This window comes from Mirounga angustirostris, unplaced genomic scaffold (assembly GCF_029215605.1).
Source record: "Mirounga angustirostris isolate CCGP_5_RB_7025 unplaced genomic scaffold, mMirAng1.0.hap1 SCAF_3, whole genome shotgun sequence".
NCBI lineage: Eukaryota > Metazoa > Chordata > Mammalia > Carnivora > Phocidae > Mirounga > Mirounga angustirostris.
The window spans coordinates 186,968,752-187,090,647 of NW_026991711.1; the positions used below are offsets into that span (position 1 = coordinate 186,968,752).

At 40.2% G+C, this 121,896-nt stretch overlaps 3 protein-coding genes across 9 annotated transcripts; 2 read left to right on the plus strand and 1 right to left on the minus strand.

The window, feature by feature from the left end:
* The first annotated feature begins 13,896 nt into the window (after positions 1-13,896).
* Positions 13,897-22,164, plus strand: CUNH2orf72 (chromosome unknown C2orf72 homolog). Of its 2 annotated transcripts, none has more exons than XM_045867766.2 (3): positions 13,897-14,517; positions 15,951-16,064; positions 19,344-22,164. In XM_045867766.2, the coding sequence occupies exons 1-3, from the start codon at positions 13,926-13,928 to the stop codon at positions 19,481-19,483; spliced, it is 846 nt and encodes a 281-aa protein (XP_045723722.1). In that variant the 5' UTR covers positions 13,897-13,925; the 3' UTR covers positions 19,484-22,164. The 2 variants fall into 2 exon arrangements, with proteins under 2 accessions (XP_045723722.1, XP_045723723.1); XM_045867767.2 differs by having other exon boundaries at positions 15,954-16,064.
* An 8,067-nt stretch (positions 22,165-30,231) lies between these two features.
* On the plus strand, positions 30,232-120,470 carry PSMD1 (proteasome 26S subunit, non-ATPase 1). 2 transcript variants are annotated; one of them, XM_045867761.3, is made up of 25 exons: positions 30,233-30,397; positions 35,604-35,647; positions 36,283-36,356; positions 36,534-36,703; positions 40,379-40,584; positions 42,932-43,075; positions 45,058-45,284; positions 49,759-49,819; positions 50,721-50,849; positions 51,956-52,044; positions 52,716-52,794; positions 53,278-53,451; positions 55,056-55,167; positions 55,700-55,896; positions 57,292-57,387; positions 58,423-58,487; positions 96,755-96,869; positions 99,286-99,402; positions 106,286-106,388; positions 110,293-110,462; positions 112,160-112,252; positions 113,278-113,364; positions 113,899-114,045; positions 118,008-118,163; positions 120,257-120,470. In XM_045867761.3, exons 1-24 carry the CDS (start codon positions 30,382-30,384, stop codon positions 118,152-118,154), a joined length of 2,862 nt encoding a protein of 953 aa, XP_045723717.2. In that variant the 5' UTR covers positions 30,233-30,381; the 3' UTR covers positions 118,155-118,163; positions 120,257-120,470. The 2 variants fall into 2 exon arrangements, with proteins under 2 accessions (XP_064443296.1, XP_045723717.2); XM_064587226.1 differs by lacking the exons at positions 118,008-118,163; positions 120,257-120,470 and adding an exon at positions 117,570-117,949 and having other exon boundaries at positions 30,232-30,397.
* On the minus strand, positions 63,775-82,315 carry HTR2B (5-hydroxytryptamine receptor 2B). 5 transcript variants are annotated; one of them, XM_045867763.3, is made up of 4 exons: positions 81,902-82,007; positions 80,166-80,879; positions 70,225-70,425; positions 63,775-66,461 (listed from the first exon to the last, which is right to left on the minus strand). In XM_045867763.3, the coding sequence occupies exons 2-4, from the start codon at positions 80,581-80,583 to the stop codon at positions 65,569-65,571; spliced, it is 1,512 nt and encodes a 503-aa protein (XP_045723719.1). In that variant the 5' UTR covers positions 80,584-80,879; positions 81,902-82,007; the 3' UTR covers positions 63,775-65,568. The 5 variants fall into 5 exon arrangements, with proteins under 5 accessions (XP_045723719.1, XP_045723720.1, XP_064443297.1 ...); XM_045867764.3 differs by having other exon boundaries at positions 80,166-80,773; positions 81,902-82,000; XM_064587227.1 differs by lacking the exon at positions 80,166-80,879 and having other exon boundaries at positions 81,902-82,315.
* Positions 120,471-121,896: the final 1,426 nt, after the last annotated feature.

A 121,896-nucleotide genomic window follows, 5' to 3' on the forward strand; every position in this document is an offset into this window, starting at 1 on the left:
ACAGGCCACAGGGGAAGGACCCCTGCGGGGAGGAGGGTTGGCAAACACCCCTTCTTTGTCACTGTGACCTCTAGGGGGAGCTTCCCGGAGTCAGCCAAGGACCCAGGATGGGCTCCTATACTGGGGCAGGAAGCCTTCGGCTAACTGTTGGTGGGTGGGGCTTTAAAGTTACCTTCCTTCCCCAGGCTTGCTTTCTCAGCTTCTTCAAGAGCATGAAGAGAAACCCCTTTCTCTCTCAGCTTCGTCACAGAATGAAGACGAACAAGGGGTGGGGCGGAAGGGATCACTAGCGAATCACACAGTGAGGTCCTCTGACGGCCACAGCAGCCACTTGTCCCCCAAATGAAGGGAGAAGGAATGGAAAAGGAGCCCATGTGAGTGTGGGGCTGAATTCTACATAAGCAACTGAGCAGCCAGGCTCTGCCCCAACACCCCCTCCCCCACCCCCTGGGCTACCCTCCCCCTCCCCACCAGGCCATATCCTTGCAGCAAGGGGAAGCTGCAGAGCAAGAAACAGTGGCCCTTGGAATTGGGAATCAGGTCGCGAGTTTACGTCCTGCAAACCAGCTCCCTGGAAACCTGCACGGAAGAGATGACTCAACACACGCATCCCAGAATCCTCACTGGCTCTTGGTCAAGGCGCCTTCCCCACCCCCTCCGCCGCAGCTGCTGGGGGAATGCAATGTGCCTCCTTTCTCTTATTCCTCCTGTACTGTTCGCATGGAGCAGCAAACACAGAAAGACCTTATTCACAGGCTCCATCGCTTGGCCCTCTATTGAAAGCTTTCTGAAAATGCAAATTCCTCCCAAGTGGATTCTTTTCAAACTCTTTTAAAGTTGCATATTCCCACTGAGAGCACTTAGGCAGACCAAGGCTTCCCTGGGCTGGAGGCTCCTTCAAAATAATATTTATGGTTAAAGGAGGAATGCCTGAAACAGCCAGAAAGCAGAACTTTCAGCTGTGAAGTCAGGCTAGACAACAAAAGGCGATTTCTCTGGGCCTCCCCTCATTGGGGGTGCACAGGTGTGAAGCCCCCTACTTTTGCCGTCTGTACCCCTCCCCCACCCCAAGGCAGGCCTTGCCTCCTCCATTCAGCACTGCCTTGCGCCAGTGCCCACGTTAGTCCTGGGTGACTGGGGCCCAACAAGACGGACTTGTTGCCCACCAGAAGCTGAAATCCAGGAGCTAGACAAGCCTCTAAAGGAGCAAACTTTCCCCTCGCCTGGGGCCCTGAGCCTGCCTGCTCCTTTCACTCCCAGAACCCAGAGGTTCTGGTCTCAGCCCCTCCCCAGAGGAGCAGATCCCTGGAGCGATGACTGTTGTGTCAGTAAGATTGGGTATTTTAAGTCTCGTATTTGTAGATGAGGCCCCTTCTCCAGCGCTTCGGGCTCAATCTCCTGCCAGGTCTCCTGGGGTGCCCCTCCCTCCCACAGAGGCTGTCCCTGGAGGAGGGGGCGCCCTCTCCTTCCTCAGGCATCAGACAGGATTCAAGCGGAGGTAACTGAGGAACACAGGATTCCCTCTCTCCCCCCACTACCTCTCCTACCCCCCTACCAAGAGATCTCTTGGTTGAAATGGACATTTTGTTCCCTGATTATATAGGATTTCATACCATATATGTGTGAACCATTCTTTTCATTTCTCATGGAAATCTTTCCAATAGCTCATTTTCCAATAGCTCATGCAGCAGCTGCATGATGTCCCAACACATGACTGTTTCATAATTGATCAAATGAGGCTCTGAAGTGTGGCAGGTTATGCCACCCCAAAACATGCCACTGTGGCCTAAGGATTACTTTGAGCTAAAAGCACTTAAAGAAGAGCGGCTCCGGGAAGGGCATTCTGATCTCCCCTTTTCCCTCTGAAAGCACATTAAAAACTCACATGTGAAAGATTCCCTCCCTCTCCACCGGAGGGAAAGTAACTTTCTTATCATCAAGGACAAGAAGTCGAGACCTGGAGAATTCTATACACACAGCCCCCGTCTAGATACTTCTTGTCTTCCTTTAGCCTCCCCACGAAGTTTAATAATTTTCCAACAGTTGCCTCTCTTTGTTCAACCTGATGGAAAAGTAAGTCCCAGTTCTCTGGGTCTCCACTTCCTTTTAAGAGTTCCCATGTCACATAAAATTTATATAAATTTGTATGCCTTTCACCTGCTAACCTGCCCTATGTGTCTAATTCTCAGTCTCAGACAAAAAAAAACCCTTAAGGTAGAGAAGAAATGTTGCCTCGCCTACAGTAGCACCGGGTAATGGCCCCCATCCTAACGGAGCGCCCACCAGCCTGTCCCATTCCCAGCATTCCAAGCGAGTCCTATGATTCACTCTAATTGGACCGCCTTGGGTCACATGACCCCTGGTGATGCGGCCCAAAGGAGTGCGCTGATTGGCTTAGGCCACCCAGGGACCGGCCATGGGGTGGACCGAGGTTAACTTCCCCTGAGTAGGCTTCCCCCGAAAAAGCAGAATACCGGAATGAAAATTAGGTTATTTTAATTAAGGAAGCCTGGAATGCTGGGAAGGCGATGGACGCATGTTAGTTCTCAGTTGGTTCTTCCTTTTTTTAACAGTTCACCTGCTGAAGGATATTCACTTTTATAAACAGTATGACAACGAACAGCCCTAAAGATAACCCACTTTTTGCATGAGATTCCTTCTCAATGCCATTCTCATCTGATTACCAGACCCCTCCCCCGCATACCTTTTCAGACTTGCCCTGTCCCTCTCTCTCTGAGTCTGTGGCCCCCAAATCAAACTTCGTTATTATGACTTCCATAGCCTGAGTAATGAATACGGAAATGAGTCAGGATGGCCTTCTAGGGTTAGGACCTGTGATGTCCAATTCTCACTCCACAGCAGCCAGTTAAGGCGGGAAAGCACTCCCCTCGGGCCAGGAATCCAAGAAAGATACCCTCATGGGCCCACCTACCATGTCTTTTTAGACTAATTCATTACTCTTCCTTTAAGCCAGGCACATCCTGCCGCAGGTTGACCTGGCATCAGATAAAGTATCTGTAGTCCCTTTCTTCTCTCCCACCAATGGGAAAATAGTGGAAGTGATAGAAATCTGACTGTAATGAATGCAGTATTGTGCTACCAGATCAAGGCATTCATTCCCTTAGATGCCAGAAATGTTGGCCCCTGAGTGCTCACAGCTGTGCCTGTCTCTGGGAATTGCCCTTGGCTAAAAAAAAGATATTGCTTCACCCAAGATCATGCCGCCTCCCAGGAGGCAACATGAACCTAATGACAGGTCTGCAGAGGCAGAAGAATGTTCCCCTCTTCCCTTCTAGGTTCTTTGGCTGGTCTAATAATTAAATTGGCATAAGGTAGATTAACAGGAGAAAACAAATTTAATTACATACGTATGGGAGCCCCATAAAAATGTGAGACTCAAAGGCAATCAGGCAATTGAGGCTTCATGAGCGAAGGCAAGGGATGGGAACCTGGGGCTTCAAAGGGGAGAAGAAAATAAAATCTTAAAAAAAAAAAAAAGTCACAGGAAATGGGTGCCCGGGTGGCTCAGTAGGTTAAGCATTTGCCTTCAGCTCAGGTCATGATCTGGGGGTCCTGGGATTGAGCCTCACCTGCAAAGGGCTTCCTGCTCAGCGAGGAGTACGCTCCTCTCTCACCCTCCACCCCCCACCCCCATTCATGCACACGTAGGCATGCACGCACACCCATGCGTGCACACGTGCTCTCTCTCTCTCTCAAATAAATAAATAGATCTTTTTTTTTAAGTCACAGGAAACATTAGGAAGATGGGAAAATTAGGTTATTAGAAATAATGTGAAGCCAGAGATAAGATTAATACACAAAATGCTTACCATGAAAATCCTCTACACTTACTAGATATGGGCCACAATTTGACCCTGAGCTTCCTACCAGCCCATACAAAGAAAGAAACAAGGCCAGCCATATTACTCACAACATTTATTATATATAAACAGATCAGGTGCTTAATTCTAAGACCAGAAAGGAATGTCTTCCATACGCTTTCATACAGAGGGCCTATGTAATATAGTGAGAAAGGCCCTAAAAACATCCTTATTGTAAATAAAACAGTGAATGCCATGGGGCTGGTGTCAACAGTCGCCCTTTTTTAACTCAATGGCATGACTCCCTGTGGGTTCAAACAAAACAATCCTAGGCACCCAAGGGCAGAGAGCATGTGATCATCTGAGATGTAGTATTTAATCCCAAAGTAAATGCTAACAAGGGCTAGAGTCCTCATGCGTGACTGAATGTGTAACTGCCATTCAGATAAGTCTTCCTAAATGTTTAATTCAACCAAATGTTTGCTAAGTATCAAACAAGAGTGAGTTTGAGGTCGTGGCTCTGATCTGACAAGGACTCAATATTCTATGCTGCCGGCTAAGGGCAGACCTCAGTGTTTAAACAGGTAGCTGAGTGGGGGCAGGGTTAACAGCCCCTTTTGAAAGTCAAGGAGTCTGAACAGAAGTCTCCAGATGTCCCCCCACAGAGGCGGGCCAGGCAGGACCAGGCAGGGCCACTTCGGTTTCACTGTGACACACAAATGACTGACACCTCGAATTCTTAGGCTAGTATGTCTGACCTTTTCAGGTCCAAGAACCATTTTTTTTAAAAGATTTTATGTATTTATTTATTTGACAGCGAGAGAGGGAACACAAGCAGGGGGAGTGGGAGAGGGAGAAGCAGCTCCCCGTAGAGCAGGGAGCCCGATGCAGGGCTCGATCCCAGGACCCTGGGATCATGACCTGAGCCGAAGGCAGATGCTTAACGACTGAGCCACCCAGACGCCCCTCTAAGAACCATTTTTAATCCACCCTCCCCCCGGAACATGTATAATAATTATAACTTTGGAACTGGCCGATTGAAGAATATATAAAATAACAGACTCCTTAAAAATTATGCATGTAATAAATCGTAGAAAAAAATTGTAACTATGTATGGTAACTGATGTTAACTTGAATTATTGGGATTATTTTGAAATATATACAAATATTGAATCATTATGTTGTATACCTGAAACTAGTATGTTATATGTCAACTGTACCTCAATAAAGAAGAAAGAAAGAAAGAAAGAAAGAAAGAAAGAAAGAAAGAAAGAAAGAAAGAAAGAAAGAAAGAAGAAAGACCTAACTATATAGATAAGCAATAAGTAAAGATAAAAATCACCAATATTTTGGCTGCGCAGCCTCTATTTCTCTATGGAAGTCAAAGGTGAATCAAATAGTCTCTCATTCAGCTTCTTTATAACTAGTACATCATCATGTAACCTAAACTTAGCCAATCAGGTGCTCCTGCCAAGGACTTTGAATTGTGAAGGAGTGATGCAAAGGCCCTGTGGTCAATCAGATAATATTCACAGAGGCTACAGCAGAGTTAAGAGTTTAACAGCATAATCCTGAGGGGCCAGCAGCAATAATGCCAGGGCCAGCTTCCCAGGCAGTCTGTTAATTGGGAGGATACTGCCATCAAAATGGTCTCTCTGGTTTCAGCAGAAGGCCCCAGAGTGGCTGAGTGGCTTCTGGGACGTATCAGTTCACAGCCCCTTGAATTGAATGGAGACTGGGTCCCCTTGGGGGGGGGGGGGAAATCCGTGTGATAACATCAAAAATGTATTCTACCTGTCTTACTCATGCTTTCCCTACAGGGGATTTGACCACATGTCAGAGAAACTGTGCCCTGGAGAAAGAAATGAATCAGAACTTTCAGGGTATTTGGGACACTGCTCAAACCAACAGTAATCCTAGGGGGACCAGAACACCACCAGGTTGAGTGATAAATGGAGCTGCGGCTGGAGTCCTGGTCACAGTAGGACTGTTGGAATCCTGAACCCATTACTTCTCCAGTGCCTCGGTGTTGGGTTGGAATAGATACCCTAAACCTCAGGCAGAATCCACACATTGATTCTATTACCCAAAAGTAAGGGCTATTACGATGGGAAGGGCAAAGGAGAAGACCTTGGAATCCCCCTCCCCAACAAACAGCAAATCTGAGGGAAAATCAAAGCCCAGAAGGGAGCATTGCTATTAGTATCTCTGCGAATGAGTTGAAAGGGTGTGTGTGTGTGTGTGTGTGTGTGTGTGTGTTGGGGGGATGATTCCTCTTACAGTCCTACATAACTCTCCCATCTGACTAGTGCAGAAGAAGCATAGGGAGAGAGTGGACACAGCAAGTCTCCTCCATTTTGCTTCTAGACTTTAGGCTGGATGGGCCTTGTCCATTTCACTGCCCTATGGGACATCATGCTGGCTCACTGCATTGATGATATTGTTCTTAGACTTAGTGAGGTGCCTTAGATGCTCTCATAGAACATGGGTTTACTGAGTTTCCTCCAAATATTATCAACAATTCTTTGAAAGATACTGATTGTCCTGGCTTTTCCCTCACAACGACAAGATGGCTGCCACAGGTCCAAATATCAAATTCACACAAGAGTGTCCCAAACAAGAAGGAAGATGATGGGCTAAAGAGGACTATTCACTTTCCCTATTCAGGAAAGAAAATCTTTCCCAGAAGTCTCTCCAGGGGACTTCCCCTTGTGTTGGATTGGCTAGAATTGAGTCACATACTCACCCCAAGACCAATCACCGACAAAGAGGAGCAGGAATGTCATACATGGCTTCATCTATAAGTGATTCAACCCCTGGCCCTTCGTAACAAAATCAGGGCTCAGTGAGCATGGAGTGGCAGTGAGTAGGGAACCAGCCAGGCCTGTCACAGCTAGTACCCTCATCCTGTCACTGTCTAGCTGAAAACCAATCTAAACTAACTTGTCAATGAAGCTGCAGAAATCATCCCTGTAAGAGAATAATGGCATAACGTCTCGATCTGTGCTGCCCGATACGATAGCCACTAACTACCTGTGGCCATTTAAATTTAACTGAAAATTAATTAAAATTAAATTAAATTTAAGAACAGTGCCTCGGTCCCACTAGCCACATTTCAAGTGCTTGATCACCGGTGATCTATGGCTCATGCCTACCACACCGGACAGCACAGACATAAAATATTTTCATCATCTTAAAAAGTTCTATTGGCAAGCACTGCTTTTGCTGCCAGTGATAAGGGATAAGAGGCGTCTTCTAGAGCTCTGAGGTGAGGGTTTCGCTGCCCCCCTGCCAAGTGTCATGCCCCTCTCAACTCATTGGCAATACCCCCTTGTCTTTGCCCAGCACAGCCTGAGAATGGGAAGCTGAGCAGTCTCAAAGCCAGTAATCACAGAAGCTTCCTGACCCTCGGAGCCACATCTAACATACAGATCAGGCGATGAAACCCGAGTTTGGGGGCACTCCCCGGGATCCTGATTGAATCCTCCATTCATCTCTCTGGGCCAGAGAGATGCTGGCCAGGAGCTGATCTGAACAAATAATGTTATCAGAAGCGTAATATTTAATGGTTGCCTTGTCCTATGCCAGGCCCCCTGTAAAGAGTGATTATGAAGTCATCCACTGTAAACATCCCCAAAACACACATTCTTTCTAGATCTCATCAGCTGGGGACGAAGGGGAGGCAGCTGTTGTGCAGAATGAGACATACAGGTACCTAGGCAGGGAGTCTATGGTGAGCGCTGACCCTCAGGCCCACCCCATGGACGCAGCTGACGTTCTACTGGACTGTCTATAAAGGGGTGTGTGTGCTGAGCCCTGGCTGAGAAGGGGGATGCCTCCTATGATAACCCGCCTCTGATCCACTTGAACCTCTGGAGGCCTGACAATTAAGGGGCCAGCTTGAGCGAGGCTGGTACATTCACATCCTGGGGAAGGTAAAGGCCCCATTCAGCTCTTAGAGACCCCAGCCACTTCCTGGCCATTCTGCGCCAGTGCCATCCTCCTGCAAGGCTGGATCTTGGGAGACTCATGCTCAAACTCTAACTCGACCTGGCCAGGGCGGGGTGTAAGGGAGGACCAAGTTGAGTGGCTTCGAGGTCACCCTGTGTCATTGCAGCCCAGGTCAGCTGCTGCTCCCCTCCCTGCTGTTTCAGAGGCTCCGACACCAGCGGATCCTCGCGAAGTCACCTTGAGGCCAAAGCCAGGGCAGCAGGTGCATGCTGAAGCTGCATTTGGCCAACATTGCACCTAGCGGAAACTACAGATGTGCTGGCAATGCTCAGGCGAGCTTGTCACCTGCTCCCGGATGCCAGGCAGAGCTGGCTGGTGTCCCCGCTTTTGCATGGATGCTCTTTCAGCCCCTACTCCCAGGTCTCCCATGTGCGCCCCTCGTTGGCGGGTGGGGGTGGGGTCGGATGCTCAAGCACAGACTGGGTGCGCGTTTCTGCAGATGGAGGATTGCCTTCCTGCCTCCCAACTCCCTCAGTCTGTGCAGGTGTACCCGGGGTTGGGGGGGCTGTCCACCTCTGCTCCTGACACCACTGACCCATCCTGGGCCAGCAAGAGTGCAGTAAGGATTAGAGCTAGGGCCTTTCTCCTGGCCATCTTAACAGACCTTCATTAGGCCTTCATTTACCTAAAGTTCAGGTAAAACTGAGCTGCTTGATCCTCCTATGAACACCAGCTGTCACAGACATCTGCATTCCCAGTACCCCGACAGGAACCATCGGCCGGGTAGGCGAGGAAGGGGAGCAGAATACATCACCCCAAAATGTGCCACTTTGGCATGTGGAGTATTTGAGCTGAAGGCAATCAAGACCCAAAAGACTCAGGAAAAGCTTTTTATGTCTCCTTTAACTACCTAGAAGAATTTAGATAGGGGGCCTGGCCCAGAAAGAGAGCTATTACCAAAGATTAATTTTTTTTTTTTTTAATCAGAGAGACTTACCTGTATGGCAGGGCCAACACCCGATTACCAAACATCTGCTCTTCTCATCTTCCTGTGAATTGTCCTCCTCCCTTTGGAGGCCCAGGTCCCTGTCCCATTCTTTGGCTCAGGATGGCATGTGAGCTTCGATTGCCCCACTGCCTTTGAGTCTTATGTCCTTGGAGGTGGGGGGGGGGCAATATGGATGTAATTAAATTTATTTTGCTCCTGTTAATCTGTCTTATGTTAATTTAATTATTAGACCAGCCAAAGCATCTAGAAGGGAAGAAAGGTAATGTTTCACCCTTGGAGCACCTGGGTGGCTCAGTCTGTTAAGCATCTGCCTTCAGCTCAGGTCATGGTCCCAGGGTCCTGGGATCGAGCCCCACATCGGGCTCCTTGCTCAGCAGGGAGCCTGCTTCTCCCTCTCCCTCTGCCTGTCCTGCCACTTCCCCTGCTTATGCGGTCTCTCTCTCTCTGTCAAATAAGTAAATAAAATCTTAAAAAAAAAGAAAAGAAAAGAAAATGTTCCACCCTGACAACAAAGAAATGAAGTCCGATACAGTGGTGCCCTTGGGGTCATCCTGCAGCCAGGACACAGCACAGGGGACAGGAGCTGCTCCGCTGGCCTGCCCACAGGGCCCTGTCAGACTCGGTCTGGAAACCTCCCGCCCCAGCCTCGGTCCTCTCTGCGTCCTGGGGACTCCCCCCAGCTTCCTTCCCCTTCATGGTTTCCACACATTTAAGATCTTTCTCTCCATATAGGGATTCCCCCAGAGCCCACACACTCTCCCCAGGCCCCACTTTCCTCAAAGCTCAAAACCAATTGTTTAGGGGAGAAGAGCAAGGAAGGAAAGAAGTGAAGGAAGAGCGATGGGAAAGGGAAAAAGGTGAAGGGACAGGTGAAAGGAAAAGAGGAGGGGAGGGGAGGAGGGGAAAGAGGGAGGAAGGAAGGATAGCATGAAAGACAGGGAGAAAAGAGAACAAAGGATGTTCCCCAAACCAGACCAAGATCACTAATTCTTTTCCAAATCAGTAAGTTTCTGTCACTCTTCCCACCAAGTTCTGCTTGAGGGACCACAGAGAGGCAAATTGTTTCAGAAATCTCAGTTTCACTTTACATCTTCATCGAAAACCAGAGAAATCAGAAAAAGCCTATTTTATGATGATATTTTCAAGGGTGTGGACACAGGAGGAAAAAATCATCTTGGCCTCCTGCCTCTTTTTTTTTTTTTTAAGGTCTTTGTAGTTTCCTTTTAATTTAATAGCTGAACCTTTGCCATGTAAATAACACAGGTAAAGATAAACCACACTGGCCCTGGACTCCGACCTTTGTTTAACACCCACCTCCTCTCTGATTCATCCTCCATCCCGTCACTGGAAGGTTTGGCATTGTTACCTGGAAATTTAAAGCCAGAGAGTAAATAGTTTGGGGCAGAGCGTGTTGGTTTTATTTTATTTATTTATTTATTTATTTATTTATTTATTTATTTATTTATTTTTAAAAGATTTTATTTATTTATTTGAGAGAGAGAGAATGAGAGACAGAGAGCACGAGAGGGAAGAGGGCAGAGGGAGAAGCAGACCCCCTGCCGAGCAGGGAGCCCGATGCGGGACTCGATCCAGGGACTCCAGGATCATGACCTGAGCCGAAGGCAGTCGCTTAACCAACTGAGCCACCCAGGCGCCCTTATTTTATTTATTTTTATTATTATTTTATTTTAATCACAGAGAGAGAGAGCACACACAAGCAGGGGGAGCTGCAGGCAGAGGGAGAAGCAGGCTCTCTGTGGAGCAAGGAGCCCGACTCAGAACTCGATCCCGGGACCTTAGGATCATGACCTGAGCCAAAGGCAAACCGACTGAGCCACCCGGGCGTCCCGCGTGTTGGTTTTAGACAAGTCTTGCGAGACAGTCCAAAACTCAGAGCAGTTCTCTGGCCGGCTGCTGGGTCTTCCCCTCTACCTCAAAGAGGTGACCTAGATGGGGTCAGTTCCCTTTCCATTCACTCGGGAGGACCCCCCCACCCCGCCCCGGCTCTGTCACCTCTGCAGCTTGTATGTACCCAGGCTGTGCTTTGCCGACTCCTCACTGCACCCTTTCATAGACAACAGTGATTCAAACAAGCGACTGAATCCCTCTTACTCTTGTTGGGCACGCCTGTATTTCGTTCTTTTCTTGCTGGAGTGCTTCCTGCAACAGTGTTTTCAAAGAGGGGCTCTATATGAGACACCTTCTGATCCTTTAAATACCTGATAATTTTGAAAAAATAAAATAAAAAAATAAATACCTGATAATTTAGCCAGAAATCAAAATCTTGATTCAAAGTTCTTTCTCTGCAATACTTTAAAAATAGTATTCAACTATCATCTTAAATCCAGTGTTGCTGTTAAGAAATCTGAAGGCAATCTGATTTTTGTTCCTTCCTCAGCCCTCTGCTATCCAGGTGCCTGGAATACAGATGTGATGGCTGGCGCTTTCACTGCCAGTTTGGATTATGACGATGAGATGGGGGAATAGTGATCTGGATTGAAACCTGAGCCCTCAAAGAACTGGTAATACAAAGTTACTCTATCAGCCATGAACGGTCCACCTCCACACTTCTACAAAAGGGAAAAATAAACTTTCATTGTGTTTGGAGTCTGTGTTATTAGCATCTGAAATGAATCTTAATTCAGGTATTGTAAATCTGCTGTCTTAAACTTTCCAGATTTCTGATTACTTTTCTGAGTGATTGATGGTCTCCTGGATATCAGCTACCTTGGCTACCTTAAAAGAGGCTCAAGCCTAAATTCTACCTTGTTTCCTCCTGGGGTGCTCAAAGAACGGGATGGGGGTGGGGGGGGACGGGGTAATTGCCTCTGGCATTACAATGTAAATTTGGTTACCCCCCAGGTGCCCCTGACCCCCCAAAACTTACCAGGCACCTTTCTCAGGGAACTTCTGGGCACTCTCCCCTGGCCACTACTCTTTTCATCAGCTAGGTCATGTGGTTGGAATGCCCTGACCCAAGCAGGGGGGAAGAAGGGCCAGGACTGCTAGGGGCTGCCAGGTCTGGTCGTTGTTCTATGCTTCTAACCCCAGCCTGATATTACCATTCCTGACTAGCACAACTATTTTCTGCCTCAGAGCATCATGGCAGTGACGGCCATAAGGCTGGGGCTGGGGGGTGGGGGCTGGGGCTGGGCAATGATCTATCCAAGTCATTGTAGGCAGAGAAAAGTATACATTCCTTACAAGACATTCACTCAACCTATCCCCTTCTACAGCACCCAGCCCTCATGTTGCAGGGGCTACCCTTTCCTTTCCCACACTCCATGACCCAACCCCCTGCTGCCTCTGAGGAAGTAGGATGGGGGGGAGGGGGCAGGTTCTCATGGTTTTTACATTCCTTTCTTAATCCTCATCAAGGTCCCTCTTGCTTCTGTGGCATCTTCAGGATTGTACCCACAGGAAGGGGTCAGCATCTCCAGTATGTGACCATTTTGTCAGCCATGCATCACTTTTCTCATAGTACCGATCACCAACTGAAGCAGTTATTTATGTGTTTATTTGTTTGTTTGTTTGTTTTTCTCTCTCTCTCTCCCAGCGCTCCCTAGAACAGCCCCTCCATGAAGGCAGGAATTTGGCCTGTTCCCAGCTGTCTCCTCAGCACTGGGCACGGTACATGGCAGAGATGTTCAATAAATACAAGATGAGAGCTGGTGTTAGAACCCAACCCTGATTCTGGCTCAGGGCTTCTTGCTCCAAATCTGGGGCTTTTCCTACCCAAGCCCCTGGATCTCTGCCCTGAGCAAAGACAGTACACAGAGGGAAGAGGTTTATATTAACTAGACTCGCAACAAAGATACGGGGTCCTTACTCCAACATTGGCTAAAACAACTGCTGGATAATTAGACTTAAAGCAGAGCTGCTTCTACATCTTCCAATCCCCATTGCTTGCACCCAGTAGGTGCTCAAAAAAGGTGTGTTCTATTGAATGGACATACAAATTCTCTAAGAGGAGACATTTCAGCATAATTATACAGGACAGGGAATAGGGTAACTGAAGAGCGGATTAGGGGTTATATGGAGAAGGAGACGCTGAGCATGAACATGCTCTGGACCCAAAGGGGTCTTTGGTCTATACAGTGTATAATAAAGTGGAAGTAAAGAGCTTTGACCAGCTTGGTCCAATGCTGCAGGCATGAACCGCATGCAGTTATTTACATGTAATTAACATTAAATCCCATGTAAAATTCAGCTCCTCGGTTGCACTAGCCAGATTTCGAGTAATAATAGTCACATGTGGCTTGTGGCTACTGCATTGGGCAGTATAGATAACATAAAACATTGTCATCATCAAAGAACGTTCCATTGGACGAAGCTGACCTAGACCCTTAGACTTAAAGGAAACGCATCTCTGCTTCTAACCTGGCCTACTGACATCCTCTTGTCACCCCCTACACCACCCCCACCCCAGATCCGAGCACCATCAGTGCCCACATCCGCCTTCCTAAGTTTTCTGCTCTACAGGGAGTAATGCTGTCTTCTTGGTTTTCACCCCCCAGTGCCCAGGGTAATAAGTATTTGTGGAAATAATGAGCCCTCGAATAGCCTTTGTTAAATGCCGAAAGCCCAAAAGGTGAATTAAGTGTCAGAAGTTAAGAGAAGGAATCCCTGCTTCCCCTCTTTTCTCACCTCCCGACCCCCTTCTCTGCATTCCCTTTTCCGGTGCCTCCCACCAACACTCCAAAGCAGCACAGGCAGCCCCCCCCCCCCCCGCAAGAGTTCTGGTCCCCAAACTACACGGACTCCCCAGGAGTATCTGCTCCGGGTCTCAAACCGACCTAACTTGTTCACATGGTAAGTTTCTGTCTCCCTTCACCTTTGGCTGCCCTGCACCCAGTAGGTGCTCAACAAGTGTTTGTTGAATGGATGACGGAACCGGCGCATGGATGGACGGATAGATGGATGGACGAACGGATGGACGGCCGGTGTCCTCGCGTCCGCCACAAGGTCTGCGGGAGGAGCCGCCCTCAGGGCGCTTGCGGGGAAAGCCCCAGGCCCCCGCCCAGCCGCGCCCGGCCCGCGGGCCGGGAGTCGGGCGGGGCTTGGCCCTCGGGGGCGTGTCCTCCCGGGCCCCAGCGCCGGCGCCGCGGGGCCCGGGCGGCCGCAGAGGACGCGCGGCGACGAGCATGGAGCGCGAGCTGGAGGAGCTGGCGGCGCGGCCCGCGCGCCCGGCACAGCCGCCCTTCCAGGCGCTGGTGGAGGCGGCGGGCGGCCGCGGGCAGGTGCTGCTGGTGGGCGAGCTGTGGGAGCGCGAGCAGAGCCGCGCGCTGCTGCGGGACTTCGCCCGGGCCGTGTTCCCTCCCGAGCAAGCCGCCGGCAAGGCGGGCGGCGCGGGGGCCGGGGCGCCGGGGGCGCAGAGGGCGCCCGGGACGGCGGGGGCGCGCGCCATCCGCTCGCCGCTCGTCTTCGTGCTGTGCCGCGCGTCCTCGCTGACCGCCCGCGAGCCGCGGCGCCGCTTGCGGGAGATGCTGCGGGACGTGCGCGGCCGCCGGCGGGCCGGGGCGGCGCTGGTCGGGGTGCTGGTGGCCGACGCCGGGCCCGAGGACGCGGTGGCGCCGGGGTTGCGGCTCCTGGAGGCGCTGCTGCGCGCAGTGTTCGGCCGCCAGGCGGGGGGCCCGGTGCAGGCGGCCGCCTACTGCCCAGGCCACCCGGCCTCCAGCCTGGCCGTCCAGGCGGCCGCCTGCAGGGCGCTACAAGCCGCCGGGCCCGCGCGACCAGGTGAGACTACGAGGCCCGGGAGGGCGCGGGCGGTGGGCGGCTGGGGTCGGGGGGAGGCCCCCAAGTTGAAACTCTTTGGGTCAGCTTCACTGCTTGTGCACCACAGTAAACTGAGGCCCAGAGAGGGGAGGTGCCTAGCGCTAGGCCTTCCAGCTAGCGTGGAGCGGGCCCTGGGCACGGGCTCCAGTCTGTTCCGAAGGATCCAGAGAGCATAAGAGACGCAGGGGCTTGGGAAAGCCGAGCAGACCAGCTCAAGGCAGGAAAGTTGGTGGAGAGAGGGTTGGACTCGGCTGGGAGCTGGGGGGGAGGGAGGGGAGGTGAGAAAGCCTCAGGAGGCCCAAGTTTCAAGGTGGAAAGGGGAACAGAACTGGGACCGGGGGGTTGGCGGTGTCAGGAGCTTCTAGGACCCTGTGCGGCTAGGGAGGCGCCATGGGGTCATAGGAATAGATGCCAAGACTCTGAGTGTGGGGAAAGGGTGTGGGGACTGAGGGCCCGGAATTTTCTTTTTTTTTTTTTTTTAAGATTTTATTTATTTATATGACAGAGAGAGACAGCGAGAACAGGAACACAAGCAGGGGGAGTGGGAGAGGGAGAAGCAGGCTTCCCGCTGAGCAGGGAGCCCGATGCGGGACTCGATCCCAGGACCCTGGGATCATGACCTGAGCCGAAGGCAGACGTTTAACGACTGAGCCACCCAGGCGCCCGGGCCCGGAATTTTCTAATCCTTCTTGGCTACGCACTCTGGTTGTGCACCCACTGCTGCGTTTCTCTCCACGTTCTCCTGAAGCGTAGGGAGGGGAGTGAGGGTAACTACCCAGCCTGGGTAACTACCGCCATCAGCATCCGGTACGGAAGGTTTTACAAGAGCTTTTCAGGGTCTCAGGATTAACATACACTAAGTATAGCTGGATCTGGCAAAGCTGAGGGATGCAGGATTGTTCTTTGCACTCCCAGATCCCTTCCTGCCCCCACCTTCCCAGCACCTGCTGCCCTCCAAGCCCTCCAGCCTTCCCATCTTGCTAAAGAGTTGGGGCTCGATCCCAGGACCCTGAGACCGTGACCTGAGCCGAAGGCAGACACTTAACCAGCTGAGCCACCCAGGCGCCCCCAGAATCTTTTTTTTTTTTTGATAGAGACAGAGACAGCGAGAGCGGGAACACAAGCAGGGGGAGTGGGAGAGGGAGAAGCAGGCTTCCCGGCTGAGCACGGAGCCCAATGTGGGGCTCGATCCCAGGACTCCGGGATCGTGACCCGAGCCGAAGGCAGCCGCTTAACGACTGAGCCACCCAGGCGCCCCCAGAATCTTTGTTTTTTTAATCAAACGGTTGAAACCAGGGCAGTTGATAATTGAGGCTCTTGGTTTGCCGAACAGAAAATCTCAGTCCTGTCAAACATGCTCACCTGCGGCATCTGGGACTTTGTGTTCTTCCTAGCAGCAGGACCCTGGGAGAGACCGGGCCTCCCGGCACTGCTGGCGTGCTTTTCCTGGGGTCCCTGGAGCCGGGGGAAGGATCCAGATGCCACCTCCCCCGGTGACCCAGCTCAGGGTGAGTGTGCTGTCTTCCTGGCCTTCTGAGGGCCAGGTGCTTGGGATTATGGGGTTGGTTCTGTGCACACAGGGACCTGAGGGATAGAGTTGACCAACATCCATGGAGCATTTGCCATGTGCAGAGCATGGAGGTGAGTGATGTGAGGTGCTCCTGCCACCGGGCAACAGGCACATGAGCCCCCCAGTAGGGCCCTAGCCCCATGGATCTCTCACTAATGAATGCAGTTGGTGTGGGCAGGGCTAGAAGGCAGGTGTCTGCCATATGCACGGTGGGGTGCTGGGAGCCAGATGCATTCCATCTTCCCCTGAGGATCCAGGGAGCATCAGGAACACGTGACATCAGAGCTAAGGGTTAGAGATTGTCCTAGGCAGAAATGGGAAGCCTTGGAGAGGAAGCAGCATGAACGAAGGCTTGAGGGCATGATGTCATGCTTAGAAAAGGAGCCCCTGTTAGGAGTGTGGGTGGGGGGCGGTGAGGTACAGGAGACTGGGAGGGCTGAGGAGGAGAGCTGGGACCAAATCGGGACCCTAGACCCAAGTCTCTCAGAAATAGTGAGCTGCTGACCATTTCTGAGCAGGGGTGTCCAGATTAGGGGCGTTTTGGGGAGGTGACAAGACTGTGGAGCAGGGAGAGACTAGAGGCAGAGCCAGTTAGGAGGGGACTGTCTAGTCCTAGGAGGGACAATCGGCAGCCTGGACCCAACACTGGCAGTTTGGGAATGAAGAGGAAGGAACTTAGCCAGAAGCCTTTTCTAGGGTAGGATCCTCAGGCCGCTAAAGGGAGAAGGGGGGGAAACAGTTCTTCGAAGTCCACAGGAGCACCTGCTGAGGCTGTTGTGAGAGAGCTAGAAAGTACTGGGGGAGTAAGTTGTAAGCAGCTGAATGTACGTGTCCCACGGCCCCAACGTGTACCCAACAGCATGCTCCGTTAAAGAAACAATGCGCAGTGGCTTAAAACACACTTTTCTTGTGTCCCTTCCATTTGAAAAAATCATTAGGCGAGGTGTCAGCCTTCCTTCGGCATGTAAGACGTTACCACAAACTCGGTGGCTTAAAACAACACGCATTAATTCCTCACGATTTCCATGGGTCAGGAGTCTGGGCAGGGCCTCACTAAGCCGCATCAGAGGGTCGGCCAGGCTGCATTCCTGTCTGGAGCCTAAGTCCTTTGCACTCACGTGGTTGTGGGCAGAATTCACTTCTCTGCTGCCTTCTTGGTGGCCGTCAGCTGGGGCCCTTCTCAGCTCTGACAGCCATCCCTCTACATGTCTCTCCAACACAGCAGCCATTGCTTCAAGTAGCAGGAGACTTTTCTGGCCCCCGATTATGTCACTCAACCACAGGAGGAACTCACACTGTTGTCCTCCATGGTGCCCTGATCAAGGGAGTGACCATCCCACCCTAGTCACAGATTCCACCTGCACTGAAAGGAGGTGATTATACAGGATGAGTACACCGAGGGGTGGAAGTCTTAAGGGTTGTCTTAGAATTCTGCCTATCACGGGTGAAAGCTCAAAAAATTTGAGAAAGGAAAACAAGTATGAAAATCATTTGCTTACTCCCATCCCTCAAAAGTAATTATCATCTGTATTTTGGCATAGACCATTCTGCCCATCTGTCTGTCTACCTAGCTGTATATCTCCTTGTGCTATTTAAATTGTAATAAATACGCTTCTATATAATACATGAATCATCTGCCAAATGCATCAGAAGCATTCCATTGCAAAAATGTTAACTTCAGTCTCTCCATCATCATTTTGGATATTTCTGGAAACCAAAGGGAAAAAATAATAAAGCAAAGGAATCATAAATAATTTTACATAAATCTTGGATAACTCCCCTCTCTGTAGCATATAACAATTTTTTTAAAGTTTTATTTATTTAATCTCTACACCCCACGTGGGGCTCAAACTCACGACCCCGAGATCAAGAGTCGCATGCTCAGGTAGCCTGGGTGGCTCAGTCAGTTAAGCATCTGCCTTCACCTCAGGTCACAATCTCAGGGTCCTGTGATCAAGTCCAGCATCGAGGTTCTTGCTCAGCAGGGAGCCTGCCTCTCCCTCTACCCACCTCTCCCCCTGCTTCTGCCCCATCTCTCTCTCTGACAAATAAATAAATAAAATCTTAAAAAAAAAAAAAAAAAGAATTGAATGCTCTTCGGACTAAGCCAGCCAGGCATCCCTGTATCATATAACAAATTATTTAATCTCATGTAGAAGTGAATGTATTAAAATTAAAATTGCATTCATAGACTATGCATATGCATTTATACATAATAAATATGAGATTACACAGACAGACATTTATACATACTCTTTTGGAATCTGCTTCCTTCACAATAACAGATTGTGAGTGTGCAATATTCCATGGCAGTAATTACATTATCAGTAACCTCTTTTCTCTTCCAGGGGAATGGTAAGTAATTGTAAATTAACATGCAGTTGTAAGAAATCATACAGAGAGATCCTGTGTGCGCTTGACCCAGTTTCTCCCACTGGTAGCATCTTGCAAAACTATAGGATAATATCACAACTGGAATATTGGCATTGAAACAATCCACAGATCTTACTAAGATTCCCCCAGTTTCACTTGTATTTGTGTGTGTGTCTGTGTGTGTGTGTGTGTGTTTAGTTCTATGGAATTTTATGCTTTTTTTTTAAGATTTTATTTATTTACTTGAGCAAGAGACTGCATGAGCAGGAGCTAGGAGCAGAGGGAGAGGAAGAAGCAGACTCCCTGCTCAGCAGGGATTATGCATCATTTTTAATGCCTGTATCGCATCATGTGGGTGAGCCATGGTTAACTCAACCAGTCTCTTCTTTGGACATCAAATAGCTTAGGATGCTTTCAGCTGCAGGTAGAGAAACCATGACTCAAGCTGACATAGATAACAGCAAGAGCATTCAGTATCTCACCTAAAAGATAGTCTACAGGTAGAGTCAGCTTCAGAGCTGATTGATTCTGGGGCCCAGTGACCCCATTGAGGACCCAGGTTCATTCCTTCTCTCCGCTGGGCCACCCTCCGTGTCATTTCATCCTTGGGCTGGTAGCAAGATGGCAGTTCCACTAATTATTCCTAATTATTTCCTTAGGATAAAATCCTAGAAGTGGAATTGCTGGGTCAAAGGGTATGTACATTTTTAAGGTTCTCGATATGTATTATACTGTGGTTTTTAAGTAGATATTTACTGGGGCCAACTTCCTCCCCTTTCATTCCTGGCTTACTCACTCTTAAACTTGACCTTCTGGTGGGGTGATTCCTTCTATTGTGTTCCAGATCACCTCCAGGACCCTGAGGAGAAGCTGGTACTGACAGCCATATGTCCCAACGGAGACTGTGAGGACCCCGGGAAGGGGCCGAGAGCCTGTGATGGACTGGTCCATACTCCCGCAGATCCCGTTGGAGATTCGAGATGAAGGCTGGACGGCTGGGCTACCCGCGCTCTAACCTGCACGCTGGGGACTGGCTCCTTCTCACTGAGCCCCCTTGCCTCCCTGTTGACCTTGGAATGGTGGTAACTTCAAAGGCCCCACCTGTAAGGGGACTGCTGCGTTGGACCAGCTAGGAAAACTTATTTTCCTGGAACCTGCCCCCCACCTCACATTTGCTCACTCTCTGATCACAGTGAGGTTATTTGGTCTTTCTGTACTTCAGTTTTCCTACTCACTGGGACAGATGGCTGTCTTCTTTGAGGGTCTGTGGTTCTGTGGCAGCCCATGGTGTGTTTGCATTAGCATCCATCATTTCAAGTGCATCTGGAAAGGACTCTGGACCAGAAGTCGTCAGATCGGGGAGGGGGGGTGGCCTTGGACATGTCATTGAACTTTTAGGGGCTTGTGTTTGTGAAACAGACAAGTGTTTGTGTTTCTCAAACACAAGGCCAGGGGCTCTCAACCAAGAGCTAGGCTGTCGTTCCAGGCAGCAAAAGAAACTTGTGTGGGTGAGTGTGAGAGTGTGTTTTGAGGAGGGGGGGGTTACTGTGACTATGAGGTGCCCCTGGCACTTAGTGCGTTTCTCACAACATACGGGACAATCTCCAACAGCAAAGACTTGTTCCACCCAAATTGCCCATCATGGCTCCTTCGAGAAACTGGATGAGCCAATCCCTTTTCCCTGTGAAATTCTAGGAAGTGTGTGACCCCCGCCCCCAGCAGAGAGGGTTGGGCTTCCTGAGACCTTGGCTCCCAGAGCAAGCCAGCATAAAGACTACACTGCTGCCCTGGGGGCCTATTGGGTCAGAGCCAAGACAGCCACCTGCTTTGCATGCTCCCTTTCTTCATGTTGACATTGACTTCCTATGCCAAATCCTTTGAAAATAAGGATGCTGGGAAGTGCTCATGGCACCAAACAAGAAAGGTAGGAGTATGGATTACAAGGACATGGGACTTTCTTTCGATCTCAGGCCCTTGTCCAAGGTCAAAGCAGACCCAGCCCAGAGGTGCCAAGTTCCTGAATCCTTTTTCCTCTGTTTACGAGTCAGACAGGGTTGATGATGTTCCCTTAAAAGCCAGGAGAGCCATCTGTTCACTCGTAGAAGGAACTCTGCATTAACTCCCTTGCCTTCCTCGCCTGCCCCTGGAGAAATGAAGTCTTTGGAATGGCAAGAGCAGCTCCTGATTTTCCCTGGTAGGAAGCACTATCTAAGGGAAGTAGCTAAATTCATTCCTTCATGCACGATTTGCTCGGCAGACATGCAGCTGGGCTACTCTCTGCCCAGGGTTCTACAAGGTGCTGCATACCTTCCAATAGTTACTTCGGCTTTCATCTCGTACCAAAATGTGGAATTGGAAACCTGTGGCTGAGGGGCTGTGTGATATCAAGGAGGGTCCCTCCTGGCTCTGTGCTTCCAATTTATTCTTCATAATAAGCAGCCTAATTCTGTCCCTTCTCTGCCTCATGGGGATAGCGTGAGGGCAGGCAGGGTGACATCGTATTTGGGGTTGGTTAGCAGCAGGTGTCGTTTTAATAATGCAAAGCTGTCTCACCAATAGGTAGACCCAGCTGACCTCCTACACGAGAGCGAATTCAATGAATTACCGTTGATTTTGTTTTAAAATGGGGAGACTGGTGTTTTCGAAGCTGCTATATTTTTCTATTTCTCTGTTAATTTCTTTGTAATAATTGGGTCAGAGTTGTATTATTTGGTGGGGGGGGAGCTTTTATTAAGGTAGGAAATTCTCTAAGGCAGAAGTTACAAGGCACAGCCTCTACTGTGTTTAAAAACCTTTTGTATTTGTTGCTAATATTTGAAACTTGAGAGATTGCACATAAAAAAGCTAGCTTTCTGGGTGGAGGATGGGGCATGCCATCATGTCCAGTTCGCTGCAACCCCCCTCCCCTGATTGGAGTCCCCTTCCCACCCATCTAATCCACCTCTCTACTTTACTTCACTCATACATGCCACCTGCCTGGTCCCAGTGGACATTCGAGTTTGCAAGCCTGTGGGGTAAAGAGTGGATTACATATAACTTTTTCATTATTTTCAGTGTCTCTGGTGACTAGCTGAAGAGAGAAGGTCTTTCCTGAGATTTGTGTTCTGCTTCGCAACCGGGAAACACAGGACTGAGATTCTCTGGGGCCCTGGTTGGCTTTCTTGACACATGGCTATGTGCGATCTTTTTAGGAATAATCTAGTTGGTATTTTCTAGCAGACACAAGAATTAGGGGCCGGAAGGGATGACCTTGGTGGTAGGTCTCTTCCCCAAGGACTCCTATAAGGCATGAAGATTGTGGTGGGCCTGTCTGCGAATAGAGGCCCCGGGTTAGGTCAGTGATACCAGGAGCCACTGGTGAGGGCCTCCGGTCAAGTCACAGTCTGGGCTGGTGGATATTAATCCTTCTAATATGGCAGTAGTTGTGCTGTTTCTGACTTGACTCAATAATTCCTTATATCTAATAAAACCAAACAGTACCTCATTGCTGTCTATCAAAACCAGAACGGATCTTTCCCTTTATTCTCATAAAGCGTTCCTCACAGGGGCCCTTGGGGGCAGGGCGCCTGGGCAAAAGGTGGGAACCTCAGGAATAGTTTGGCCTGAAAGCCTTCCAGCCCTGCTGACATCTCCACAACCCAATCGGCTGGGATTGGAAAACATGTAGCTGGAAAGTAAATGTTTGAAAAGAGATTTTTTTCAAAGATAGCATTTGGCTCGGTGTTCAACAGGATGTGTGCGCTCGTGTGCACATATGAGCATGTTTAACGAGACAAAGTGGCCTTTCTCTAAGTCTCAGAGAGCCCTTTATAATATTTGTATCTTGGTTTCTCTCCTCTCAAAGTATTTGTCTCCAAGACTCACCACGCAAGAGGAGTCCTTCAGTCGTCAAACCAGGAACAGGGCAAACTTGCAAAGAGGCCAAGGGTCAAGGCCCCCAAACCAATGTGCCCTCAACAAGCCCCTCTTATCCCCAGCAGAGAACCCAGGACCCAAGCTCAAGGGAAAAGTCGATGACAGCCGTGTTAACCTGATAGCAGTCTAAACTTCAAAGGGTAGCAGCACCATGCTGCGGGGCTGGTTCCCCGTGGTCGCGAGACCTGCACTTTGTCCTGTTTGGATGGCAAACGTAACCAGTGCAGTGGAGAGAGCCTTTTGTTTTGTACCCACGGACTGCACAACCCCCTCCTGACCTGGTCTTGTGTGTTAGTGGATCGAGGATTGAGACACACCGTTGCTGGTGTAATCTCAGAGTTCAAAGGAAACAAGGTACAAGGCAGGGTGGATGACCAGGATCCTGCATGAATTCTCCAGATGCTTTTGGCCCCCTGAGCCAGAGTCCTCAGGTTGCCTTATACTTAGGGCTGCCTAACTGGGAGCAGAATCAGAGGCTACTCACTGGGTCATGCCGTGGTTCACAGAGATTCCAAAGGGACCAGGGTGTGGAATTGCTCAGGTCCAAAGTTGGCCCTGGCACTGGGGCCACTGTGGGTCCAGGGCTTTGGCAAGGGCGAGAGCCCTGGCTGCCTTCCTCCCTGAGCTCCCTGACCGGGACTCCTGCTGCAAGGGCAGGAATTTTTGCCTTTCACCTGACTGGTGAAATTCAGAGGCCCTCAGGTAGGAGTTCAATGTTAAGTCTTAATTCAGGCTTGTTGCTGTCCTGTTCTGCACTTATTCGGAGCAGTTAGGCACTTAGTCCTTGTGACCAAGCCCGCATTTTGAGTCCTGGTTATGAACACTGGGTCTCTTGTCTTCCTGCCCTGCATTTCTTCTTTTCCTCGCTGGTTAATGAGGGCTTCTCAGATCATTGCCCCAACTCTTGACTACCCTAACCACCTGCCATCCCAGGGATATTGCCCATTCCAGAACCCCTAGCTGCCAGGGCAGCCACTCTGAGCCCCTTGCTCCCTGGCAGGAGGGGGTCTCAGCGTTAGCCTCTGCCCCTCAGTCTGGGTTGGTCAGCCCTGTGCCAGCACCAGAGAACAGGGCCAGGCCCGGATGGGAGGTCAGAGGGAACAAGACCTCTGGGTAGGTCTAGACCAGCCCCACCTAAGAGAAATCTAACACCAGGCACATATGTAGGTTTAGATTTTCTAGTAGCCACATTAGGAAAAAAATAAAACAGATGGAACTAATTTTAATAATATATTTTATTTAGCCCAGTGTGTCCAAAATAGTATTATTTCCACTTAAATATAAAACATTTGTAATGAGACAGTTTGCATCTTTGAAATCCTATGAGACTTTTACACTAACAGCTTGATTTAGACACTAAATTTTTATCCAAAATACTTGATCTGTATTTAGATTTCATGAAATTCATAGTTGAAAAAGGAGATTCACATCTCAAATTGCTCCAGATGTACTTAAAAGTTTCCCAATAACTAAATTGGGCGTCAGTCTTTAAATTTTAATGAAATAAAATAAAATTGAATTTAAAAATCAGTTCCAGGATTTGCAATAGCCGCATTTCCAGTGCTCAGTAGCACCTGTTGCCAGGGGCTACCCGATGTGAAAGCGAGAGTCTAGAACACTGGAAACGTGCAGGAGACCTGTCTTGGGGGTTTGGTGTGGCTCTTCCCGCACCACCCCCCCCAACCCCCGATCCCCAGCCAGGGACCGGCTGTGGCTTCCAGCATCGGCTTGTCGGTTGCCCAGGATGGGAGCTGTCCTCCTGGACGCTCCCTAGGGGGAAGAGAGTCCAGCATCTCAGATGCTTTGCGGGTCTTTTTGTGCCTCAGTCCACCCAGGTTGATTCTGGCCCCATCCAGGCGTTTCCCTCCCACCAAGCACCCACCCACCGGAGGCCCGTGTCACCCGCTGCGCTTGCGGTTCTGCTCGCATGCACGAATACTTTAATAGCATGTGGCATGCGTGGCGTACGTGAGGCATCCACTAGCCTCGGGGCCAGGCCCTGTGCCCTAAGATCTGAGGTTTATTGAGCGCTGCTGTATGCCAAACCCTGACTAGAGCACCTCCCCTCGCTAAGGGCCCTGCCAGGCAGATGGGCCGCTCCCCTCTGCGCCTGGGGTTGGGTGACCACACGGCCACAGCGCCGCCAAGTGGCAAAGCAGGGATTTGCCTCCGTGTGTCCTGGCTCCGGCGACGCCTGCCCTTATCAACTCAGACCGCTGCAGCTCAAAAAGCAGTCAAGCCCGGTTCTTGGCAGGAGCGAGCCCTCCTAAGACCCAGGATTCAAACGCCGGGAGGCTGGGCATGGGGGCGGGGGTGGGGTGGAGGGAGGGATGTGGGTGGTCGCAGGGCGCTCGCCCCCTGCGCAGTTCTCCGCCTTCCGGGGAGCGCTGTGGCCACTAGAGGGCGCCGCGCGGGCCAGGGAGATGCTCCGGGCAGAGCTTAGCCCTGAGCCCTGTTGAAGGTGGGCACCCAGGCAAGGAAAGCGCCGGCTCTGGTTTCCTCCCTTCACCCCTACAGACGCCCCGGCCCGGCCAATACCTGTTTGAGCCCGCAGATGACCTTGTTTGGGCTTTGAGATTTTTTGCGTCACTCCTAAATTTGGAGACAGATAGTTGTTTATGAACAGAGCTCTGGGTAGGAAGTCTTTCTGTGATTTTGGTATGTCCTCAAGCTTCTTTGAAGATAAATACATCTCATTATAAAATCTTGGAGAGGGCTAGGGCTTCAGAGACATGGGTGTGAGTTCCAGCATTGTGCCAATAACTGGCTGGCCCTGCATTCATCCATTTATCCAACAAACATTTATTGAGCACCTACTGTGTGCCTTACACTGTGCTAGTTACTATAGGGGATGCTGAGATGAATACGATGTGGCTCGTGCCCTTGAGAAGTTCCTAGTCCAGTTGGGACCTGGGCAAGGAGACAGGACAATAGCTGTGTGGGCTAAGGGCTGTAAGGGGACGCACAGTGGGGTGGTCAAGAAAGGCCTACCTGGAGGAGGAGCTGCTTGGTAGCTGGGGGGACAGGGAAGAGCAAGTACCAAGGTCAGAGACAAGGTACATGCTGCATGGCCACTCTGGGAGCCGCAGTGGTTCCAGATGGATGGAACGTGGCCTGCCAGGGCAGAGGCCTGGGACATGAAGATTGAGGGTAAGCAGGGTTGGGCGAAAGTCTTGGAGGAGACAGTCCTTGTCTTCCTTGGTTTTTTTGTTTGGTTGGTTGGTTTTTTTAAAGATTTTATTTATTTATTTATTTGAGAGAGAGAGAGCACATGAGAGGGGGGAGAGTCAGAGGGAGAAGCAGACTCCCTGCCAAGCAGGGAGCCCGATGCGGGACTCGATCCAGGGACTCCAGGATCATGACCTGAGCCGAAGGCAGTCGCTTAACCAACTGAGCCACCCAGGCGCCCATCTTCCTTGTTTTTGATTGTGCTTCTGGCTGGCTGTGAAGGACGGACTGGAGAATCCTGAGATGGTGAGCAGGAAGTCAAAGCTGTTGGAAGCTCTTGCAGCCAGGAAGGAAGAGGGGGAGCTGAGACTGCCGGGGAATGGGAGCTGGGCTGCTGGGGGAGACATTAGGTAGACCAGAGCTGTCCAGACCAGGTGAGCGGGAGGGAACAGTCAAGTGTGTCCCCACCCCACCCCCGCCCCGGGGCCCTGCTTCACTAGCAGTGGGTGCCCTTCACCACACCCAGATCAAGGCAGAAGACATGCATGGAGCTTTGAGGTTGTTGAGTTAAGGAGTATCAAACAGAGATGTATGGTAACTGTGTGAGTCTGGTGCTCCAGAGAGAGGGTGGGGCTACAGGATACATTTTAGGAGCCACCATTTTGTCCATAGCAATGGAGGCATTGATCTCTCACAGGGAGAATGGGGAGCGAGACAAAGGCTTTGGACAGAAACTCAGAAGAATGAAGCATAAGAATAGAGCTCAGGATGAGGGAGGCAGTGGTCAGAGTTGAGTTTTGAAAAGATCGCTGTGACTAAAGAGTACACGATTAAATGAAGAGGAAGAAGCCTCAGGCCTGGAACAGCCATCCAGGTGGAAGAGCAGAATCCACAAGAAGAGAGGGGCCCCCCATAGCGTTCCCATGGGGCTTTGTGGAAGTTAAAAGCACAGTATCCAAACCAGAGACATGATCGTCCTCCCATAGAGAATGTCTTCTCGTTGAAGAGCAGACGTGGCAACTGGCCTTCTCTTGTTTTAAAACATTTTGAATTAATTGCCAACACTTATTTATTTATTTATTTATTTATTTATTTATTTATTTATTTATTTATTTATTTTAGAGAGAGATTGAGAGTGCGTGAAGCAGGGGGAGGGGCAGGGGAGAGGAAGAGAATCTTTTTTTTTTTTTTAAGATTTTATTTATTTGAGAGAGAGAAGGAGCATGAGAGGGGGGAGGGTCAGAGGGAGAAGCAGACTCCACTGAGCAGGGAGCCTAATGCGGGACTCGATTCTGGGACTCCAGGATCATGACCTGAGCCGAAGGCAGTCACTTAACCAACTGAGCCACCCAGGTGCCCCAAAGAGAGAGAATTTTAAGCAGGCTCCACGCCCAGTGCAGAGCCTGACACAGGGCTCGATCACCCAATATTCATTTTTTTATTGAGATATAATTGATACATACATTGTGTTGGTTTTAGGTGTACAACACAGTGACTTGGTATATGTATATATTGGAAAATGATTACCACAATAAGTTTAGTTAACATCCATCACTGACTGAATCACTACAATTTTTTTTCTTGTGATTAGAACTTTTAAGACTTGGGGCACCTGGGTGGCTCAGTTGGTTAAGCAGCAGACTTCTTTTTAAGATTTTATTTATTTGACAGAGAGAGACACAGCGAGAGAGGGAACACAAGCAGGGGAGTGGGAGAGGGAGAAGCAGGCTTCCCGCGGAGCAGGGAGCCCGATGCAGGGCTCGATCCCAGGATCCTGGGATCATGACCTGAGCCGAAGGCAGACGCTTAACAACTGAGCCGCCCAGTCATCCCTAAGCAGCAGACTCTTGATTTCAGCTCAATTCATGATCTTGGGATCATGGGATTGAGCCCCAAGGAGGGTCAGCTCTGCACTCAGTGGGGAGTCTGCTTGAGATTCTCTCTCCCTCTCCCTCTGCCCCTCCCCCCACCCTTTCATGTGCTCATGTGCTCTCTCTCTAAAATAAATTTTAAAATCTTTAAAAAAAAGAAATTTTAAGGGGTGCCTGGGGGGCTCAGTCATTAAGCGTCTGCCTTTGTCTCAGGTCATGATCCCAGGGCCCTGGGATCGAGCCCCGCATCGAGCTCGCTGGTTCGCAGGAAGCCTGCTTTTCCCTCTCCCACTCCCCCTGCTTGTGTTCCTGCTCTCCCTATCTCTCTGTCAGATAAATAAATAAAATCTTTAAAAAAAAAAAAAGAACTTTTAAGACTTTCTCTCTTAGCAACTTTTATATATAAATATGATATTAACTGTAGTCACCATGCTGTACATTATATCCCCAGGACTTTTTTTTTTAATTGGAGTATAGTTAACACACAATTATACATTAGCTTCAGATGAACAGACCTATTTATCTTCTAACTGGAAGTTTATACCTTTTGACCACCTTTACCCATTTCACCCAAGTTACCACCATTTAAAATTCAGAAGATTCCACATGAAATTCTGACTTCTGACTTTTCTTGGAAAAAATCATAAGCTTTCACAACAGTAGTCCTACTATTTTTTTTTTTTTTTTTTTAGAACCAGCTGGTGGGAGAGGGGCGAAGGGAGAGGGAGGATCTCAAGCAACCTGACGCAGGGCTCTATCTCACAATCCTGACATCATGACCTGAGCCAAAATCAAGAGTCAGATGCTTAACTGACTGAGCCACCCAGGCGCCCCAGTAGTCCTACAGTTTTGCCCAGCAACACGGCAAGAGAAGAAGTAGCCACTGCTCTCTTTCAGTGGGGCCCTCATTCTTCATTTTGGCATTGTCACCACCATCCCCTCCTGCCTCCCTGACACTTAGTCGCCACTCACCATCCTGCTGATCTAGTATTTCCTTACACTCTGCCTGCTCCACTCATTTCCATCACCTGTTATGTGCGAATTCTCTAGAAGTTTCGGGCATACAGGTGTCTTCATATGAGGGATTGGCCAAAGTGTCTCTATGAAATGATACTCCCACATATCTGTTTATTTTCTTTTGCACACCTCCCAGGGCAGTGCCTTTCAGTCTGAGCTATAGGTTCTTCATAAGTGTTTAATAATTATATTTGATATATTTTAACAACCTTAGCTTTAGAATACAATTTAAAAAATTCACACATTCACTCCAATGTGTTATCAACCAAATGTTAATTCAACCACAAAATATTGCTTGCGCCAGTAGGTTGCACTGTTTTGATAAGGCCTCAGAAATAATCTTTATTTTTCAGAAATAATCTTTAGTAATTGCTATCCAATCGAGGAATAGCTTGATGGTGCAAAGGCTAGTGGCTTAAAAATGCCACCATCTGTCTCTAATCTTCAAGTCTTTCTCAGTATTGTCTATTGAAGTAAACAGGCTATTGAAGCTGGTGTACCACTGCAAATGGCCATCACAACTGCCATTTCAAATTAGACGTATCAAAAACCAAGAGGGGTGCCTGGGTGGCTCAGTCGGTTGGGCATCTGCCTTCAGCTCAGGTCACAATTCTGGGGTCCTGGGATCAAGCCCTATATAGAGCTCCCCACTGAGTGGGGAGCCTGCTTCTCCCTCTCCCTCTGTCCTTCCCTCCCACTCGTGCTCACTCTCTCTAGTGCTGTCTCTCTCTCAAATAAATAAATAAAATCTTTAGGAGAAAAAAAAAAGGAAAACCAAGAACCTGTTGCTGTGGGGGGGGGGGAAGAAGAACTAGACCAGTGGAAGGCAAGAATTGGAAGCTCTTTTTTCCTATGGAACACTTTCACTGTATATCATTTTTTAGAAGATTTTATCATTCATTCATTCATTCATTCATTCATTCATTCATTCATTCATTCATTCATTCATTCATTCATTCATTCATTCATTCATTCATTCATTCATTCATTCATTCATTCATTCATTCATTCATTCATACATACATACATACATACCACAAGCGCCAGAGAGAAGCAGAGGGAGAGGGAGAAGCCGACTCCCCGCTGAGCAGGGAGTGGTGGGGCTGATCCCAGGACTCTGGGATCATGACCTGAGCCGCAGATGCTTAACCGATTGAGCCACCCAGGCGCCCCTCACTGTATATCTTTTTACACTTCTTTTAAACAACATACAGTATGAACTATTCCAAATGTAAAACAGAAATTCTCATTGTTCAATTTTATTATAAACCAGTGATTACTTAGGGATTCATTATGACAATAAAACACTTCTGTGAGGATTTCTTTTGAGATGGGTTCTGTTTTTTAAAAACTTTGAACTTACTTTTCTAAGAAAACGCTCTTTGCCTTACTCCTGCCCCCGAAGGTTTGGCGGGCGAGCGCCCGGGGAATGGTACAGAGAGACCGCCGAAGCAGCAGGTGGCGCTGCGAGCACCACGAGCACCTGCCCGCGACACCCTTTCTCTGAGCAATGGCGGGTGATAATGGGGGCCTCCCTCTGGGGGTGGCTATTATGAAGCCTGATCGCAGGTGCCCAGTAGTGTCCGCGCCGCAGCGGGAGCGCTGAACCTCGAAGAGGGTCGGAGAAAACATGGACCGTGCACCCTTTCGCGGGGGCCAGGGTGCCGGTGGCGGCGCAGAAAACCGCAGGCCGTGGGGCGAACTCACGCCGAGCGGCAGGCGGAGCGGCGGGCAGCCCCGGGGCGGGCGGGGTCCTGGAAGAGGAGCGAGCCGGCGGCCTGAGGAGGCTACTGACTGAGCACCGCACCGGGGGAGAGAGGAGGCGCGGCGGAGCGGACGGGCCCGGAGGTGACAGATACACGGCGCGGCCGGGGCGGCGAGCGAGCGGGCGGGCGCGTGCGGGACGCAGCCATGATCACTTCAGCTGGTGAGTGCGATCGCTGCCGGCGCCGAAAGGGAGGAGCCGCCACGCCGGCTTTTAGCTGAGTCAGGGCCGGTGACTGGGCACCTCCCGGCGGAGCGCCGGCCTGCGCGGCCCCTCGCTGCCCACGGCCCACCCCCGGCCCGGGGGCTGGCAGTCTGGTCCGGCGTCTGTGAGGGCCCGACGAAGACCTCGGCTCGGGGGAATCGCGCCGGGTCGTCCGCCTGGGCATCCCTCCCCAGGCACACCCCTTGCCCGGACCCGAGGGGCTTCTTGGGCCCTTCCCCGACCCCGGGGCGGGGGGCTTCCTCGGTTCTGTCCCTCCCGAAGTTGGCCCTGTGGGGCCGTGTGATCCCAGCGCTTCCTCGCAGGTGGTTAGGATGGGACGGCCCCCCTGTGCGGTCGGCCGGTAAGGCAGCCTAACTACTACAGAAGTGCCCTGGATCTGGCTCCAGCTCCGTTCTCCTTGGAGTCAAACCCGAAATTGCATTTGAGGCGGGTTGTTTCTGGGGCTGTTCCGAGAGTATTCGGTGCAGGCGCCCAGAGAACGTTTGTGTTCGGTGAAGACAGCCCCCGGAGACTGCATTATACTGATGCTCTACCTATGGTTGGGAGGCTAGGTGCTCCGTACATACTCTGCATTGAAGGAAGAATTCATGGGTGTGCGGAGCAGGTTTCATACACGCAACCATTGCATATGTAGATTCGGGTGATGACATTTGAAATGGGATAAGCTGTAAAGATCCAGTGGAGACTTTTTAAGCCCCCCCCCCCCCCCCGCCATCCCCCGCTACAGACCGATTTGCATATAGCTGTGCACAGCCTTGGTGTTTTTTGCTTGCCGGCTCACACACCCTTTTCTCGTCCTGTCTTATCTACGTTTGTCCCACAAGTATTTTGTTGTAAACAGACTGGGGCTCAGACTAACTTGTAAGGAGCCCAAACCCATACGTTTGTGAGGATTGCTGCAAGGAATTGATGGAGACCCTAGAGACACAAAAGCTATTTTCAGAGACTTCAAGAGCTGTCACCTGTACCTGGAATTAGACTTTTGTCCCCACGGGATACAAATGAGATGAATTTTAGTTCAAATAGGAAAGAGTTTTTTCCAGTCACAGCTCTTTAAAGGTAAAATAAGCATGAAGTTTCTTGCCGCTTGTAAATGTAGGCCTCATTCTGTTTCACATCCGTCCACTGCCACAGCTTCTTATTAGCCCAGACCACCTTTATCTTTTGCCTGGGTTTCTGTAACAGCCTTAAGATTTTGTTTTTTCCAGTGTTATCTTCGTACAGTCCATTTTTCTTGTAGTCAGAGTAATTTTTTTCAAACTTTAGTGTCTTTTTTTTTTTTTTTTTTGCTTAAAATCTAGGGATTTCCATTGTGTTTAGAATAAAATCCAGACTTTTAACCAAAGACTTACATAACTGGATTCCTGCTTTGTCGTATACTACTTTCTTCCTCACTCACTACATCCTATTCATACTGGCCTTCTTTCTGTTCCTTGAATATGTCAGTTTCTCTCCTAACCTCAGGACCCTTGCACATCTTGTTCCCTCTTTCTAGACTCTTTTTCCTCGAGTTTTCCCTTAGCTTCTCAATCTTTAGTCCCAGTTCCAATGTTAGTCTTTCCTGATCATTCTTTTAAAATAATGCTGCCTGCCTCTCTTCCCCTTAGCTGTCCCCTCCCTTCATCACAGTCCTGTGATTACTTTGTTTACTTAGCTGATTACTGTCTTTCTGGTACAATTTTGGGTGGCAGACTTTGTTGGTTTCGTAATCCTTAGAGCACTGTCAAGCAGATAGCAGAAGTTCAGAAGTATATTTAGAACGAGGGAATCAGGGGCGCCTGGGTGGCTCAGTTGGTTGAGCGACTGCCTTCAGCTCAGGTCACGATCCCAGGGTCCTGGGATCGAGCCCCCATCGGGCTCCCTGCTCGGCCGAAAGCCTGCTTCTTCCTCTCCCACTCCCCCTGCTTGTGTTCCCTCTCACGCTGTCTCTCTCTCTCTCTCTCCCTGTCAATTAAATAAATAAATAAAATCTTAAAAAAAAAAAAAAGAACGAGGGAATCAACTAATGAAATCAATAATTTAATCCCTAGAGTATTTTAAGGAGAGGCTGAAAAAGCACTTAGTGGGAATATAATAGAATTTAAACCTATTGCGAATGCCAAGAGTAATGATCTTTGAGGTCCTATTCTGAGACTCTGTGGTGATTTAATATATTTGTTACATTTACTGGATTACTTACCAGCCTTTGCTCAGAACCTTTTGTCACCTTGTTTCCTGTCCTGTGTCTCACAATGGCTTAGGATCTGTCCCAGGTGCTAAACAGGCTAGCTTCACAGTTTCGGTGTGGATTCATCAGTTAATTCATTCATTTATTCTTTAGTCACTTGCTAGGCACTAAGAACACAGTGGTGAATAAGAGGTGAACACGTATGAACACATACTGTTAAGTTTTTCAAAAGACTTGTCAGCAAAAGGGAGTGGAGAGATAGAGATAGGTTGTTGCAGGAGAGAGATGTGAGATTGAGTGGGGTTTTGTGTTTTTGTGTTGTTTTTTTTAACGTAATATAGGCAAGTAAAGTGAAATTATGCTAAAAAGCTTTAAAATAGTAACCCCCCACTCCTCTTTCCTCTTCCTCATCCCTGCAGATGGCCATTTTCAACTTTTAAGCTGTTTCTTCTGGCACATACTTTGTATTTATAAATAACATCCAAATATTACTGTAAACTGATTGAACAAGTATAGATAATGTCCACTTACTTTTTATTATGGCAGAAGAGATTTTTCTAGCAACGTAAACTTTTCACATTCCTTATATACTTCCCTCTCCCCCCATCCACAGGAAAGTTCTATTTTGTTTTTAAGTTGGGAAATAATTGTGTATGGAGTGTAGAGTATTTGATTTAGTTGTGTTCCATGAACAAAGGCTGCATTTCTAAGCCAGGACAACCAGGTAACAAATTAGTCATAAGTAATACCAAACAGGGGAGTGTAAAAAATTCATCACCTCTTTTGGTAAAAGCAGTTCAGATACACCATTGATTGATGATAGGCAATGGGTAGCATTTTTAGTTAATGTTGATGAAGTGTTCTGCTGTTTATGATCTGTTCCACATTTAAAGCATTCTTGTCTATCAGCTATTCCCTATCACTAGTTCACCAACCCCCATTACATTTTTTTTTAAGATTTTATTTATTTATTTGACAGAGGGAGAGAGAGACCAAGTAGGCAGAGAGGCAGGCAGAGGGAGAGGGAGAAGCAGGCTCCCCGCTGAGCAAGGAGCCCGATGTAGGGCTCGATCCCAGGACCCTGGGATCATGACCTGAGCCGAAGGCAGTCGCTTAACCGGCTGAGCCACCCAGGCGCTCCCCCACCCCATTACATTTTTTAATCTGTCTTCTCTGCATTCTGTCAGTTTAGCCTCTCTGTTCTGGACTTGTCATACCAAACTAGAGTACCAAGAAGTTCTTTCTGTCTGCTTTTATGCTTTTAGAATAGTAGTATCTCCTAGCCAACACCATGGTGTAGTTTAGTTGGCTAAATGTTGTAACCCTTCCTGTATGGCTCTTTCTAAAGACTGCTGGAGCTACTTGGCAAACCTACACTTACCAATTAAAAATGGCTACATCTGGGGCGCCTGGGTGGCTCAGTTGGTTGAGCGACTGCCTTCGGCTCAGGTCATGATCCTGGAGTCCCTGGATCGAGTCCCACATCGGGCTCCCTGCTCGGCGAGGAGCCTGCTTCTCCCTCTGACCCTACCCCCTCTCATGTACTCTCTCTCTCTCTCATTCTCTCTCTCTTAAATAAATAAATAAATCTTTAAAAAAAAAAAATGGCTACATCTCCCAAGTAAAGTTGTCTTGACACTTTTTAATCAACTCACAGTTTCTTGTTTCTTTTTTCTTTTTTTTAAAAGATTTTATCTATTTATTTGACACAGAGAGAGAGCTCAAGCAGGGGAAGCGGTGGGCAGAGGGAGAGGGAGAAGCAGGCTTCCACCAAGCAAGGAGCCCAGTGCGGGACTTGATCCCAGGACCTTGGGATCATCCCCTGAGCTGAAGGCTGACGCTTAACAGACTGAGCCACGCAGGCACCCCTCAGCTCACAGTTTGAATTCAGTGTTCCAGAATGACTTTTAAGATCTATATGGAAAACATATATACGAGAGACAGTTTAGTTTTCTTTTTTTGTTTGTTTTGTTTCTTTGTGGTCTAAGGACAGTGACTTCCCATGTATTTTTTCTAAAAATCCCTTTGGTATATGACTATATTTCAAGCTGTATTCTTTTGGAGAGGATAGTTTCCTTCACTTTCCAGTGTGTGCTAACACCTCACGGTCATGTGGGAAACACTGTGCTTGGGTAGGTGGAAGTCAGAACAAGTTAAGATTGCTCTCATTTAACATACCTTCTAGGTTACTTGTGATATAAAGGAGGTCCCTTAATACAGGCTTTTTTTTTTTTTTAAGATTTTATTTATTTGACAGAGAAACACAGCGAGAGAGGGAACACAAGCAGGGGGAGAGGGAGAAACAGGCTTCCTGTGGAGCAGGGAGCCCGATGCGGGGCTCGATCCCAGGACGCCGGGATCATGACCTGAGCCAAAAAGGCAGACGCTCAACGACTGAGCCACCCAGGCGCCCCTTAATATAGGCATCTTGAAATAATTGATATATTTTACTCTGTTGAGTTGATGACTACACCTTTTTTTGTAAGTAATTTTATAACTTTTGGCTTATTTTGTGTGAATAAATTTTTTCTAAAATTGGGAAAATTTCCCATTTTGATCAGTAAGCTAGGCCAAAGATTCTCAAACTATAGTATCAGTATCACAAGGAAAACTTGTGGCCCCATAACTGGACCCCATCCCCACAATTTCTAATGCAGTAGCTCTAGGATGGGGCCAAGAATTTGCATTTTTAACAAGTTCCCAGGTAATGCTAATTCTACGGGTCCAAGGACTGCACTTTGAAAACCACTGAATTTGGCAAATAATGTGATTTTGTGGTGGCATGAAGGTTTGATAACACAACTCTTAAACTTTGAAATGTAAACATTTACAATTTTAAAGAATAATCATTCTAGTGAAGTCACTCCTCAAAAAAATACTTATTTTTTCCAATTGTGATATATTTTGACTAAGCAGTATCTTCTCTCTTAGCAGAAGATTATGGTTCATAATCATGATATGCCTTTTGTCTTATAGCTGGAATTATTTCTCTTCTGGATGAGGAAGAACCACAGCTTAAGGTATGAGTTGAAGAAAAATTAACTGGGGTTAATATGCATGCTGTGAAACTCTGAATTTAGTCATATTTGTGTATTTTCCATCATTTAAAATAGCCATCTTACCAAGTCTGTACCCATTCAAATATAGCCCCCCCCCCCCCCCCCGGAAACTATTTTGGCAATAGCAGTTGATTTTCCCTAGAGCTTAACAAAGCTAAGGTAAATAATTCTCAGTATGGCACCAGAACACTCCCCGCCCACCCTTGTTTCTTTATCAAAGGAAAGCACAAAAAATTGTTTCTTCTCTGTCACATATTTTTAAATTACTTGTATTTGACTAAACTTTGGAACATACCTAAAGTGGCTCTACACACCTGAATTCATTTATATCTAGTAATTAATTGTGTATATACAGAGAAGATGCTCATTATGATAAGGAATGAACTATGGCTAGTCTGATGTTTTATGATTAAAAACAGAAAGGAAACCTGTAAACCCAAGAGAAAACATAAGTCAGTAAATTTTTGTATTTGTCATAGATTAAAAATTTTAGTAAATATGATTGAGAATTTGGCCATTGATTTGTCAGAAACTTTTTTTTTTTGTAAAATTTGTAATGGTAAGTCAAAATCAAATTTTATTTTTATCTTCTACAGGAATTTGCACTACATAAGTTGAATGCAGTTGTCAATGACTTCTGGGCAGAAATTTCTGAGTCTGTAGATAAAATGTAAGAAATTATTTTATTTGTATAAATTGTATTAAAGTAGATCAACTAATTCTCTGTGGATGTGGGTCATGTGGCTTTTAATTCAATTAGGAATTTGCTGCTACTAAACATACTTAGATTTGGGATTTTTAAGGAAAACCAGTTTGAGCTAGGCTTATACTTCCTAATTTCTTTCAGAGAAGTTTTGTATGAAGATGAAGGTTTCCGGAGTCGGCAGTTTGCAGCCTTAGTGGCATCTAAAGTATTTTATCACCTTGGGGCTTTTGAGGAATCTCTGAATTATGCACTTGGAGCTGGTGACCTCTTCAATGTCAATGACAACTCTGAATACGTGGAGACTATTATAGGTAATTATTTTCCATCTGGTAAAGCTTTATCTTGGCTTCTTTCTTGCTGTAGTGCATATAACATTTTTTTTCCTGAATTACTTCTTGCTGTTGCTGAATTTAATCTTAATTGGAAGTTCACAATCCTATAATCGTATGCAGGCTGAGTTTTTAGATCTGCCTTCCAGTTTGGGGATTATTATTTTTTGACATAATGAACAGTAACATTAGTAACAGTAACAGTGAAGACACTCACCTCACAAAACATTTTAAGAATGAATCTAAGAAATTATTCAGAAACAGCCTAATCAACACAAAGGTAGTTATCTTAGGTTATGGTTATTGTTACTCCAATGAGCATTCTGTTCTATGAAAAAATTAATTATTATGAGTAACGAACTAAATGACAGTAATTTATAGATTTGTTTCTAATACCAGAAACCATTATTGACTATCTCCATTTTGCTAGGCACTATGTTACTCATTCTACATGGCATGGTTTATTCCACAGCTGCTCCATGAGAAAGGTGCTATCCCTGTTTTATGAATGAAAAAAACTCGGGTTTTGAGATGGTAGAGACACATGACTGTTAAATAGGAGGGTCAGAATTTAAAACTCAGGCTTACTTCAAAATCCATATTGTTTCTACTGGCAACCATCATTTTTTCATTTATTTTTGAAGTGGGGGATAGCATACTGGCGAGACTTTGGGCTCTCTATCTTGTAAATTAAACTATAACTATGTAAGGTTTTGTTCAAAGATTTGTAGCTTTAAAAAATGTTTGAAAACTCCTGATCTAGTAGATGAAAGAATGGACTACATACCCTTCAGACAAGTCTGTAGGAATATAGTTACAGAGAGCACAAGGGTGTGTTCTATTATAGGTAATTATTTTCCATCTGGCAAAGCTTTTAAGAATGAATCTAAGAAATTATTCAGAAACAACCTAATCAACACAAAAGTAGTTATCTTAGGTTATGGTTATTATTACTCCGATGAGCATTCTGTTCTCAGTGGTGTGCAGTATATATATTTTTTTTAATTGCTAATTTAGAAGAGGTCCGCATTATTCACCTGAACCCTTAAGAGGAGGATTTGGGTATTCTCTTTCAGAAATTGGGAAGTGCTGCACAAGGTGGTCCAAAGGGATACTTTTTTTTTTTTTAAGATTTTATTTATTTATTTGACAGAGAGAGACACAGAGAGAGAGGAAACACAAGCAGGGGGAGTGGGAGAGGGAGAAGCAGGCTTCCCGCCGAGCAGGGAGCCCGATGCGGGGCTCGATCCCAGGACCCTGGGATCATGACCTGAGCCGAAGGCAGACGCTTAACGACTAAGCCACCCAGGCGCCCCCAAAGGGATACTTTCAAATGTCTCTGATATTCCAACTAGAATTCTGCATTCATGGTTTTAAAGTTTTTTCCATGGTATTGTGAAAATGTTGCAGTTAACTTACTGCTGTTGGGGGCTCACTGAATTGGAGTTTTCATCTATAAATCCTATAGAAAGAACAAGTGGTTTTAAAGAATAGACCATAACATTTGAAACATGGAACACTTTCTCTATATTGAGTTAGAAATGGGGAGTTAAATACACTTAACCTCTTTTCTCTTATTTCAGGAATTTTTTTTTTTAATGAATACTGATAATTTTTTCAACAATGATGTACAAGTGCTTGCATTGCTACTATTTTCCAAATCATGTTTTAAACAGGACTGTTGGTCTATAAGGGGCTATGAGGTGGTAGATGCCTTCCCTCTCTCTAAATGCTATGTACCATCTTAGCTTATAGAAGGCAATTGTTGATAAATAGACCAATTCTGTTTGCTTTTCTTTGTGTGGCAGTGGGGTTCACCCTTCTAGTTTTGTAGGGACTTTTAGAATGGATTATTTTGGTGGCACCTGGCTGGTGCAGTTGGTTGAGTGTCCGACTCTTGGTTTTGGCTCAAGTCTTGATCTCAGGGTTGCGGGATCAAGTTCAAGCACAGAGCCTGCTTGAGAATCTTTCTCCCTCTCCCTCTCCTCCCCCTTCGCCCGTGCATGCACTCGTGCGTGTGCGCTCTCTGTCTCCCAAGTAAATAAATAAAATCTTTAAAAAGGAATGGATTGTTTTGAACGTCAGTGAAATTTGTGAGGGGATACACAAAATAGAATTTGAGAAAGGCTTTCTAGGATCTTAATGAATATTATACATCCAGAAAATTCAAGACTGGTAAATTTTTTCTCTGTTCTAAAAAGACTTCAGCTGGGAATGAGACTAGATTCTGGGATATAGTTATGATATAAACCTGGTAAATGAAAGCATGAACCTCATTTGAAACCTGGGAGGCATATTTTTTCCCCTTTGGTTACAATTTAAGAAAATTCCCCGATTGTTATAATTCGGAGGTTCCTTTCTGATAGGGTAGGTGTAATGTTTCCTCACTTAACTACATTTGGTTTAAAAAGCTCATATTAGGGCCTGGTAAAGATTTTCTGCAACCAGAATTGTTTAAGGTCTGCTTTGTGACTGCCACTTTATCCTTATTAACTATATGTAAACCTGCGTAATTCTGTCTGGATGAACTCTGAATTTGATATATTCCAATTTATAAAAGGACTCTGTTTCCCCCAAAATACAGATCCATTTAACTTGAGCCATCCAGTGGGCCAGTAATTCTTTATGCTAATTCAAATCATTTGTTTCCCAGGGCTGTAGTTTGCAACTAATTAATCTTGTTCATGTACCCTTTCTTCTCTTTGAAAGGGAGAGTGACAAGTCAATGAGTTATAGAGAGTATAAATATTTTATGTCATTCACTTGGGTAGCTATTTATCTTCCTTATGAAGGTGGAAGAAGGCTTAGGGAAATTCCCTTTATTGGTTATTTCTTACAAGTTTAAAGTGTGATTGTAAAGTAGTGTGAGTTAATAAACAAACTTAAATATTTCTCAACAAGTATACTACTGGCCCCCTTCAGTATGTTGCCCTGTCCGCCCCATTCAGCCAAATCATTGTGTAATGTGAAAGCCAAATCCTGCATGTATATACCACTGCGTGAATTTTAAGGCAGCAGTGGCAGTGGGAGTAGGGGTCTGGGACTGGGGATTGCATAGATTTCACCCACCTTACTTTGCGACAGTATTTCAGCAGATTTGCTACAGTTGCTGGAAAGGTTTTTGGAAATCTTTGGAATTGCCTTTAGAACCTGTGGCACATTTCAGGTTATTCATCAGTATTTTACGAGGATGATTTAGACATGGCCTCTACTGTCAATGAGCTAATAGTTTCACTAATTTGAAGAAGTCTAGTAATTTATTGCTATGTGATAATTTTTACAATAGGTCTTTTTTAATATCCTCAGTAATGGCAAGTATTTGTTTTTGAAAGTGAAACAGTAGCTATTTGTAGCCAACTCTGTCTAATAAGCAATATAGTTGAGTAATATAATTTTGGTCAAAATATAATACAAAGATAGAAATGTTTTGAATACCGTCAGCCTCATTGGAATTAGTATGTAAGCCCTCCAGTATAACTGTTATGAAGGGAATAGTATTAATTTGAATGTATAACTTCTGGAATTTAAAAGTTTTGAAATTTGCTTATTACTCTATAGTTATTCCATAAATTGTTTTGATTAAAAAATGAAGGCATTTGTCTTTTCTAGTATTTAGCCCTATTTATAAGGTGATTCGTTATTTTATTTTTCTCACAGCAAAATGCATTGATCACTACACCAAACAATGTGTGGAAAATGCAGATTTGCCGGAAGGAGAAAAAAAAACAATTGACCAGAGATTGGAAGGCATTGTAAATAAAATGTTCCAGCGATGTCTAGACGATCACAAGTATAAGCAGGCTATTGGTATTGCTCTGGAGACCCGAAGACTGGATGTCTTTGAGAAGACTATACTGGAGTCGGTAGGTAGATGATGTGATTTTAGAGATTGTTATTGATGGGGAATTGGCAAGGCAAGTCATTAAAACTAAAAACTCTGGGTACTGAAGAGAAAACCTGATTTAGAAATGATAAGGTGCTCTTTTGCCAGATGTTTTATTTTCATGTTTATATATGAACCTTGGCTGTGTTTTGTGGTCATCAAATACCTGCTTTTATCTTACCACATTCATTCCTTTGAAGTCTTGCGTGGGGAAGTTGTTTTAATTATCCTGCCCTTTTTAAAAAGCCTATACTGACAAACTATGTTAATGCATTTATTATGGCTAAAACTACAGATTAAATTCTTGGTTTGGGGGTGTTTTGCAATAATTACGACAGTTGTAGTAAGTCGGTGTAAGAAAGTGGTCAGGAAGGTGCATGACTGAGTTAAATGGACATTTGATCTTCATGCCCACTTTGCCTGACTCACCACCTATCTGTCTCCATGAGCTGGCTGTCTATACTGCAGCCTCTCCTCAGTTCCTAGATGTACTATGCTCCATTCCCCTTACCAGAAGTATTGCCTCTGCCAAAAATACTCTTTCCTGGGGCACCTGGGTGGCTCAGTCGTTAAGCGTCTGCCTTCGGCTCAGGTCATGATCCCGGCGTCCTGGGATCAAGCCCCTAGATGGGCTTCCTGCTCCATGAGAAGCCTGCTTCTCCCTGTCCCACTCCCCCTGCTTTTGTTCCTGCTCTCGCTATCTCTATGTCAAATAAATAAATAAAATCTTTAAAAAAAAATACTCTTTCCTTTCTTTACCTGCTTTTTTGCTGTTCAAGATTGAGAGTTCAGCTCATCACTTGTTTACACATACATCGATTCCCAGCCCCATACCCTCCTCTACCCCTACTGCAAAGACTAGGTCCAAATCTTCTGTTAATCTCTCCAAGCTTTATGTTTTTTCATAACGTTTACCACTATAGTAATTAATTAATTGTGTTATTTGGTAGTTAACATCTGTGTTTAGCAGCAGTGATAAGATTTAAATGAGTAAATGAATGAGAGACCTAATGTGATAGAACTGAACCTAGTTTTACTTAGTTTCATTTCTGGGCAATTGTAGCCTCTCCTTGTCTTCATGAGAATAGAATTAAAATACTTGCTTTCGGGGCGCCTGGGTGGCTCAGTCATTAAGCGTCTGCCTTCGGCTCAGGTCATGATCCCAGTGTCCTGGGATCGAGCCCCGCATCGGGCTCCCTGCTCGGTGGGAAGCCTGCTTCTCCCTCTCCCACTCCCCCTGCTTGTGTTCTCTCTCTCGCTGTGTCTTTTTGTCAAACAAATAAATAAAATCTTTAAAAAAAATAAATAAAATACTTGTTTTCATTGACTCAACAAATATTTTTTGAGTGTCTACTCTATGTCAGACATCGTTCTAGGCATTGGAGGTGTCGTGGCAAATGACACCAACAAAGTTTCTTCCCAGGTAGAATAATCGCTGGAGGAATAGGCAGTTGAGCAAATAAAAATATAAAGTAAATGAGTGACAAATGTTCAAAAAAAGAACAACGCAGAGTAAGAAATGCATTCGTTTTCATCCCAGAGCATGTGGATATTACTTAAGTTTTATGAAACAGTACCTACTTTCGCTACTTCTGATGTAACTGATATTTTAAAATTGTATTTCATCAGAAATGCTGGTCCCATAAAGTTGATTTCACTAGTGGGTCACAACTTGTTTTTTGAGAAATACTCCCGTAGCTCTTCAGTATGCTTACTTATGTTGAAGGACTTTTATAGGTTGGTATCTCAGATATTGAATACACTTTGGAGAACTGCGAGATATACATAGTCTGGAGTCAAAATTTCCTCAGGAAGAACACCAGCTAATGTGACAGCACTCAAAGCTTGAGTCACTCAGAGCTGGAGAAATAGTTCTGTCATACTGTGTTCCTGGCTGTCAAGTACAGACAAGGCAGTAAGACATGAGGACTAGCAAGCTTGGAGACAGAAGGATGAAGGACTTCAGTAGTCAGTTTTCAGTTTTACGAAGAACATAGCCATTTGGTATATGGACATTTGCATATATCTTTTTTTAATAATCAACAGCACCACTCTTATGGTATTCTGTGTTCACATAGTGAGGATTCAGGATGATCATTAAATATTGTTTTCAACCCATTTTTTCATGAAAACAGGGAAATAGGTAATTTTCTTTAAGATTTTTATCTAAAATGTTGATTTTTAAGTTCTGTTGTTGAAGTTGCAGATAAATCTTTGGCTGTTTAAAATACCTAAAGAACATGGATTAAAATAATTTGATTTCTAAATAAACGCAGTGCTTCAGTAAGCAGATAGATAATGATGTATCTTGAAATTATCTCTTTCAGAATGATGTCCCAGGAATGCTAGCTTATAGCCTCAAGCTCTGCATGTCTTTAATGCAGAATAAACAGTTTCGGAATAAGGTACTAAGGGTTCTAGTTAAAATCTACATGAATTTGGAGAAACCCGATTTCATCAATGTTTGTCAGGTACTTATATTACATTGTTATCTTACCTCACATCACACTACTTCATGCTGCACTGCTGGGCCGTGCATTATATTACATGACATTATTGTTACTCTGATGGTTTCATACATGTATCTCAGTTGATCTTCATAACAGCCTGTGACGATTAAGGTGTACACTTACGTTCTTTTTTACTGGTAAGAAACAATCTTATAAACCTAAAAAACTTTTGTTATAATGCATCCTGTATATTCTTTCTACATTTTGAAAGTATTCTAAACATTTAAAGAAATTTTGGAAACTAGGTTAAAAAAAAAAATAAAAGGTAGAAGAAGAGATAACAACAGTACATATGTTGTGTCATTCTAAAAAGAATTTCAGGTGTAAAAATGATCTTTGGTTTTATTACCCAAACAGAACCAAAACATTTGGGTATATTTTATCTCTTTTCATGTGTGAATTTGCTTGCACATTTTTAAAAAATAAAGATGGTCCAGAAAATGCAAAGTGTATCTTTCCCTTTCCCCAGGTCTTTTCTCAAAGATAATGCATAGGTGTTTTTCTTTCATTTATTAGCAGGTCTTTTTAATGGCTACATTGTATTTTATTGACTGGAAGTGTGTAAGTTTGCTTTTTAACAGTTATCATACTGTATAAATTTTTGTATTCTGCTTAGAGCATAGCACTGTATCACAGGTTTTACTTTTTCACTGTAATGTGTTCCCATGTATTTTCATCCTCTACACATTTTTAAAATTAAAATTTAGAGTAATGCATCCTTTTTTAAATGCTTTTTGAAGCAAGTTTGAAACATAGAAAAGGCTGGAAGAAAAGTCATTTATATCCCCCAAAGTCAACATTTTAGTTTATTTCTTTTCACTTTTCTCTATATAGCTTTTTGGAGTTTTGTTTGCTTCTAAATATTCTAAATAGTTTTTAATAGTTTTTTTTTTAATTGTTGTGTTTTAAAACTTATATGAAAAACAGTAGTCCTCTGCTCACCTGTGTATTTCAGTTTTATTCCTCAGAGACAATTTTCTTTTAAGCTGTTTTATTTCTTGTTCCTTCAAAACTTAACTTTTACATTTTAAAATATATATTTTATTGAATAGGTAATAGTACATTCTCGTGATTCAAAATTTAAAAAGAACCAAAGGGTATACAATGAAAAAAGTCTTTCCACTCCTTTCCTTTGACTCCTAAGTTCCTTTCTCTGGAGGCAAACAGTATCAGTTATATACGTCCTTCCAATTTTAGCATTTTTCCATGTTCTCAGTCTCACAAACTCTTGTTCCAACTCTTTCTTGACTGTGCAGTAGTCATTTAGTGGATGTACTTTGCCTTACTTAACAATTCCCCTATTATTGGTCATTTGTTTTCATTATTTCCTATTCTTAATGTGTAATAACTTTGATTAATGTGTTCATTTTGAAATTAGCTATTTGCTACTTCAAGGAAACAAAATTTAAATTGAATTCCTAAAAAATAAAAATCCTAAATTTATTGGATAGTTTTGTTAAAACATATGACAGATCGTAAGAGTGATAAGAGAAATATGTCAAAATGGTCATTTTAGTGCCTTTTATCCTGGCCCAGCATGATACAATGTGTGTTAAATGAATGAATGACTCCTATAATTTATGGTTAAGCAGAAAATTCAAATTAAGGAGCACTTGATAATAAAATACAGATAAGATTTGAAGAAGCCAAGATTCACTCACCTACCGTTATTGAGTACTAGTAATTGCCAGGCACAATCAGATGCCATTTTCAGGAAGACTTTGTCTAGTGCCAGGATCAGAAATGGAGTGCTAGAACTGGAATTAAAATTTTAAATTAATTTTTTTTTTAAAAGAAAGAAATGGAGTGCTAGAACAGTTCATCTGCCCCAGTTTGTCTGTGCTTATATTTTAAGGTTTCCTATATTATTAACCGTTTGTCGCTAAGTATTTTGTAGACACAGTTTTCAATTATTATGTAATTGTTCTTTATCTGCATTTCAGTGCTTAATTTTCTTAGATGATCCTCAGGCTGTGAGTGATATCTTAGAAAAACTGGTAAAGGAAGACAACCTCCTGATGGCTTATCAGATTTGTTTTGATTTGTATGAAAGTGCTAGCCAGCAGTTTTTGTCATCTGTAATCCAGAATCTTCGAACTGTTGGCACCCCTATTGCTTCTGTGCCTGGATCCACCAATACGGGTACTGTTCCAGGATCAGAGAAAGACAGGTATAAGTATCTTTTTCTGCATCAGAACTAATTGAACAATCTTTATTTCATTTTGCAAATAGGTGGAATATTCTCATAGATCACATAGTCTAAGAATTAATTTCAGAATTAGCTTTCTTAGTTGTAAAGTCTTACTAAGGCTATTGCTCTGCTGTTTTGCACTTTGCTGGGCACATTAAAGAAAACCAAAGAAAGGGACCTTTCTAGAAAGAAATGGAAGTGATTAATAGGGAGGGCCAATTGCATATATGCTAATCAAGTAAATTAAAAATTTCAGATGGGTGGGGTGCCTTGGTGTCTAGTTGGTTAAGCATCTGATTCCTGATCTCAGCTTAGGTCTTGATCTCAGGGTCATGAGTTCAAGCCCCGCATTGGGCTCCACACCCAGTGTGGAGCCTACTTTTAGAAAAAAATCTTAGATGGGTTAGGTGGGCTGGATTTTAGATATTTGGAAAGTAAAAAACATTTCCAGCTTTTTGTACTTTTATTAAAACTAAATATACATTTATTTTAGGCTAATACAGTATTAGGTTTTATTTTCCTGGTTTTTCTTACATATTTAGACCACTTAATAAAAATATTTAAATGTGTCTTTGTTATGGGGCGCCTGGGTGACTCAAGTGTCCCAACTCTTCACTTTGGTTCAGGTCATGATCTCAGAGTCGTGAGATTGAGCCCCATGTTGGGTTCCACGCTGGGCATGGAGCCTGCTTAAGATTCTCTCTCTCTCTCTCAAAAAAAAAAGTGTCTGTTATGCCACCTTTTTCCTTTTAAAGTTGTTTACACAGCAGTGAGAGTTGTTTTTCTGAAACCTAAATGTCACTACCCTCTCAGCCTCCAATACTTTACAAACACATTTCATACAAAATTCTAAGTCTCGAGCATGGCCTGCAAGGTTATACATGATCTGTCCTCTCCATACCCCTCAACTCATCTCTTGCTGCTTTCTTCCTTACTTACTACTTTCAGATTTCACTGGCCTTCTAACTTGTCCTCAAAAACACCAGAAATAGTCGTGCCTCAGTAAGGTTTTCTTGAATTTTAGTTTTTAGTTTTTGTTTTCTTCCCTTTATTTTTCTTTTTGGGGGCCTATTGTTATATGTAAGTTAGATTTTCTTTGCCTGTCTTCTGTTCTTCTGTATTTCTCACTTTCTTTTAGTCCTTTTCAGCTCTTCAGTTCTTTCTTTTAATGGAATAATAATGTAAATACTATAAAATGCACATATCCTGATGATACAGTTCAGTGAGTTCTGACCAAATAAGCACCCATATAACCATCACCTCTATTATCATCCCAGAAACTTCCTCTCTGCCCTTTGAGGTCAACCCCTTGCCCCTGAGGCAACCACTGGTTTGATTTCTATCAACATAGATTAGTTTTGCCAGTTCTTGAACTTCATAAAAATGTATCATATAGTGTGTATTCTTTTGTTTCTCCTCCTTTCGCTCAACATGTTTGTGATGTGTATCTGTTTTTTGGGTGAATCAGTAACTTTTTTTCATTATTGAGCAGCATTTCATTGCATGAATATACTAGTTTGTTTATTCACTCTTACATTGATGGACATTTGGGTTGTTTCAGAACAGGACTATTAGGAACATTCCTGTACAAGTCTTTTTGGGGACAGATGTTTTCATTTCTCTTGGGTAAATACATAGGATTAGAATAGCTAGGTCACAGGGTATATATGTTTAAATTGGTAGGAATCTGCCAGACTATTTTCCAATGGTTTACCCTCCCAGCAGAAATGTGTTAGCATTCCATTTGTTTGTTTGCCAACATTAGATGTTATCAGTTTCTTTAATATTACTCATTCTAGTGGTAAAACTGATGTTTTGTTACAATTTTTTTTAAAGATTTATTGAGAGAGAGAGTGAGCGAGAGAGAGAGAGAGCACAAGCCAGAGGGAGAAGCGGGCTCCCTGCGAGAAAGAGCCCAAGCCAGAGGAAGAAGCAGACTCCCTGCTGAGCAGGGAGCCCGATGTAGGGCTCAATCCAAGGACCCTGAGGTCATGACCTGAACTGAAGTGAAGAGTTGGACACTTAACTGAGCCACCCAGGCGCCCCATAATAAAGACACATTTAAATATTTTTAATAAGTGGTCTAAATATGTAAGAAAAAACAGGAAAATAAAACCTAATACTGTATTAGCCTAAAATAAATGTATATTTAGTTTTAATAAAAGTACAAAAAACTGGAAATGTTTTAAGGCAGATGTTAACCGACTGAGCCACCCAGGCGCCCATGTTTTGTTATAATTTTAATAAAGGAATTTGTCAGATATATTGTTAATATTTTCTCCCAGTCTTTGGCTTATCTTTTCATTTTATTGGTGGTATTTTTTGATGAATGAAAGTTTTTATTTTTGATAATCCAGTTTTCCATTATGTATCCCAATCAGAAATTCTTTGCCAGCCTCAGGGTTGTAAAGATATTCTGCCACACTTTTTTCTAGAAGCTATATAGTTTTAGGTTTTATGTTTAGGTATGTGGTGTAGCTTAGCTTAACCCTTTGTATGTGGTGTGAAGTAGGAGTAAATACATGGATATTTAGTAGTTCCATTACCATTTGTTTAAAAGACTGTCCTTTCCCTATTGAATTGCCTTGGGGCCTTTGACATGTGATATGTTGATAGATTTCTCTGTTCTTTTCTATTTATCTATTTGTCTTTCCTTATACCAGAACCACAGTATCTTTATTAACTAAAGTTTATAGTCTTGAAATTAAGTCAGTGGAAGACCTAAAGTTTTGACCTCCCTCCTCTCTCCTCCTCTCCCTCTCACTGCCAAGATTGTTTTGGGTCTCTTGCATTTCTGTAAATCTGGGAGGATTCTGATGGGGATTGTGTTGAATCTCTTCAATTTGGAACAAATTGAAACCCTTAACAATATTGGTTTTATAATCCATAAGCATAGTATTGTTCTTCATTTATTTAGATTTTCTTTAATTTTTCTCAGCAGTATTTTATAGATTTTAGTTCAGAGATTTTGTACTTTTTTTTCTTAAATTCATTCCTAGGTATATTTTTTGATGTATTATAAGTGGTATGTTAAATTTCAATTTCTAATTGTTGCCAATATGTAGAAATACGATTGATTTTTTTTATATTAATGTTGAATCCCACAACCTTGCTTAAATCACTTATTAGGTCTAGTAAGTTTTTTTTATAGACCCTTCTATAGAATTTTCTACATAGGAATCACATCATCTGAATAGAAACAATTTTACTTCTTCCTTTATAACTTTCATGCCTTTTCCCCTGTTTGTTTTTCTGCATTGGCTAGGATTTCCAATGTTATTCAGTAGACCTTAGAGTGAACACCCTTCATTCCTGATCTTGGGGGATAACATTTGGTTTATTTCTTAATTTAAAATTTTTCTTTCTTTCCTTGTCCTTTGTTCGTGTTGTGTTTATTTGCCCCTCTGAGTTAATCTTCTGAAATTATTTTTCTTCATTTCTAATTTTTCCTTAGTTTGATTATTTCATTTCTGAGTTTCCTAATTCTGATATGTTTTATTCTTTTCTATCTTATGTCATTTTCTTAATGTTTTTTTACCTCTTTTGAAATAATCTTTTTTTTTTAGAGAGAGAGAACATGAGCAGGGTGGTGGGGGTGGGGAGGGGCAGAGGGAGAGGGAAAGAGAGAATCCTAAGCAGGCTCCACACTCAGCACAGAGCCTGACATGGGGCTCGATCTCACAACCCTGAGATCATGACCTGAGCTGAAAATCAAGTCGGACGCTTAATTGACTAAGCCGCTCAGGCGCCCCATAATTTTTCTCTTCTATTATCGTATGGAATTTTACTTTGATCCTTGTCTGTGCTTATGTTTACTGAAATTAGTTTTCCTAAATTTTTGCAAGGAAGCTTATTTAGGATAGTTTTTCTAATTTCACTGCTCTCTAGATCTTCCTCTTGTGTTATAGAGTTTGAAACAAAATGGTGACTTATGATCTGAGACCTCCTAACTTGGTTTACTTTCTCACTTTTATTTGGGCTTTCTTTTTCCTTTGTTTCTGCCATATTAATTTGGATTCTGTGCCAGCATCTTCTCCTCAGTAAAGTGCTTTGACTAGAAGGGAGTGTTGGTTTTAAGAGCTGTTGGGGCCCCAACTGCTTCACTTCAAACTGGTGTAGCTGGTGACGGTGTATCTCTACCTGACTGTGTTTTGGGAGTTTGGGGGCCGCTTTCTCAACTGGTTTTGTTGTATTTGTTGTCCATGCTAACCTGGTTAGTTGCTTTGTGTGGTTTTATGAATTTATTTAGAAGAAATTAAATCAGTGGGCTGCCTCCATCTTAATAGAATCTTGTGTGTTTCTTAAGGGAGATACTTAAGTAATTAAATATTTTTTCCTTGCAAAATATTTAATTTGAACATGATTCAGACCTTCATTTTGATAACAAGTCACCCATACGTACTATTCAGAAAAGATTTATCAGATTAGTAACTGTTGATTCTCTTCATTTCAGTGAGTCAATGGAAACAGAAGAAAAGACAGGTAGTGTACTTGTAGGAAAGACGCCGGAAGTGGTAAGTGTTTTTTGAAGTTGAGGTTATCATTTAACATATATTCCCACAGTATATTGTAAGTTAATTTATAGTGTTATATATTTGCCTTTATAGAGGTTTAATACCAGAGTCGTTTTATAAAAATAGATCTTCTGTAAAAAAGTAAAATTTTAAGGATTGACCCTAGAAAGCATTTAACTTAGAAGAAATCAAATCTTTAGATGCTTACAAAAGATTGAACTCTAAATAGAATAACTGAATTACTTGTCACAGGGTGAGAAAAAAGTATGGCCTCTAACAAATAAAACGGCAACTTATCATGGGGGGGGCACTTTAGTTTGTTGTTTTTAATATTCATGGTGAATGGAAGACTGGGGTAAGTATTAGAACAGTAGTCTGTTGGATATAAGTGTTTCCTCTTGCAAGACTTTTGATTTTTGATACTCAGGTCTATAAACTTCAACTGTTCTTTACTTGGATGGCTTATTAGTTCATGAGATCATATATATGTGTTGATTAAATGTGCTTTTGATTTTCTAGTTCCGAGTAGGGAGTTTCTCATCTTAACTATGAGTTGGTTCTGTATAAAAGAGATTTCCTTGCATATCATCAGTAATCAGTTATTTTATATTTTGGGGTTTTTTTTTAATATTAAAATATTTTACATTAGAAGCTTATTCAGAATGAATTGCATTCTTCCATTAAACTGGTATCATATCTCAGTGGTAGCTATTAAAGAAATAAATCATTCTTTCTCTCAAATAAATGATACATGAGTTTTCTAGATCCTACTATTAAAATACAAGTTTTGCTTTGTGTATGGACTGAATTTCAGTGGTCTAGGGCTGTTAAAATACAGTTGGCTTAGTGGATTTCAGTAATATATGAATTTTCATTCTTGTTTGTTTATTTATTTTGGCAGAGTCCAGAGCCCAAGGACCAGACTTTGAAAATGATTAAAATTTTAAGTGGTGAAATGGCTATAGAGTTACATCTACAGTTTTTAATACGAAACAATAACACAGATCTCATGATTCTAAAAAACACAAAGGTAGGAAAGTCATCTATAAGGAGGCTTTCTTTTTGTATTTATTTCTTTGTTGAATATTAATACAAATACTTATTTCTTACTGAATACTTTGTTGCATTTTATTTTGATCAAGAAAATAACTTTTAAAAAAAATAACAAAGGAGGAACTTGTTGAGAAGAAAGGGAATTAATATTGATTGAGCTCCTGTTTTTGTGTTCACCTTCATTGGGAAGTTTAGTGGTGTTTTGTTTTATTTTCATTTTTTTAGTTACCTTTTTATTTTAATATATATATATATGTAGTGCTTGGACAAATGGCATGATCAGAACATTAATATAGTTTATATGTCTTTTTTCCCATTGAACTGCAAATTCCTTGAGTGCAGAGGTTCTTACATTGATACTGTATAACCTTTGCTGAGATATTGATCCTAACAATTACTAGTATTAATTTTAATCTCTGACCAAGTAATATATTTATCTGGTTCAAAAAATGTTTTAATATGAAAATATTCATAGTATCAAAAATCTTCATTTTCCTGCCTTAACTACCCAGTACCCTTTGACAGTCATTTATTCTTTTATAGCTATGTATTATTTCATTACTACATCATTGATTGACTGGAACATGTAATCGTACTTGTCAAACTTCTAATAATTGCAAATGGCAGATGGACACAGAATTACACAATGTATTTATAACAATTATTTGAAGCTAATTTTTATAATATAGTTTCATTAAAATTAAAATCACTTTGGTGACTGCCAGAGGTGCAGAGCGAGAAGAGGCGGGACTCTGTTCTTCAGGTTACCCTAATACCTTAGAGACCGTAGACAAAACACTGAAGAGAAATGGCAAATTAAACTATTCAAAAATAGAAAATCTACTGCCTGAACTTCTGCCTAAAATCTGATCTCAAGACCACAGATTAAGACTCTGATTTGATTGTTTTTATAAACTACCTATTTAATCTTTATAAAGAAATACCCAAGATTCATGGTTTAAATATCATCAGTTCAGTTTATTAATATTTTCTTTGCAAAACAGGGCCTCTGATTGTATGTCTATATACAACCTTGCATATGTGTAAATACTTTGTCATGATAAAAATTATTTGTTTTTGTAGGATGCAGTACGGAATTCTGTATGTCATACAGCAACCGTTATAGCAAACTCTTTTATGCACTGTGGGACTACCAGTGACCAGTTTCTTAGGTAAATATACTTGAACAAGGTTTCCACTTTGGTTTAAAATCATCTTTAATAGGGACTCTGTTGACATTGTTACATGGATGTTGAGAGCTTCCTTTGCCTGCTTGTCCTGAATTTTAAATTCTGTTTTTGTTATTTTATACACCTTTTTTCCAAAGATGCATTTACTTATTATTTTAGAGAGAGCGCACGCGCATGCGTGCACAAGAGGGGGGAGAGAGAGGGAATCCCAAACAGACTCCCTGCTGAGCACAGAGCCCAACTCGGGGCTCAATCCCACAACCCTGAGGTCATGACCTGAGCCGAAATCAAGAGTCAGACACTCAACTGACTGAGCCACCCAGTGCCGCTATACATTTTTTATTGCATATGTCTGCTTGTTTTAAGGTAAAATTAATTCCCTTTATTAGTTGGCTTGAATATATGCTTTTGCATGAAATATATTAATATAATTCTGCTTTTGTTCATAATGAAATTACATATCATGCATTTTTTTAAAGTCTTCAGAAGACTAAGAACTTAGGAGGTAAACTAGAATCAGCAGTAACTTGAGCTCCATAAAGTAAAATGATTTGTAATAGTTGAAGGTAAAATTTTAATGCTTTGACTTTAGTGTTATAAAAAGCCTTATGGAATTCATTTCAGTAGTATTGCTGAATTTTCTTTTCTTACAGAGATAACTTGGAATGGTTGGCCAGGGCCACTAACTGGGCAAAATTTACAGCTACAGCCAGTCTGGGTGTAATTCATAAGGTAATATATACTGATCAGTATGAACAGAAGCAATTTTTTTGGAGTTAAAAAGATAAAGAGTTTACTGTAATTCTTTCACAAGTACATTTTGTTAAATCGGATCAGTCCTTTATCAGAATAAAGTAAATAAGAAACTAAAATACCTATGTCTTTGGTTTTAATAAAAGGTGGAAATCCTTTTCCTATGAAGACTAAGACATTTCTCAAAGGATGAATTGAAATAAGTTATTTGCATAGTCTAAGATGAATTTGGAGAAATGTTATAAAATGGGAAAAATTGAAGCATTTGTTTCTAAGAAGGATGTGATTGGATCTTTTAAAATTCTCCTCTCATTTGAGTTACAAAGTTGTCTAGGGGAGAGAAGAGATCCACTTCCTCCTCTTTTAGAAAGTGAATTTTCTGGAGAGAAGACAGTAGTCATAGGAAATATATATTTTTTCTCTCACTTTCTCTTACACCTCTGTTGTGGTTCAAATTTACAGGGTCATGAGAAGGAAGCTTTACAGTTAATGGCAACATATCTTCCCAAGGACACCTCTCCTGGATCAGCCTATCAGGAAGGTGGAGGTCTCTATGCCTTAGGTCTCATTCATGCCAATCATGGTGGAGATATAATTGACTATCTGCTTAACCAGCTTAAGAATGCCAGCAATGATGTAAGTATTTGAATGAAAAACTAATTTCTGTTACTTAAGAGTCCAGGAAAACACTATATTTGCCAAATTATTTTAATGAATAGAAATTTTGTAGGATTTTGAAATTCCAAAAATAGAACTATTCTTAAAGAATTATTTTTTAAGATAATTTTCTTTCCTTCTCTATAAACTAAAATTGTGCTTCTCAGTCCTTTAAACCTTGTATGTGACAAGCAAAATAAAGTACCATATATTTGTAAAATATGTATTGTATTTCCACACTTAAGAGTCTTGAAATGTTATAACTATAAGTGACCTTAGTGATCATTTAGTCTAATTTTGTTATTTTATAGGAAACTAAGTCCCAAAGAAATGCATAAGTCTAAGGAACCAGAATTCTTGGTTATTTGCTATTTTATAATTTTTAAATGTAATTCTTTTGGAAAAACTTATTAAGCAGATTGCTCTTACTTTATGGAACCTTGAAATAGGATTTTAGACTTTAGCTTTTATGTTAGACTCTTTTTTAGAAGGCTATTAGGAGAGTAGCTAAGTAAGCCAGACAACTTTGTCCTTCTATTTCAGTGAAAAGATTGAGGCCAGTGGGATCATCTGTCTTAGCTAATGAGCTCCTCATCCACAAATATTATGTCTTTATTTATATCTTTGCCTCATTTCCTCTGGTCTCGGGTAAAAATTTTCCTATCAAACAAAGGTCTTTGGTTGCCAGCAATAGAAACTTCCACTGATCGACTTAAAGTGTTTATTGGAAGTAGCTTATATAATTAAAGGAAAAGCGGATAAACCAATTCTCGCAAAAGTTAAGAGCCAGGGCAGTTCTAGGGATCTAGATAACAGGAACTAATGGAATTGTCTCTCTAGGCCCTACTGTCAGGATGAATGAACTTGAAATGGTTTGGGGTCATTTCACTGTAAAAAGATTATAATTTCAGAGAAAGAGCATCCAAGTGGTCTGTTTTGGGTCACAGTCCACTTTGGGTAGGGGAAGGTGGGTGCTTATTAAATGGCAATCTCACCAAGACTAGCCAATGGGAGAGGAGTATTTTCCAAGCAAGATTGGGATGCTGTCACCTATAAAAGGAGACTGCACTCAAAAATGACACATGACTACTAAAGTGTCCCTCTTGAAATAAAGACCAACTTTGGCCCTTGACCCCATTTTTTCCCCACTTCTTTACAACCATGTTCTATTAGATACCCTTTTCTCCTCTCTTCAGGCTCCTTCCCCTCATCCCATAAGCATATTCAGGTCTCACCTATCCTAAAAAAAAATCTTTCTTTGACCCTTGCTTCTTCCTCTTAGTTACTGTATTTCTCCGCTTCTCATGTAAACTTATTGAAAGAGAGCTGTACCCTCTCCCTCCATTTTCTTGTCTTTCATTCACTTCTCAACTTGCTATTATTTTGCATCAGTAAGCACCATTCTTTTGAAACTGAAATTGCTGAGGTTACCACTGGCTGTCTGGTTCTCAAATACTTTGATCATTCTCACTAGGTCAATTGCTCTGCATATTTAATATCACAATGTATTTTTAAATCAGAATAAAAACTTGGACTTTTAAGTACAGTGTTCCAAATCAGCAGATCCCATGCTTTTTCCCTAGATTGTTCGACATGGTGGCAGTCTGGGCCTTGGTTTGGCTGCCATGGGGACTGCGCGCCAGGATGTGTATGATTTGCTAAAAACAAACCTTTATCAGGATGATGCTGTGACAGGTGAGAGATTCTTTCCAGAGACAACAAACTTTAGGATTAACTAATGTAACTAATATTTATTTTCTATTTATATTTTGTAGCCTCTTAAAAATCTAATAGATTACTTATAGAGGGGAGTGGATTTCGCCCTATTTGTCAAATTCATAGAAATAGGTTTTGTTATATATAGGTTTTAAAAATGATATATCCAGTATATCTGTCTACATAACTGACTTTTGCAAATAGAAATTTATTAAAGTGACCTATTTGAATCTCAGAGCTATCTGTACAGCTTGGTGATAGTGTAGAATGATGTCATTATGTCTCCTTTGAAATCATTGTAGGATTTGATGATGCATTCTGTCAAGATTTAAAAGGAAAATAGCTATAAATATATGGTTGTGCTTTTTATTAGATGGTTTGAAAAAATGCCACCAGAAGCTAATTGTTGTTTTGATAGTTGATGATAATAAGTGCCACTTCCGATAAGATATGTTTTATTGATTTTCATACATAATTATTATTTTTTAATGTTTTACTTTTTACTCACTAGGTGAAGCAGCTGGCCTGGCCCTAGGTTTGGTTATGTTGGGCTCTAAAAATGCACAGGCTATTGAGGACATGGTCGGCTATGCACAGGAAACTCAACATGAGAAGATTCTGCGTGGTCTTGCAGTTGGCATAGCATTAGTAATGTATGGGAGGATGGAGGAGGCTGATGCTCTCATTGAATCTCTGTGCCGTGATAAGGTGAGATGATACATTATTTATCCTTTTCTCCCTGCACTTCATCACACCCTGTTTATCGCCAGCATTTAGAGAAACACTTTCATTAGAAATTATCTCTGTTCCCATCAGAACACCTAGCTACACTTGATGAAACTCCTTGCAAGATCTATAAAGCTTAGTGGAATGTAGGAAAGGAGAGCACTGATTAGAACAGGTAAACAGGAACTAATTTGAGAATTTTAAATTAAGACTTCAGATCAGTAATTTTCAGATAAGCAGCTCCAGAAAAGTTCTTTAGAAATTTACAAGTTGAGGGCGCCTGGGTGTTGGCTCAGTTGGTTAAGCAACTGCCTTCGGCTCAGGTCATGATCCTGGAGTCCCGGGATCGAGTCCCACATCGAGCTCCCTGCTCAGCGGGGAGTCTGCTTCTCCCTCTGACCCTCCCCCCTCCTGTACTCGCTCTCTCTCAAATAAATAATAATAAAAAAAATCTTTAAAAAAAAAAAGAGATTTACAAGTTGATTTCTTTTTTTAATTTTTTTTATTTTTAAAGATTTTATTTATTTATTTGACACAGAGAGAGAAAGCACAAGCAGGCAGAGAGGCAGGCAGAGAGAGAGGGAGAAGCAGGCTCTCCACTGAGCAGGGAGCCGGACGTGGGGCTCAATCCCAGGACCCAGGGAACACGACCTGAGCCCAAGGCAGCCGCCTAACCAACTGAGCCACCCAGGCACCCCCTACAAGTTGATTTCTTTTGGAAATAATATATTTGGAATCACTTCATAATGATTTAATAAGATAAAAAGTTTACTTCATTGTTTTTTCATCAAAAACCAGTGCCTGTCTCTATGCTTATTTATCTGGGTGAATTTTTTTCGTTGCCTTTTGTTTTGTTTTATTTTATTTTGACCGTGGTATTTTGTGTGGTGGGTAGTCAGTGGTAGCTAATGCTGTCCTATGTAGTCTGATAAAAAGAACCACTGTTAATAGTTAAGTGATAAAACTGCTCATTATTTTGCTCAGCTCTCAGACGCCATATCTGTTCCACTCAGTGCTCAAGAATTAAGTAAGCAAGTTACAATGTAGAATTAGAAGCGAGCTTCTTTGTTGTTGTTGAATAGATGGAAGCTGAGTATCAGAGTGGTTAGGACTTGAGTTGATACTTCCTAGTCAGTGTACAGCAATGCAGGCACATTGCATAGAGCATTGGGAATTAAAAGGAGTTAATTCCTCCTTTATTAGAGTCTGTATTTCCACATTTGTTTAGAAAATTACCAACCACAAAATCGTTCTCCTTAAGTTTCTCATTTCTTACCTAACACCAACTCTCCTGGTGGATGTAGCTGTGCCAGTTAGACTGTAGAAGTCACTGTTTGAAATGATAACTTGTCGATTGATGCAGATTATTCTTCTTAGGACCCAATTCTTCGACGATCTGGAATGTACACTGTAGCCATGGCTTATTGTGGCTCGGGTAACAACAAAGCTATTCGACGCCTGCTACATGTTGCTGTAAGTACTCTTTCTTGGGTAGAGGTGGAAAGAAAAATTTGCAGATGGACATTAAATGTCTAGGCTGCTGCAGCACCCACACTGCAGGACTACCACGAGTGACCTCAGGTTCAGATTCTCACTAACTGGACACAATCAGATATAACCTCAGCACCAGGAATAGAACAGGATAACAGTATGTCAGTACAAATAGAGGTCCTTAAAATCATTCAGGGGCAACTTCTGAAAACCAACTCCAAGGGGCACCCTCATTTGTAAGGGACAAGACCATGTGAGTATGTGCGGCTGCCCTAGGATAGAGAAATCTAGTGAACAATAAAAACCACTTCTTTTTACAGCCTGTGAACTTAGCTTTCAGGTACCCCTAGGGAACATGCTCTATTACAAGAGATACCTTGCACAGGAAAGCCAGTGCCCATGTTTTCCAACAGGCTTTTCCCATTCCTAGTCTTCCTAATCCAGGTAGAGTTTATGAACAATAATGTTGCCTGGTAACACAATGGACATTGCACATATGTCTTAACTTAGTAGGTTTCTACCATCTTGTTTCCAGGAGAAGGTAAACCTCAGATCATCTTCCCATGCGGGAAAGATTTAGAACCATTATTATCTTCTTCCCAGAGATACTCACATCCCATAGTATTTATTACTAATTTATCTTTTATCAGTGCAGCATGTGGTATGTTGTAAATTGTAAATGTTTGTATTTTGCTTGAATTTAGAACATACTTTTTTGAAAACAACATTGAAGGAATGGTTAGATTTTCAGTGTAGCCCACAAAAGTTATAGTGCACCTGAAATAATCTTTAGAAGTAGCCCTGATTCTTAAACTTCACCAAGCTTAAAAGGCTTCTAAGCCCTGAAATAGAGTATTTCAGATGAGTTTTTCCTAAATTGAGGGATGACATTCTAATTAAAGAGTAATATATTAATGAGGTCTGATTTATATTTGAATGATGTGAGCCTCTCGTATCAGTTAATTCTAGTAATAGAATTCATGGTATAATGTAATCATCCTTTAAAATTTTTCCTAGGTAAGCGATGTCAATGATGATGTCCGGAGGGCAGCAGTAGAATCACTTGGGTTCATTCTCTTCAGGTAATAATTTCTAATTTCTGGTTCTCTTTATAGTCCCCCCCTTTTTTTTTTTAATAGTAACTAAACAGAAACTATCTGAGGGATATGTCTAGGTTCAGAATGAAGACCATTTAACAATAAGATTAGTACTGTTGATCTGAAAAAGAAGCAAGTGTGTCTTGAGAGACCAAGAACCTATTTGAAAAGTAGTAAAACAACTTTATTATTTATTTTTTTCATAACATTCTGTGTATTTGCTTAAATTTTTAAATCCAAGTAACATGTTTATAGTACTCCTCTTTCCATACACATTGGTAATTCAAATGGGATGCTGTTTCTTATATAGGGTTGTAGAGTTCCTGAAGCTCTCTGATGAGAATAAAAGAGAATAGGCTTTGTTTCATTGCAGAAGGGTGAAAAATCTGCAGATTTAAGAAAATTATTTTGGACTTGAGATTTGGAGATGCGCTTGGCATAGGATAGTTGTGATTAAGAGGACATACTCTGAAACCAGTCTGCCGGGATTGAATCCTAGCTCTGCCCCTTCAAGCGGAGTGACTTCGGGCTTGTTAGCCTTTTTGAGCCTCCAATTTCTCAACTGTAAAATGGGTGTAACAATAGTACCTATTTTAAGAAGTGTGTTTTTGGGGTGCCTGGGTGGCTCAGTTAGTTAAATAGCAGACTCTTGACTTCAAATCAGGTCATGATCCTAGGGTCCTGGGATTGAGTCCTGAGTAGGGCTCTCTGCTCAGCAGGGAGTCTCCTTCTCCCTCTCCTGCCCTTTCCCCTGCTTGTGCTATTTCTATCTCTCTCTCTCTCTCAAATAAATAAACCTTGGGGTAAAAAAAAAAAGTGTGTTTTTGGAAGAGTAACTGAATTAAGATAAGATCTAAAGCCCTTAGAACAGCGTCTGGCGCTACTAAGTGTTATTTAAGCATGTGATAGTAGTGATTACTCTAACAGTGGTAGCAGATGCAGTAGTACTTCTTGGAGTTCTTCTTACTGTCTGCTTATCTCCAATCTCAAGTACCACTGTTTCTTTTGGCTAAGATACTTTATATTAAAACCCAGCAAAGGCAAATTAAAAGTACTTCTTTTAGCTCTGTTTGGACATGATTATTGTAGCTCATTTATGATGGAATTATACAAAAAAATAAGTTCCCAAGGTACGTGTCAGATGAGTCAGTTAGATGAGTCTCACTCATGTCCTTTTAATCTCTGGGGTAGATTTTCTCCCAGGTGCCTGGGAGTGAACCTTTGTTGTAAAGGTCACAATATAATTCAACAAATATTGAACATCCATTGTGAACTGGTTATAGGAACTTCTCATAACATCTTAGATAGGAAGTTATTCCATTTATCGAGAAGTTATCCAGATAGGCTGTAAAATATTTTACTCCTCTGTGGTTAAAAATGTTGAATAAAACAGCAAAGTACAGACCCATATGACATAGTAATCAGGTTTCTCCTTATACCAGTCAGTTTTGTTGAATAAGGTGGTTCAGCCACATGCTAACCTCCTTCATTGTGTTGTCCTCTAACACTCATTTGTTCAACTTGTTCACAAAGACACTAGAGAGCCTTCACTAAATCTGAAGATGGTATTTACACAGATCTACTCGTCTAATACCTCCAAAATAGGGTATGTGATGATTATTGTGTTTAGGAATCCATAGAAGTGTCAGATATTCATGGATTCTTTTTCTAAGGTATGACAAAACCTATGTGCATTAAGCTATTCTACATTTTTTAAAAAGATCTGCAATTGACTCCACACTTAGTTTCTTGAGTCCTCTTTCTCTTTTTGAACATAGAATATTTAGCCACTTACAGTCTTTTTGTACCTTTGCCATTTTCTATTTTTTTTCTCAAATTTGTCAGCAGTGGTTCCATAATTACAACCACAGGTTCTCTTTCAGGGAGGTGATTCATTTAGCTTACGGGGTTGAACTCATTTAAGGCAGCCAGTTTTACATCTGTTTTACATCTTTTTAAAAATTGTGTTTATTTATTTGAGAGAGAAAGCACAAGTGGGAGGGGCAGAGAGAGAGAGAATCTGAAGCAGACTCTGTGCAGAGTGGGGAGCCCAATGCAGGGCTTGATCTCATGATCCTGAGATCACAACATGAGCCAAAACCAAGAGTCGGCAGCTTAACCAGCTGTGCCACCTGGGAGCCCCTCACCTGTTTTACATTTTGATCAATCTTTACAACATTACTTTTTATCTTTCTGGTCCAAAAATCATTCTCTGGGGGGGTGGGAAATGGAAGTAAAAATAGATATTGGATAGTTCTATGTTCTCCCTGTCCATTTTTGGTGTATTATTTCAGCCAAGCTGTGACCCTAACCTTTCACTGGTTTTACTCTAGAGTTTAGATGTGGGTGCGGGGCTGGGGGGGGGGTTGTTGCGGGGGTGTATTATTGCCATCCAGAGAGGGTTTTTTGTTTTGTTTTAATTCTTATCAGAGAGCTAATTTTGATTTGGAAAGTATATTTTTCTAGGGGTGCCTTTAGTAACTGTTGGTTTGTGTAAACAATCCTACTCATGATGGTCTCTTCCTTTGTTTTGTTTCTTTGTTGTCAGTTATTAATTCTTCTTGATTTTATATTTCGTATCCTATAAATCAGTGGCCTGGTGTGTATATTCTGCACATAGGAAGTTGAGCTTCGGGAAAACTGTTTTTCTTCCCTTTTTAACCTGACAACGCTTTGCTCTCCAATTAACATTCATTTCTGCTTTTGCGTTTCCTGTAGCTCACACTCATGCTAAATTCCCAGTTTCAGCAGCAGATGTCTCCCATGAGCTGCTTTTAGGCTTTGCTAAGTTTTTTTTTTGTTTTTTGTTTTTTGTTTTACTACCTAGGGTAGTCAGATCCAGCTAATGAGTGGTTCTATGTGCTTGTGATTTCTAAGGGACCATTCTGAGTTTTGTTTTCATAATATGACTCTTTATAAGTAGAGAAACTGGAAAAGACTTTAAAGATGATTTTGTGTGAAAGTTGCTTTATAGATGAAGAAAATTAAATGTAATCAACTTGTCTAAGGAATTGTGGTTGAAACCAGATTCTCAAAATTTTAGATTAGTGCCATTTCCCTAGAGTGAGAATTTTTAAAGGTGAAAGAAACTTAGAAATATTTTTTTTAAAAAAAGGAAATTGAGGGGCGCCTGGGTGGCTCAGTTGGTTAAGCGACTGCCTTCGGCTCAGGTCGTGATCCCGGAGTCCTGGGATCGAGTCCCACGTCGGGCTCCCGGCTCGGCGGAGAGCCTGCTTCTCCCTCCGACCCTCTCCCCTCTCATGCTGTTTCTCTCTCTCTCTCTCTCTCTCTCAAGTAAATAAATAAATAAAATCTTTAAAAAAAAAAAAAAAAAAAAGGAAATTGAATTCCAAAATAGTTAATAAAATTTCTCACTGTCATAGAACTAAATGGTAGAACTGAAATTCAAAACAGATCTCATTATAGACCAATGCTTTCTACAACATGCCTTTCCATCAAAGTACTATTTTCCTAAGTGACTCTCATAGAACATTTTTATTCTCAAATTTCCTCATTACCTTTAATATTTGGAAAGTTTCTGTTCTGTCTCTTAAGAATAGTAAATGTTTTCTGATGCACCATCATTTGCTTTCTTAGAATGTGCTCCATTTTATCATTTCTTCCCTTTTAGATGTTACATACTACTTTTAAAATAACTGCAGACATTTGACTTTCTTGAACCATATTTTAAGAATTTATTTCTTCTTAATTATTTTAATCTTCTTTTTAAGTGTACTTACTGGACATGAATACTGAAAACATGTGGGTAAACATGTATTTGTACTTCAACATAGATGAAATTGTCTTGTGGGAAACTAAAAATTCTCAATGTGTATTATCTCCTTTACTCTCAGGTAGTCCAGGGAGTTACAGTATTTTCATTGTTTCTTTCTCCTGATATTTGTGTGTTATTTGTTCATAATATATATGATAAATATTGAGATTAAGTTAAAAAACATTTCTACCAAGGTGAAATGATTCTAGTACATTTTTTGTGTAATAAATAGGTGATTGTTAGGACCATTGTTAATCTGTCCAGTAGGCAGATTTTATTATAACTATAGTTATAACTGTTATAACTCTTTGTACAGTACTGTGCTTGGCATTGACTGAAACTCAGTTGGAACTGAACATACTTTGAACTATTTTAACTTGACATTGGAAAGGAAAGGGAAGAAAGAAGTTAAAAGAAGCATTGGTCTTTACATACTTGTTGAGATTAAGTTGCTATAATGATCTGATACAGACTTTTTTTAAAGATTTTATTTATTTATTTATTTATTTATTTATTTATTTATTTATTTATTTATTTATTTATTTTAGAAAGAGTATGGGAGCACAAGCAGGGGGAGGGGCAGAGGGAAAAGAAGATAGAATCTCAAGCAGACTCCATGTTGAGTGTAGAGCCCAATGTGGGGCTTGATCTCATGATCCTGAGATCACAACCTGAGCCAAAATCAAGAGTCAGACTCTTAACCAACTGAGCCACCTACGTGCCCCTGATATAGACCTTTCTTAAAATTAGACAATCCTGGTCCTCTTTGCTATAACTTAAGGTGTTACAATATAAAACTGGCTATTTCTCAGTGTAAACATTAATATGCTTTCAGATATGGATGGATCTTGCAAGATATGAGGGAGATTCCTGGCGCAGACATTTTTTAAGACCATAAAGAAATGGGTTCCTTGAATATAAAAATGTTGTACCATCATAGATCCTTAGAATTTGAAGGAACCCCAGCAGTTAGTTACCACCAAATGCATGTAAAGATGTTTACAGTATCTCCACTCACAATTTTGTATCAATTCAGTACATACTGTCTGTATTCTGCCTCATTGTCTTTGTGTTTATGTTCTTGATGCTATAACTTCCTTTAATTTTGTCTTTTTCACTCTTTTTCTATACCTTTGTTTTCCCCCTTCATTAATTAACAATAAATATGAAAGCAAATGAAAGGTTTTTTTTTTTAATTATTTTTCTAAAGAGATACAGTCTACTCTTTCTCTTTGAACTTAAAACTGTAGTCTTTTTGTTGCCATTGGTGTGGTTAACTTCTGAGATTTGCTTTAAAATTATAGATTTCTTTAAAGTATTCTGAAATAGAAGAATCAGTTGTATATCAAAGTGGTAAGAGTTTGTACTATTTGTACTTTTTCAAAAATAGTTTATATTGGAATTGTATTTCATTTTCTAGAAGTATTAGAATATTTCTCATTAACTAGAGAAAGATCTCTCAGCTGACTATAAGCAAAGAATTTTTTTCCCTAGGAATTGACGCTGACTAGTTTAAGGGTCATATAGTTAATTTTGTAGGTATGTGTATGTTTAAGCACATACACCAATTTGGAGGCAGTATAGAGCATGTGAGAAGGTAGTCTGTTTACTCTAGTTTGTCTCGGGGTAGAGTTTGGTAGTGTGCGTGCCATCTCTAGTATTTAGACTTCTGAAACAATTATATATGCCTTCAGATATATAAGATGCGGTTTGGAATACTATTAAAGTGACATCAGAAAACTTAATCTTATGTGACTTGGCAAGAATATAAATCTTAATAAAAGTCAAACCCATCATATTAGAGACTAGAACCAAAATGGATAATTTTTTTTTTCATGAGCGTAAATTATTTTGCCTATCTGAACTGGGCCACCCTTCATGCTGCTGAAAAATCTTAGACTGGTGGGGGAAAGTGCCTAAAGCTTTGAGATTTAGGGATTAAATTTGTGGGTTATACTCTTTCTGGCAGGTGACATAGAGTCCATAAGGTCTATGTTCTAACTATGTTCTAGGAAAGGATTCTGCCATTTGGAGAATACATACCTGGTTCACTTATGCTGAGCTCCATAGCCAACACATTTCTTGAAATAATTTTCTTAAACTTAATCACCTGGAGAGGGACAGCACTAGAGCAATAGGTGAAGACATAAGAATGGGTCAGCCTGAAAAGGAAAAGCTAAGATATGGGCTGTCTTCACTGCAGACCCCCTCAGCCTAAATTTGTTCACCATTTATGGCAGTAGCATAACAATAAAATATCAGATGTAAATAGAATTGGCTACCAATACAGACTGCCCGCATGTACTCAGCCTCATAAGAACCCTATGTAGATGAGAAAACTGAGGGTCAGAGAAATTAAGTATCTTTCATAAATGTAGTCAGTTAGCTGGTGAACACAGTTTGGATTTAGTCCCAGATCTAGCAGTGCAAAGTGAAATAAGGAAAGGATGAATAAAAAATGTTGTGCCAGAAGTTCAATCAAGTTTTTGGGTCATTATGGGGTCATTAAAGTTTAGGTTCCTGGATCGAGATCCTGTGGCTCCAGTTTGCACTTGTTCTTTAAGGAACAAAATTAATTTCAGGTACCCAGGAGTGATTTCATTTGCTTCCTCTCCTTTTCTAAGTTAGACCCACATCTGATGAGTAGATACCTGGTATCAGCCATTTAACAAACAGCTCTGGTTCCGAGATCCTATTACTTTGTGTGATATCCAACTACTATCCTCCCTACCCCTTCCATCAAGACAAGTTTCTTGATCAAAGCAAAATCTTGACTACATTTAACTGAGCCAGATTGTAATGATAGTCTTAGCTTACCTCCAGATGCGATCATTTTATGCACTTACTTTTAGTCTTCTGTTCCTGTTACTGTTGTTCTGTGTTATGCCTTATGTTTTTAAGGCTTTGAAGAACTTAAGGCTTTTTTGTCTTGTTTTATTTCATTCTTAGCACAGCTTTGCATACAGTTAGGAACTAAACAAATTCTTACAATGACTCTTTATTTTTAAGACTGAAACTTATTGATTTACTTAATTTTATTTCATTTGAATACCTTAACATTTAGACAGACTGCTGGATTATTTTTGTTTGCAGCTGTACAAAATGATTTTTTTCATGGAGTAGTTTTGTCCAAATAAAGAAAATTATATAATCTTAATAGATAGCTCCTATTTTAAAGAGATGATTTGATACATGACATAAAGTTCTTCTTTATATAATTCTTGGTACATTTATATCTGCTTAATTACCTTACTCATCGTTATATTATTTAGATGAAAACTGACATTCCTTCTATACATAACTGACTTGCTCTTCAGTTTTGTCACCTTCATTTTCTGTGAGGAGAAGTGTATCTAGTAGAATGATTGAGGAAGCCTGAATGTTTGAACTGCGGAGCCTCATTGGGCTCTGGTACATGGCAGGATTAATCCCATTTCGCATTCCATGTTTCATGAAAAACTTAGAGTTCTCTGCCATTGGATTTCGGAAGTAGATATTGCTGGAGCATTTTCTGATAGTTTTCACTGATTTTGTGGCCTGGTAATTGCAGGTGATGTATCGGCCAAATGCATTCCGAAATGTCTTATTGAAGAGGGTGTAGACCAAAGGATTCACCCCTGAGGAAACATAGCCTATCCACACAAATACCTCTAGGAGCATTTTGAGAGTAGTCTGGTTGCAGGAATCACATAAAACTAAAGTTATATTTGTAATAAAAAAGGGGCACCACATAAGCAAAAAGAGAAAAAAAACAATCCCTAGAACCTTGGAGGCTCTCTGCTCATTGGAAATGGTCTGCACGGACTTTTTTCCAACTGTGGACATTCTTCGCCTAAGTATGTTATCACTTGAGTTGGGCAGAGTTTTGTCCTTGTTGGAACCATCCAGCATTGCCACCTTTTCAGGTGATGAGCAAGGTGTTTCATCCCTTTGGAAAACTGTAGACACAGCCAGCCACGTTAGGCGTTGAGGTGGCTTGGTTTTGACCAAGTAAGCTTTCTTCTGTAAAGCATGGATAGTGAGAAAGTAGGTGACAATCATGATTGCCAGAGGTGTGAAGAAAGCAGCCAGTGAGCCAAAGAGCATGAAGTTGCCGAAACGATCCTTTGTCAGCACACAGGTGATGTTGCTTGGGTTACTCACATCAGTTTCTATCCCTCTAATAGGTACTGGAATGGCAATGCCTAAGGAAACAAGATAAGTTGAGTTAATTTTATGACCTTTGACTCTTAGATTAGGTCCTTTTAGAGTTTATCTTAGTGACTTTATGTGGTTAGTGGTTCGTGTATTGTCATTCCTAGTACACACAGTGCAGAATCTGTCAAAGCATGTAATTAAGGGTAGATTTAACAAATAGAACCCAAGTAAGCAAACCTGATGTTTTTAAACAGATAGATTAGTGATTTCAAGTTTATAATTTAAGCTTTCCTAAAGCTGTAGTATATCCACGAAATAGGAGAGAATGTCTTCATTTATTCTCCATTTCTCATAATCTGTGTTTGTTGATCTATCCCAGGTTAAGGAAAAGGAGTTCAGAAGAGAATTTGCTTTAACTTTATATGCAATGTAGTTGATTTTTTTTTTTTTTAAAGATTTTTATTTATTTATTTGAGACAGAGAGAATGAGAGAGACAGAGAGCACACGAGAGGTGGGAGGGTCAGAGGGAGAAGCAGGCTCCCTGCCAAGCAGGGAGCCCGATGCGGGACTCGATCCGGGGACTCCAGGATCATGACCTGAGCCGAAGGCAGTCGCTTAACCAACTGAGCCACCCAGGCGCCCGCAATGTAGTTGATTTAAAGCGACTTTAGAGTACTTTCATGCAGTATCTTAATTCTAGATAGATACCTATTATCTTTGAGGCTACACAGTTTCATTTAACAGACATTTTCATTTTTTGAAATTTATGAATGTCTTAATCTTTTCCTCTGACAACTAAGGGAAAGCTAAGGGGAATTCATTGTTTTTAAAAAATGCTACTTAAATATTTGAGGTCATATGATTCATGAAATTTATTTTCAAGTTGAGAGTTCCTCTAACAGATGTGAAAGAAATGGATCTCATGCTAATTTTCTAATATTTTATTTATTTATTTATTTTTTTAATTTATTTATTTGAGAGACAGAATGAGAGAGAGAGAGCATGAGAGGGGGGAGGGTCAGAGGGAGAAGCAGACTCCCCGCCGAGCAGGGAGCCCGATGCGGGCGGGACTCGATCCCGGGACTCCAAGATCATGACCTGAGCCGAAGGCAGTCGCTTAACCAACTGAGCCACCCAGGCGCCCAATTTTCTAATATTTTAAATACCATGAAGTGGGTATTTAAATATGATCTTGCCTCATGAAGTAGCTTATTAGAAAGACAAGTACACAAGTGTTATCCTGAATCCTTTCCCTTTGAAATAGCAGATTCTTAAAAAGAAGTTTGAGTTAACTGATCTTTAGAAACCTCTAGAATCCTTGTGTTTTTAATGAATCTGAAAGTACTTCATCATGTACACCATGTACACAGCCTTTTTATGGTAACTGAAGAGCCCTTGACAAAAATATTTTCCTCAAATCCTTTCTAACAGGGAGGCTACTGCTTTTTCTACTTTTCCTCAACTACACCACCAGAAAGTGGATTCTGTATACTTACTATTCTACACTAGGGTGTGCTGACACCACAGCTTGAGGGCCGAATCTGGCCTGCATTCTGTTTTTGTAAATAAAATTTTATTGGAACACAGCCATCCCCTTTTGTTAACAGATTGTCTATGACTGCTTTTACTTTCCTGCTGCAGAGATGAGTAGTTGTGACAGAAACCATTAGAGCCTGCAAGCCCAAAATATTTACTATCTTGCCCTTTACAGGAAAAGTTGGCTGACCCCTGCTGTACCTTGTTATTTCTAAGTGATTGTTCCACTCTTCTTTCTCCCCAAAACCCTTCCCTTTTGAAGTCTATTTATAATCTGCTTACAGCACTCTGTTCTCCATGCAGGTCATCTACCAACCTCTAGGACATCTGTCCATCTTCCTCAGTAGATTGAGCACCTTGCTAAAGCCTTCCTTTCCACTGCTCCATTGCTCTTACCCTCCATGACTTGATCTCATTGATGGCCCTTCTGACACCTTCATTTTGTATCTGTTGAACTCCACTCTCATTTCTTCTATTATTTTTAAAATTTTATTTCAATTCCAGTGTAGTTAACATACAGCGCTATATTAGTTTCAAGTGTATCAACCCTCATTATTCTTATTTACACTCCTGAAGGCATCCATAAACCCTCTTAAAGCTGTCCCGTATCTAAAACCATGAACTTTGTGTGATATTTCCCTTTCTTGTCCTGCTACTCTTCATTACTGTGGGACTTCTTTTTACAGTTATCTTGACCTCTAGTCCATTTGTCCTCTATTTTCACATTCCATTAACCTCTTTCAAGGCTCACATTACCTTCTCAACCAGCTTGGTGGTCAGTAACATAAGTTTTCACTAGTGCTTTTTATACCCTTATCCCCTTATTCTTTCATACCTTACTATTTGCCAGGTCTTACCTAGGATAACTAAGTCCAGAAGAAAGTGAGCTCTTTTCAGCATTTTGCAGAAATTAAAAACTGAACTAACCCTATCATCTGCTTTTTCTTCTACAAAGTTACTAAATTTTCACTGGTCCTACAAAACAAAGTGTGATGAAATGAACACAGCATTGATCTTGGCCTTGGTGCTGAAAAGCTGTTAACAGTCTTTAAGCCAACTATTTTTTTTTTTATTATTTTTTTTTAAAGATTTTATTTATTTATTTGAGACAGAGAGAATGAGAGAGAGAGAGAGCACATGAGAGGGGGGAGGGTCAGAGGGAGAAGCAGGCTCCTTGCTGAGCAGGGAGCCTGATGCGGGACTCGATCCAGGGACTCCAGGATCATGACCTGAGCCGAAGGCAGTCGCTTAACCAACTGAGCCACCCAGGCGCCCCTACCTCCAAACTTTTCAAAAGAGGTTGTCCCTGGTATTATTTCAGGAACATAAAGGTCACTTTCATTATCTTGCTTTCTTGCTTTTTTGCCCAGTTTTTCTTATTCTGATTGGAGAGAGACCATGTCTTTTTCTTGTTTTCCTTTTAGCATTCCAGGTCTCTCCTGATTGTTTTCCTCTTTGATTTTTTCTTTTTGCTAGGAAGAAGTGAATCTGCTAGTCAGACTACTGATGATCATAGTAATTGTTGTGAATCTGTTTTTCTGAATTAACTTACAAGAAGTCTGAATTATTTATGCTGTACTTCATGCTAGGATACTCTTATAGAAGCTATCTTTGAGTATTAAAGATGGGCACAAGGGCATAAGGCAATTTAGAAGAAATAATATTTTCTTCTGTAAATCATTTCTGAATATCACTAGCGTCTCTCTTAAAACCTCTGATTAAACATATATCCAAAACATTTATGTAGACACTTACTGCCTTTATTCTATACACATACTGTCTTCCAAGATGAATTTATGGTCTTTAATACCCGCATACAGAGTGTTTGGGTTTTTTTCTTTTTTCTCTTTTCCTGTTTATCTTCTTGAGTATGACTGAAGATGCATTTTATTTTTTTTGTTACTTTAATATTAATTTCGAGATTCTGCATGCTGCCTAGACCTTAATGATCTGTTGACAAAAACAAAAACTGTTTTCAGACTTAGTCTTCCTGCACGTCAAAATCAAAGCAGGAAGATATCTCAGTAAACATTGTGAAGATGGTTCTTTCTGAGGACATGAACTTTTTGCTTTTTCAGACGTGTTGTTGATAGTGTGGTTTTATATGATGACACGACAAAGAGCTTGTGTTGGTATATCAGTACTATATCAGTAGTCTGCCTTGGGCTCTCTTGCTAAGTTTCACAGCCTACCAGGCCTGATATATTTCTTACCCAAAAGAAACCAAAAGCTACTTATTTATACCACCCCAAACCCTGACATTCCCCACGTACCTATTGAAATTAACCATACCACTGTAATCTTGATGAATGCTGTGGCTCGTGAGTTATATTGATTGGCCTGGATTGGCTTTTTGATGGCTATATAGCGATCCACGGAAATGGCACAGAGATGCATGATGGATGCAGTAGAAAAAAGAACGTCAAGAAATAACCAGGCAGGACATAGAACAAGTGGGAGGGGCCACATAGCCTCTGAAAAGCAAAACAAAAACATATTCTCTTACAAAATGGCAATATTCAATTTGCAGTTCTTTTGTTTTTTAAAGATTTTATTTATTTATTTGATATAGAGTGAGAGAGACAGCAAGAGAGGGAACACAAGCAGGGGGAGTGGGAGAGGGAGAAGCAGGCTTCCCGCGGAGCAGGGAGCCCGATGTGGGGCTCGATCGCAGGACCCTGGGATCATGACCTGAGCTGAAGGCAGGCGCCTAACAACTGAGCCACCCAGGTACCCTAATTTGCAGTTTCTTTTTTTTTTTTTTTTAAGATTTTATTTATTTATTTATTTGAGAGAGAGAATGAGATAGAGAGCATGAGATGGGGGAGGGTCAGAGGGAGAAGCAGACTCCCCGCCGAGCAGGGAGCCCGATGCGGGACTCTATCCAGGGACTCCAGGATCATGACCTGAGCCGAAGGCAGTCGCTTAACCCAACTGAGCCACCCAGGTGCCCTGCAGTTTCTTTTTAAAGTGATACATATTTTTTAACTTTTTGCTATTCATCTGAAATGTTATGAGTTAACCTCCACAAGATGTCTAACTTAAGATAATGGAGTCAATAATATTAAATATATTTCTGTAAATGGTACCTTTTAAATACATTATCTATTTTGTATAAATCACAACACCCTTCTTGAAAATCAGCAGCTTAGCATTTTTAGCATTCATTTGACCGCATTTGCTCTTTTGTCTGTTCCTTTTGTGATCTTTTAAGAATTTCCACAGTGTTGCAAGTAGAACTTAACCTTGCTAGTCAAATAAAATTAATTTTTAAGCTGCTTTTGTATACAGAGAATATATTTTACCATATAGAGGAAGCAATATAATGTGGCAAAAAGAGTATTAGAATGGGAGTCTCAGTGAAGCCTAGGCTTTGGTTAATTTCTAGCAATAACTAGCAGCATGATCTTTGTTTATAGCAAACTCTCATTTGGTGAAATAATTAAGTGAAATGAGTTGCATTTTCTTTTTGACAGAAGTAGTTCTTATTAAATAAAGTTTGCAGAAGGAATGATTTCAGATTATTCTGAAGAAAAATGGATTGTTATCCTTCCATATTCCATCATCAATTCAGCCAGTGGGACTTAATATTTTAAAAAGAAACTGTCAAGGTTAAACATAGTACTTAATTTTTGTAACAAACTCTTATAAAAAGCATTTATGCTATACCTCATACAGTCTTAAGCACTTGAGAAATATGGACTTTGAAAGATTTCAGTTTTTGGATATGATACTGAATATCCTACATAGCTTTCCAATAAATTTACTTAGACAAGTATCTATACACATATGGGTTGGTACATTATATAGTATACATACACCCAGTATATATATATTTGCAGTTCCAAAACACCTAAAATTTATTTTAGGGTTTGCCCTAGAATATTTCAGTTAGAATCCACTTTTCTTTTTATTTTATTTTATTTTATTTATTTGAGAGAAAGAATGAGAGAGAGTGCATGAGAGGGGAGAGGGTCAGAGCGAGAAGCAGACTCTCCACTGAGCAGGGGGCCGAACGGCACTCAATCCCGGGACTCCAGGATCATGACCTGAGCCGAAGGCAGTCGCTTAACCAACCAAGCCACCCAGGCACCCAGAATCCACTTTTCTAACACACACACACACAGACTTTAGACCTTGCTATAAAAGCAGATTACTTCTTTGTAGAACAAATGTCATATATATGAGATTATCTAAATCCTTTTTACAGTTTAATTGTTGTATGTCCGCTGACAAAATATAAACTACTTTTCCTAGTTTTTGCATGATTATCTGACTTTGACAGATAATTGGGATAATTGAAGGAAGACCAAGATACCATTTTAGGATTTCAGAGCACCAAGAAACTCTTCAGTTGTGAACCGTTTAAATTCAAGAAGCCTGGGGGTAGAGAGAGGTTAGCATCCCACACCAAAAAAAAATAAAAAACTGTCATTTAGGGAAAGAGCTTTGAGATAGACTTGAATATGTTTTTTTCAAAAGTGTACAAATTAATGTTTGAGGAGCAGTGTTTTAGAAGACTGGGAAACATTGTGTCTTGGGTCTTAAAAGATGCACCTACATTTGTTCGCTGGTGTAGGATAGGCACTCAGAATGCCTCATAGGAAGGAATTTATGGGAGACCTCTCAAAATAAACAAATCAAGCATGGCAGAGAAATCTGTCTTGAGAGAGAACCTAATCAGTTAGATTTTTCTCCCTCTTAGTCATAGTTTTCAGATTCTCTGTTAATAAGTAGAAAAGGACTTTGGACAGTGAAAGGCAGCAATGGACCTCAGCTAAGTAAACTAACAGTTCAAGCAGAGTGAAAATAATCACATGTGATTGAGAGTTTTGCAGTGGAAACTACTTGAAATGATGCTACATTCTGATTTGTCTTGATGTTCTACATTTAGGACTGAGTAGAAGATAGAAAAATACTCAAATCTAGAACTACAACAGGAGATACTGATCATGGTTTTAAACTTGCCTATTTAGCTTTTCTAATTATGGGTTGTATGTTTTTAAATTAAGATCTGGAAAATTCTAGTCATAAATCTAGTAGTCATGAGCAGGAAGCCACAATAGGACTCTCATGTAAAAAGTACAGGTCTTTGGAAAACAGACAATTTGACTCACATATTCCTAATTGTGGGCTAAAAGAGAAAGCTCTTTAGTGCTCCTGTGAAGTCTTGTTAGGCTCACTTTCCAACAGAATGAATTTATTTTATAAACTCCAATTTTGGGGGGGTGCATGGGTGGCTTAGTCGGTTAAGTGTCTGCCTACGGCTCAGGTCATGATCCTGGGATCCTGGGATCGAGCCCTGCGTTGGGCTCCCTGCTCAGCGGGGAGCCTCCTTCTCCCTCTCCCCACCCCCCACCCCCGCTCGTGCTCTCTCTCGCTACTTCTCTCTCTCTCAAATAACTAAAATCTTAAAAAAATTAAAATAAACTCCAATTTCGGTACACAAAGCGGATATTAAAATTAATGCAGATTGCTAGAATTTTATTATTTCAGTAAGTACTTAATTGCTAACGTTAGAAATACTGAGGCATGATAGAGAATTTTCTTTAAGGAGACTATGATATGAGATTTAGGATTAAGAGAGATGGATCTTTATTATTAACCTTTATAATTGAAAGTTTCATGAAGGTATAGTCAATAGGCTTTTTATGAAATGAACATGAAAGTAACATGACTGCATTAAATTAATAGAAATCTCTTATATAAAGCAAAAAGAAAAAGAGTCTTGTCTGTCTAAATAGATTCAGGTAATCTAAGAATTTATACAAATTAAAAACAGTTCTAGACATTCTCAGGTTATAAAGGGACTTTCCCTAGTCCAGATACTTTCATTTCTAAAATTGTCTTTTCAGTTAGTATTAATATGATAGGCTTAAGGTCAGAAAATTTCTTAATATTTAGAATAACTAAAAAAGGTTAAATTAGTTTGGTGTGGGGTAGATTAACTATTCCAAAACTTTATATGTTATTTTTATTAGGAGTTTTAATTCATTTTAAGGATTTATAATTTAATTTGTTATAATGTATTATGTCCAGCTTATTTCCATAAGAACTTACTATACTATTTCAAATGGAGCAGTTATAGATTTATATAAAAAGAAAAGTATATGAGTCAATATAAAGGAAATAAGTTATCGGGTACTTGAACTAAATTAATTACTGCTATTCTGGGGCTCTAAATTTGTCTTTTTCATAAAAGCTAAGACAGAAGAAGGAAAATTTTTAAATTATATACTATTTGTTATCTCACAAAAAGTGCACAAAACTTCTTTGAAAAACCTACCTCTTCCCCCACCTGCTCCCAAATTAATCTTAAAGAGAAATTTAATTTCAATAAGGTTTGAATAATATTACTTCTGTGGATACCTGAAATAATTACAGATTGGTAATTATAGGAGCAAAACAAATCTTGTGAGTTGTGGATTATAGATAGTTCATTATTTATCTAAAAATATTAATAGCACAAATATTTTGTTGCTTAAAATGAAGACTTGCATGCTTCAAATACCACCATACATAAGGGGTGGTAGAATTGCCATTCAGTTACATCAGTTTCTGTTTGTCTCCAGACAAGGGTCAACAACTTCATAGACGTGGGCCTGCCTAGGTCTAATATCTTGCTCAGAAAAGAGATCTGGCGATCATCTCAAAGATTTGTACAAGTATTTTTTAAGACCCAGATATTCTGTATCATTTAATATGAAATATAACTTTTAAAAAATATTGGGTTCTGCCTTGTCCCTAGAGAAAACTCTATGGCTGTCTTGTTACATAGAGTTATTTAAGATGTAATTGTTGGCTGTTTGTCAAATATGACCGTTTTGGTTGACATAATTTCTCATTTCATATGAGAAAGCAGTGTAAAAGAGTAAGTTAAGACTGAATTCTGGAGTCCGTTCTCTGGGGTTCAAATCATGTCTCTGCCATTTATTTATTCCTCTGTCCTCTCTTGTAAAATGGGGATAATGATGATGATACCAGTTTTATAGGATTGCTTTGAAGATTAAATGCAGTAATACACGTAAAGTGTTTAGAACAATGTCTGGCATAGAGAAAGCACTCAATAAATGTTAGTTCTTATTACTATTACTGTTTGACAGAAACTAGCCAACTAGCCTACCCATTAAAACACTCCTACTTAGAAATGTTAAGTCATATCATCACTGTAAAATCAGTATGTTTGTCCTCTTGCCTGCTGTAGCAAGAGTGCATGTATCCAGTTGAACTTAAAGCTTTTTTTTAAAAGGCATGAGAATGTGTTAAAATTTGTCATGAAAGTATGTATGCCTTTTACTCTCTCTCTATATTTATAGGTGTATATATATATATATATAGCAAACATAAATAACCTGTATGCATTGCCATGCTGCTATTTATTTATTTTGTTTTCTTTTTAACCGGTATAAAAACCTGAGTTTTTAAACCAGAAACTCCATTTCTTGGTGAGATGGACTCATTTGATCTGAAACCTGCTTACTGTTTCGGAAAGTTTTTAGTTTGGAAAGCTGAGTTATATGATTAATTCAGAAAAATAATTAAAATAAATCTATAAATCTGAGATATAAGATATTTGCCTTTTGAGGATTTTAAATGTCTGTATTTTGAAAGCTATCCCTAGAGGACTGTGCCTGTAGAGTTTACCAAGGTAAATAGTTCATGAGTATATTGGAGTAGGACAGATCTCAATAGCCTAATATCCAAAAAGGACATGATTCTCAAAGTACCCATTTTTTATTCTCAGAAAATGTTTCTATCTTTATCTTTTAGAAAAGAAAGACATAGACCAGTGCTTCAATTTTTATTATGAAGCTTCTGTTTTGTTTTTGTTGTCATTTTCCCACTACATTTTGAACATATAAAATATTCTGGGATTAGATGTCTAATATGATAGTGTTTTAAATGTTCCAAGTGATTTAATACTTACAAAATTTTTTTCTGGGTTTTTTAAATTTCCGCTTTCCAAAAAGAAATGACTTTAATTGCTTTTCTCCCTCATTTAAGAATTGGGTAGAGCAGCATTTCACTGCATAAATAACTGATTTTCTTTTTCTTTTACTGCTGTATATCTGTTTCATCTCTGGTCAGACTCCCATCTAAACTAAATCACATATTTAAGTATATAAACTCTTCTCATACTCTGCTAATACTTGCCAGTTATTGGTGCTTGTAATGTGCTGGGCCTTAGTTGACCATTTCACAAGATACCTGCAATGTAAGATTTAGCATATCCATTTTATATTTTACAGACTAGGTGATTAAACTGATGTGTTAAGTGACTTGCCTAAACCAACACAGGAGAACCAGGATTCAATGCCTTGGGTGTCTTGCTTCAGATACCTATCTTTCAGCCATTTTATTTTATACACCCTCTTCCAGCTGTACCACAGATACTGTTTCAACTTTAATTGTGAGACAATTATTAAGTTATAAATAAAACAATAATGACCAATGAATGACCAAATACTGTATTTTCTCCTTTACATTTTTAATCACTTATTTAATGAGAAAAAGTTCAGAGAAGTTCTTAAAATGTGAACATCCTGTCTTTTTTATATTGGCATATGATGTTCTATTTTCCTTTGCATCTACTCAAGTATTTCTAAATGCCTTCTTAGTAGGCATTTTCAAGCCTTATGTTATAAGCTACTAACTTACGATTGTGGATTTTGGGAATTACACACAAGACAGTCAAAACTAGACCCACAAAGCAAAGGTTAAGTCTAGTGCTCCCAGAGTGGAAGAAGTGGCAGAAAAATTGACATAGGTATCACAGTTCATTTGAGAGACATGTTAGGCCAGTCAACATAATCTTGATAAAATGGAAATTCTGTTTTAAAAAAAGCAAACAATATTATATAAATCATTGGTTGAATAACATACTCCTCAGCATAAGTCAGTTTTAAAGTTTCACTGCTCTCCTTTTTTTTAAACTTAATTTTATTAGAACATTAACTAATATAGTTTCTTTTGTTACTTTCATTAAATTTCCCTGAGACACTCATACCACTCAGTGGTAGTTAATTTTTTATGTTTACAGAATCAGGGACACTTGTTTGTACAGACTTCCAAAGTTTAGAAGATTATTCCTATAATGAGAGAAAAATACACAAAATCTACTCCTGCCTTTAAGGTTATCAGAAATTCTTATAAATGCATTAATTTAGAAAGTCTTTGTATTTGTTAACATGTGAAGGGCTATAAAAATCTTAGGATTTGAAGTCAGGTCCCAATTTGTAATATGTGCAGTTTCCAATTTATGAATGCATCTTTTTGAAGCTTTTTGGAAGGCAGAGCGTGCATTTTCTCATACACTTTCTCATAGAAATAGAATAATGGGTTTTTTTGGTTTTTTTGGTTGTTTTTTTTTTAAGATTTTATTTATTTGACAGAGAGAGACGCAGCGAGAGAGGGAACACAAGCAGGGGGAGCAGGAGAGGGAGAAGCAGGCTTCCCACCGAGCAGGGAGCCCGATGCGGGGCTCGATCCCAGGACCCTGGGATCATGACCTGAGCCGAAGGCAGACGCTCAACGTCTGAGCCACCCAGGCGCCCCTAGAATAATGTTTTTAGTAATGAATTTAAAGCCATAATTTTTAAATAGTCTTTAAATTCCCAGGTTAGTTTAGTTTTTAAAAATCTAACCCCGCTATAGAGCTTAGTTACTGATAGTAAAAGTGTTTGGGACTATGAAAGATTTTATTTTATAATTAAAAATTAACAAGCATTTGAAAAAATGAAATGTAGTTAAAATATACATCATAATTATTTAGGACATAAATAGGAAGACATTCCATATATTTTATGTTAAAATATGTTGGGTTTTCTGCTAACATTTATTGCCAAGAATATCTTGGGCCCCAAAAATTTAAATATAAGCTTGGTTGTCAGCTGCAGATACTACTAGTTTCCTGTGAACTACATGGAATTATCTCTCTTATCTGTTTTGGTGTTTTATCAGGTCGCTTTAATACTGTGGAACTTAGCTTTTAAAGATTCTATAACTATTTAGCTGATAATTTGAGTATCTACCACAGTAATTTGCATATAGTAGATGTTTGATATGGACTCGGTTCTGTGTAACTCATTCAGTCTCATTTATTCAAAATAATATATCAATTAAATTTTATGGTAGTGTAAGATGAACATTGTAACATTTTCTGTATGTCTAGCAAAAGCATAATTTAAAGAGTGATTTTACAGTTAAATTACTACTGTGTGTGTGGAGATAAGAGCCTTGAATCAAATATCTGTAGTCTTTACCAAATATACATAAATTTTTTTTTTTAAAGATTTTATTTATTTATTTATTTATTTATTTATTAGAGAGCGAGCGAGACAGAAACAGCATGAGAGAGGAGAGGGTCAGAGGGAGAAGCAGGCTCCCCGCTGAGCCGGGAGCCCGATGTGGGACTCGATCCCAGGACCCTGGAATCATGACCTGAGCCTTCCAACTGAGCCACCCAGGCGCCCTATACATAAATGTTTCTACATAATCCTCATTTACTTGATTTATTTATTTTTTTTTATTTTTTATTTTTTTTAAAGATTTTATTTATTTGACAGAGAGAGAGATAGCGAGAGCAGGAACACAAGCAGGGGGAGTAGGAGAGGGAGAAGCAGGCTTCCTCCCAAGCAGAGAGCCCGATGCGGGACTTGATCCCAGGACCCTGGGATCATGACCTGAGCCGAAGGCAGACACTTAACAACTGAGCCACCCAGGCGCCCCTACTTGATTTCTTTTAAACTTTATTTGGAATTAAGATCCTTTAGGTTCTCCTTTAGAGTAAGATTCCTTAATTACTTTCCACGGTTACATGTTGTACTAAAATATTCAAAAGATTACCAATTTATAAAAGAAGGGGATAGATAGATATTATTAATGATTAGAGAGTCCATTAAAGCAGTAGAACCTTATTACTGCTTACCCTGCTATAGAATTTAAAGCCTCAGTTAGATATTAATTTAGAATGGAAAGTTTCAGCCTGTCACCATCTGATATTTGGGGGATCAAATACTTAATATTAGATATGTTTTTATAATTACTTAAAAATGTAACATTTAAACCTAAATGTAATAGTTTAAATTGGAGTTTTTATCCCCCTTCTCATACATATTCTAGTTAAATAAACTTTACTTCTATAACCCAAAATATTTTTATCCTCACCATATAAACATAATATCAAGAAGCCCTATCTGCTGCAAATAATCATTTTTCTTAAGCAGTTAATGAGTGGAATATGAATTTATGCCAAGCACTGAATAAGGTAAGTATCCTCTTAATGCTGATTCTTAGAAGCCCTAATAACTTATCAGCAGAATTATTTGTATTTACCCAAATTCTATAACTAGAGGTGATACACACAGATGAAAACTATTTCATTTTAATATTATCTTTTTTAGTATAACAAACTAATATTTTAATATCAAGCTACATTATTATTATAATAACTCAGGTTTTGGTCACCTGTTTTAATAGTTTATTTTTAATAAATTTTTAATATTTTATTTTAAGTCAGATTTTTCTTACATGTATCAAGGACATGGATGGTTAGAAATCATAAAAATTAAACAGATGAATCATTTCTTAGGACACTGTGAGCCAGACCATTTCCTTTAGCAACTAACTAAACATAGCATTTTCTTAACATGACACGTGTAAGAATTATGTTTAAGGCTAAAGTACACAAACGATAAAGAAATATAACAAGAATTTCTAGAACAGTTCCAATTTTAAATTGGTGTTTAATGATTCAAATTGGAATTGAGTGATTCGAAGATTTTATCATTAATAAATAACCCAGCACATAACTGTCACAGAAGTATCCTAGCTGTTGCTTTGTCGAGGGAAAAAAGTGTTTATAATGGGAAAGTTAAAGTATAGGTCTGTTCTTCACTATAATTTTTAGGTGATGAATGCAGAATCTATGAATATTGCTAACTTGGATGACTTTTATTAGATGGCTGGGGAAGGAGTAGAATTGTTTCTTGGATGACTTTTATTAGATGGCTGGGGAAGGAGTAGAATTGTTTCTAAGAAATTATTTTTTGCTCTTTAAGACTTTATCAACCATAGAAAATGATGGAAATGAGGGACTGTTTACTCACTGTATCTTTAAATGGTCCAAGTCCATCTTTAAAGACTGAATATCCATTTCTCTGATAGTATATCATAGTTCTGTGGTTTGATGCCAGGAACAAAGTGAAATACTTACCAAACATTATTGTCAAGAGGGCAATCGGCATCACAAACAACCCAACCAGCAAATCAGCCACTGCCAGAGACATTAGAAAATAATTGGTAGCATACTGCAGCTTTTTCTCCAGTGAAACAGCCAGAATAACCAGGACGTTCCCACCAATTGTGGGTATTATCACCATGAATATCAGAAGAGCTGCCCAGCGCGGTTTATTTCCCTGTTGCTCACCAATCTGTTTCATTTCCTCTGGTATCGATTCTGTCTGTAATCCCGACCAGTTAGCAGAGATTAAGTGATGAAAGGAGCTCTGCAAAATGTGTTCAGGAATTGTGCTCTGTTCTGATATTTTATAAGAGAAGGCCATTCGCTGTTTTTGTGTAATGTGATCCAATTCTGAACAATGGTCAGCATGGTCAGTAGCTAAGCTGGTCATCTGCTTTTTAAAGGCATTGTACCCAGGCCAAACACTCAAAGCCAAAGTTGACTCCTTCCTTTAAAAACATTTTTCGGGTTCTCGAAAATGAGAGTGTACAAGCTTCTGTCCATTTCTGAAGGTAAGGCCCAAGGGTTTAGTCTTCTGCAGAGGCTCAGGTTTCGGAAGGCTTAGTGAAAGAAACTGATAGCTGTGAAAAAAAGACTGTTCATTAGTTTCTCTCTCCTTTCTCTCTCTCTGCTGTAGCATTAGACTCGTGTTTGAATTTGAATGCCAATGAATTCCAAGAGTTCCTCCTAGATATAAAATAAGTAGATTGCATGATTTTGTTATTTTCAAAAAACAGAAAAAACTCTTAAACTTTGTAGCCCTTCCTATCTTAATAGGTCTCTTATGCATTTGTGACAATGCAGCCTATTTCCACAATCATGTTCCTTATATGCCTCAGGTTACGAAACAGGAGATACATTAATTTTTTCAGTGGTTATTTAAAAAAAGAGGCCAGATGTTTCCTGACCCTTGAATGTCTTTTTACCTTTACTTAGAATATGTACAGAAGAATAGAAACATCAAAGCACTAAGTAGTTCTGAATAGAACTTTCTGGTACACACTGGTTACCCACCTACAAATTCTTCAGGCCCACCTAAGGTCCAAATAAATGATTTACCAGCTAGGAATCCTTATTTGTAATTGGGTTTTATCTGATCAGGTTTATCTTAATACTGATATAATTGCCATTTTTATGCAACATTTTAAAACTCCTTTAGTTTGAGAGAAGGAAAAAATAGGTATTAGTAGGATCCAAATAATTGTTTTTAATAATGTCATCTTTCACAGAAAGCCTATTACTGCCAGAAATATTTTCCAAATTTATCATTTTATGCCAAATTTGAAACAGTTCTCTTTTTAAGTAGTCATTTTTTTCCTTAACCTCCCCATTTTCCTCGGGAAGGAGGATAAGCTAAGAGGAAGGTAAACCATTTATTCATAAAATCTGTAAATCCTGGGGCGCCTGGGTGGCTCAGATAGTTAAGCGTCTGCCTTCGGCTCAGGTCGAAGGGATTGAGCCCTGAGTCAGGGCCCCCTGCTCAGCAGGGAGCCTGCTTCTCCCTCTCCTCCCCACTTGTGCGCTCTGTCTCTCTCCCTCTCAAATAAATAAAATCTGTAAATCCTTTATTAAATACCTCTCTTGTAATGGTAAAATTTTCATTTTGGTTTTTAAGCCACTGAATAGAAATGAAAGATATGGTAGCAGTTTTTTTGAAGAAAGGAAAAAAATCTTTAGATTAATTCTATATTTATTTGTAAAATACTTACCTTTTCTTGTTAATCTCCCAAGCATGTCATCTGATCTGCTCAGTAGACCTGCTTGCTGCCTCCGGCACTGGTGCTTGAAAGCAATGAAACAAATGTGTTGTATGGCTGCAAGCATGCCAAGGAGGTATTTCCTCTTTGATACATTCGTTTTTAGAAAGTAGCAGCATTCATTATAATTCATAAAACTACCAGTTGAATATGTTGAACCAGTTCATGACCCTATTCATGTTGTATTCTGAAGAGCTCTCTTTGATATTGGAGGGACTGAAATAAACTGTCATTTTATCTTAAGATAGTTTTGTTTTGGATTACAACTGAGCTGTTTTTACCATTTGAAAAAAAATAAGATCTAGTCTAGAGATTCTAGAGCTTTCATTCTGTGAAGAGTGTGCCCTGTGAGCCTTACAGTGATTTCCAGAGTTCTAATTTCAGAACAAGATTCTTACTCAGCTTTTATGTGTTTGCTGTGGAACACAATTAATTCTCTCTGGTTGCAACCTTATATAGAAGAGCACAGAAAGGTCTGAATTCTATGTGTATGCATAGGTTTTAGCAGAAACTTTCATTGCTCGTTTTTAAACAGATGGCTTTGGGGGGATTGGTTCATTGGCAGTTTTTTTTTTTTTCCACAGATATATTGGAGAAAGTATACAGTATGTAATGAAAGTATATTTCTGGGGCGCCTGGGTGGCTCAGTTGGTTAAGCGACTGCCTTCAGCTCAGGTCATGATCCTGGAGTCCCAGGATCGAGTCCCGCATCGGGCTCCCTGCTCTGCAGGGAGTCTGCTTCTCCCTCTGACCCTCCCCCCTCTCGTGCTCTCTCTCTCATTCTCTCTCTCAAATAAATAAATAAAATCTTTAAAAATATATATATATATATTTCTGCCTTATTTCAGAAAATTGGTGTAAAAAATTTAACAGCTATGCTATCTAAGTTTTTTCTAGACTGTAAGACTAGCTTAGCATTAGAACTTCAGCATTCTCAGTTTCCTTTTTAAAAGATCATCATAGATCACCCATTTTTAAAGTATTTAATTCTAGGTCAGCAATAACATTTGTGCCCTTTTTCTGTTTCAAATTTATATTCCTTAGCTTATGTGAAAGTTATTGGAAAATACTTGGTTCATTTCAGTTCTGTTGAGCACTTCAGATATCATTCAGTATTTGCTTTTTTTTTTAACTCAAAATTCAGTATTTTAGAAAAAATATTTGCTGTAAATTTTGGGTGAAAACATATAATACTCAAGAGCAATCAAGTGGATTTTAATGTGCCAGGATTCTCTTCAGGAATATAGAAATATTCTGAAATACTGCTTTGTTGTGAATCACAATTTAGCACCTGTACTTATGCAGGTAGATAGGAGTCTGCAAAACAAATAATGTCAGATTGAAAGTAGTACCAGTATATTCAATGAATATATGGATTTGTGTTTATAGATTTAAAAAAAATTTAAATATTCAGGGAATATATTTTAAAAATGCCAACCATTATTACTGTTATAAACTTTGCCAATACTAACCCTCTCTGCCACATTCACTTTTTTTTTTTTAAGATTTTATTTATTTGAGAGAGAGAGAGCGAGCATGAGAAGGGGGAGGGGCAGAGGGAGAGTGAGAAGCAGGCTCCCGCTAACAAGGAGCCCGATGCGGGGCTCAATCCCAGGACCCCAAGTTCATGACCTGAGCTGCAGGCAGACGCTTAACCGACTGAGCCATGCAGGCGCCCCTCACTTACTTTTTTTTGTAGTTAAAACTAGTGGTTGGATTATTTTTGTTTTTCTATGTTTAAATTAGTTTAATGGTTAAGGAACACAACTAGTTAAAACTACTTATTTGGCAACTTTGTGCTATGGCTGGGTGGTGGACATTGGGGAGGGTATGTGCTATAGTGAGCGCTGTGTATTGTGTAAGACTGATGAATCACAGACATGTACCCCTGAAACAAATAATACATTATATGTTAATAATTTTTAAAAAATTAAAAAAGCATAGCTGAGAATCAGAAAGAAAGCAAAATAATAAGAAATATGTGAAAGAGTAGACAAGTCTTTCAGTTGCAAATAACTAAACTATGCTCTAAAAACCTCATGCACGTTAGATGGAAGGCAGCCTGTAAGTCCCCACTCCAAATCTCTTTACACTCACTCACAGAAACATGTCTTTCTCCCCTCTTTAATAAAAATACCATTTGCACATGGCGGTAAATCTAAATAGTACAAAAGAATGTTTAGTGATAAATTCACTTTGAGACGGTTTTAACAAACACATTTCCCTGTTTACTCCAGAGCAGATAACAAATTAACAGGTGGACAAACACTTTGATAATAGCAAACAGGGTGCACAGAAGAAACAGGAAGTAAAAAGTATAGACATGTAGGTTTACTCAGAATAGAGGCTTGTAGCTCTCCTATAACCCAGGCCTTCACAATTTTATGTGGTATAATAATTGATACCAGAGTGATGACTTCCACATATTTAAGAAAAGAGTAAATAATTTTTATTTGGCTCTGTTTTGGATGGGAGGAATGCATGAAATGCATTTTTAAAAAGATTGCCATCCAAAATGATAAATATATAAAAATATGATTCTTAATAGTAGAATTAAATTTCAAATATCTGGAAACTTCATTTGTGTGAAATATCTCATTTACCAAGAACTCCAGATAAATTCTTACTAAAGTAGCTTAAAGTTCAGACTCAGACTCTAATCTGACCATAACCAAAAAACTTAATTCATGCATTTTTCCCAAAATAATGAATTTTGTCCCTGATGCCTTTTTAATTTATTAGACAGATTCTATCTTTGACTTAAAAGGGCAGTCTAATTTATAGGCCTAAGAAGACAAATATCAGCCAAGAACACTTTTTGCCTCTCAGTCATAATTATCTATCAAACACTAGCCATTAAGGAATTTTTGGCAATATAGGGATTGTGTCCAGTACATATTCATTTATTTGTGAAGTATTCATTGAGTTCATTTGCTCGTGGCAATATAGTGATGAACAAGATAAACATTTTCTGCCCTTGTGTAATTTATCTCATGGATGGATACAAGCAAGTATATTGATCATTATAATACAGACATGGTAGCTAAAACTAGCTCACTTTAACAGGTCCCACAGCTCAGCTCAAATATTTTTTGACTTTTTTTTTTTTCATTCCTTTCTTACTCATTTTCTTTGACAATATCAGTGAAAGAGCTAAAATTCTAAAAATAGCTCTTCCAAATTTAATCTGTTCTTCTTAGACTCTACTCACTCTCCCCTGATGACTGATTTTACCTCTATTTTAATGAAAGCTTTAGACCAATCTGAAAGTGCTATCACCTTTTATCTTCTCAAAATGTCTTTCTTTTCATCCATCCTACCTTTGGGATCACATTGACATTACTCTTTTCCACAACTTCTATTTAAGTTCTTGATCCCAACTTTTATTATATTTGCAATTTTGCTGAATAAGGTATCTTTTTCACACATAGAATCCATGCCTTGAATATTCAGTTCCTCAGTTCTAACTTCTTTTTTTTTTTTTTTTAAGGTTTTATTTATTTGACAGAGAGAGACACAGCGAGAGAGGGAACACAAGCAGGGGGAGAGGGAGAAGCAGGCTTCCCGCTGAGCAGGGAGCCCGATGTGGGGCTTGATCCCAGGACCCTGGGATTATGACCTGAGCCGAAGGCAGACGCTTAATGACTGAGCCACCTAGGCGCCCCAGTTCTAACTTCTTTCTTGCAGACATGCTCAGGTTTCTAGTTAATGAAAACTAAACCTTTCGTTATCCCTTGAGTCTCTTTCCTTCATTATTAAACTTCTTTAAAGAATTGCCTGTTTCTCTTCTCATAATCCTTATAATCAGATTTTTTCTCCAACATTCTACTAAAACAACTCTTAGAAAGTCCATTTTAACACCAGTTACAGATTGTGTGCAATATTCAGCACTGTTGGCTAAACATTTCTTTTTTTTTTTTAAGATTTTATTTATTTATTTGAGACAGAGAGAATGAGAGACAGAGAGCATGAGAGGGAGGAGGGTCAGAGGGAGAAGCAGACTCCCTGCCGAGCAGGGAGCCCGATGCAGGACTTGATCCCGGGACTCCAGGATCATGACCTGAGCCGAAGGCAGTCGCTCAACCGACTGAGCCACCCAGGCGCCCTAAACATTTCTTTTTAAAGCTCCTATCTTTTCCTGCCTTCAGAGACATCCCATCCTGGTTCTTTGTCTTTCTTAAAGAATCTTTTCTAACTCTTATTCTGCCCGCTTAATATGCAGATACCTCCCAGGTTCCTGTCCTCTATTGACTTCATCTCCCTCTTCATTGTCTTCCTCCATTCACCCATGGTTTCCATTAACTTGTTGAAGAAAGCCCCTAAAACTAAAACTCTATTTCCAGCCTAATGGCTATGATTCGTGGTCACGAGAGTAGACAGGCAGAATACCTAAGGGTTAGGAGACCTTTCTATGAGCTTTGATTTCTGCATTTGTAATAAGGTGACGTAACCTGCTCTGCCTATTTCACAGCAACAGTTGACCCAGCTGATCATTTCCCCTTCCATAAAATAGCTTGGCTTCCACTAGATCACACTCTAATGGATGCTCTCTGGCCTCGCTGACTATTCCTTTTTAGTCTCCTTGTTCTGTTTCATCTCCTCAACCTCTCAATCTTCAGCCTTCTTGGGGGTTCATTTCTGGATCTCTTTTCTCCCCTCTCTGTACTTGGTGTCTTATATACATTTATGGCTTTAGATACCATCTATATCCTGAAACTCTCTAGCCTAGACTTTTCCTTCAGACTCCAGACTCATGTTCGATCACCTACTCAGTATTTCCCTTAGATGTCTAAACATCTCAAACTCAGATTGCCTAAAACTGAATTTATGCTCTTTCCCTCCAGATCTGCTCTATGTATTGGTTTCTTTATCTCAGGTAAAGGCAGTTGCATCTTTCCAGTCTCTTTATCTGACATTCTACATTTTATCCATCAGGAAATCTTGTTGGTTTTACCTTCAGTATATATACCAAATCCATATATACCAAATTTCCCCCCCACATCTCCTGCTACTATCTTACCTAATCACCATTATATCTTGACTGGATTTCTAGGTAGCCTCTTAACCAGTCTTCTTTCTTCTACCTTTGCCCTCTGTTCTCAATAAAGCAGCCAAAATGACCTTTTTTAAACAAGGCAGATCATATCATTCCTTTGCTCAGAATCCTCCGGTGGCCCCTTATTTCACTCATAGTAAAAGCCAAAGTTCCAGTAATCCCCTGGCCTATAAAGTTCCTATAAAGCTTTTATGATCTGGCTGGCCATAGTTTCAACTGTTCTTCCCCTTCTTCACTGCACTCAAACCACTGGCCTTTGCTGCCCCTCAAACGTGCCTGGCGTTGTTTTATCACAGGGCTCTTGCATGAGCTGTTTCCTCCACCTAATATATAATATGCTCTTGCCCTGCCTAGCCACTTGACTTGCTTCCTTACGGTCTTCCTGTCTTTGCTGAAATAGCACGTTATCATTGAAGCCTGTCCTGACTACCCTAGTTAGTGCTGGTAAACCTTCCTCCCCTGTCTCTTCCAATACCCCTTAACTTGATTTACTTTTCTTGTTCTCCTTAGTTCACCTTTTTACTTAGTTTATCATTTATTTTTGATTGTATGCCTCCTACTAGAATGTAGTCTTTGTCTCCTTTGTTCACCAGTCTCTGAGTTTATCCTGCTTAGAGTTTGTTGAGTTTCTAGTCTTTTATCAAAATTTGGGAAGTTTTGGCCGTTCTTTCTTCAAATGTTCTTTCTACCCCTCTCTCATCTCCCTCTAGGACTCCCATTATGCATATGTTAGTATGCTTGATGGTGTCCCACCAGTTTTTAAGGCTCTGTTCATTTTTAAAAATTATTTTCTCTTTCTGCTCCTCAGATTAGATAATCTCAATCCACCAACATAATTCTCAGTTAATCTAATTTAATATTGTCAGTTTACCTAACTTGATTCTTCTGCCTGCCCAGTTCTGCTGTTGAACCCTCTCTAGTGAATTTTTCATTTCACTTAAACATTTCATTTCCAGAATTTGTTTCATTTTGTATATATATACAATTTCTACTTGTTGATTTTCTTGAGTTGATGAGGCATTGTTCTCCTGTTTTCTTTAGTTACTGGCCTTTCTTTTTTTTCTCCTTGAATATATTTAAGATAGTTTAAGTCCAATACCTGGGCTTATTCAGGAACTAATTCTATTAATTTCTTTTTTTCCTGTGAATGGGCTGTATGTACTTCCTTATTTCTTTGCATGACTCTTAATTTTTTATGGCAAACTGGATGTTTTTAATATTACAGTGTGGCAAAAAGGAGATCAGATTCTCCCACCCACCCCCCCTTCTAGGGGTTTATTATTGCTGCTTGTTGTGGATTGTTTGGCGACTTTTTAAAAGTAGTTTTATAAAGTCTGTATGCTTTCTCATGAAATGGCCACTGAAGTCTGTGTTACATTAGCCTATTGGTCAGCTAGTGTTTTTTGACAATTTCCTTAAATGCCTGGAGCCAAGGAAAGGAAAAAAAGAAAGGGAAAAGGAAAAAGACTCTCCAAGTCTTTGCAAATTGGCTCTGCGTTGGGACACTCCTTTAGCACTTTGCCAGATTGCTCTGCCTTAGTCTTTGCTTCCTGCTCATGCGGAGCCTGAAGTGAAAGTTTAGAGTCTTCTCAGGCCCTTCCTGAGCTTGCGTCTAACCCTGAGTATGCATGTGGTATTCTCAATTCCCCCAGTATATGCAGCAGCTTTTAAGGCCCTTACTAACCCCACATATCTCCTTTCTTAGCCTCTTTCTTTCCACGCTCCTCGGTCTGTTTATTGCCTAGCTTGACTATTAACCCTCGCCCCAGGCTCATGGCCAGTACTTTCGCCTTTAAGTGTTTTCAACAAATGTCACCGGGCAAGTTGCTCCAGGCCTGGGAGTACTCCAAGTTTGCTGAAAGAAAGGCAGGCTCTTGCTCTGGTGCTTCAAGGAGCCACCAGACAGGATGAAACACAACTTATCCTCAATTCTGTGAGAGTAGTCTATCTTGCTCCCTCTCGTTTACAGCTGTACTAGGACACAGGCTGCCCTCTCCACTGACACCACCAGTCTCGGGAGTAGGGGGGGTAGACGGGCAGTTTACAGTATCACAGCAGTCTCTCACAGCAATGCTTCATTAAGCTGGCCCCTGGTTGGTGTGAGTTTTTGACTAGATTGCAGAGTTCTTTAAAAGTTCATTCTGAGGGCGCCTGGGTGGCTCAGTCGTTAAGCGTCTGCCTTCGGCTCAGGTCATGATCCCAGGGTCCTGGGATCGAGTCCCACATCGGGCTCCCTGCTCCGCGGGAAGCCTGCTTCTCCCTCTCCCACTCCCCCTGCTTGTGCTCCTGCTCTCGCTGTCTCTCTGTCAAATAAATAAATAAAATCTTAAAAAAAAAAAAAAGTTCATTCTGATGTGTTTTGCCAGGTTATTGCCAGAGAGAGCTGCTTATGACCATATCCACTTTCATCAAGAACAAAAGAATAAGATATTTTTTTAATATTAGTGAAACTGTATAGTACAACTGATGTCATGAAATGACAGTGTCCTTTAATCAAAAGAATTCTTATATCTAGAATTATAGTTGATGATCATAAAAGACCCAAATATTTGATGTATATTTGCTCAGCTCTACAAGGCTTCAGTAATCACTGTAATCAGCTATTAGAAGTCGACTTTTATCATCAGGACACTTACTTAAATACCAGAAATGAACTAAACTTTCTGAGAAATGAAGTATGTTTGTGTTCATTTTTATAAAATCAAGGAGATATTAATACTTTAATAATCTACACTATATATGCATCTCACTCATACTGTAAGACTTCCCTTGGTTTGTTCATTTTAAGGGGTGGTGGGAATGTGCTAATAATACTGTAACTTTTTGAATATTATAGATTTGAATATTGCAGATTCCTGTAGGTCCAGGAATGCAATTTGATACTTTTAAGAGCCATGTTTCTTATTACGGTAAAGTAGAATTCTTTGTATAAATCTTAACGAATTTACTTTCTTCTCATCTTTTGAGATATTTTGCCCTATTTTGGTAGCACCTGAAAGAAACAATCTGGAAATAAAGCAAAAGCTTATCTAAAACTATAGCTATTTTTAATTATCTGAAGTCTAGTAAAATGATTTTAAAAATATATATATTAAAGGTAGGACTAAATTTGTATGATTTAGGGCAGGATCTGGGTAATTTTGTTTTGTTTTCTTTATGATACTTAACATGTAGTAGATATATCTAAACTGATAAAGTGAGAATCCACAAATAGCAGCTTGGGATACAGAGGTTCATGGGATAAAAGTATGCTGGGGAAACAAAACTGCTTTCTTCTTTCTCAGTTATTTTCCTGATAATGAATATCTGATGCATCTTTTTTACCTTGTAAATGAAAATAAAATTCAGGGGCACCTGGGTGGCTCAGTTGTTAAGCGTCTGCCTTCGGCTCAGGTCATGATCCCAGGGTCCTGGGATCGAGCCCCACATCGGGCTCCCTGCTCCACAGGAAGCCTGCTTCTCCCTCTCCCACTCCCCCTGCTTGTGTTCCCTCTCTTGCTGTCTCTCTCTCTCTGTTGAAAAATAAAAATAAAATCTTTAAAAAAAAAAAAGAAAAGAAAAGAAAATTCAAAAAATATATCTCTGCCCGCCTTTTTTTTTTTAAGATTTAATTTATCCATTTGGCAGCGAGAGAGCGTGCACGCAAGCAGGAGGGAGGTACAGAGGGAGAGCGAGAGGGAGAAGCAAGCTCCCTGCTGAGCAGGGAGTCTGATTGGGGGACAGGGGGCTTGATCCCAGGACCCTGGGAACACGACCTGAGCCGAAGGCAGATGCTTAACCAGCTGAGCTACCCAGGTACCCCTCTTCCCACTTTTTAACCAAATGATATTCACTTTTTTATTTTTATAAACTAGCCAAAAAATAAAGAACAAGAAAAATTGATACAATTCCCACCACATGTAGCTCCATTGTTAAAAACAGATGCAGCTAGCACATTTATAATTGTCCGAGTAAATGTACTTTTAAATTTAACATAGCAAAACATAAATATGTGAAAAAGCTATCATACATAATATATTTTGTGCTAATACAGTGGTTTCCAAACTATTGAATTACTTGCTCTCTACCTCCCCCTACTCAATAAAACAAAATCCACTATTTTCCTGTGACTTGATAATTTCTAGACAGTTATTTTTCTAAATACGTTCATGGAGGGGTGCCTGGGCGGCTCAGGCTTAGTAGGTTGAGTGTTGAAGTCTTGGTTTTGGCTCCACTCCTTGTCTGAGGTCATGGGCGGTTGAGCTCACACTGTGAGCTCCATGCACAGTGGAGTCTGCTTGTCCCTCTCCCTGCCCCTCCCCTTGCTCACACACGCCCCTCCCAATCAATCAATCAATCAGATCTATTTAAAAATAAATAAATATGTTCATGGAGACACAGAGGTAAGTTTTTATTGCTAATCAGGGGTCAGTCATTTAAATACTTTGTTACAAATGATTAAGGGAATTATATCAAATGACAGGAATTATTTTGTGATGTTATCTAAGAGATAAATGTTTGTATAGAAAAGCTAAGATTCAAGTAGTGTTAGAATTATCTAAAATAAGTGAAAGAAAGCCCTATGGACTATTATTAAAGATTTGGTGTATTTTCTTTTAATCTCTCGCCATCTCTTGCCTTTCCTCCCCTCTCTCTTTTTGTTTCCGCCTTGCAGTTTATTTGTTGAAGAAACGAGGTTATTATTACTGTTAAGGTTGCACAGTATGGATTTTGCTAATTGCATCCCCCATCCCTATGTGTAATATAATGCGTTTTTGGTCTTCTGTATTTCCTGTAAGTTGATAGTTGGACCTTGAGGCTTGGTCACATTGAGGTTCAATTTCTCTCTCTCTTTCTCTGTCTCTCTTTTTTGGAGGGGCAGGGCTGGGAGTGCACATTAGGTCGACTTGTCTCTATTTTTATGATGTTAGCAGTCATTGATAATTATGCTGAGGTCCATTAATTCATTCCAAGCCTCAAAGTGATGGTGATAATTGTTTTATCATTTATTTATTCATTTATTAACTGTGACTATAATTTTTATATTTATGCATGTATTTTATGTGTGTTATATGTGTAGACAAAGATTAATGTGCCCAAGTTTTGCTTTCAGCAAATATTTACATTCCAATCATTGCTTAGAAGGATTCTTTTGTCCTTTTACAGCTACTTGCTAAAAATTAAAGTAAACATAGAATATTCTGGTTTTATTGTACTCTTGAAGGGACTGAATGTCTAAGCTAATTTATTAAAGAATGTATCGTTTCTTGTCTTAACACTTTACTGAAGAATGTATCAGCATTAGAACTGTTATAGACTGAGAAACTTAACAAGAATTTTTTTTATGTTCTTTGAGTTTATAACCCTCACAACCTATTTTAGTCTTTATGGTAATCAACTAGGTAAAGCTCTGAATTAAGCTCCCAGTATTTATGTTCACTGGCAAAATTTTCTCTGAACCTCATGAAACTGTTAATATCCTATTCTAAATATAATACTTTTTTAACAATTGAGCATCATAAAATAAATGAAGTTTTAAGATACATTTAGAATAAGTTCTTTGGTGTGAGTCAGTTTTCCCTGGAATGTCCTGCCCTTGCTGCAGCTGAGGGACAAGTGGGTAAGTGTCCTATATGCTATTAGCTCCTTAAAAAGTTGGTGAGGAGACGTGGAGGTGAGGATTTTGAATACAACCAGCTTTCTAGGTTTAATATCCAACTCACTTTATATTATTTTGAATGAATGTTTGGGCATGAGTTACCGTCCCTTTTTTACAAATAAGAACCCAAACTACAGCTAGGGTAGCCAGATTCCTGGTTCTGGTCCAAAGGCAACTTCTGGTAATGCATTTAGATTTCAGTGATTGTAGTATAATATTCTACTCTACCATACCACCAACTTTCCCCAGCATGAATAAGGTGGAACAGATACCATTTTATGGGTAATGCAGTTAAGGCTCAGAGAGATTTAGTGATTGCCACTCTACTAATAAATGGCTGCACTGGAATTGGAATTCAAGTCTTCCTGATTCCAAGGCCATGTTATTCTCACTACCACAGCCAAATGAAGACAAGAGGAGAAGGCAGAGCGATTATTTAAGGAGTCACTATTATTTCCAGTGAGAGGTGATTGGGGCCTGAAGCAGGGAATGGAAACAAATAAAATTTAAGGGTTTCACTTGCTTTGGTGGCAGATAAGATGTGGGGGTTTAGGGAATAGAATGAATAAAGAAAGATGTGAGTTTCCTGGGTATGTAAATGAACTGTCATGGTGGGAGAAGTAGTGTAGGGGAAGGGTGCCCCTTATTCCTCTTTCTTTGTGGACTGCTGTATGTTGATTGAGGTGTTTGTGGTATATTTGGTTGAAGATATTCAATAGGTACTTGGAAATTCAGGATACTACTCAGATTATTTAATCTTTTGGTAGGGGATACAAGGAAGCTCAGCAGAGGGTATATTCTTAATTCCTTTGTCATATGTTAATCCTATGCCATTTACCTAGTGAGAATTACAAATTCACAGTTCTACCAAGGGGACTACCCTGTGGTTTATGGCCTCACCAAATTCCCTCTGTGTTGGACCCCATGTGCCTAGAATAGTGTTTCTGCCTATATACATATATTCCTGTACTTTTCCTTTTCTAGTGAAGATAAATTAGAAAAAAAACACCGGATGAAAAGACACCAGATGAAAGCATCTGATTTATTAATAGGATTTAATGTTGAGGTTACACAAAATATTTAGTAAAGAAACGGTAGTTAATAGCCAGTATGTTGAAAGAAAGGAGTTCATATATGCAGTTTATGGTCAGATGATATGGCAGTGACTTGTGCATATATCCTGGCACAGTTCCTGCTCTGTGGAAAGTTTGTACAAATAGTAAAGTTGGCAAGTTGACTGTTAGCTACAAGCCAAGAAATTTTACTGAAACAACAAATTAGAATTAGGTACCTATTTTGTGGATGTTTCAGGCCTTACCTATGTGATCTCCCTACTGAGAACTTCAAAGCACATAAAATTAAAAGACACTCTCAATTAGCCCTTATGAAGCAACACAGGTACTTCCTAACTTTCCCTTTTTTTTCTTGATTGTGCAGCTAAATTATAAACTTAAGTGGGTAGGGGAACAGGGAAGGGCTTGATTTCCCCCCCACCCCCCACCCCCCAGAGGTTAACCGTTAGGCCCTGAACCTAGTAGAAAATACTTATTGGTTAAGTCTCTAAATATAAATTTAGTTTGACTCTCTTTGTCATTTACTGAGTAACAAAAATTATTTTATCTTTAGTATCTAGCACTGTGCTAATAATTTATGGAAAATAAAAAATACAGAAAACACAGCCTTGGCCCTTGGGATATGTGCACTCTTGAGTTGGTTTTATTTGTAATTAATTTGGTGACACAATGCTTGAGTTTGTCAGAGGATTTGAGTATCAAGTTATGGACAGAGCTTTAAGTTCTTTGCCTAATAGGAGCGCAAAATAAAAGTTAAATGATGGTACTGTCAACTACAAGTTGCAGAATGACTCTCCAGCAGCCTCTTCGATGTAATATCACTTTAAATTCCATAGGAATAATTCTCATCAAAGAAATGTCCTGTAACAATGAACATTGATTTAAAACCTTTGTTGGTTGGTTTTTTTGTTTTTTAGATTTATTATTTGAGAGTGCGCATGAGCCAGGGAAGCGGGAGAGGGGGAGAATCTCGAGCAGACTCCTTGCTGAGCACAGAGGCTGACACATGTCTTGATCTCACAACCCTGAGATCATGACCTGAGCCAAAAATCAAGAATGGGATGCTTAACTGACTGAGCCACCCAGGCACCCTGGTTGGTTCATTTTTAAAAGCCATAGAATTGGGGACATCTGGGTGGCTCAGTCAGTTAAGTGTCTGCCTCGGCTCAGGTCATGATCCCAGCATCAGGCTCCTTGCTCAGGGGGGAGCCTGCTTCTCCCTCTACCTGCCACTCCCCTTGCTTGTGCTCTCTGTCTCTCTCTCTCTGACAAATAAATAAGTAAAATCTTAAAAAAAAAAAAAAAAAAAAGCCATAGAATTATAAAGTAGGAAAGACATAGAACTTCTAGTCCCATTCCTTCTTTTTTCGTACATAGAAAGGGATCCCAGAGTGTTTGTTTCATTGAGCTTTGTCTAAATTATCCCAGCTATCTAGACACAAAGCAGGAACTAGAACATGGGTTTTTGACTTCATGGCTTCCTCTTATATAATGTATTGTTATTTATGTCTATGTGCATTAATTGAAGGTATATATATTATTACCGTATTTACTCATTTTGTTTTTTATATTATTCCAGCAAAAGAAAAGTTATCTCCAATTACAAAAAAAAGTGACTTACCTAATGTCACATACTAAGAAATTAGCAAAACTAGAACTAGAACCCAGATCCTCTGTATCCTAGTACATTGAATCTTTCACAATACCAGGCTTTTTCTCCATATTGTTGTCATTAGTCTTATTTACAAATTATTCCTACTAGGAAGCTTAGTCAAACTGAGAACATTTTCAAGAAAGAGTGATGGACTTTGTTGTAAGGAGGAAATCCAGCCTTCTCTTGTAGCATAATTTCAGTTTTCTGGATGGTTCTCATAAATTTGGCTCTATTCCATTTGAAATTTGAATTTACCACTTATGGTCTGTAAGTAGTAACTGCTTTCATTCACAAGAAGATAGTGTTTAAAAATAAAAAAAAAAACTTTATTAAATGTAGTTATATGTATAACCTTTTTCTTTAAGTTTTTGTTGAAGTGTAATACACATCTAAAAACATGCACATAATTAGCCTACAGTTTGATGAATTTTCACAACTGAACACACACTATAACCAGCATCCAGTTTGAGATCGTTATCAGCTGCCCAGATATTCCCCTTACATTCTCCTCTAGCTACTACCCCAATCCTGCTGCCCCTAAAGAGTAACCACTATAAAGATGAGGTCAGGTATTTCATTAGTCAGGGTTGCCCTATTTTTTTTGTCTTTGCTGAAATATGAAGAGGTTGAGAAAAGAACAATTTCTGGGGTGCCTGGGTGGCGCAGTCAGTTGAGCGTCCCAACTCTTGATTTCAGCTCGGATCATGGTCTCAGGGTCATGGTATCAAGCCCCATGTTGGGCTCTGTGCTCAGCATGGAGTCTGCTTCTCCCACTCCCTCTGCTCCTCCCCACACTTGCGTGCTCTCTCTCTCTCAAATAAATAAATAAATAAAATCTTTTTTTTAAGAACAATTTCTGCCCTTATCAATACAATAATAATTGCTAAAGAAAAAAAAACAGAATTTTTTCATTATCAAGGCATATTTACCAATTTGGTATTCAATCAGAGTTATACTGGGCAATTTAGATCTTTTGTGCAGCTTTGGAAACATCCCAGAGTCTCTATAACAGCTTTTGTCTTCTGGTACAAAACACAAAATAAGCAAGAAAGATAAGAATTGATGTAGGGCATTGTGTGCCCCCCACACCCTCATGGTTATTACCCACTATGGAGGAAGCACAAAGGAATGACTGTAATGCTCTAATGCAGAGCTGTGGTTGAGGAATCACTGATATGTTCTGGGTTTTTTTGTGTATAGTCTCTGAATACTGAAGATTAATATCAATAATTAGAATTCCATGCGCAACTTTTAATTCTCCACCTTCCATGTGAAATCTACCTGCTGTTTCCCATAAGTTAAAAAGAATTGGTTGAAATTCTTCCATCTTGATTTAAAATCTTTTACCTATAACACTGTCTTCACTTCCTCTATTTCTTATCAGGACCCCTGAACAGTGTCCCAGCGTTGTTTCATTGCTGTCAGAGAGTTACAATCCTCACGTGCGTTATGGAGCTGCTATGGCCCTGGGCATCTGCTGTGCCGGTACAGGAAACAAGGTAAAGCCCAAAGCCACTGGGGTCAGTTCTTTCCTGGCACCAGACTGTTTTCCCTAGCAGAAAAGTTGGTATAACCACTGTAAAAATGCAAGTGTGGTGTGATCTATGAGAGTTAACTTGTCTCGCACAGCTTCCCAGAACTTCCTTCCTCACTTGACCATGGTTGCTCAAAGCGAGTTAAGAACAAACCACCACATTGCGTGGGTGACCAAACAGTGCTGTTGAATTTCTTTTTGAAAGCATTGATTTCTTTAAAAAAAAAAAAAAAAAAAATTCTTTAAAGAGTTAGTCTGGTCACTTAACATGGTAATTTATATGTTTAATTGGCATTATTAGGAATCAAGGTTCTTGTATGAGACCACCAAAATCAGCTAACTTGGATTCTTTTTTTTGTTTTTGTTTTAAGCAAATCACTTAACTGCTATTTGCCTAATTCTCCTCACAAATCTAATAGGTAACGTGATATTTGTTAAATCTTCAAAAGTGACAAAATAAAGAGTTGGGTTAGGCAAGCAGATGACTGTAAAATACAATTCATCGTGAGATTCATAAAGAAATGTGCTGTTGCTTGAACAAGTATCCTTTCGCAGCAATGGCATAATCATCACATTTTTGCCTTTCATAGCACAAACGTACACACATTCACCACCCCCCAAAACATGAACTTTTCTTTTAATGGAGTCCGTGTGTGCATGGGTATGTGTGTGTATGAGAGAGAGTGAGAGAACACAAACATAATGAGAATAGTGAGAACATAAAGAACAAGAGTAGAGCTAGGTTATGCTTCCAATGTCTTTATATCAGAGGAGGAGTAATTTTTTTATCCTCTCTTGTCCACAATAAAATAAAATAAAACGCAGTTATTTATTGATTGAGTCCAGGAATTAAATTTTAATTTGCTTCACTTTTTCTCTAATAAAGAGTATTAATATTGGATACAAATAACTTTTTCTAGTCACATAAAACATTACTGAAACTAGAAATTAAAATGGGCGTTTTCACTATATGTGAAAAAATTGCATAAAAATTTAGAGAGACATCCCCTTCCAGTATTCTGATTCATCTCCTTACCCTGCTTTATTTTTTCTTCATAGGACTTATCACCACCTGACATATTTTTACACCTATTTATTTTATGTCTCCTCTGCCCTGAAATGTAAGGTCCCTAAGAACAAAATGTTCACTGCTAGAAGCTAAAGTGAGACCAGGCACATAGTAGGCGTTCGGTAAATATTTGTCAAATCAGTGATGGAGGGGAAGATCCTTTAAGGATATGATGGAGATTTGTTTTTAAGTGTTTTCTTTTGTGGGAGAATTTCTTACATGAGAATGTATCTTCAGTTTTATTAGAAATATCATTGGGTTTATAAAATACCAGTTTATAGAAATTGGCCTTCATTTTTTTTCTGGAACACATCTGTAAACAAAGGAAAATTATAGTTGGATGTTTTATGAAGTATTTTCCCCCTCAGGTCTTCAGTAGACATTTAGGTCAAGCCTCGTAAGTTAAATGTATATTAGATTTTTTTTCTTTCCAGATTACTCTAAACTTGATATGATATGTAGGAGCAAATGTTCTTTGAGACACAGCATCTGGCAAGTTAATTCAATGAAAAATTTTTATTACTCATACTAAGCAAGTCTGCTTTATTCCTAGATAGTTTGTGTGATCTATATAACTATACCTATCTGACCAAGGTTTGGTGCTTTATTTTTATTTCTTAAAAACTCAAAGCACTTTTTTATTCTAAAATATATCTTTGAGGTTATATCACATACCTTAAAGACCAAGTTAGTGTCTTTTAACTTATAAGTTGGAAATTTGGTTATATTTTTGTCATGACTACCTCATAAACAGTATTGACAATACTATGAGTAGTGTCACATTTTTCACTGAAATGGAAAGAAAATACATTTATCTGGTATGTATATTATCTGTTAACAGCTCTGATTTTTAAAATAAATGAATCCACATGTAAAGAAATCGGAAATTGTTTTCTTAAAAGAAAGAATTCAACTTATTTTTTCTTTCCTTGGCCTTGAAACAGGATATTTAAGAAGTGGCATACTGTGTTAAATAAATTTGATAATTTTGTAAACCCATTGCTTTGTTCCTCCGGATTTATACCTACCAATGACCTTATAAGGAATGTTATAAAGTGGCACTTAACATTAATCTCATTTTCTCTTACCTTCTTTTTTACTTCTTTTACTTCAAAACAGGAACACGCATGTATCTACAAGCTTCCTTCTCACTTACCATCAATTATATTGAAACTAAAAGCATTCTCAGTTGCAAGTAGTCTTTAATGAACTCACTACAATGTCAGAGGAAAATACTGACTTAGAATAACAGTAACTAATTTGAAAATCCCGCTATACCAGCTTAATTTAAACTTTTTTCTAATGCTTTCAGGAGGCAATTAATTTGTTAGAACCGATGACAAATGACCCTGTGAACTATGTGAGGCAAGGAGCTCTGATAGCCTCAGCTCTCATCATGATCCAGCAGACTGAAATCACTTGTCCAAAGGTGAGCAAATGAAAAAATTCTCCAGAAGAGAGCTGGTTCAGGCTTTTCTTTAGTAACTTACCTTCTTTTAAGGACATTTTTACCTCAAATGTAGTGGACACTAAACTCAAAGGAAGTAAAAAAGGTGGGTAAAAGAGATAACTTTAATTATATAATCCTCTTTAAATGCATTTTTTACAGATTTATAGTCACTTTGTTAATTCAACTATTTAGCCATACTTGAAAAATTAGAACTTACAGGTTGATGAAATCATAAAAATGAACTTTTAATTTTTGCCTCCTACTGTCCTTTTAAAATGCGTTTAGCAGGATAACTTGTTCCTCTGATACAGGATGCAAACTCAGGCAGTCCATGACTTTTTGATTCATCTTTCTGAGGCAATAAAAAGTCCTACATTCACTTTATATGGTATATACAATCTCAGTTTAGAAATGAGTATATCCAGATTCTCTGTTAGAATGTCAGTGCCCCCCTGGGAGTAGGGCAGGGTTTCACATGGCTCCAGGAAGGCTTTCCTTCCTCACCCACATCCGTTCACAGAACCAGTCCTGCATATTTTGCCCTTGTAGCTAGGAGTATAATATATGGTTCTCAGTGTAGCTTTGCCTGCCCTGTCCCTCTCCTTCCTCCTCTCTGTCTTCTTCTCCCTCCTCTTCATCTCCCTCACCCTCTCTGCTAGTTACCTCCGTGGACAGCTAATGCCTCTTAACTTTTTGTGTCAGATGTCAGTGCACAGTAACCACTGATCTTATTAAGCTCTCCACGTGTTCCCTCTGAAGCCCATCTTTAGGCTTGGAGTGAGGGGGAAAGACCCACAGCTCAGCTTTCCCCACAGAAATCCCCCTCACACATCCTCCTGCAGTTCACTTCTCATAGATACCCTGTGGCTGGCTCCCAGCAAAGATTTTGAGACATCTATTTTAAAATTTCCTCATGACAGTCTCCCAGACATCATGTTAGAGTATGATATCTAATGTATCTTGGCACCTCAGCCAAAATTTCTCATTTTGTTGAGAAAATGCACAGATCTTATTCACATGTACTAAAAATTACCATTTTTGATGTATTAAATAGGTGTGTGTAGCTTATGCAATAATTTCAGAACTTTTTATTCTTAACTTGAAATTAGAGCATTTAATAGTTTTGTATTAATTTTGCTTCTATTTGAGAAAAAATCAAAAAATTGACAACTAGAAAAACCATTGGCATACTGCCTTCTGCCTCATCAAGCAAATGTAAAACATCCTCATTTTCAGCAAAGTAGATTGATGGGGGGAGGGAGGGTGGAGAAGAGAAAAATTTCCAGAACTCATTGATTATTCATTCTCATTTTATGGAACTTTGTTTAATAGATTCCCATTTCTAATGGGAATCATTTTTATTTTTTTATTTCATTTTTATTTTTATCATTTTTATTTCATTTATCCAGTGCTGCTCTGTCAAAATCATTTGTAAGACTTCCAAAAATTGGATTATTGCAAAAATAGAATCCCAACTTCTCATTCTGTTTTAATAGTATATCACTTCATATATCTTCTAGAACATAAACATCTTTTCAGAGGGTCCACATTTCTTTTTGGCTTTTGTTTTTAAATATAGCAGTTATAATATGAATAGCTTTTGCATCTTTTATTTCTGCTTTTGATCTTTTGAGCTTTATCAGCTGGGGGTTACCCAACTGAGTAATGTTAAAGTAGGAAGTTTAGGCCATGGAATGCACTTCCCCTAACAGTAATATATAGATATTTACTCACTTTGACCTCACATGTTGCTTTCATGTTATTTGTATTATGAACAAGACAAATAGTTTACTATCTTTTCATCCTCTGCTGTAGGATTTTGTTGATTTTTCAACCATAAACTCTGCACCAACACTGGCAGGGTCCTTTGGAATGGGGATAGGCTAGGGTGGGATGTGTAGTTTGAAAAAGCATTCAACTATTTATTCTAATAGATAAAACTTTTTCACATTTAGAAAAAGTGAAAAAATACAGAATTTAAATAATCAGTATTTTTTAATCATTCCGTAAAATGCCGTTGAACCAAGTCTTAGCTGATGTGAATACATAGGGAGCCCTTCCATCTTCAGCTTGTATCAGAATCTTGAGTATTAATTAAGAATGTCGAAATGCAATTATAGCTGCTAGCTATTGCCATTAATGTAAGCTCCGTGGGGAAAGTTAAATCTGTACCCTACCGACTCTGAAAGCAAAGCTGTGCATGCCAGTGTAAAGCTCCAGTATTTTTTCAGGAAACACTGTTCCTTAGAGGGAAATTGTTAACTCAGCTCATGAATTCTTAAAGTTTGAGTTCTGTTTCGTTGTTTTCTGCTATTAAGCATGCAATAAAGACTTCTGTGGACTGTCAAGTTTATATCATCTCTCTTTTATCTGATAATTGCTAACAAGACAACTTGATATTCTTTTGGAATGGTATGTGACATTTTGCTGAAAAGAAAAAGCTGTTAACTGGGGCGCCTGGGTGGCTCAGTCGTTAAGCGTCTGCCTTCGGCTCAGGTCATGATCTCGGGGTCCTGGGATCGAGCCCCGCATCGGGCTCCCTGCTCCGCGGGAAGCCTGCTTCTCCCTCTCCCACTCCCCCTGCTTGTGTTTCCTCTCTCGCTGTGTCTCTGTGAAATAAATAAAATCTTTAAAAAAAAAAAAAAAGAAAGAAAGAAAAAAAAGAAAAAGCTGTTCACAAGCTTGAAGAGGGGCGCCTGGGTGGCTCAGTCCGTTAAGCGTCTGACTCTTGGTTTCGGCTCAGATCCTGATCTCGCAGTCATGGGATTGAGCCCCTCTTGTCAGGCTCCGTGCTCAGCATGGAATTGGCTTCAAATTCTCTCTCCCTCTCCCTCCCCCTCTACCCTTCCATGCACACACTCCTTTCTCTTTCTCAAATAAATAAGTAAAATCTAAAAAAAAAAAAAAAAAAAAGCTTAAAGAGAAGTTCTCAAGACTACAGAGTCCTAGTAACAAGGTTGCAAACTGGTACAGGAAATCAAGTGGAAGTAAAATGGAGATGAAGTCTTAATTTCATCAAGACTTACATAACCACTCCTCAGGGGAATCCAAAAGGGACATTTCTCAGATAGTTTGTGAAATTCACAATGGAAAGTTCCAAAGGAGGTATTTTATGTAAGCATGACATACATCACATCCTTTTGCAGAATGCTGTCTTAATGCTTAGTTCTATACACTGTGGTCTCAGTTTAAGTAATTCCAGTGCATCTTTGCTTTCTTCTTCTGCCAGTTTTTTTGTTCACTCACTCTCAACAACATAGACCCAGGAACATGTATACACCCCTGGGTGATTACAAACCCAATTTAGAAAGCCCTTAGACCAGAGATTCAAAACCATTTAACTAGAATAATGTGCTTTTTATAGGTCTTTGGAACTATTTTCACTCAAGAACAAACTCTACTCTTTATGAAGGATCTATCTTTTATTTTCCTTGTTAAATGAAATCCACCTTTAGCATTTTTGAACATGTACATTATTATCATGTACAGAATCGGATAAAAATATTACAGTGTAAAAATAAAATCTCTGGTGCTCCTCCTTGCCTAATATCATCTGGCCTAAGGTTACCTGCTGTGGGTAAGTAACCACAACTGACAGGTACTCTTTTGGCAGTAGGATCATGTTTGGCCAAGCTTGATAAGCTTTTGCATTTCTAAAATCACAATTTGAGTAGATTAGGCTTTTGTGAGCCATCATGGGGACCTAGAAGTATTTCTATGAAGAAATCTTTGAACTTCTATAAGATGAAATTATAAGAATGAAATTTTGTATTATAAGCATAGCATAACACATTTATAAATGGTAATCTATATTACCATACTATTGCCTTAAGGTAGGAACTTGGACTCTAACAATGTCAGTGATAATATAAAGAAAGGGCTACAAGCAACTACCATAAACAAAATAATACTCGTAAAACTGAGAAGGGAGCTAAAAACATCATTTGGTATATTGATAATGGGGAAATCATGATAACATTGACAATATCTTAAAAGAAGAATAAAGATAATTTTTGTTTTAGGCATGTTGAGTTTGAGATGATAGCAAGTCAGCTGGAGATAAGATGAGAGCAAAGGAGAAAAGTCAGAACTGAAGGTAGAGATTTGGGAACTAACCACAAAGAAATTATGTAAGTCCATAGCCCTCTATCTGCAGTTCTAAATCCAAAACCTCTGAAGAGAGGTTTGTTTATTTTTAAGGACTCATTTGGCTGTAAAACTTGAACTAATATGAACTCATTTATAGCCTTTATCCCATTTAGTGTTAATATTCAGTCATTTAGCTGCTTTTTGAAATATGGATTTGTTTGATTATAGGTTATTTTCCCCATGCTCCATTGAGAATATTGCATAATGTATGGTATATACACCATGTTATCTTTGTAAATTCTGAATTCCAAAATTCATCTGGCCTCAAGGATTTCATGGAAGAAGTTACAGACCTATAGTTGAAGTCGTAAGAGCAGATGTAATGTCAGAGAAAGAGAAAAGAAAGACAACTTCAAAACTGATCCTTGATGTGCTGTTTTATTTCTATATGCAGGAAAATAGAAGAAAATTGAAAGGAAACATACCCAGTTGATAAGTACCAACAGAAATAACCCCAAAGAACTTTTATTTCCTTCTCCCCATTTTTTTTTCTGAAAGTGTTTTTTTCCCCCAGCAGTATAAGGTATAGAGTTTAAAAATATGATGAATGTTAAAAATGCATGAATTTGGAGAAGGTAGATTTTTAGATAATCATGTATAGCAGAATGAATGCATGGATCACAGGATTGCTTAGAATTTGTCTTTTCTGTGAGACTATAGTAATATAAAATGAGAAATAAATGTTTTTCTCCCACAAATTGTATGGGGGCACCGTACTGTTCATAACAGTGAAATTGAACCAGGAAATCATGATCCTCACCATGATTGCAGTTAGTTGCTTGACCACAAACAAGCCAGTCATTTCACCTATTTTACTTCGGTTTCCCATCCGTAAGTACAGGGAGTACATGATCTCAAAATTGCCTTCAAATTTAAGATACTATCCTAACCTACTAAAATAATAATTCTTTATGAAGAATCATAAACATGAGAATTGTTACTGCTCCATAAGTAGTAAAATGTGAGGAAAAGAATTTTTAAATGATAAACAGGAAATAGCTCTTTGAAGTAGTCTGCTTAACTGGATAATCCTATTACATATTTGTATTGATTTTTTTTTAATCCATCTTTCAGTTTCACTGAATGTTTGATTTCCTATTGTTTTGGGTGTGATTTTATATTTAAATTCTTCCTCATATTGTACATACAGTGCTTTGTCCAGTGTTACTTTTTATAAGTTCATGACATATTTCATAAACCTTTAAGCACATAAAATTTCCATCCTATATAAGGTAATGTAAGTGTTCATCTAAAATAAGTTCAGAATCAAAGGAATTTGATCTGTTGAACCAGAGTAAAAGCATCAAACCTTAGGATTTTTAAAACTAGAAGGGAATTTTATGATGATCTAGTCATGCTGGTTTTACAGTTAAAGAAAATAAGACCTAGAGAAGTAAATGGCTCACTAATGGTTATATGCTAGGTAATGGCAGGGTGAGTTCATTGTTTTCCCATCACATTTTTTAGCAGTATTATGTTGCAGAGATAATAGTCAAGGGGGACTGGTAGGGTTCTGCCACAGTATGGTAGGATAGCCATGCTTACTGAACTATAAAACGCTGTTTACACATTACATTACATATATATTGCATCATATAATCCTTACAGCAGCTGTGTAAGATAGGTTCTACAATCCCTATAGGGATGAAGAGACTGAAGCACATGAAAGCTAAAAACTTCCTAAACGGCTTATTGAAGCAGAGATATTTATAAGCCAGGTTGTCTGATTCTGTATTACCCTGCACAGCATGGCCTCCAAGACCAAGACAAGTGAAGAGGGGAAGAGATTCTGAAAGAATATGTCATGCAAGTAAGGTCATTATATTAGGAAACTCAAAAATTCGATATTCTCTGCTTGGGGCAGATTTGGGGAGCTCCATGATCATGTGCTTCTTGAACAAGCAGACTTCATCCTGGGTGCCTACCACTTGAAAAGCACTGGTGGGAAAACAGAGAAGTGTAAGACATGGAGGAAGCATAAAACAGTTCCCTTATTGTCACTCAAACAGTTTTAAAGCAATCACAAATATATTGATAACATGTATTTTATAAATTTTATTTTCTAATTGTAAAAGTAATATATATTAGTTTAGGAATGCAGAAAAGAATAAAGAAAAATTACTAATAATCCTACCATAAGTGAGTTAGCACATGTTCCATTTTGGTGTGTTTTTTTGACAAGAATAATTACCGTGACATGTTCTCAAAAAATTAATACGTGTGTGTAATGAATATCTTGATGTGAATATACACTAAATCCAAAATATGCCTCACACATCTTCAGTAAAGGGTGGTTTACTTGAGGATAGAATTGAAGGATTATGCCTGCTAGGAAATCTATAAGAGTGATGGTAAGCAAAGTAGCTGTTTTTCACAGTACAATGAAAGCTTCAATGTAACTGTTTAAGCCTGCTGACTAACAGTGGTGCAGTACGAAATCACATTCAACATTCCCATGAGTCTGAATCATCCACTGTGGAATGAGGATTGAAAACAGAACTGGTGCTCCCACACCAGAAAAGTCATAACACCCATGATTTCAAACATGGAACTTTTGCTGCCTTGAAATCTGGTTTGTATCTCTCTCTTTTTGAATGTTGTGAATTTCAGAGCTCAAGTTTCATTATAATTTGAACAATCTGTTTTCCCTGGTCTGAAATGACACCACAAATGAATATTGATATGACTATAATTCTTTTGCATGTTCCTTCAGGTGAATCAGTTCAGACAGCTGTATTCCAAAGTCATCAATGATAAACATGATGATGTCATGGCTAAGTTTGGCGCTATTTTGGCGCAGGGCATACTGGATGCAGGTAAATGTTAAATCTTCCAGATGTATTTATCCATTTAAACTAACTCTGATGAAGCAACTATCTGCTCTAACTATATGACATAGTAGAAACTGGGGAGGGCGCCTGGGTGGCTCAGTTGGTTAAGCGACTGTCTTCGGCTCAGGTCATGATCCCAGGGTCCTGGGATCGAGTCCCGCATCGGGCTCCCTGCTCTGCAGGGAGCCTGCTTCTCCCTCTCCCACTCCCCCTGCTTGTGTTCCCTCTCTCACTGTGTCTCTGTCTGTCAAATAAATAAATAAAATCTTTAAATAAATAAATAAAAATTGAAATTAAAAAAAGAAACTGGGGAAATTATTTGGGGAATTATTGGGGAAATTTTCTGGGGGGAAATTATTCCTGGAGAAAACATGGAGCCTATACATTATCTTTTTTTTTTTTTTTTTTTTTTTTTAGATTTATTTGAGAGAGAGAGAATGAGAGAGAGCACATGAGAGGGGGGAGGGTCAGAGGGAGAAGCAGGGAGCCCGATGTGGGACTCGATCCCGGGACTCCAGGATCATGACCTGAGCCGAAGGCAGTCGCTTAACCAACTGAGCCACCCAGGCGCCCAACATGGAGCCTATAGTTCATAGAACTTGACACTGAATTGGCTGGGTTTTATCAGTCCCTAGTTTACATTCAAGTCCATTTTCTATGGGTTTTGACAAATGCATAAATATATATCCACTATTACATCATAGGCAATAGTTTCACTGCCCTAGAAATCCTCTGTGTTCCACCTTTTCATCTCTCCCTCCTTCTGCACAACCCCCTGGCAACCACTGATCTTTTTATTGTCCCTATAACTTTAGTTTTCCCCTTTCCAGAGTATTATACAGCTGGAATCATACAGTATGTAGCCATCTGAGATTGGCTACTTTGGGTAATTGGTTTTTAAATAGGATTTAGGAGTAACGTTTTACTACTCCATAATCTATTTCTTTTAGCTGCCAGTTTTTGAGGTTTGTAGTTTTATATACAACCCTTTACTTGTTCATTCAGTACAACTATAGTTTTTTGCTGGTTTCTGCTATATTATTTGTGAAGAATTAGGGGAGGATACTTCTCTGTTTCAGCTTTATTCTACCATCTTTACTAGAAGTCCTCTCTCTCCCTCCCTTCCTTCCCCTTTCAGCTCCTCTCTCCCTTCACTGCCTTTTGTATCTCTGAATTGTCGTGGACCAATCAAGTTTTGATGCTTCTTTCCGTTTCTTTTTATTTATTATGTTTTTTGCCTTACTTATTTTAGTGTTATTTAGTACATAAAAGTTCTGTACTGTTGTGTTCACTATTACAAGCAAAATTATTCTTTCACCCCTTTTCACTTTGTCAATATCCTGTCCTCCTACAAACTGCTGCAACTGCATTAGAAAAAACGTGTAGTCCTGCAGTCTGGCTCTCAGAAGTTAGTGTTAATGGAGGAACTCTGGAGGTCAACTTCAAAGGAATGAGTGAAGTTGAAGTTGATGAGAATTCACTCAATGATTTGGTCTCTTCAGGGAGAAGAGCCAAAGATTAAGATTTATGATTGAAGTTTGTAAAACTGTGTAAACACTACCAACAGGATAAACTCTTTCTTGTTTTGTATTAAATCTCAGACTATTAGAACAAAAGGCTAGTTTAGTTTCTAAGTCTGAAGAAAATGGGTTTCATTGAAATAAAAGGAATTCAGCTTCAAAACTTAAAATAAGTATCATGTTCTCTGAGCAGCCTTCCCCTCTCCTCTGCCCTACCCAGCCTTCACCCTGGGATATACATGCTTAGCCATATGTCCTCACTAGTGCCCAGGTTTCAATCTCATAATGCTTGTAAACCCTAGTTTAATTATCTAGTTGTCTTCTCCACTAGGCTAGAGGCTCCTTGGGATCTCTTTTCAGTATTTTGTTCAAAATTCTCAATATATAGTAAGCATTTGGTGAATGTGGAGGTTAGAGCACAAGCAGACAATAAATGCATATAACTCATCCCTATTGGAAAAACAAAACTAAAGGATACCTGATTTTTTCCAAATAAAATCTAGATTATTTGATTCTTACAAAAAATTAAAGTGCTTTTTTAGTTTAGTAAAAGTAATACTTCCTGACTAATGTAGCAGCATCTGGGAGAGACTGAAGTTAAAAGAAGTGAAATGTGAGCAATAGGGATCCAGAATTGGAATTCAAATTAGGATGGTGACTAGGTGCAGACAAGCTCCATTTTTATAGCGTATCTTTTTTTTTTTTTTTAAAGATTTTATTTATTTGAGAGATCACAAGTGGGGGGAGGGGCAGAGGGAGAAGCAGACTCCCTGCTGAGCGGGGAGCCTGATGCAGGACTCGATCCCGGGACTCTGGGATCATGGCCTGAGCCAAAGGCAGACACTTAACTGACTGAGCCACCCAGGTACCCTTTAGAGGGTATCTTATATAAACTAAAAGATTGGTGTCTCAGAGTTCTGGGGTCCAATACTAACACTGTTATATAGACCAAACGTATAAACATGTTTGCCTGCCTAACAAAATTTTGGACAAAATCCAGATTACAGTCTACTTTTAAAAACAGAATTACCTAGTAACTCTGGACCTACACCCTTAGTAACATGTCCTCTTTAAATACGACATGAACTTTCCAGTTGCTTCAGTTCCCCACTGCTTCCAGTCAGGTTTTCTCATTCGTTTGCCTGACTGGTTTCTAAAGGCATTCAAGTTTGCAACCCCAAATAGCCTCCTAGAATCTCAGCCTTTCTAGGGCCCAGTAAAGATCCAGCTGTCTAAATGATGCTTGCATCTTAGTTCTTATTCACTAGTTTTCAGACTATGTTTCTCTGTACCCCATCAAGGGATAGTCTAGGGGATGTGGCAAGAAGTGGATGAACAAGACAGGCTGAGCCATTCAGCCTCTCAGCAGCCCAAACTTCTGATTAAATGGAATTAACTTTGATTTCATTGTTTCACATACTGTGCTTCCTCAAAAAAAAATTTCAGTTGAATCAAAGATTGGAGATATTAAAGGTTTTCTTTTGTTAGTGGTAGAGCTCTAGTTCAGGTGCTCAAGTCCAAACCCTCATTTTGCCAATGGGAAAAGAGACTTTTAGAGGTAAAGTGATTTGTCCAAGGTCACAAGGCTAGTTAATGTCGGAGCTGCCTACATTCAGATAACTAAAGCAGAAAGAGTAAAACTTAAGCAAACAATATCTACCTCTTGCCTCTTTGCTATTGTTTGCAAATATGATTTGTACTGAAATTTTATTTTTTGTTAGCACATTAAAAACCCCAGTGTATAATATAGATTAATATTTAATTTAGCATTCAGTTTTGATATCCTTTAGGCTTTTTTGGAAAATTCCTACTTATATAGAAAAAAAGTCTAGATTACCCTGATTCCAATTAAAATACAGCACTTCCTGTACTCTGAAACAAATAATACATTATATGTTTAAAAAAAAAAGAAGAAGATAGTAGGAAGGGAAAAATGAAGGGGAGGAAATCGGAGGGGGAGACGAACCATGAGAGACTATGGACTCTGAGAAACAAACTGAGGGTTCTGGAGGGGAGGGGGGTGGGGGGCTGGGTTAGCCCGGTGATGGGTATTAAAGAGGGCACGTTCTACATGGAGCACTGGGTGTTATATGCAAACAATGAATCATGGAACACTACATCAAAAACTAATGATGTAATGTATGGTGATTAACATAACATAATAAAATAAAATTTAAAAAAGAAATACAGCACTTCCAGTTTTGGAGACCCTAGATAGTTCACTGGCTAACAAATTCCAGCTACTCCATAACAGATTTTATGAACTGTATTCTTAAAATAGTCACCAAATGCTTCCCTAGTGCAATACTTAGAAATCTTTATTATTACCCTACTGGATTCATGTTCATGGTTTCTCCCTTTTTCTACAGGTGGTCATAACGTCACAATCTCCTTGCAGTCCAGGACTGGGCACACCCATATGCCTTCTGTAGTTGGCGTCCTTGTCTTTACCCAGTTCTGGTTCTGGTTTCCTCTTTCACACTTCCTGTCATTGGCTTATACCCCTACATGTGTCATTGGCCTTAACAAGGACTTAAAGGTATGTTCGTGAGACCTGTTTTGAGTGTAACTTCTTCACTGTATCCTAACCACCCACTCACAAGAGTTTTCGTGAAATTTTAAAGATTAGTTGTCATCTCACCAATATTGTATTTCCCCTTTAAATTGAGTCATGACCTTGTTGAGTGGAGTGTGTCAGTGGAAGCTTTGAAAATCAATCTCATTACTAACTGTAACCTTGGATGAATCAGTTGGGAGGGAATGGTGAGAGGGGGCAAATATAAAAATATGAAAAAGCTTTATAGATCACTCTTATCAATTTTATTTAATACTGAAATTCTTTGGGAGCTTTTGAAGGATTTCATGCAGATAAATGACTTGATGAGATTTGCATTCTAGAAACAACATTCTGGTATCAGTGGAAATCTATTACAGTGAATGCTATTGCAGTAATCTGGGCAAGGAAGAAAGGTGACCCGAACTAAATCTTAGGAAGGAGTGAAGGTTTGAGACAGGGCCATGTTTCATAGTTTTGTGATGCTAGAGTATTTAAAGGAAGAAAGGATTACTGCTAAAGGGAAAAGGAAAATGGGAGGATGTCTCTCTGGTAGTGGCAGAAAATGAGGCCAATGTTGAGCCGAGGAATCTGACAGAAACTGGTCACATGACTCAAGGACTGAGGGTGATACATCCCCTGTCATCACACCATCCTTTTTTTTTTTTTTTAATGGGGTTTGTGCTTAGGTCTTTCTCAGTCCTGTGGCCGTTCTTCTGTCTTCTCAGAGGCCTTTTGACCTTCAAATAACTCTTACATCTGCTCATCACTTCTGTTACAATGTTCTATTAAATTTCAAAGTGGAAAAATTGGGGGCCAGAAAATGGCTGATAAAGACTGAGTAGTTCATCCAGTTGACTTTTTTTTTCCAGTATAGCTATACAGCCATTTATCCCTAAGTGTTTCAGTATAAAACTACTCACATTTATAAATATTGAGCAGTTTTATCTTTCAAAATAAGAATCTTTAGGTTTTCCAATCCCTAACCTTTAACACTGTGGTTAAACATCCTATATAATCTATAGGGACTTTTTCTTCTAACACACAGTTTTCTGATCTGTTTCCATTCTTTACAAGGAAAGTGGGATTAAAAAGACAAGATTCCTTATCCTAGTAAACATGATGCCTATTACCATTCTCTATCAGTGTAAATTGGGGAAATAGAGAAAAATTCAGACTAGTGAAGTTAACACCTAGTCAATAAGTAACGTGAAGCTGACTTTTTCCATTAGACTCATGTTAGACTCTTGTCAGGGATTATGTGGTATAGAAACTGTACAGACTTGTATATATTGTTGGAGTGGTATAGGAGGGTATGTGGAAGTTAGGTATACAGGTTAGATAGCCAAATAACACTTTACAAAGGAGGTAACAGTTGATCTGATGCTTACACCATGAGTGGGACTTAACCCACTGAAGCAGGGTACACGTCCAGTAAAGATGAGATCAAGGGGTGCCTGTAAACAGGCACAGAGCTTCAGTAAAGTATGGAACTGCAGGTAGTTCTGTAAAGCACTTCAAAACAAATTCAGTGTAAGAAGACAGATGCCTATAAGGGAGTACTGTACGAGAACATTTAGCCTGGATTGAAACTTTATTGTATGCTTGCTAAGAGCATAGGATTCTTAAATCTTGATTTGGGTTTTTTTAACGTAAGGGGGAAAATTCTTTTATTTCTTCAGATGCCGAAAGTTCAGTATAAATCAAACTGTAAACCATCCACATTTGCATATCCTGCCCCTCTGGAAGTACCAAAAGAAAAAGAAAAGGAAAAGGTAGGTTCTTTGTTCCCTTGAGCAGCATTTATACTTATATATAGAAGCTACTTAGTGTTTTACTAGGGTTTGTTTTAAATATTTTTATGTTTTAGGGGCCCTGGTGGCTCAGTCATTAAGCATCTGCCTTCAGCTCAGGTCATGATCCCAGGGTCTTGGGATCGAGCCCCGCATTGGGCTCCCTGCTCCGTGGGAAGCCTGCTTCTCCCTCTCCCACTCCCCCTGCTTGTGTTCCCTCTCTCACTGTCTCTCTCTGTCAAATAAATAAATAAAATCTTTTAACAAAAAAATAAATATTTTTATGTTTTAAATTAGATATTTTCAAAGTAACACTCTTATGGTAAAATCTAACATTACGCAAGAATGTAAAGTAAAAGCGCTTTTTCTTTCCTGGTCATCCAAGTCCCATGTTGCAGGAATCATAATTTGAACCCCTCCAAATGTTTTCTCCACACGTATCAATACTTTTTCCACCATAGATAGAATTATTTTTGACATACTGTTCTGCAGCTTACCATTTTTACTTTAACAATTAATCTTTAAGGGGCGTCTGGCTGATTCAGTCAGTAGAGTGTGCAACTCTTGATCTCAGGGTCCTGAGTTCAAGCCCACATTGAGCATGGGGCCTACCTAAAATAAAACAAAAAGTAATAATCTTTAAAAATTTCAATATATATGGATCTCATATTTGCCCCAGGCAATCCCTTTATGTATATATACCATTATTTGTCTTCTCGGTTCCTCATCTGATGGACATTTTAAGGTGATTTCTAATTAATCACTGTTACAAATGAGATTAGAGTAAGAGTCTTTATACACGTATATGTGTGAACTTGTACAAGTGTATCTGTAGGTTAGGATATTAGATGTGATTGATTAAAAGTAATGTACATTATTTATTTTCATCTCACTTTTATGATATTTACTGCCAGGAAACAAAGTAGTATTGTAGAACCGAGTTCTCTTTGGGCTTGTACCTTTGTATGTAAGTAAGAGATTATAATTACCCTGTTCACTTCTTCTAGGTTTCCACTGCTGTGTTATCTATTACCGCCAAGGCTAAAAAGAAGGAAAAAGAAAAGGAGAAAAAAGAGGAGGAGAAAATGGAAGTGGTAGGTATAATTTGGTGATCATACCAAATTATACATCTATCTCTGTCATGGTCCAGATTCTTCCTTAAGTGAACATTACCATACCTTGCTCTTGGCTTCCCTTAAATAAGTATCCTGTTCCAAGCAGAGACTCCTATAGTTTTAATTGGAAGATACTTGAGTTCTTGGAGAAAATGACAACTAAAATGGGTTTTGAAGGGCGGTGTAGAATTTTCAGACAATGAGATGATGGTGGGAGAAAAAAAGGCCCTTTCAAGCAAGGAGAATATCATTTATTTAAATAGACCCTCTTTTTCTGGTCTCTCTTGATAGAAAAACCTCATCCTTTTAAAACCAAATTACATAGCATTCTCACTCCTAAGCACAGTTACTCTCTCTGTCCTCTGAGTCTAGTATGACTTTGGTTGTACTTTAATTATATCTAATCCTAGCTAACTTTTGTACCTGAGAGTTGCTCAGTAAACTTATCAAACATTATTCAGTGATACAGAAGAGAAGTGAACCTTTGTTGGGCTATTTTTTAATATTTTCCAGGATGAAGCAGAAAAAAAGGAAGAAAAAGAGAAGAAAAAAGAACCTGAGCCAAACTTCCAGTTATTGGATAACCCAGCCCGAGTTATGCCTGCCCAGCTTAAGGTCCTGACCATGCCAGAGACCTGTAGATACCAGCCTTTCAAACCAGTAAGTTATCGATGGCCCTTAGCTATATACCAGTGGGATATTAATTCATGGGACAGTGGTATATTGACAGAGGAGGATAAATCTCCAGAGCGTTGGAGAAAGCTCTCTAGTACAAATAAATCTGTATATGAAGAATAGTATAAATGTATTTTTGTTTGTAACTCTTCTGTCTGGTTTAAAGATAAGTGCATAAAGCAATCATAAGTTGATGTGCACACACTGTATAAAAGTGTAAAGTTAAAATATGCATTAAATATGTCAAGGTTCTGGCTGCTATAGCAGATTGCCACCTACCATTTAAAACTGAATGGCTTAAACAACAAACATTTCTCACAGTTCTAGGGGGCTAGAAGTCCAAGATTAGGGTACCAGCATGATTGGGTTCTTAGTAAAGGCCCTCATCCTACATCTTCTCACTGTATCTTCATATGACAGAGAGAAAGGAAACTAGCTCTCTTCGTGCCTCTCCTTATAAGGGTACTGATTTTATTACTAATGGGGTCTTCACCCTGGTGACCTAATTGCTTCCTAAAGGCCCACATCCTAATACTATCAGGGGGTTAGGATTTCAACATATGAATGGCAGGGTGGAGAGACACAAACATTCAGTCCAACTACACAAAGGAGTAGGGAGATACCGTTATATTGAAGTGTAGTTTTTGTATACTATTGAAATTAAGTTACTCTTTTTCAGTGAGATTAAGCTGTTAATTGCAACCCCAAAGGGAACCACCCAACAAAATAACTCAAAAAGTAGACTAAAACAAGAAAATTAACCTCAGTACACTAGAAAATATCTGTTTAATACCAAAGAAGCCAGCAGTGGAAGAATTGAGGAACAAAAATATGTAAGACATACAAAAAACAGCAAAATGGCAGGAACAAATCTTAGTTATCACATGAGATGTCTTTTTTTTTTTTTTTTTTTTTTTTAAGTAACCTCTAGGCCCAACGTGGGCCTAGAACTCATGACCCCAAGATCAAGAGTCTCATGCTCTACCAACTGAGCCAGCCAGGGGACTCTAATCACATAAGATGTAAATGGACTAACCATACCAGTTAAAGGGCAGAGATCAGCCAAATGGATAAAAAAGAAAATGATCCAACTATATGTTCTCTACCAGAGACATACTTTATGGGACACCTGGCTGGCTCAGTCAGCAGAGCATGCAACTCCTGATCTCAAGGTTGTAAGTCCAAGCCCCACCCTTGGGTGTAGAGATTACTTAAAAAGTAAAATCTTAGGGATGCCTGGGTGGCTCAGTCAGTTAAGCGTCTGGCTTCAGCTCAGGTCATGATCCCAGGATCCTGGGATCAAGTCCCATATCGGGCTCCTTGCTCAGCAGGGAGCCTGCTTCTCCCTCTGCCTACAGCTCTCCCTGCTTGTGCACTCTCTCTCTGGCATATAAAGAAATAAAAAATCTTTTAAAAAAATAAAAAAATCTTAAAACATACACACACTTTAGATTCAAAGATTGAAGTAGATTAAAAGCAAAAGGTTGAGAAGATATCCCATGTAAACAAGTAACTAAAAGAAAGCTGGAACAGCTATACCAACATCAGACAAAATATACTTTAAAAGAAAAATTGGGGGGCACCTGGGTGGCTCAGTCATTTAAGCATCTGCCTTCCGCTCAGGTCATGATCCCGGGGTCCTGGGATCGAGCCCCACATTGGGCTCCCTGCTCAGCGGGGAGCCTGCTTCTCCCTCTCCCTCTCCCTCTGCCTGCAGCTCCCCCTGCTTGTGCTCTCTCTGTCTGTCAAATAAATAAAATCTTAGAAAGAAAGAGAAAGAAAAGAAAAATTGTTGCTGGAGACAACATTTTACAGTGGTAAAAAGGTCATGAGCCGCCTGGCTGGCTCAGTCAGTAGATCGCGCAATTCTTGATCTCAGGATTGTAGGTTCAAGCCCCACATTGAGTATAGAGATTACTTTTAAAAAATAAAATAAAGGGCACCTGGGTGGCTCAGTCATTAAGCGTCTGCCTTCGGCTCGGGTCGTGATCTCAGGGTCCTGGGATCGAGCCCCACCTTGGGCTCCCCGCTCAGTGGGAAGCCTGCTTCTCCCTCTCTCACTCTCCCTGCTTGTGTTCCCTCTCTCACTGTGTCTCTCTCTGTCAGGTAAATAAATAAAATCTTTTAAAAAAATAATAATAAACCTAAACCATGTTGCTATAAGGCTCTTCCCTTATGTTGTATATATTGCAGGATTTGAGTTGGATTATTTCATTCCAGTTGAGCATGAAATAGTACAGTTATAACCTGGAGCCATCTGTTTCCAAAATACAGGAAGTCCTTATTGTGAACATAAGTATTTTCTTGTTTGGTAGATGATTCATCTTTATTTGGTCCTTTAGAAGGCTCAGGTAAACTTTTAGACCTTGGAGGATTAGGACAGTGGCCTTGTACTATGATTGTTCTTGGGTGCATATTGGTAGTAAAGGCAGGGTCCATTCATAAAATGGCTTTCTTCAAGGAAAGCAGACTTTTTAAGGGAAAGAGTTAGAAAATAATGTGTATGAATATGTATGTCGAGAGAAGGGAAATAGTGCAGAAATTCATGAAGGCACACCGGTTTTATAGCATGGCAGGGCAAAGTTCCAATGAATAAAAATCAGATTAGGTTGAACTGCAGAGCTATTTTGTATATATGTGAATCATCTGACTAATGTGCTTGTGCTGCTTTTCCTTCCCAGTAATTTGCTTTGGTAGAAATAATGTTTTTCCAGATGTGCCTTGCCACTTGACTGATTTAATTACAGAGAGTAGCTTTCCATTTCCTTTGACACAGGCAAGCAAATAGAGTAAGATTAGCACACAGAGACGGGTGAATAGTTTGGTGTGTGAATTTACTTCTGCTGATACGTTTGGGAGAGGGCTAATAAAATGCTTCTACACTCTAGTTCTTTTTTGTTTCCCATCTACTACGTCCTCGTCTTGTATTGCAAGGATTTGTAGATTAAAGTGAAAAACATTCAGTGTATCTGTGATATATGTTGTTCACTCTGTCATTCTGAAATCGCTGGAAAGAAATTGGCTTTTCATTTGTAGATTGTCTTTTGTATCCAAAATGATAGTTTTCTCACAAGTACTAAAGTATCTATTAGAGTAGTGGGCTTCTCAAACTTTAGTGTGCATACATATCACCTGTGGGTCTTGTTAAAATGCAGATTCTGTAGATCTAGGTCGGGTTATGTTTTCTGCATTTCTTTTTTTTTTTTAAGATTTTATTTATTTATTTGAGAGAGAGAGAATGAGAGACGGAGAGCATGAGAGGGAGGAGGGTCAGAGGGAGAAGCAGACTCCCCGCCGAGCAGGGAGCCCGATGCGGGACTCGATCCCGGGACTCCAGGATCATGACCTGAGCCGAAGGCAGTCGCTTAACCAACTGAGCCACCCAGGCGCCCTGTTTTCTGCATTTCTAACAAACTCCCAGGTGATAATGCTGCAACTGGTCCAGGAGCACGTGTTGAGTAGCAAGGCATTAGAATGCCGTGTTTGGACAGTAAACTTTCTCTCTACAGTCGTACCGCGGCAGTGCTGGAAATACTGCTCTTCAGTTGGGACACATCGTCTAAAAAGAAGAGTACCACATGTTCTGCCACTGGGCTAAGTTTGTAAATACTCCGTATAGATCACATTTTTCTGTATCCTTTGTAATGTACGTTGATTGTTTGCTTTCCTCGTTTAGTTCTCAGACTAACTGAAGGAATGGAAGAGGAAGATCTTATTAGCCGCTTCTTGCAGCTGAACAGTTTGTCAGGGTGTAGCTTCACACAGGCGTACGTGCATGGGTTTCCTGGCGCTTGTCTGGTGAAGTGTAGTTCTCTTCCAGTTCTTTACTTCCAGATCATTGAAGTAGCCTTAAGGTACCATTTAACAAACACGCCCTCTAGACCCTGGAGCAGTCTGAAAATATGAGTGGAATTTGTGCTTCTTCATTCCTTGCTCTGTGTTTACAGCTCTCCATTGGAGGCATCATCATCCTGAAGGATACCAGTGAAGACATTGAAGAACTGGTAGAACCTGTGGCAGCCCATGGCCCAAAAATCGAGGAAGAAGAACAAGAGCCAGAACCTCCAGAACCATTTGAATATATCGATGATTAAGGACCAGAGGTATGTGTAGAATAAAATTGTGTATCAAGGGAAATCTGTTTGTCAATACATCTTAAATGTTTCCGGCAGAGACATCGTGTCACTTTTTCCATTCCTTTTGTGCTTTAATTCCTGTTTACCTACATGGTATTAAAATTTCCCCTCTTTTTGACTTGTTCAGTATACATAACCTCCAATTCCTTTTTCTTTCTCCTTTGACTCTCTCTCTACACTCTAGTGTTTGACCAGTGCTGTTCAGAATGGCTAAAAACTATTCTCATAGGTCCATGAGGCAGTAGGGAGCTTGCTCCAAAATGTCAATCTGTTCAGTGCTTCTTTCATTGAAAAAGCTTTGCTTACCCCCTCACCCCAAAAAAGAGTCAACTGAACTGACCATTTGCTCATGATAGAGTTGATTTACACCTTGATGTGAGCCCCTTATTACAGATCAGTTACAGTTTACGGCCGGCACTGGTTCATGGATCACTGATTCATCTCTCTCTCTCTTGCTCTCTCTCTCTCTCTCTCCCTTTCCTTTGGTGATACTTTTGGCACTAAAAGCCTTAATATTCATTTACTCACTGAAGTTGTCAAACATCTAATGTGTGTAAGACACAGTGCTTAAAGGTACTTCAGTGTCAGCTTAGACTATATAACACAAAGCTTTGTCCAGTTGAAAAAGATTATGATGCCAGTATTCTAACAGTGTTGAAGTAGGTCTTTAGATGCAAAAAATTAGAATAATCTAATGTCATGAAATTGTCGTTCTTATTTCCCCCATTTTTTTGAATCACATATTTGAAGATGCATGTAAACTATATAATGAAGGTTTTCTCATTCCACCCTAGTACAAATACATTGTCAGACAAATAAGCATTTAGTCTTCTCTTCTACTCTTTAAAGAAAATAAGAAGAGTATCATTTATTACCTAATGACAAAAGAAAAATACATTTAAATGCCAGGCTGTAAATCTAGCACCATGGGTGTTACACACTGACTAGCAATTAATGAAAGCTTTTACAGAAATCTCAGATAAATATTAAGGCAGAAGCCCTACCATTAGTAGGAAAATATATTCAAACTCCCAAAAGTGTTTGGACCTTTGATTGAGAGAGGGAGATTTATACTAACTTCCTGTCTATGTAAAACTGCTTTGAAAATTAGCTTTGGGCCTTTGATGGTTTCCTAAGCTTTACCCAACCAGCACGTGGCGGTATTGATACCATAAGCACTCAGTCTCTCTGTGGAACGAACAGACTCACATTAGCCCCCTCAAGCCTTTCGCCACACTTACCTTACTAAAAAACCTCCTGATTAATAAGTCTTTCAAGGCAATTAACTACAAGATGGCTTAGAAGTTTTTAGTTAGAAATTGGATTTTTTTTTCAAGATTTTATTTATTTATTTGACAGAGAGAGACACAGCGAGAGCAGGGACACAAGCAGGGGGAGTGGGAGAGGGAGAAGCAGGCTTCCCGCGGAGCAGGGAGCCCGATGTGGGGCTCGATCCCAGGACCCTGGGATCATGGCCTGAGCCGAAGGCAGATGCTTAACGACTGAGCCACCCAGGCGCCCCAGTACTTAAGTGGTTTTTTGTTTGTTTGTTTGTTTTTAATTTTATTTATTTATTTGACAGAGAGAGAGATAGCGAGAGAGGGAACACAAGCAGGGGGAGTGGGAGAGGGAGAAGCAGGCCTCCCGCAGAGCAGGGAGCCCGATGCGGGGCTCGATCCCAGGACCCTGGGACCATGACCCGAGCCAAAGGCAGATGCCTAACGACCGAGCCACCCAGGCACCCCAGAAATTGGATTTTTTTTTTAAGCAAACTCTAAACCCAATGGGGACTCTAAAACTCCTGGGATCCAGTCACATGCTCTGCCAACTGAACCAGCCAAGCACCCCAGAAATTGGATTCTTACTCTTTTCCAAAGGATAAAATATTCAGTCTAGAGGGAGTGTAAGAACTGTAGTCTGTCCTATCGAACACTGGCATATTAGGACTGCATAGGCAGGGTTAGGGGCTAGTTTTAGACTTCAACAGCTAGTGGTGAAAAAAAATTTTTTTCTTTTAAACAAAGAATGACCCTAGCTTTTCCCCCTGCCCCCTTCCTTAGGCTCTCATTGCTCGTCTGAAGAAGATTGTCCAGGCCCGTATTGGAGATGCCTGTGAAGAAATCCATGCTGAGACCTGCTACTCACTGCATGTACCATTGCCTCCGCGCTGACCCGAAGAACCTTGTCTCCAAGTCTTTGGTGAAGAGAAGATATATGACTATTTAGTGTGCTCTTTCACAGAACTTGGTTTTCAAATAAATATATTAAAATCTCCAGATGGATGAGGACTTTTTAATTTGTTTGTTTTTCAGCCTCAATTTTAAATAAATGGACCTAATACCCCCACACACCATGAATTGCCTAAACCCAGAGAGCTAAATCCTTGATTGCCAGGATGAGTATGCATGATTTTCATATTGATGAAAAAGTTAAACTAGTTTATAGATTATTTGAAAAATAATGGGAAAAAAATAAGAAAAAAAATCAACCTTGTTCTTCACTCCAAAAATTCTCTGCAGTTTTTTTAAATCGGGTTGAGGGTATGAGGTACCGTGATTTACTGAAGAAGTCCCTTTAGTGGTCCAAGGGAAATGTCTGTTTAGGCAGCTCAGAAGCATTATTTAAAAGTAAGCTTTGCCTATTGTTTCCTGCTTTTGACCCTGTTGAAGACAACAGGTACAAAATCATTTAGCCACAGGATTTAATAATGAACTCTTTTTTTCCTTTTTCTACCCTTTTTTGCCATGTGCTTCTTAATTTGAGGTATAATTTAAATATAATGCAGAAATTTGAAGTGTATACAGTTTGATGAGTTTTGACAAGTACAATTTTGATTTCTGTATTATCAGGCCTTAGATGTTGGGCTCTTGAAATAAGCAGACAGGGTCATTATTCTGACAACCACCCCTTCTCATGTTCTTGGCATATGAAAGGGGACATCTGATACACTAGGACATAGCAATAAGAGCTAGATTTGGAGGGTTTGGTGGGGTGTTTTGTGTTTTGGTCTTCAATCATGTAAAATAAAAGTAGGTTATTTCCAGCATTTATATATGAATGGTTCTTTATTCCAGCCTTGATCCTTACACTTTTTAATTTAGGGTATAGCCTTCTGGGTCTGTGGGGGGAAAACTATCACTAGAGGAAACCAGTGCCCAGATAGATAAGCCCTACTACAATCATCCACCAGGTGGATGCTAGGTCCAGGTCTAAAGGTTACTAATCCCAAAGGATGGCTCCATTCATTGGTTAATTTCATTGTGTCCTCTCCTTTGGAAATTCCTGTTTCCTCAATATCAGATGATTCTATAAAAGAGATTATCTCATTTCCTAACCCCTCATTAGCTATGTCCTTCCTGTTCAAGCTCTTAACATTGCTTGCATTTCAGACAGAGTTATCTCTAACATTTCCCTTAATATATGAAATGTTTATAAAACAGAAGTCTCTCAATGATGTCACTCTCCAAATTGAGTAGTCTGGGAGAGGTGGTACATTCACTGACTGGCCTCTGGCCAAAGTCATTAAATTCCTTCCAAACTAATAGATTGAACTTCAGGGAGCAGTCAACACTGGTTCCTGGTAAGCAGTGCAATTTAGGATTTGTAACTTGTTCTTAAATACTGAGGTTATAGTTCTAAAAAAAATGGAAATATGTAAAGTAAAATGGCCACTTGGATCAGGTTATGATGAGACTGTATC

Coding starts and splice junctions, on each gene's coding strand:
- CUNH2orf72 (XM_045867766.2), top strand. CDS start 13,926: ATGGAGCGCGAGCTGGAGGAGCTGGCGGCGCGGCCCGCGCGCCCGGCA. Junction 14,518..15,950: donor CGCCGGGCCCGCGCGACCAG/GTGAGACTACGA, acceptor TGTTCTTCCTAG/CAGCAGGACCCTGGGAGAGA. Junction 16,065..19,343: donor CCCCGGTGACCCAGCTCAGG/GTGAGTGTGCTG, acceptor ATTGTGTTCCAG/ATCACCTCCAGGACCCTGAG.
- HTR2B (XM_045867763.3), bottom strand. CDS start 80,583: ATGACCAGCTTAGCTACTGACCATGCTGACCATTGTTCAGAATTGGAT. Junction 70,426..80,165: donor CCTCTTGACAATAATGTTTG/GTAAGTATTTCA, acceptor TTTGCTTTTCAG/AGGCTATGTGGCCCCTCCCA. Junction 66,462..70,224: donor GGTATGGTTAATTTCAATAG/GTACGTGGGGAA, acceptor TTGTTTCCTTAG/GCATTGCCATTCCAGTACCT.
- PSMD1 (XM_045867761.3), top strand. Junction 36,704..40,378: donor ATACGTGGAGACTATTATAG/GTAATTATTTTC, acceptor TTTTTCTCACAG/CAAAATGCATTGATCACTAC. Junction 45,285..49,758: donor CCAGGATCAGAGAAAGACAG/GTATAAGTATCT, acceptor TCTTCATTTCAG/TGAGTCAATGGAAACAGAAG.